Below are 144,179 nucleotides of genomic sequence, written 5' to 3'. Positions count from 1 at the left end.
CTGAAACTCCCCAAGGACCCGCTACTCCTCATCTTTGGGTATTGGGACCCCACACTGCTCCCTTGGTCGGCTACCCCCACACCTCTGGGCAAGGAGTGGGCCTTGCTCTGCCTGTTACTCGCTAGGAGAACCATCCTAGCCAACTGGACAACCACGACTAAACCCTCTGTCCCACAAGTAGACAGAGAACTTATGCACCTCCTCTTTCGGGACAAATTGAATACTAGCCTTTTTCACGCTAAAGCCAAACTACGCTTTCATAACAGATGGGGCTTGTATATGGCATCTAGACTCACCCCACAGGAACGAGCCCACCTTGAGGACCACTCCTTCATCCATAAGGGACGCGCACCAACGGCGACAATCGCTGCAACCTGAAACCGTACCAAGCGGGTCTCTGTGCTCCTGACTCTCTCTCCCCCCACACGGGGACTCATCACCTTTCATGGACAGCCGGGATCTGTGCAGCACCTCTCCCCCCCAATATGCAATAAACTGCACCTGCTACTGACCACTCCCCCCCCTTCCCGCTCCCCCCCCCACGGTTATTTTATTTCATATTTATTTTATTTCATATTCATTATATACTTTATTTTACCCTGTAGTTCGCTTTTATAAAACATACCAGGTTACCTCCTGACCTCCAGATCCATCCAGTTGAAGCTTCCCCTTCTCCCTTCTTTGGGGAGATTGGTAAGTCTTCCCTTAAGCTATGTACACAATGCTTAGTTACTACCAAACCCTAGGCTGAATGACTGTTTTCACTCGATCTTTCTATTTCAATGAGAAAAATTTTCGTCTTTGTATTTTGTACAATTTGTTCTATGCCTTTTTCAATAAAATTTTATTAAAAAAAAAAAAAAAAAAAAAGATCAGATAGGTCCAGCAGGATTTGTTTAAAGAGGGCTACAGTACAGGCATTAAGGTCAGACTGTTGGACAGATTCTGGGATCCCTCTTATTTTTATGTTGTTCCTTCTCGATCTGTCCTCCATGTCTACCAGTTTCGCTCTGATCCCTTCCATATCCCTCTCTTTTTCCTCATTAGCATCAACCAGATCATTTATTGTTTCTGCATATTCCCCCATCTTGTTTTCGATGTGATCCACTCTATATCCTATTGCATTTAGTTCCTTGTTAAAGCCATGCATACACGATGCTAAATCAGATTGGATGGTGCTGCGTAGTGACACGAACATGACTTTTAACATCATATCCAGTACAGGCTGGTTCTGGGTGGGGAATGTTTTGATGGGTTCTGGTAATTCCCTCGTATCATCCTCAGAATCTGTGGCCATGCTCCCCGCTGTGCTCAATCTGTCTCCATCCATTCTTGGTTTAGACTTTGCTGGTGGATGGGGAGGAGGGGTAGGATTGATGGCTATTCTGGGGGACACTTTTGGCCTGTGTATTTCCTTTTGTGGAGGCCCTCATGTGTGATGTGGCGTCCTGAGAGCAGTAGGATCGGGCGCCATCTTGGCTGTCTCTGTCTGAGATCTTGGAGTAAAAATTTGTGAGCTGCTGGGGCTTCCCAGTCCCGTGCTGCTTGTTGGGCATGTCACCGGCAGCTTCCTCAGCCAGACCGCAGCAGTTAACGGCAAGTGGGTGTCTCAGATGAGGCTGCTAACCGTCGCTTCCGTCCCCTGTCTCTGGAGCTCCGGGATTAAGCGACCATCCGGAACTCGCGTCAGGCCACGCCCCCTCTGTTGAAAGTATTTAATGCATATCTTGATGAGGGTAAACTTCCAGATTCCATGGCCAGAGCAAATGTAATCCTGTTACTAAAACCAGGGAAGGACCCAGTTGATCCAAGCTTCTATAGGCCTATCTCTCTGCTGCAGAGTGATATAAAAATATTGGCCAAGGTCCTGGCGATGCGGATCATTGGGTTAGTAACATCTATTGTTCACCAGGATCAGGCAGGCTTCATGCCACAGAAATCCACAGCCACAAACCTAACAAGGCTATTTGTCAACATGCAAATGCAAGCAGACAATGGGGGATGCAGAGCCCTTTTCTCCCTAGATGCCAACAAGGCATTTGACAGTGTCAGTTGGAGATATCTGTGGGCAGTTCTGGGTAAATTAGGCTTCAGGCAACGGTTTGTTGCATGGGTCAGGTTGCTCTACACCTCCCCACAGGTGACAATTAGAATGGCAGATAGAATGTCACCAGCGTTGGCTCTGGGCAGGGGGACGAGGCAGGGATGCCCGCTGTCTCCCCTGCTCTTTGTGATTGCAATAGAGCCGTTGGCGGCCATGGACAGGGACAGTCCTCAGATCTGCGGGTTCCAATACAGAGACATACAGGAAAAGATTATGCTATATGCAGACAACATGCTGTTCTTCCCTGGGAACCCGGGCCACTCACTACCAGGGGTAATGTCAATAATTACACGATTTGGTCACTATTCTGGTCTAACCATAAACTCGTCTAAATATGCCCTGATGATGCTAGACGAGGAGTGGGAGGTGGTTCTTCCCGACTCTTGCCCCATGCCTTTGGTCACCAGTTATAAATACCTGTACAGGTTTCACCAAGGGGGATTACTGCACCCTAAACATAAACCCTTTATTATCCAGGTTTCAAGATAAGGTAAACACATGGAACAACCTAAAAATGTCGCTAGCGGGTAAGGCCAACTTAATAAAAATGATTCTAATGCCCCAGCTACTATACTTCCTACACTACTCACCAGAAGTAATTCATCTTAAAATTTTCAGAGTAGTAAACACCCTTTTTCGGCGATTGCTGTGGAACACTAAACCCCCTAGAATCAGACTTGAACAACTGCAGCAGACTGAAGACGGAGGAGGATTGGCGGTGTCCAACCCTAGGTTGTACTATATAGCGGCTCAACTTCAACATCTGGTAGGATCTATGTCACAAGCCCCAGAGAGTTCCACGGCAAAATTGTTGCTGTTTGAATCTGGAGCGGAAACTATCCCAATGGGACTGGAGGCACAAGCATGTGCAATGTCCAATAAACTGACCCCGACACTATCGTAAATGGAAAAGGTATGGAATAAAAGCAGGCAACTTCAGGAGGTATGAGGCTTCATGGACTATAGCCCCATTTGGGGCAATCGTTCGTATGTGGAGCTGGCCAAGCTACAGCAGGGGCCCAAGTGGAAGGCACACGGTGTGATTATGCTATCTCACATATTTGCAAATGGTAGATTGCTTTCCTTTTCTGAAATGCAGACCAGGTACAATGTGCTGGCCAACATGTGGTACTCCTACTTCCAGCTACAGCATGCGATTGCGGCTCAGGTGGATGCAGGGGAATGGGTGTTTTCACCCACCCCGGAGTTCCATGTGCTGCAATCGAGCAACTCAACTAAGGGAATTATATCCCAATGTTATCAAGTGTTACTCGCCAGGCATCTAAAGGCCTTTCCTTGCAGGACAGTGAAAGTATGGGATAAGGACCTTGGTCAAATTACGGGGGGATCAATGGGAGGAAGCATTGCAGTCAATAACCACATGCTCTTTAAATGTAGCCCAAAAGGTCTCCCAACTATACATAATATTGAGGGTACACTACACCCCTGAGAAAATGCACAGGATGGGCAGGTTGGCAGGCCCTGTGTGCTGCCGGAAACAGGGAGGGGACCTCATCCACCTCCTGTGGCGTTGTCCAAAGCTCCACCAGTACTGGACCGAGGTGATAGATGTGCTAAATATGGTATTCCAAACTAAGTTACGCAAGGACCCAATGTGTTGTATACTGGGGATTCTGGAGGAGGTAATCCCTGAGGAACTGGTCAGAGTTGCACTCTCGAGGGCATTGTTTCAAGCCAGGAAGGTGCTACTGATTAGATGGAAGTCAACTTTACCGCCCACTAGTGCCTCATGGATAACACATATGGGGAGAACTGATTATGGAAAAATACATTTATCAACATATGCCCAAGCAGGTTTGAACGTATATGGGCACGATGGCTGGATATGCCTGGGTTGTGCCCCAATGAGCTTGCAATGTCCCGACTGCTGTTATGTCCCTAGAGGGGATAGTACGTATGGGATGTGCTATGGATAAATCAGGTGGGGCATGGGCAGTGCTGGTGGAAGACCGGAGGGAGGGAAGAGATATGCTGGAGATGCTGTGTTGTGGGGCAATGACGCAATAATGTACAAGTTGATGATCATGGATTTTTACCATGTACATGCACATTGGATGATGTTGTAACCTGTCAAGTTCAATAAAATATTTTTCTGATAAAAAAAAAAAAGACAATTAGCATGACCAAAATGTAGTTATAACCCTGTATCAGCTAAATACATTGTATTTATTGGCAAACAAATTATATTTTGTATGATCAATGTTTCTTACGAACAATGTTTCCTACGAATGATTACTGTGCCCACAAACATGAAAGTGGCCATTTAAAACTGTACAGCAGTAAAGAAAAGCACATGGAGCAACATGCAAGTTAATAATCATAATAGGAACACATGACAAGTACTTACTTTTTAAAAGTACCTCCTTTATTTTGCGATACTGATCTGGCTTCCTCAGTTTTATGTTGAACCAACTCTTCCTTAATTGGTCTTTGGACTGTCGTACACCAAACTCCTGAGTGTTCACAACAGTTGTCATGATTTGTTCCTTTCGCAAATTGGGATGGATGTACGGACCATGTTTCCCATCATAATCCTCCCTGTGCAAGATCTCCACCATTTCATCAAAGGCCATGTTGGTGGCCTTAAATCTCCTGCTCCTGCATCTGGACATTTGGGGCTCCGGGCTTTCCTCCTCGCTAGATGACAAATTGCCAGACACCTGTGTCTGCATACCAAAGAGAGAAGGGGCAGGAAATATTTCTGAAAAAGAACGTCAGAGGCAGGTGACATGGGTGGAGTTTGACACATGTGCAGTGTATATAAAGCTAACACGCATCTGTCGTACATATCTATGATCTGTGTGGGGCGAACGAACGGAAGTGGCGAGCGTGCTATACAAAGGTAAAATTTGAACTTGGCCCATCACAGTGGCCTATACTGCTTCAAGATTGAGGCCTATATTAGATAAGATAATGAGAGTTTAGGCTGACATTAGTGTTTTTGTCTTGTGTATTGTCTTACAGCAAAGATGAATCAGTTTAAGGATCCAGAATTCATGGCCAGTTTCATAGACAGATACAGGGACATGAGGAATTTGTGGGAGATGAAACACAGCTTATATTATAATAAACAAGCTAGGAGGTCATCACTGGAGACAGTTCTGGAATTTGTCAAGACTCGGGTCCCTGAAGCAAACATGACATTTTTGGAAAATAAAATTGGGATCTTGAGGAACATGTATAAGAATGAGCATATTAAGATCCAGAAATCACTCCAATCAGGAGCATCAGCAGAGAATGTTTATGTCCCCAGGCTGTGGTACTTCAACAAACTGCAGTTTCTGGATGTCCAGACTGAAGTCAGGCAATTTCTTTTGACCCTTCCCTGCAGCCTTCCCTCCACTGTTCCCTTAACCCCAGCAGAGGCTGACAAGGATCAACCTGGGCCTTCCATCCTGGAAGAAGTGGATGTGCCCAGCTGGAGCCAGGTATATTATTTTTTGACATATTTATTGTCCTAATATTAATGATGTTAACTAGATGTTATAATTGATTACAAATAAATGAATTTATCCAAAAAATTATGTACACATATCACTAGACAGTAGTGGCCAAAAATGTTTGGGACAAGCTTGAAAAATGCTGGGGTCAGAATGATAGTCTTTTCTATTTATTAACATTCAATTTGTAAGTCATGAGCTGAAAATTGTGTATGATTGATGAAGCAAAAACGATGTCCCTTTTTTATACATAGGATGAGCTCAGCCAGGAGGAGGGTCTGGAAAGCGACAGCCAGGAGGAGGCCGTGCCAAGCATCAGCCAGGAGGAGGCCGTGCCAAGCATCAGCCAGGAGGAGGCCGTGCCAAGCGTCAGAAAGGAGGCTGTGCCGAGTGTCAGCCAGGAGGAGGCTATGCCCAGTGTCAGCCAGGAAGAGGCTGTGCCCAGTGTCAGCCAGGAGGAGGCTGTGCCCAGTGTCAGCCAGGAGGAGGCCGTGCCCAGTGTCAGCCAGGACGTGGCTGGGCCCAGTAGGAGCCTCACTCAATCCCAGGTGCCTCAATGTCAAATTAACAAGGGACAACAACAATAATGTTATTGTGGTAACTTGACAATCCAAAAAAAAAATTTTTTCCCAGATCTTTGAAAGCTAATTTCTCCATGGTGTCTGCTGCTATGGAGATCAATGTAGGTTTATTTTCAATTCTTGTTATTGCTTGTTACAAATATGTAAATAGTTAAATGTCCATAGCCTGGCCACAGTTTTACTCTGTCATGTATTTTACTCCTCATACTGAGAAGATCAGTGTATTGTTGCTTCTCTGCCCTCAGCTCTTATGCAGCTGAGAACAGAGGGGGCAGAGGTAATGTGGTCACTAATGAAAATGGAAAAAAGGGTATTTACGGTATCATTTATTTTTTTATTTTTTCTATCTATACACAAATCTTTTGCCTTTCATTTCAATTTTTAAACTGAATGGATTTTTTTTACAAGGTGATCATTTACAATCACTTTAAAGGACATACCTACTGTATATTTCTTATTTTTCTGTAGGGTATTAAGTGAGGCCCTAAATAAATTCTATTTAAAGTAAATGTGTTATAAGACAAATAATGGTGCCTACAATTACTGATTTTCTTGAAAGTTCTAGTTGTTGAAACAATCATGCAGTCAGCAAAGTGTGATGTTTACAAAATACAATGGGTCAGAAAATATTGAAGAAAAATAGCCAGCATTACAAAATTGCAGATTTGCTAAGGAGAAACACCCAAACTTCTATAGTGGAAATTTCTGCTTTAGCTATAAGATGAAAGTTAATATCCTAGAGGGACTAAAAGAGCTGCAGTTGAAAGATGTGCAGCATTTTTAGAATTTGGGAATTGTGCTTACTCCTCCCTTTCAATTTGCAATTCAATAATACATACCTATTGTATGTTACCATAAGTTTAAGTCCCACTTGTACCTCACAACTATTATCACTATAAACCACACTTGCACTGTGCCACAAAGCTATATACCTCTGTGTACAAGTATACAAAAAACTTGTGAACAAATAAATGTGAAGAAAATACTTGGATTAACCACTTAAGGACCAGAAGGATTTGCCTCCTTATTGAACAGGCCAAACAAAATTGATGTCCTTTTTTCCCCACAAGTAGAGCTTTCTTTTGGTGGTATTTGATCACATCTGCGTTTTTTGCGATATAAACAAAAAAAGACCGACAATTTTGAAAAAAAAAAACAATATTTTTTACTTTTTGCTATAATAAATACCCCCCAAAAATGTGAAAAAAAAAATAATTTCTTCATTCCCTCCTCAGTTTAGGCCAATATGCTACATATTTTTGGTAAAAAAATCATAATAAGCATAAATTTATCGGTTTTCACAAAAGTTATAGTGTCTACAAACTATGGGATACATTTATAGCATTTTTATTATCATTATTATTATTTTACTAGTAATGGCAGTGATCAGCGATTTTTAGCGGGACTGCAGCTTTGTGGCGGACAGATTGGACACTTTTGACACTTTTTTGGGACCATTGACAATTATACAGCAATCAGAGCTAAAAATAGCCACTGATTACTGTAAAAATGTCACTGCCAGGGAAGGGGTTAACACTAGGGGGCGATAAAGGAGTTAAGTGTGATCCCTGCTAACTGTATGGAGGCCGGGATGATTGGAGGAGGAGTGAGATCGATTTTCCTAATCCTAATATTTCTCCTCCCCTAACAGAATAGGAATCTGTTAGTTTACACTGACTGATCCCCGTTCTGCCTGTTTCTGGAGTGATTGCAGGTGGCCGGGGGACATTGAGTCTACCGGACTCACTGGTTGGCTCCCTCCTTTGTGAATGGGCGTGCACGCCCACAAATTGCATCAATTGCTTGATTCATGAAGAGGAGCCAGCCTGCTGCAGTACAACTATGGCGGGCGGTCTGTAACTAGTTTAAAATATAAATATAAATATTACAAAAATAGTGCTGCTGCTCATTTAAGAATCAACCTTTCCACACCATATCAAATCAGTATTTGAAACTATAACCAAAATAAACAGATATTAGGTGGAACTGCACATCGCCACATTTCATAAATGTGTAATAAAGTTTAAATAACCAAAATTAACAATGACGCATGGAAAAAAAATATAGAATGGAAAAAAAAAAAAAACAGTCCCAAAGAAAGTCCTTCACATCAGTGTATGTTCTAAATCACCAATAATGTCCATATATAATCCACATAATATCCCTCTTCATGCATTGCTCGTGACCACTCCCACTGTGCAGATTCAATGACTCACCAGAGATCTATGCCTCACATTCAAGATGATTGACATTAAAAGCTCAAATGATTAATAACATCTCCAAATGTATCCTATGGTACTCTTGCTCCAGAATGTGATATCTTCCAAGACACTCTCCTTCAAACAGTTAGCAATAGTGCAGTGTCGGTATACCTTCAGATTTGATTAAAACCATATAAAATATTGGTTGTTATTTTGGGGTGTTTTGTCCCTTTGTTTAATGCAAATCATTTTTTTTTTTTGTAACGTAAAGTGTTACTAAACCCAGGAGGACCCTGCATTTACTATATCTGGTCTCCCACAGTACACAGAGCATGAAAATGCAATCATTTTAGTAATTATAAACTGCTAAATACTTTTTCTTACATTTCTTAAATTTTTTTCACCAGGTGAAAGGGTAGGGGTACATTGTACCCCATACTCATTCACATAGGGTGGGGGGGCGGTATCTGGGGGCCACCGCTAGTAAAAGAGCTGGAAGAAGGAGCGGAGGCCCGGCAAGAAGAACCGAAGAGGTGGACAAGACCCCTGAAGTCGGAAGAAGAGGCGGCGGTGACAGAAGACGGGGCCACCACTAGTAAAAGAGCTAAAGGGGTTCATTTTGATTCTAAGAAGAATAAGGTGGAATGCTTTACAAAGGAGATGTGTATGGGAAGGTCACATTAGAAGGCCCCAAGTGATGCCTAGAGAGGCAATGAGAGGAGTGTATGAGATGGGTGATGGGCACGATTGGAGAGATGTGAGGGTAATTCATGGAAGGACTAGTTGGTTTGTAAGGTGTAGGGAAGAGTGGAAGAAGTATACTCGAAGTCGAGCACTAAATAAGACACACTTAACCAGAGTGAAACAATGGGCAAATGGTACACACAAAAGCTTAACAAAATTGAATAGTAAAGGTGGAATTCACAAATTTTATAATATGTATAGGCACTATAAGTATTAATGAGTGAATTTACAATGTTAGGAAAGGGAAGATTTACCTTGTATTCTTGGAATGTTAGGGGTCTGGGAAACTTGAGGAAAAAGGCAGCGGTTAAATTAATGGTTAAGTCTGCCTACAGGAGACACACTTTACAAATGCCTCTATTTTACAGCTGGGTTGGGGTGAATGGGGATGTATGGACAGCGCTGGACTGAGAGATCCCCCGTCGCTGGATATGATCATCCATCGCTGGACCCCGGAGACTCGTCGCTGGGTAGCAAGAGTGGATTAGCACCGCTGGAATCTTTTTTTTTATTTTTTTTATTTTTAAAAAAGGAATTTTTCAAAAGTGTGTTTGTCTTATTTAACCATTTTGACACTTTCTTTGTGAAATGGTAGGGGTACTTTTGTACCCCCTTACCATTTCAAACAGGGGGGGGCGGGATCTGGGGGTCCCCTTGTTAAAGGGGGCTTCCAGATTCTGATAAGCCCCCCGCCCGCAGACCCTCACAACCCACGGCCAGGGTTGTGAGGATGAGGCCCTTGTCCTCATCAACATGGGGACAAGGTGCTTTGAGGGGTCACAGACACGGGGTTCCCCTTAATATCCATGTCAGACCTGAAGGGCCTGGTAATTGAATTTAGGGGAACCCCCACGTTTTTTTTTTTTTTTTTTTTTTTTTATCAATGAATGAATGAATTGTCGGCTAATGCAGAGAACACTCATTGAGTGTTCTCTGTATTACGGGAGCCGACAATAGCCGCAAGTGATTTTAAAAGACTTTTTTTCCTGCACAAATGACACTTTGTGCAGGGACAGTTCTAAGCACCAGAAACATGCGCCCCTTCACAGGCATACTATAGATACCACCCAGCTACGAAATTTAAAGGAATATTACACTTTTATTGTTTCACTTTAATCATTATTAAAATCACTGCTCCTGAAAAAACGGCCGTTTTTAAAACTTTTTTTTGCATTGATCCATGTCCCCTGGGGCAGGACCCGGATCCCCAAACACTTTTTAGGACAGTAACCTGCATATTACCCTTTAAAATGAGCACTTTAGAATGTGAACGTTCGAGTCCCATAGACTTTAATAGGGTTCTAAAGTTCACACGAAGTTTAGGTCTGTTCGCAGGTTCTGGTGCGAACCGAACAGGGGGGTGTTCGGCTCATCCCTAGCAGGATGCTTCTTGTCCTAGATGTGGAAGGACAGAAGGGGATATGATACATATGTTCTGGAGATGCCCCAAATTACATCGCTACTGGAGGGAGGTAGTGGAAATAATAACGCAGGTATTTGAGATGGCAGTAGACATGGAACCCTTGGGGTGCGTATTGGGATGGATAGATGGAGGTAGTGACCCTAAAGATACCAAACTAGCAAAATTAAGGTGCCTTTTCCAAGCTAGGAAACTTATAGCTCAGAAATGGCAGTCCTCTATGCCCCTAGCAGCGAGGAGTGGGTGCAGAATATGAATGGGGTAGTCATTAAGGAAAGGGTAGCATATATAAGACAGAGAGGTATAAAACAATTTGATAAGATTTGGAAGTTGTGGTATGAGAAAATGAAACAAGGTATTTACATCTAAGTGGAAGGATTGCTAGCTAGGTAAACAGTGCAAGGAGAATGTTTGTGTGAGTGGGAAGGAGGGATGAAGGTAGAGAATGGAAGGGTGTAAAAGGGTTTTATGGGATTTTTTATTCTTGTTCTTGCTTAAATTTGAATGGAAATGTTGTATGTTTTGTTTAAAGTGAAAAGAAATTAATAAAGAAAAAAAAAAGAGCTAAAGGAAGAAAGCAGAGGCCCGGCAAGAAGAACCGAAGAGGGGAAAAAGACCCCCGAAGTCGGAAGAAGACCCCCGGGCGGCGACAAAAAAGAAACCCAGGCTCCTTTGCTAGTAAAAGAGTTAGCAAAAGACCAGAAGATAGCGGAGGAGTCCAGCGAGAAGACCCCCGGAGCTGTGCAATAAATGATTTTGAAACCTTGTGTTGTGTTTTATTTACATTTTTTTCACCAGGTGAATGGGTAGGGGTACATTGTACCCCATACTCATTCACATAGGGTGGGGGGCCGGTATCTGGGGGCCCCCTTATTAAAGGGGGCTCCCGGATTCTTATAAGTCCCCGCCCGCAGACCCCGACAACCAGTGGCCAGGGTTGTTGAGAAGAGGCCCTTGTTCTGATCAACATGGGGACAAGGTGCTTTGGGGTGGGGGGCCACAGGGCCCCATTCCCAAAAGCAGCCCCCCATGTTGAGGGCACGTGGCCTGGTACGGCTCAGGAGGGGAGGTGCTCGCTCATCCCCACCCCCTTTCCTGACCGGCCGAGTTGCGTGCTTGGATAAGGGTCTGATATGGACCTTGGGGGGGACCCCCACACCGTTTTTTTGGTGTAGGGCTTCCCCTTTAAGTCCATACCAGGTGACGGGGCCAACGACGTGTCAATCTCGCTGCCAAAGGCAGCGACATTGACCTCGTTCCCTAGTCCCGGCTACCTGGAGCCGCATTCAAAATTAACAGACTTTTCTCAGTGTGTAGGAAAGTCCGTTCATTTAAAAAATCCGGCAGACTAGCGCACAGACAGCCTGATTGTCCGCCGGATTCGTAGTCCGGCGGACAATTTTTGAGACAAAACTACTTTCTAAGTCCGTCTGACTTTTGGAGAAAAAAAGTCCGCCGGAGCCCACACATGAGTGAATTGTCTGATCGTGTGTACGTGGCATTAGTGTCACCACAACAGCTGCCTTTTGTTTGCAGTGGATCAACACAGATCATTGAGGTTCTGTTTAATCCACCAAAGCACCACGGTTTACAGATCACTTAAGCACCGCACTTTACAGTATACTCAAACACCACTTCCTCCTCACAGAGCTCTTCCAATAGCTGCAAATAAAAGTAAGGAATAAGCAATGCATTATCAGCATTATGTTTGGTAGGCCTACAGGGCGAGAGAGAAATTCCCAAGCAGATATGAATGGGTGAGCAGCCTCTAAGTCTGCAAGCCAAAGCGGTGGTCATGGGCATGGTACATCATCATGGGCATGGTACGTTATTTATTTCAGGCGCTGGATGTGCTTAATAGCTAAATTACATGTAAGAGAGGGCAGATTGACTAACCAAATCTTCATTGCCCTCCTACCCTGCCACTCAGTTGCAGAATAGCTCACAGGCTACAATATTCTGACTCCTCATACACAACTACTGCTGCTGTTGCCCCATCAACTGTCACCGAACAGCCTGCTGAGCCAATTGCTGCAAGAGGATGCACAGCAATTAATGGCCTCTGAGTTTGAGGAGGAGATGAACAAGAGCTGAAAGGGAGGGCAAACCAGACAGGAAGAACCACTTGGCAGTGATAGTCCCACAGCCTATTGCCAAATTGGTTCCAGCGGGGAGAAGGGAGGGGGTGACGATTAGGTTTTTAACCATACCTTTGTGCATGAGGAAAGTGAGGAAGACATACATCCCTAGCGAGGCAGAATGTCATCCAGGGGCAGGTTGTAAAGAAGTGGAGGGGACAGCTGTTCTGTTCCACTGGATGGCAATGCTCCACAGGTGCAGGGCGCTGTTGTACCCCAGTCCTCTCCACAAGACTCACCTATGTAAGAACTTTTCAGCAAATGTGCAGCAGATTATACCATTGTTATTTGCAGACTCTGTCTCCAGTGTATCAAGCAGGACAATACATTCAACCATTTTATGTATAATTTATATAAAGGGACATCTGACCTCTCACCACAGAGTTTATTGGGAACAGCACCAGAATGCTAGTAATCAGAAAAAGGGCTGCATTCCTCCTCCATTCCAGCTCCTCTCCTTCCAGCTCTACATCCATTATATGCTATCCCCTCTCAGCAGTTTACAGTGATAGCAACAATGATATTTTGGGCCAGAGGTCTACCCTAAGGCCCCTCCAGTGAATAAAAGGGTCTGCAGATTAGGGGCAAGTATAGTTTGCAGCATTTCTATGATTTTCCAACCCCACCCCACCAGCTGTAGAATTGGTGCCAGAAGGAAAAAAAAGCCCCAGGTGCCAGTGGAAAAAAATATACCACTAGTAAACCCAATGCCCAGCACCAAATGCCAGCTTGGCCAAATTTCTGGCTTTAAAAATCCTGCCTTTTCAGATGATGGATTCTGCCCTTTCCATATATTTGTGGCCCGTGCTGTACCACAGTGGCAGCCATTTTGTTGCCTGTAAGGCCATCCCTGGCCTTCACTATCATGGAAAGCAATATTTTCATGTCACTGGACCACACTTAACTGTTCAAAAGGCTATGCAGCGGCTCAGGCAAAAAACATGCTGCAACTGGTATGCATAAGGGACTGGGACGGAGATCTATAGAGACCCTTTCAGAGGTAGTTATTTCCATGGAAATCTGTGTCAGGAATGGTTGCATGGAACAACAGCACCAATCCGCTCTCAATCCTCTGTCAGGAAAAGTTGACACACATGCCTTCTAAGGAAGGATAAAATTTAAATTTTGAATTTACAGATGGTGCCTGCTTGTCTTCTCGCTCTCAAATTGCTTCTGATGAGAACTATTTATATTGTGTGCCGAAAATTGGTATGATTTATAGATTATGTTTCAGAAAAATAACTGATGGTTGCTGGCTGAAATATAACATCTCTCAGCTTCCTAAACTGCCATTTAAAAAAGAAGCATTTTGTGAAATTTTTGCTTAGTGTGTCCTATAAAATATTTGTTGTCAGAGTCTTTACTTGGAAATGTGATGACCCTAACTATCAAGACCTGAGGTGTGCCTTGGCCTAGCTGGTCAGTATGCCTGAAAGAGGGCATACCCTGCATGAATATATATGAAATGTGCACAATGGAAATTAAATAATGAAAGTATGGGGGAAACGGGTGGGTCTGAACCATGCAATGGGCCAACAAAGGATCTGACAGAGGGGGAGGAGGGATATATACCCCCCAGACTCTTCCTTCAAATTCAGGCAAGCCTCTGGCCAGCCTTCTAACTTGTAGTCAGAGCCCTTACTTGGAAATGCTATAACCCTGACTACCAAGACCTGAGGTGTGCCTTAGCCTAGCTGGTTAGTATGCCTAAAAGAGGGCAAAAAGAGACATGAAGTAGGTGTGATATGAACGCTTTAACGAAGGGTCGGCAACAACCATCAGTCCAGTAAAATAGCAAATGCCGGGATGACTTCAGTAAAGGGTACACAAATGTAACTGCTATAACAGGAGAATCTCCAGCGCCCCATGTACTTGATGAAATAAGAAGGGACTCCCTGTTTGGAGACAGAGAGTCAACTTATTTTAGCCAGAGACAGGAAGTATGAAACACCACAAAAACCTGGCCGGTAACTGGTAGCTGTGCCAAATGAGAACATCCCTGACTTCTTTGAATATCCCTGAACATGGCTTTGAGAGGTGAGCTGCAAAAAATTGATGGATTGTTAGGAGTTTGTAGGGGTCTGAAATGCTGGTTACCTGATGGATACTTGATAGTGTTGACGGATGAGGCCAAATCACAGAGGCAATACTCAGCGAATGCCATAATCATGAACCTACAAACCTTCCAACCCTGGGTATAAGCTCTCAGATTATTCTGGACAAAGAACCATTAGCCAGATCGATCACCTATGACCAGGATATGCCTATTTCATGACCAACAGTGATCAAGGAGGAATTGGCTTGCCAACCAGCTCTGCTTGATATTAAGTCAAGAAACTCTGGCTGCACCATTGTGATTTCTACTGATGAAACTGTCCCAGGATGTGAAACTTGAATGTCAGGCCTAGCCATGTCCACCTGTGTGAAGAACATAACAAGAAGGAACAAACTATATAAATTATTAGTGCGCTAAAATCAATACACAATACTCAGTAATACTTATACCATAAAATCAATAATAAGTTAATAAATATATCAAATAGATAAATGACCGTGTAGGTAAATGAATTAAATGTGATTTACATAAATCAATTATCCATGAATATGTCCTCCTAGTGCACAGATTACAAATTAAATTTCCTTAATTGATAACTTCTGTGCTAATAAATGTAAACATGAATAGGTATTTATTTTTAATATTACTTAATACCGTCCGTGCATATAATGCTGGGTCCCGAAAAAATTAATAAATAAATAGATCAAAGTCTAATCACATGCAGCTTCTGCACTCTAATTCAAACCACTCCCGTGCACTGACCTCCAAAAAACTTCATATACCGTCTTAAGAATTATGTATTACGTAATATTAAATACGTATTCAGATTTATATTTATTAGCACAGAAGTTATCAATTCAGGAAGTTTAGTTTGTAATCTATGCACTAGGAGTACATATTAATGGATAATTGATTTATGTAAATCACATTTAATTCATTTACCTACACGGTCATTTATCTATTTGATATTTATTAACTTAAACGGTTATTTATTTGATATTTATTTACTTATTATTGATTTTATGGTATAAGTATTACTGAGTATTGAGTATTGTTTTTAGCGCACTAATAATTTATACGCAGTGACGCCACCACGCTCTACGAGGGGAGGACGGGACGCTTGTTTGTTTGTATGCCGGCCGGCGTGCTTTTACTCTGTCTCAACGCTTGATAGAAAGCTGCTATTTGTAAGTGTGATTCTTCTTTTTTAAATAAATTTGTTTGACGATTTTACGCTATGGAGGCATTTCTTTTTCTCTAAAAACGGTGTTGCTGATGATTTACCCATTGGAGCTCCAGAGATTGGGATTTGGCTATTTCTCCATATTGAGGGTATCTGGATACAGGAGGCTTGATTGGAGCTTTAGTCTTTCTACTTCGATTTAAATATCCCCAAGGCTTTAATTATCCATTTATCTGGTAAGCGCATCACTTATCTGGTGACGGGCACAAGATTTTCCAAGAATTGTGTGTGATCACGGTGGTGATATGTTGAACGCCTGGATTTTCGGATCATCTTAATGGACTTTATTTATATTAATTTTTAGTTATGTTTATTTTATTAGATATAAGGTCCCCATCTTTCAGAGATTGGTGATACTTTCTTTGTGAGCACTATATGTATGGTCATTTATTTTTATTTATTTTTTATTATAGTTATTTATGTCATTTATTTTCCCATCATTTATTTAGCACTATTGGCACTGCTCTTTTTTATTTATTTTATTTTTTAATAATTTATATAGTTTGTTCACAATTTGTATAAGTGAGGGATCACTGTTTTTTTGGTGCAGCTTTTATCATTAATCTTTCATATATATTTGGGATTTTTTTTGAGTATTTTTTTTTTGTTTTCAAAAGAGTTTTATTAAAGTTATTAACAGAAATACAAAGTCAGCAAAAAGCATCATATTTCAACATTGGCATAAAATGTTGGAAGACCAGGTGATCAAAAGTAATAAACACATGACAGAGCCCTGCAAGGCCAACCATAGATAAATGATACCCTGTATAGGTCATGGATTCCAACCATTAATCATAATAGTAACGAGAATGACAAGGTAACGAGCTGACCATCATAACCCAATTATCAAAGAAAGATCATGACAGGGAGAAGGGGGAGGGAGAGCAGAGCGAAACAAGGGAAAAGAGGAGAAAAAGTAGACAGAAAAGAGAGGCAAAAAGGAAAAACCTAAGGTGCGATCATCTCTGTAAACGGAACAGGAACCATGGGTTCCATTTAAGGTCATAGATGTGTTCAGTATCATGTAGAGTGTGAAAGATCTTTTCAGACAGCATAATCTGATCAATACGAGTGAGAACCTGTGCTAAAGGTATAGACGGGGATTTCCAGTTAAGAGCGATAGTCCACAGCACAGCAACACAGATAGAGTGCACTAGTCTTATAAAATGTTTAGGGGTGTCGGGGGGGGTCTGGAATAGAAGGCAGTGGTGAAAGGAGAGGGACAGTGTTCGGCCCGCGAACCCATCCATCAGCCTTAAGACCTCCTGCCAGACAGGGCGAATTAAGTCACAATCCCAAAAAATGTGTACAAAGGTGCCGGGATGATTGCATCCTCTAAAACAGTTAGGGGATGTAAGGGGGTAAATCTGGTGCAAGCGTACCGGGGTATAGTACCACCTAGTGAGAACCTTGATGGCCGTCTCCCTAACAGTCAGGGATCTGGTGCATTTGCGCATGTTATTCCAACCTTCCTCCCAGTCCACCACTCCCGTCTCCAAAGCCAGTTCCTCCTCCCAGCGAGCTCTATATCGAAGGGACTGGCACTCCGACTGTCCCTCAAGGGCCCTATACATCAGAGAGATCAAACCCCTCTGTCGTGGGAAATTGAAACACACGTCCTCAAAGACAGTGAGCTGTGCCCGAGGACGGAGTCCGTACCGGGAGAGGAAGAAGTGGCGTATCTGCAAGTATCTATAGCATTCAGAGTCCGGGAGTTGGTGCCGGGCCTGCAGAGTCGAAAATTGAACAAAGTCGGGGCCCATCGCATAGTCTTTCAGCTGGGTAAGACCACAACGGACCCAAATATCGAAAGATTCAGGATGGAGATAAGCCGGGGGGAACCTAGGGTCGCCTAGGAAGGAGGCCCCTAAAGAGCGCCCCAGTGTGATGTCGTATTTCTGTCTGAAGCGGTGCCACAATTGGAGGCAATCCGCCACTATAGTATTGCGTGTGGTTAGAGTCAGGAGGGGATGATTGGTAGACCACATAAGGCCGGGGAGATAGAATGGAGTGATTGAGTCACCCTCAAACCGCACCCAGGGGACCTTAGAATTAGGGATCGACCACTGTGCCTGCTGAGTAAATCTATTTTGAGTATTTTTGATGCACCAGCACTTGAGTATTCTGTATTTTAATAACAAGAAGGGACCCCGATCTACCTTAATTGGCTGTGGCCAACCATCTGAAAAAAAAATAAAATACAGTTGCTGCCAGTATTGGGTAAATAATGAACAAAGCTGAAGTATGCACAAAGTTGCCCGAGGACAGGACTGATAGGAAGTAGTTTGAACGCATTGATAATATCAGCTTTGATAGCCAAGAACCCTTGGCTAACTGTAGAATGTGCTGGACAGCCAGACCCACAGACGAATACTTCAACAAACGTTCTACCGAGATAATGAAGAATTGAGGCTAGGAATATATAGATGAAAGAGGAGCAGTCAAATTTAATAAAACTTTTTCTTTGATACATGTTACCCAGGTCAATGCCAAGGCCCCTGTGCCATTTCTTTATACAGTTCCTTGACTTATTTTAGAAAATGGTCATTACTGAAAATGAATGTTCTGCTTCCATTCATTTTAGAGTTTGGATTCCAGATCTGAACTTGATAACGCATGGCAAACATTTGCCGAACCACACCCATGTTCAGCTGTCCCCACACTGTTGGACATATTGGGGTTTATTTACTAAAGGCAAATCCACTTGAAAGTGCACTAAAAGTGCACTTGGATGTAAAGTCACTGTAGATCAGAGGGGGATATGCAAGGAAAATCAGCATTTTAGCTTGCACGTGATTGGATTATAAAATCAGCAGAGCTTCCACTCATTTCAGATCTACCCCTTAGGCCGCGTACACACGGGCGGATTGTCTGTCCAACTTAGTTTCAGCGGACTGTCTGACGAACAAAGTCTTATGGAATTTCCGTAATTTTGTCCGTTCAAACTTGGTTTTGTCCGTCCAAACTTGGTTTCAGCGGACAGTCCGCTCGTGTGTAGGCAAGTTGGACGGACTAAGGCCGCGTACACACGGGCGGACTGTTCGCCCAACTTAGTCCGCTGAACAGTGTTTCAGCGGACAGTCCGCTCATGTGTGGGCTTCAGCGGACTGTTTCAGCGGACAGTCTGACGAACAAAGTCTTATGGAATTTCCGTAAGACAGTCCGTTCAAACTTGGTTTTGTCCGTCCAAACTTGGTTTCAGCGAACAGTCCGCACGTGTGTAGGCAAGTTGGACGGACTAAGGCCGCGTACACACGGGCGGACTGTTCACCCAACTTAGTCCGCTGAACAGTGTTTCAGCGGACAGTCCGCTCGTGTGTGGGCTTCAGTGGACTGTTTCAGCGGACAGTCTGACGAACAAAGTCTTACGGAATTTCCGTAAGACAGTCCGTTCAAACTTGGTTTTGTCCGTCCAAACTTGGTTTCAGCGAACAGTCCGCTCGTGTGTAGGCAAGTTGGACGGACTAAGGCCGCATACACACGGGCGGACTGTTCGCCCAACTTAGTCCGCTGAACAGTGTTTCAGCGGACAGTCCGCTCGTGTGTGGGCTTCAGTGGACTGTTTCAGCGGACAGTCTGACGAACAAAGTCTTACGGAATTTCCGTAAGACAGTCCGTTCAAACTTGGTTTTGTCCGTCCAAACTTGGTTTCAGCGGACAGTCCGCTCGTGTGTAGGCAAGTTGGACGGACTAAGTATCGCGCATGCTCAGAAAGGGTTTACACGCCCGAAGGTTGCATTGCAGTGTATAGGACGTCGTTTTTCTAGTCCCGTCGTACGTGCTGTACACGTCATCACGCACGTTTTCAGTGGACTGTTCGTTCATCATGTGTGGTCAAGTCCGTTCATGCTAATTTTAAACGGACTGTTTGTCGGATTGTTTGACGAACTTAGTTGGGGGCGAACAGTCCGCCCGTGTGTACGCGGCCTAAGTATGGTGCATGCTCAGAAAGGATTTACACGGCCGAAGGTTGCATTGCAGTGTATAGGACGTCGTTTTTCTAGTTCCGTCGTACGTGCTGTACACGTCATCACGCACGCTTTCAGCGGACTGTCTGCTCATCGTGTGTGGTCAAGTCCGTTCATTCAAATTTTGAACGGACTGTCTGTCGGATTGTCTGATGAACTTAGTTGGGCAGACAATCCGCCCGTGTGTACGCGGCCTAAGATTTAGACCGACTGCACTTCCAAGTGCACTTGCAGTGCAAAGTGGATTTACCTTTCGTAAACAACACCCATAGTGTATTTTTTAACAACCATTCACTGGGAACCTTGCCCTTTGAATTACCGAACATCCTGCATGTTTGGGACTAAACTAAATAGTGTACAAAAAAATCGTAAATAGTCCCTACTTTTAATGAATAATATTTTTGGGTGAGATGGGGCTGGTCAGCAGAATTTTCCTTCTGAGATGCCCCAAATAGCTAGGGCTCATTCACATCATAATGCTGTGCAGGAAACCCACATTCAGTGCACATTTCCAGCACTGCGTGCAGAATGCATTAGAAGTGAAAACTCACTAACACACCAAACTCAGTTCACAAGCGCAGTGCATTTTCCTGCACCTTATCGTGTGTTACCACAATACCATGCGATCCAATGCAGATCATTTTTGAAAAGCAGTGCATGCATTGTTTGTGGTGAGATCCAGTGCGATTTCAGCCCATTCAAATGAATTGTAAAGGAATCGCACAGAAACGCTGATCACCTTCCTGTGCAATTCAGATGTGAACGGGTCTTACACAACATAGTATACTTAGGTGTAAACACGGGGACTGCATTATTAAAGTGGTTGTAAACTCTGTTATACCATTTTAACCTAAAGGTAAGCATATAATAAGTTTTACCTGTAGGTACCATGAACGTCTCCTAAACTTTCACAGTTTAGAAGATATTCACTGTATCCACCCATGCCGTGTCTTCAGGAGCTGTGACGTCATCGTGGCTCCGGCCAATCACAGCTTCAGTGTCCACAAACCTGGAAATAACTCTGGGAGACATGTAGCCGGTCACAGCCATGTGCGGGGGCCAATGCAACAGCTTCGATCTAAGGTAAGTATTTCAAAATTAGCAAGTATCTGACACATACTAGCTCATAATGCCTTTGTCTTGCAGGTTGTTTTTTTTAAATTAATTTTTACGACTTTAAAACAGCAATAAAGAAAAATAGAACTGCTGCTAAAACAATTAATTCGATATTTATTTATCTATTTTTTGTGAAGTGCTCTCACAATTATAAAAGAGGCATTTTTCTATGCCCTTCTGAAAAATGGGTCGTATAGCCGTAGCTTGAAACAGAAGGTGAATACATGAAGGTGAATATATGCAATCAAAAATAAGACTCTAACCAATGTAAATACGTAATATTCATAAACATGTCTTTGTCTCTAAAGAGTTTTATTGTGCATTCCAAACACAAAATGTTCAGCAGATTCTCTCTTTTTCTTTTAGAAACCAGACAATTTATCTCTTAACTTCACAGAAAGTCTTTTTGTGAAAATGTGTTTGATGAAATATTGATCTTATGTTTGTAATTCAGATGCTGTCTCTTGAGAATGCACCACCCTTTAATCTGCAGAGCCAATCACAGTGTCATAAAACAGTCCTTCTGGGCACATGTGTTCTGCTCGCTTGGGAGTTGTCGCCCAAAATATGAAAGCATAAACTTAGGCACAATCTGCTGCTTTACAATTTAAAGAGACAAAAGCTGGAAAAAAATGTTTAATTGAATTTATTATGCCAAGCTTGAAGTCAAAATTGTACATAGACAGATGTTTTTATTATCACTTTAAAATGATCATAGCGAAAACTAGCTATAATAACAACATTTTAGTATAAATTTTATACTTAACGTATATCTAAACCAAATTGCTAACAGTCCATGAAAGCTTTAACATGTTAATGAAATTTCAAACTTAATTTACAATCTTTTAAAAACTGACACCTGCATTAAAATAATACCTGGTAATCCTGCCATACTAAGACAATGCACTTGTCCTGTTTCCCTGTTGCTGCAGCGTTGTCACCCTACCACACAAGTTGTGATCGAGACTGCAAATGCATGCACAGTTTATTGCTGAGGTTATTAGAAAATGCCATAAAAATGCCATACAGCCATCGCTGGTGCATGGAAGCAAAAAGTTGCTGAAAGAGGCTGTGGGAGATCATCAGCACTGAGATACACCAAAATATTTTTTAAAAAGTGTTTTATTTAATAAAGTGGGAATTTGTTTATGTGTATGCTAAAAGTATAACTAAAGGCAAAGGTAGAGAGAGAGAGAGAATATCAATGTATAGAATGGTGATGCTAAATTGGCAATCTTTTACAATCGTTAATAAATACAATACAAATTATTTTTTCCTAACCGAGTATCACATTAACAGTTAGAATTTGGTTTGTTTAGATAAAAAACAACAAACTTTTTCCTTCTAAACATTTAATTTTTTCATCCTGGTTGAAAATGTATGTGGATTTGTCCCTATTAACCATTAGAAATGAACATAAATATTATTAATAAAATCCCACCGTTGTATGACCAGTTTAACTCTGATCTAGCCTCCTTGCAAAGAAAAGGTGCATAAGAATAAATAATATAATATATATTTTTTTCTCAATTTCAAAACTACACAAATAGTGTTCTTGTATTACCCATTCTGCTCAAGCTCATTCTAATCTTAATGTTACACTAACAACTTATGGAAATTATTTTCTCCTGTGTGTTGCTATGCAACATAAAAAGGGAAAAAAGCTTTACCAAATTGAAAGCCGAACTTTGACTTTGGATTTTACCGGTTTGGTATGTGAAAACCTGAGTTATGTCACATCCTTGATGCATTGTTGATTTAATAAAATTTTTTTTTTTTTTTTTTTGGGGGGGGGGGGGGAATAATTATGGATAAGTATGCATTTTTTCTTTTTTTTGGTTTTCTATTTTTTCACTTTTTCTTCCTTATTAAAACCTATCAGTATGGGTGAATTTTGGGTTTGAGTTGAACATTACTTCGAACCAAACCAAGGCTGTTAGTAGTGTGGTGAATGGGCGAAAAAACTGACCAGATTTAGCCAGTTGCCTAGCCTGCCAAAATCTCTTTTTTTTGTCAGTGAGTAACAAGGGGTACTATTTAGCTCTTAATTGCTAGGCTGGGGGAGAGGGGGTTGGACAGATATATGGGGGCTGAGGGGAACTTACAGTTTTTAATAAGTCTCTCCTACAAACCCCAACATTCCTTTTTGGGGAGAGGATGTGAGGATAAGGTTCTTGTCCCCATCAACATAAGGACAATGTGCCTTGCAAGGGAAAGGGATGGCACATTTTGGAATCTGGAAGCCCTCTTAGAAAAAAGGATCACCAGATATTTGCCACACCTCCCTTCCCCTTTGGAAGGCACCTCATCTCAATGTGGATGGGGACAAGGGCTCACCCCATATCTTGTCCTCAAAACCATGTAATATGATATAATAGTCTGTGTATGTAGGGGGGGGTTGGCTTTAGAAAAAGGTACCCCCAGATAAGTCTACCATACAGGTCCGCACATCACTTTTGGATAAGGCCCTTGCCCCCATCCACATTGCAAGGCCCCGCCCTTCCTTGCAAGATACCCTCCCAATGTTGTGGCCTGATATGGCAAAAGGAGAGAAGGGGCTGCAAGGTTGTTACCCCCTTCATTGTCACCCAGGTTGCATGCTTTGCTCTGTTATGGTTCTGTAGGGAGACCCAACACCTTTTTTTTGTTTTTCTTAAGGGGATACATTTTGTCTTAAACATTTTTGAAAACAACAATTAGACCCACTACCACAACAATCCACCACCACGTTGCTCCCATCTCAACTGACAGCTTCCCGGTTCTGCTTTACTGTAAATAAACAAGCTTTGGTCAATGACATCACCCAGAATCCCCCAGGTACTTTGTTTACCAACAGAAGCGGGCTAGAGATCTTTAAGTTATCAGTAGTTGTTTTGAATTTAAATGGAACTAAAGAAATACATTGTACTTTTGCTTAACTTCATGTGTAGGTTTACAGCATTCTCTAAACATGTTATTAACACGAGACACCCACGAAACGCGTCGAGCTCTGCTTTTTGATGCTCGGGTTATACCTGTATACGGAACCACATCCATAAGTCCTTAATTACCTATTTAGAAGTCCTTGACCATTTATTACAAATTTAATTTTGTCCTCATTTATGGGATGCATATCTATCATGTGCATACATTTGTCGATGTCGGACATGCTGTCATGGGCACTATTCTGCCACATTACTTAATTAATCTATTTATTACTGTTATGTATAACTACATGTGGATACTATACATTATGTCATATATTATGTTTTTATTGTATCGATATTTATATATATCATGAATTGGACTTATTTATAATGAGTAGTTCTTTTGAACATTCAATTAAATAAATTAATATGGTCCAATGAAATATCTCTGTCTTTTACTATCCAAGTGCTTCATTTAAAGTCCCAAACTTCCCTTTTTTTGCGCATGTTATTAAAAGGATTTGTGTATATTTAACCACCTCAGCCCCAGAAGAATTTACCTCCATCCTGGCAAGAGCACTTTTTGCGATTCGGCACTGTGTCACTTTAACTGACAATTGTGCGCTCGTGCCGCGTTTCTCCCAAACAAAATTGATGTCCTTTTTTTCCCACAAATAGAGCTTTCTTTTGGTGGTATTTGATCACCTCTGCATTTGTTTTTTTTCGCTACAAACAAAAAAATAGCGACAATTTAAAAAAAAAAAAAACATTATTTTTTTACTTTTTGCTATAATAAATATCCCCAAAAAATATAAAAAAAAAACATTTTTTTCCTCAGTTTAAGCCAGCATGTATTCTTCTACATATTTTTGGTAAAAACAAAATCGCAATAAGCGTGTATTGATTGGTTTGCGCAAAAGTTATAGCGTCTACAAAATAAGGGATAGTTTTATGGCATTTTTATTGATAATTTTTTTATTACTAGTAATGGCAGAGATCAGCGATTTTGCATCGTGACTGCAACATTATGGTGGACACATCGGACAATTGACACATTTTTGGCACCATTGGCATTAATACAGTAATCAATGCTAACAAATTGCATTGATCACTGTAAAAATGTCACTGGCAGTGAAGGGGTTAGCCATTAGGTGGCGCTGTAGGGGTTAAGTGTGTCATAGGGAGTGATTCTAACTGTGGGGGGAGGGGCTGCGTGTGACACATCACTGATCAGCGCTCCTGATTACAGGCCCACAAGCCGTCTCTTAAAGGACAACGTACAGGTACATTAATCTGCTTGTATGTGCCCTTATGCCGTAGTATATCTGTGTGAGGTAGTCGGAAAGCGGTTAATGCTGTCATAATTATGTAATTTATTTTGCATTTAAGCCCCCCTGCATGCTGAATAGTATGTGTGTGTGTGTGTGTGTAAAATATATATATATAGTTAGAAAGGATTCACTGTTGCACTATTGTGGGGAACTGTTTTAATCCCTTCATTACTGTTACTGAGGGTCTCTGCCATCTATGCAGGGAGGATGTGTAGATGTCTGTAACATCTTTAATTTATAAAAGGAGAAAAGTAAAGCTTTTAACTTTTTAAAACACAACATATACTTAAATTGGCTCATGTAAATATTGTGTTGCAAGAACTTATAATTAAATTTATGGAATCAACTTTTTAAAATCAGTACCATGTAACTGAACCATTTTTGAAGTATTCAGTGTTGAGTTTTGGAACGTGAAGAGCTGGTGGCGTGGCTTGGCACGCATTATGGATGGCAGCCCGAGAGGAGAGTTCCTTCAGCCTGAGTGTTTTGAAACCAAAAAAGACTGCATAGATGCCAGAATTATGTCCAAATAGTACAAGAGGGGGACACAGAATCATTCTCTCCGCTATTTATCCACTACATCAAGCAAACAAATCCCTGCAATCTTTAAGAAATACACTTACAGAGGCAGTGGTGGGGGAGACAAGATGGCACCGCCTCACAGAAAAACAGGAGAGGAGGAAGAATACTATGATGAAATCTCCTTGCCAGCTTCAGAGGACTTATAAGAGGGAAAGATCAACCTGACCATTCCCTGACATACGCTGACATGACTGAGTTTGCTGCTGATATAAAGATCTCCTTTTCAGCTGCCTTTACAGATATAAAAGCTGACTTACTAATGCTTACAGAGCAAATGACAGTCACTGAGAGAGAAGGAAAAAGGAGGGACGGAGCTTTGCTTAGGCTGAATGATGTAACAGCCACACACTCCCAGCACCTGATAGACATGAACAGACAAATAGATTACCTGGACAACAGAGGATGAAGAAATAACATCAGAGTAAGGGGAGTCAGGGGAAGCAGTAACCCCTGACCAAATCAGACCTACATTAACCTCCATCTTTAATAATCTAATAGACAGACCTGCTGAGTCTCCTATAGATTTTGATAGAGATCATAGAGCTCTCAGACCCAGAGCCCCAGATAATGCACCTCCAAGAGACATTTTCTGCCTACCAAACATCTGTCTTAAAGAAGAAATCCTTCAAAAAGCAAAACAGAATGACACGGTTACCTTTAATGGTGAAGAGATACAGCTCTTCTAAGATCTCTCTCCCAAGACTTCTCTGCCATCACATTAAAAAACAGAAGAGCACTAAAGCCCTACTGGAAATCATGAAAGAAAAAGGCACTACATATAGATGGAAATTCCCCTTTGCCTTGCAAGTCCCATTTAATGGCAAGCAACACTTAAATTGTGTACCTGATGACTTGGCTAACTTCTGTGAAAATTTGCAGATAGCCCCAGAAGAACTTTGTCAGAAACCAAGAAATCAGACCAAGATAGAAGTACAGTATAATCACACTTGTTTAACAATAAAAGTAAAAAGAACAAACATAGTCAAAACATAGTCAGAGTTCAAGAGCGGGAATGGATAGTCAGACAAGTCAAATGTCAGAGAGGCAGAGATGAGCATAGTAAAACAGCAAGCAGGATCTGGAGCCAGAAGGGATGTAAGCCAAGCAAGTCTTTTAAAAGGAATGCAGGAGAGTGCCTCTGTGTTGTTGACTAAGGCGAAGGCAGAGCTCCTCTGGACTGACTGGCTTAAGTATGCAGGACTGACGAGCAGGATATCGGCAACAGCTGAGTAACTGTGGAGAGATAGGAGCTGGCAATTAGCTGACAGCTAAGCAGCCAGCTCAGAGGAGGAAGGGCTGAGCCCAACCCTGTCAGTACACCCTCCTCAATGACCCTTCCCCCTCTGAGGACCACCAAGCTTGGGGAAAACATCTATGGAAATCACAGGGGAGGACAGGGGCATGTACATCCAAGGATGAGACCCAAAAGCGTTCCTCCAGACCGTACCCTTTCCAATGCACCAGGTACTGTATGCGCCCATGGAACCTACGGGAGTCAACAATGGACTGTACTCATACTACTCATGGTTCTCAACTTTACAGGGTGAGAATATGGCACTGAGGTGGTAAAGTGGTTGTAGGCCAAAAGTTTTAATAAGGAGACATGAAATGCATTTGCAATGCGCATATTAGAAGGAAGGTCTAATATGTAAGCCACTGGGTTAATCCTGCGAAGAATACTTAAAGGCCCAATAAACCAAGGTGAGAACTTCCGTGAGGGAACATGAAGTCGGAGGTTGCGAGATGACAGCAAGACCCTGTCCCCGACCTGGTAGGAAGGCGCAGGCAGGCGGCTGTGGTCAGCATGGTGTCTGTACCTATCATTAGCATGTCGCAAAGCCACTTGGATTGTGCCCAAGTGGAACGAAGACCACGGTGATGCTCCTCTAACACAGGAATATTCTGCAGAACAAACGAGTCAGACAACATGGAAGGTTGGAAACCATAATTCGCCATAAACGGGGGCAGTCGGGAAACAGAATTCAAGGCACTGTTGTGAGCAAACTCTGCCCATGGTAATATGTCTGACCAGTTGTTATGATGGTTAGAAATATAGCAACATAGGAATTGCTCCAAGAACTTATTGGCTCGTTCTGTGGCCCTATGAGACTGCGGGTGATACGCAGAGGAGAAAGCAAGCAGAATTCCCAAATGTGCACAAAAGGCTTGTCAGAACCAAGACACAAAGTGACCTTTGACCTTTGGTGACACAGACCCTATCTGACATCACCCGTCGGGTGGTCAGGGGGTTAAACCTTTATTTAGGTAATATATGGCGGGTGTCCTGATGCTATAAAAAATAGCTAACCAGCATCACCTGTGACTCTAATATAGTGATCACTGGTGACAGGGAGTGATCAAGGGGGTAAACCTTTATTAGGGGGGTTGGGGGGGTCCCTAGACCTATCTGGGCCTACCACTAAGTACCCTAGAACTGATTTTTGTCACTAATGACACTAGTACAGTGACCAAAAAAAAAAAACAATGAACTTTGCACTGGCTGAAACAGTGATGGGGGTGAAGGGGTTAACTGGGGGGGTGACAAGAGGACCTACGTGAACTGTTGTCAGTGTATTGTTGTCTTCTCTCCTCTCTATGGAAAAGAGTTCCAAAAGGAGAGATTACATCACTTCCCCTGCTGTGTTTACACTTAGACATGCAGGGGAAGGATTTCCAGGACCGATCACCAGGTCCAGGCCAAAAACCATTGGCCTGAGCTTGGAGATTGATCGGTTTTGAAGCAAATCCCATCATTGGCCACGTGCTTGATGTATAGCTACGACTCTTCACCCAGTCGGGCCAACCTGCCAAAGTATAATTACGGTGGCTGGTCCGGAACTGGTTAAACTCCTTAGTCCACAATAGGGTTGAGCTTCGAGTTCGAGTCGAACTCATGTTCGACTCAAACATTGCCTGTTCGTCTGTTCAGCGAACAGTGAACAATTTGAAGTGTTCGTGGCAAATTCGAAAAGCCCCGGAACACCCTGTAGCCTGGCTTCCCCAATGATGTGTGAGTGACCCTGCCCCCCTCTGATGTAACGCAGGTTTCCGTTACATCAGAACGTTTGAGTCCCATAGACTTTAATAGGGTTCTAAAGTTCACACGAAGTTTAGGTCTGTTTGCAGGTTCTAGTGTGAACAGAACCGGGGGGGGGGGGGGGGTGTTTGGCTCATCCTTAGTCCACAATACCAGGCCATTTTATTATTACCATTCTTTAGTTAGTTTATATTATAATTTATCCATTATGATTATTATTATTATTATTATTATTACTTTTATTATTTTGTTGTTTATAAAAAATAATACCTCCTTTATTTCCACCTTCTGCTTATGTACTCTTTATATAGAATCAGATACATTATGCTCCCTTAATTCATTATTTTAAGTATATGCCGTTTTTTTCTTTTTATTTATGTCTCTTTTAAATCCATGTAAACTGACATATATACTCAACCTATATTTGATAATTGCTATGATGCCATATTGTTATCTGTTATACACTTTCAATACATTTTGATTGTGAAAAAAAAATTAAAAGAGCACTAAAGGATAGTGTTAGAGCCATTATATTTCATGCATAATTTCTCTTTATTGTGCATAAAAATGTAATCGAGCATGTTTTTTCTCTTTGAAGAGTGACCTTGGATAGTTGTGGGTTTTGACGTACTTGCTCAAAATTCTGTAGACATGTACCCCATGGCAATGCCTAGCTACACATACCCTTTTTAAATAAAAACTTCTACATTGGCCTTTAAAAAGGGCAGAAAATATAAAAACAAGATTCAGCTTCCATAAACTTGAAGGGGGTTGCTGAAACTCCTGCAAACCAAACTTTTCACAGTCTGCTCATTACTACCTATGAAATACATGTATCCATGCAAAATTATGTAGATGTTAGCATAGATTGCAAGAAAACATTATTTAGAGCAGGGGTGTCCAAACTACGGCCCTCCAGCTGTTGCAGAACTACACATCCCATGAGGCATTGTAAAACTCTGACATTCAAAGACATGACTAGGCATGATGGGGATTGTAGTTCCTGAACAACTGGAGGGCCGTAGTTTGGACACCCCTGATTTAGAGTAAAGCCAACACATTTCCAATACCTGAAAAAAATCCCTGTGAGCCAAGGGGGTTAATGGTCTCCTCAATGCTAGCGCATCTGCTGAGCAATTAAAATTTTCTCTTTTGTATCCACACAACCCTGTAACCTCAGATTGCTTTTCTTGACTTTCATCCTCTTACTTTCTGCATGAAGGCTTTGCCACATACTTCACTGCAAAAAATATAGACAACATACAAATGCTTTAAAGTGGAAGTAAACTGCCCTATCGTTTTCAGCCAAGGAAGCTGCCATCTTTGCCTCTGTTTAATCTTCAACTGCTATGGTGCTGCACATGTGATTCGTTATGACACCAGCCATTGGATGGTTTGATAGTTTGGCTGAGAGCACAGCCAATGTGCAGTTAGCATTCCTGGCATGCCTTTTTTTTTTAAACTGTTTAAATCCATGGGTTTACTTCCATTTTAACTATACAACCCAACATGTTAGCCCAAACCCTTCTTTTAACCTTCACCTTCTCTGTATCAAACTTAACTCCATTGACTGAACAAAGGCTTTCTTTTCTTTTTCTTGAGTCCCATCTTACCATCTGCTCAATTGATCCTATTTCTTATTATCAAATTCTTTATCTCTCCTTATTCTTCATTCTACCTGAACATCACTTAATACCCAATTCATTTCTGCTGGCATTTTCCCTTCTTTATTCAAACATGCAATCATTAGGGATGAGCCGGACACCCCTCGGTTCGACTCGCAGCAGAACATGCAAACAGACAAAAAATTTGTTGGAACACATGAACATTGTTAAAGTCTATGGGACACGAACGTGAAAAATCAAAAGTGCTAATTTTAAGGGTTAATATGCAAGTTATTGTCATAAAAAGTGTTTGGGGACCCGGGTCCTGCCCTATGGGACATGTATCAATCCAAAAAAAAGTTTTAAAAAATGTCCCTTTTTCCGGGAGCAGTGATTTTATTTTCAAAAGATTTTTATTGAAATATATCATAATAACAAGTACATGACATCATCAAATTGTACATAAATTGTAGGGTGACATTAAGTGGATGAGCAAATTGTACCCAAATACACTGAACAGCATGGATTGCTAGCACAAAAGAACATGGGCCTGGTGCCCGTCTGCTGCATACTACACACTCCGCGTAGTTAGGTCCGGTAGTTCCGGCGGCATCCCGTCCCCTCCTGACACCCCAATGGGCTGTGTCCAGTGGGGACGCAATACCGAAGAACAATAGTGAGCTAAGGCAGAATATGGGTGAAGCATAGTCCCTAATATGAAAAAGGAAAAAGAAAGAAGAAAAGAGAGAGCTGAGTCAAATATTCAGAGCTTCAAGAGAATCACAGCTAACTTACATATGATATATAAGAAATAGTACATTAAACCAGTGACTTTCACTGCCGGCGGGAGCAGTGATTTTAATAACTCGCTCCTCCAACGGACTGAAGAAAACTAAAATAAAAAAGATCTGCTTACATGGCCGGTCGGTCGGCGGAGTGAGAGAAGAAGATAAATTGACTTTTTGGGACATTTTTATTTTTTTATTTTTTTAATAAAGGACTTGTCCCAAGATGTGTCTTGTGTTTTTTTTAACATTTTGACACTTTTTTTGTGAAATGGTAAGGGTACAAAGCACCAGTTACCATTTCAAATAGGGAGGGCAGGATCTGTGGGTCCCCTTGTTAAAGGGGGCTTCCAGATTTCTATAAGCCCCCTGCCTACAGACCCCTACAACAAGGGGCATGGGTTGTGGAGATGAGGCCCTGGTCCCCATCAACATGGGGACAAGGTGCTGTGGGGGGCTACCCCAAAGCACCCTCCCCATGTTGAGGGCATGTGGCCTAGAACAGTTCAGGAGGGGGGCGCTCTCCCATCCCCCTCTTATCCAAAACCTGGCAGGCGGCAGGAAAAGGGTCTGGTATGAATTTTTGGGCGGACCCTCACGCCATTTTTTTTAAAAATGTTGCACAGGGTTCCCCTTAATATCCATACCAGACCTGAAGGGCCTGAAGATGGAGCTGAATGGACTCATTTTTCACTAAGTTCTTGTTAGATCACTTTGGATTATACTCCAATCACCCCACCTTAAGCTGTCCTTATCAAAATTACAGATTTCCCATGGAATTCCTACATGGATCAGTGCTGCCCTGCCCCAGCTACTCCTGCTTTTTAATTCAATGCCCAACCCACATTTTTTCATCTCTGCCATTCTTCCTCTAACCAATCACAGTCTTTCTCATGCCCCCACTCATTCAGGTTCCTGGCATATCCTTAGACCATCCACAACAACAGCAGCAGCAGCCACCATGTAAACAAGGGGGATGTTTCTGTCATGGGGACAAGGATGCTTCTGGGGACCCCAAGTTCCACAGGCTTCACTCTGATCCTGCTAATGGTGCTCAGGTAACTGGAGATGAGAGAAGAGATGTCGATTTGTTAACTATAGAATAGACTGTATTGGATGTGTGAGGTATGGACTGACGACGGTTATTTTGTTTTTTTAGAAAAAAATGATTGGAAATAGTTGTTAAGTGAATGTGAGATTAAAATGAAAGAGCAGAACAAAGCTTTACTACTAGACACTATGCTTGTAAAGATAGAGTTATATGAATGTTGTCAACATTATGTGTTATATTGGGAAGGAAAGTACAGCAATATGTTTTATCCCTATTATGTTTAAGGAAGCATTTACTGCTTTCAACTGGGTTTAAAGAAGAATGGTTTGCAAGTCTGTTGGATTGACAGAAGGGGTCTCTGACAGTAATAGATGAGTGTACTTAAGGAGGAAGTTGCTGTGAGATTGGGCTCCCCATCTGAGATGGTCTTTCACGTTGGTGGTAATAACCTTACTAGCAGTTTACAGGGGTTCAGCATGGTGGCTGGGTGTAAAAATATCCCTGTCCCGGATTGTCTGCACAATGTCATGGAGGGGGAGCAGCATCTATCACAGTGATTTAGCAGTTAAGGAAAAAAAGTGAACAAGGTGATTGGTAATTTCAAAAACAAAACCACTACATAGTAGCAGTCCTAATTGACAGGCTGTCCAAGCCTACTGCTTGTCAGCTTCCACATGCACAGTTTTTCATTTTCCACCAACCTTTAGCTCCAGCAGACATTACCTGTCTGCTCCTCTGACTGCAGAGACCCAACTGTGTGTCCCAGGAGAGCCTAAATTGCCAAAAAAGGAAAAGCGCAAAACACAGAGAGAGTACACAGAGGGTCAGAGATCTAGCTTCAACTGTAGAACGCCAAGTACATTCACCGTTTTGCATTTTAGTTTTTATTTGGCTACTTTCCTTGAATAAAAAAAAAGCAGTTTTTGGTTTAGTCAAAACTTAAGTCTGTCTCTGAACAGTTTTAAACCTTTCTCACAGGCAGGGGCTTGTCCAGCCCTGACACTTTCAAAGCAAATGCGGGTTTCCGTTACATCAGAGGGGGCGGGGTCACCCATACGTCATTGGGGAACCCCTGGCTTCTCTCACTAGCGTCTCTCACTTCTCTCACTAGCGTCAGAAGGGGCAGGGTCAGGTGACGGGTGGCCCGCCCTCCTGAGCTCCCCGCAGTGTCTCCTCAGTGGAGACAGAAGATGGATGCATGGATGGACTGCACTGGACTGAAAATTACCCGTTGCTGGATGAGATCAGCCATCGCTGGACCCCGGAGAGATGATCATCCGTCGCTTGATAGCAAGAGTGGATTATCACCGCTGGAATCTTTTTTTCATTTTTTTTATTTTTAACAAAGGAATTTTTCAAAAGTGTGTTTGTCTTATTTAACCATTTTTTACACTTTCTTTGTGAAATGGTAAGGGTACTTTTCTACCCCTTTACCATTTCAAACACGGGGGGCCGGGATCTGGGGGTCCCCTTGTTAAAGGGGGCTTCCAGATTCTGATAATCCCCCCACCCGCAGACCCCCACAACCACCGGCCAGGGTTGTGGGGATGAGGCCCTTGTCTCCATCAACATGGGGACATGGTGCTTTGAGGGGTCACAGACCCCCAAAGCATCCTCCCAATGTTGAGGGCATGTGGTCTGGTATGGTTCAGGAGGAGGGCGCTCTCTTGTCCCTCCTCTTTTCCTGCGGCCTGCCAGGTTGCATGCTCGGATAAAGGGTCTGGTATGGATTTTTAGGGGACCCCCAAGTCATTTTTTTTAATTTGACGCGGGGTTCCCCTTAATATCCATACCAGACCTGAAGGGCCTGGTAATTAAATTTAGGGGAACCCCACGCTTTTTTTTTTATCAATGAATGCATTGTCGGCTCCCTTAATACAGATAACACTCATTGAGTGTTCTCTGTATTACGCCGCAAGTGATTTTAAAATACTTTTTTTCCTGCAGAAATGACACTTTGTGCAGGGACAGTTCTAAGCATGGGAAACATGCGCCCCTTCACAAGCATACTATAGACACCCCCCCAGGTACAAAATTTAAAGGAATATTACACTTTCATTGTTTCACTTTAATCATTATTAAAATCACTGCTCGTGAAAAAACTGCCATTTTTAAAACTTTTTTTTGCATTGATCCATGTCCCCTGGGGCAGGACCCGGGTCCCCAAACACTTTTTAGGACAGTAACTTGCACATTAGCCTTTAAAATTAGCACTTTAGATTTTGAACGTTCGAGTCCCATAGACTTTAATAGGGTTCTAAAGTTCACACGAAGTTTAGGTCTGTTCGCAGGTTCTGGTGCAAACCGAACAGGGGGTGTTTGGCTCATCCTTACTCACTACTTTACATTGTAGCAAAGTGTCATTTTTTCAGTGTTGTCACATGAAAAGATATAGTAAAATATTTAGAAAAAATGTGTGAGATACTGTATATATATATATATATATATATATATATATATATATGTGTGTATGTCTGTTTGTGTGTCGTGAGTAGAGCCCCCTGTCTGTGCTGCACATTACTTCATGGTCCCCAGCCGTGAACCTGTCTAGCTGTATCTGTGCTAAAGCTACTTCATGGTCCTGAGCCGTGAACCTATAGACTGTTCCAATCTAACTATACCTGTTCTGCAAACTATTTTATGGTACCCAGCTGTGAATGAAAGACTACATGGCTGCTGTTTAGAAAGAAAAAGAAATGCTCTTGCATTTTGGATTCCACAGCACCTCACATTTTCTCCCAAGTTTCTACAAGCAATAAAATACAAAAAGACAATCCCCTGGACTGTTCAACGAGCTGGAGTGAATGGCCTGTTGTTGTCTGCCTCTATACTGTTTTGGGAAAGAACTGTTAAATTCTCAGCAGATCCTTTAGGGGTAGCACTACATTTATACTGCATGTATGAGAACACCTAGTTTCCCTTTAAACTTTTGTTTAAGAACTCTGTATGTTAACAGGAAAAGAAAATAATAACAGTGTACAGCATATGGGGGCTTGTTAAAATGTTGTAATCAGCCGGATCTGTTTTCTGCTCTAGTACTGCATATGACATCTCTGCGTATTTGCGGCTTTAAACTGCATATTATATGTGACAATCTGTTATCCTTTACAAGGTTTGTTTTGCTATACAGTTTAGAAAATGTGAACACCATAGAAACTCTTACAAGTGAGATATTCTGAAAACAAACAGAGGGGTTGCAGACATGTAAAAATAAATGTTTCCATATGAGAGCTGTCTTAACTGGTTCAACTTGTGTCGGTCTGTCTTTTGAAAAGGTTCCTACATTCATTTGGTCCAATTTTGGGCCCAATTTTAGCCCAGTGAAGTCACATCCAAGTTGCACGGGCATCTTAACTGATCTTACTTGTGACTTGCAAAAAATTGTGAGAAAAAGAAACCCTTCGGGCTTGGTATGGTGATTATACTGTGGGTCTACATGTGAGCTCAAATGAGTATATAGATATACCTGTTGTATGTCCCTTTTTCCCTTTGGTTTACACTACCAAGACTACCTTGGTCTTGATGGCTTTGTAAACATTTAGCATACTAATTTGTTTTTTAATTCTATACATTTTTTAAATATCTCCTGATTACGTTGATGAATTCTGATGTGGTGTGCTGTGATTGGTAGGGATAATATTCACTCCCATTAGAGAGGGCAGGACACATATAGGCATGTAAGCTAGGCATATTTGGTAGTTCCTGAGGAAGAGGAAATTCTTTAAACGTGTTAGCCTTTACCTCTGCGATAGTCCCATGTCACGGGGACAGCTTCACATTGACTCAGATGGAGGAATGTTATGATATGATTTTATTCAAGCTTTTATTTGTAAGTAGGTTACCTATTTCTGTTTAATTAATGAAAACTTTTTTGGGGACACTGGCTGTCCACTTTCCTGAATACATTTGCATTAGCAATTGAATCCTTAGCTGTAGCAATCCCATCCCATCCTAGTATACATGGTACATGTTGTGGTCAACAAAAGCATACATTCTCCCTGTTTGCTGACGACATCCTCATGCATGTCCCTAATCCTCAAGTCACCCTGCCTACTCTGCAAACTTTGTTCCACCAATTTTCCTAGCTCTCAGGGCTTTCCTTAAATATCCAGAAAACAATGGCCCTTAATAATTCTTTACCCTTCCTCGACGGTGCAGAAATTATGAACTACCTATAATTTTTGATGGGCATCAAGCTCCCTCCCATATTTAGGCATCCAGCTGATGTCTTTGAATAATACTCTGTACCAGGCTAATTATCATCCACTCTTTCCTAGACTCAGGGAAGATCTTCAACAATGGGCAGATTACCCCTTATCTTGGTTTGGCAGAATCAATTCTATTAAGATGACATTTTTACCCAGGATACTTTTAGATCTTTACTAATTGTGGTCCCGATGGGAAATTTACAGCGATTACAAGCAGATGTCCTTTGCTTTAGGTAATAAAAAACCTTGAATGAATAAACTGACGCTATATGTCTCAAAATCATGTGGTGGGCTTGGTCTCCCTAATTTACAAGCTTACTATCAAGCTGCTCAAATAACTCAGCTTTCTTACACAACGGCCAAGGGATCTCCACCTCTGGGTCTCTATTGAGGCTCTTTCGTGCCACCCTTTTGCCATTGGCTCCCTAATGTGGCTTTCTAGCTGCCTTCGCCCCCCCTATTTTGTGCCCCACCCTATCTCACTCCATAGCGGTCTGGGAAAGAATATGACATCGTAAACCCCTGTCATGCCCACATATACTGCTAGCCCCCTTGTTCTGTAACCCTGAATTTCCCCCCGGCCTGACTCTGCTGTCATTTCAATGGTGGCTCAGCAAGGGACTTTTTAGGATAGGAGATTATCTTAATAGGGTTCAGCCATATGCTTTGCAAAATTGTAAGGACAAATTACAGATGCCCGCTAGTGAACTGTTTAGGTACAATCAGCCTATTTCTTTTGTGCAATCTAAACTTAACCTATTATATAGACCACTTACACTTACAACTTTGAATTATCTTGTCAAACGACAGGCCTACTACGGTGATGGGTATCTACGCCATACGCTACTCTTACTGACCTGAATACTAAGCTCCCTTCCATGATTCAATGGGAATGTGACTTGAATACCACTTCTGACTTATCTGACTGGCAAGATATTGCCTATGCTTTATCCAAAGTATCTATAAACACAACACTAATTGAAGCTAATTACAAGACCCTGGTATTTGGTCCCAACCAGAGTTGCAAGGATACATCCATCTGCTTTTGATGTTGTGGCCAGATGGGTACACTATATCATGTTTAGTGGCAGTGCCCTGTTGTCACTAGATTTTGGATTTGAATAGCTGGGGAATTATGTGACAGCAGTTAATATCCAGAGACCCCCCGGAACCAGCGCTTTTTCAAAAGCTTCTTGATGAGGTCCCTAAAAAAAACGATGAAACTAATCATATACATATTTTTAGCAGCCAGAATAACTATTGCTAAATATTGGAAGCAGGCAATGGTTCCCCTTGACTACGTGAAGAATCATGATCATGGTTAATGATAGACTCACCTGTATCCTTCATAATTCGACTAAGAAATTTGATGTGACATGGGATCCATGGATACATATATATCTGCAACTTAATGCACCTTTGGCTGACCCTCTTTTTTTCTTTTTCTCTTCCTTATTCTTTCTACTTTTCTTTCTCTCTTATCACTTTTTTTTTTCTTCTCTTTTATATTTTTCTTCTGTCTGATTTCTTTTATAAATACAAGATGTCTTGATAGAGCATATAGTTCTATGTTGATGATACTCATAGTAATGGGCACAAGGGGTTTCCCCCTTTTTTTACTAACCTTTTCCCTTCCCCTCTCCCTCCCCTTCCCATCCCCCCCATTCTTTATGCTATATCTTTTCCCTGTGGTATAGCCATTCCCAGTACTATAGGTCAAAGTGGTTTGATGGAACTTTATACAGTTAGTCCCTAGCGGATTGGATAAATAGTTCTTGATCTTATTACTAACCATTTGTATCCTTCTATAGTGTTTTGTTTTGTCAATATTACAGGTATTTCCACCAAACACATTTTATGTTGATCTTCCAGTTTAACGTTCAGAGGTCTTATATTTATGAGCATTTTGATGGAAGGACATTCCTGTGCTTATGCTCAGTTTAGCTTCTGTTTGCATTATTGTTTGATTGTACCTTACATAACACTGTCTTATTGCTTTAATAATAAAAAATATTGTAAGTTAAATAAAACCTATATTGGATATAATGTGCTAGGCCCACATGCCTTCCATTTTTTACTTTTATGCTCTACCTCTTGCCCACAACCCTGGGCTGTGGTTGTGGGGGCTTATCAGAATTTGGAAGCCTCCTTTAAGAAAGTGGGCCCCCAGATCCTGCCTCCCTTTGTGAATGAGTATGGGGTACATAGTACCCCTACTCATTCACCCAACAAAAAAACTGTGTAGTATAATAAAAACATGAGACGTTTTTGACAAGTCCTTTATTAAAAATGACTAATCTCCCCCATGGTAGCTCCAATGTCAATCACAATGTCTTCTGCCACCATGCCGTCCCGCTGATAAAAAAATAAAAATTGTATGTAAAGCTATTCAATATTTTCCCAATTAACATGACAAGGAGATACAAGAACAATATAGTGTGCTCTTATACGTCACATGTAAAATAGTGTCCATGCGGTTATTGCAAGATCACAACTTCTGTGTAAAACACTAAATATAAAAGTCTGTGCTCCAACACTGAAACAAGTATGACAGTGCACTCTACCATTATCCTTTAGTGCCTTGATCTCTAGTTCCCCAAATATACAGTATATGCACTCAACATAAACCATTGACCTTTTATAGATAAATGGGTTAAAGTGTACTTATCTAATCCAAATCAAAACAATTGAAAGAATTCTGGCTTTGAGGGTCAAACAAGAGAGTAGAAAGACCGCAAAGGCAAATTTCATTGTGCAACACATTTAATTAACCGCTTGCTGACCAGCCACCATCATTTTACTGCGGCAGGTCAGCGCGATCTCACAAGCCGTTGTAGCTATACGTCGGCTTGCAGGATCAGGATAGCAGCCACGTGCATTCACCCGCTGTACAGGGGGATGCTGATGCTCGTTGCCACTGGTCGGGAAGACCACCGGCCACAAACCATTGTGGGCATGACCATAGTTGGCAACATTGTAAAAAAAAATTTGGACACTTTTTGGGCTGTAGGCAGAATCTTATTATAATTAGGGGCGGGGCATGCTTTCATAGGCGTGGCGTAGGGAAAAAGAAAACTGCAACGGACTTCGCGGTGAAAAATAGGCGAGGTTTACGGGGAATAGTGGGTGTGGCTTAAATGGGATTGGCTCAAAGGGGGTGTGGTTAGAGTCTGAGATGAATGAGGGATGGAGAGGGAAAGGGGGAGAGGGATGGAGGGACAGCAGCCCCAGATCCTACAGCACAATAGAAATATGTGTATTCTAGAAAGTTTAATAATCAGCAGATAAAGATACTTAAAACACCTGGTGTTAGCACTTCAATCATCCCAGCACCATGGTTGTTATGGTGTCAGAATGATTGAAGTGCATTATTTCTATTATTACATTGTAATATAGAATAAAATCATTCAACTCACCATAATGCAGAATCAGTGGGACCCACTGAGCGTGTCTCCTGCCACCAGCAGAGTCCGTTCTTGCATCAGGTGTCCCCAGCAGAGTCCGTCCTTGCATCAGGTGTGCTTAAATTTGGCGCCATGCCATCGCGTGTGCACTGCCGGTGGTGAGCGTGCTCGCTGGCCGGGACCTCCAGGAGTTGGGTCACGGGTCCCGTGGCCTCGATCACCACAGGGATACCCACGTTTGTCTCACGGGGAGATGCTAATGTAAACAAGCATCTGCCCGTTCTGCCTAGTGACAGTGTCACTGATCTCTGCTCCCTGTGATTGGGAGCAGAGATCAGTGATGTGTCACATGTAGCCACGCCCCCCACAGTTAGAAACACGCCCCAGGACACACTTAACCCTTACCCTGAACCCTAGTGGTTAACCCCTTTAATGCCAGTGTCATTTACACAGGAATCAGTGCATTTGTATAGCACTGATTGCTGTATAAATGGCAATGGTCCCAAAAATGTGTCAAAAATGTCTGATGTGTCCGCCAAAATGTTGCAGTCATGATAAAAATCGCAGATCGCCACCATTATAAAAAAAATATTAATAAGAATGCCATAAGACTATCCCCTATTTTGTAAACGCTATAACTTTTGCTATAACTTTTGCGCAAACCAATCAATAAACGCTTATTGCATTTTTTTTTTTTTACCAAAAATATGTAGAAGAATACGTATCGACCTAAACTGAGAAAAAAATGTTTTTTTATATATTTTTGGGGGATATTTATTATAGCAACATTTAAAAAAAAGTGTTTTTTTTCAAAATTGGCGCTCTTTTTTTTTGTTTATAGAGCAAAAAATAAAAACCGCAGGGGTGATCAAATAGCACCAAAAGAAAGCTCTATTTGTGGGGAAAAAAGGACATCAATTTTGTTTTGGAGCCACGTTGCATGACCGCGCAATTGTCAGTTAAAGCGACACAGTGCTGAATCACAAAAAGTGCTCTGGTCAGGAAGGGGGTAAAATCTTCCGGGGCTAAAGCGGTTAATACATGTCTGCATGTGCCCCTTATGTTGTATGCTTTCAAAAGCATTACCTCAATGCACAGAAAAGTGGTGGATAGTTTATGAACAGACCATTGTATAGCATTATGTGAGCTGTAAAAGCATCTTACATGTGTGTCCTAGAAAAACCTCTCTCATAAAGCCATTAATTCTTCAGTTCTGATGACGGTAACAAAAGCTGCAGACATCCATGTAAAATAAACAGAACTGCCATTTCCAATTATTTGTCACCTAACCAGAAAAAGACCAGAGGGGGCAAAATAAGCACCTTTGTTTTACAGAATGTGATAAGCCAGGACTGGTGTCCTTTCTGCTACCTTCTCCTGTTGGCTGCAGTCTCCTCTCTTCCTCGTGTTCAGTGGAGAGGGGAGGGGCCAATCCATACAGCTGGAGAATTATGAACAGAGAAGCCGATTCATTGGATCCACCAAACACGAGGAACAAGAGGAGATGTATCTGAACAGAAGGGGAAAGCTCTCGCGGTGGCGCTGGGGGCCATTTTGTTGGAGCCAGGAGCCAAACATTCCCGTTTTTCCATGGAAAAAAGGCAAAATCCTGAATCGGGACGGCCTCTGATTGGGGTGAGGGTCCCAAAATCAGGATTGTCCTGGGAAAATCAGGGCTGTTGGCAACTATACATGACAGGCAGAACAGGGATGTGTGTGTGTGTAAACACACACACATATCCCTGTTCTGTTTTGTGAGGAGTGATTTATCAACGGTTCCTATTAGCTAGGAACCAGGATCCATCACTTCCTCTATGTCAGTCCCCTCCCCCTACAGTTAGAAACACAAACAGGCAACACAGTTAACTCTTTGATTGCTGTCTAATGTTAACCCCTGATATTTTTAAGGTTATCAGTGCATTTTTATAGCACTGATCGCTTTATAAATGCCATTGGTCCCAAAAATGTGTCATTAGTGCCCACCAGAATGTTGAAGTCCCAATAAAAATCACAGATTGCCGCCATTACTAGTAAAAAAATAAAATAAAAAATGCTATAAATCTATCCCCTATTTTGTAAATAATATAACTTTTGCGCAAACCAATCAATATACACTTATTGCATTTTTTTCCAAAAAATATTTAATGGAATACATAACAGCCTAAACGGAGAAAAAAAATGGGGATATTTATTATAGCAAAAAGTATAAAATATTGTGTTTTTTTTTCAAAATTGACGATCTTTTTTTGTTTATAGCCCAAACAAAAACAAAAAACATAGAGGCGGTCAAATACCATTTGTTGAAAAAAATGATGTTAATTTTGTCTGGGTGCAGCTTCGCATGACTGCGCAATTGTCAGTTAAAGCGGCGCAGTGCCGAATCACAAAAAATGGCCTGGTCATTCAGCAGCCAAATCTTCCGGGGCTGAAATGGTTAAATAAGTAAATGCAGATAAAATGGTGTAGTTACACTCACATGACATGGTGATCACAGAACCAAGTATGTCTGGCATAAAAAGATTTCCAAGTGGCTGCTGTTGCATGTAACTGGAACCAGCATGCGCTCCACGGGGAGGAAATGACATCACTGGAAGTGACCCCCATCTCTATATGCGTTTTGTCCCGGATTGCTGTATTCAGGAAGCTCACTGGGTGCCATATTAGTAACTATATTATTATTATCATTATATATTCAAACCAATTTAACTCTTTTTTATCGCACCAATAGTCAAATCTTTGTTGCAGCCTGATATACTTTACATTTGAACTAAAACTGCCTAACCAATAAAACATAGAAAATATGTCCTAAACCAATTTTCATTTTTTAATTTCATTCTAATCTGTGTGCACTAAGTGGGCAGCACATTTCACAACACACCAATACACCTATAGTGCAGGTAACAATGTTGTGTAAGTTATTATCCACAGGCAGCTTAAAGGAGCAGTACAGCCAAAGCTTGTTTGGCTGTACGTCTGTGAATCACAGGAGTGCAGTTCACTCTGCACTCCTTTGATCTGTTTTCAGCTGACAGCAGGCTGAACCCCGCTATTGGCTAATGACACAGAGCCGGTCCAGACTGGGGAAAGATCGCAACCATATGGTCAGGATCCACACTGGAGCCTGGACCAACAGTTGGCTCAGCCTCTAAACTAGTCCCTCTCAGATGGTCCAGTGAGCGGAGAGGGGGCAGAGCAGAGAGCTGGTGACTGACAGTTATCAGCTCTCTGCTCACTGAGCACTGAGAACTGACCAATCAGCGGTGTTTGATCAGTTCTCAGTCTTACACCTGGCGGGGGGATAGATGAAGCATCAGACCAATGTTGCATCCATCTAGGTAAGTATGATTTCTAAAAAAACAAAACAAAAACCCTTACTTCTCTTTTAACTCTTCAATAAGACAAAGACGTTGAATCCAATGCAATTTTAGTTCAGATAATTTCAATACAGAGGATATTTCTACAGTATTTTGAAATGTAAGAAGACAATCACTTTCCTTAGCTTTGTCTTGTGGAAGTACTGTGACTATGAGAGAACATGGAAAAAACATGGAGGGTCTACCTAGGAACAAACTAACTAGTACTAAACAAGAGGAAGAGACAACAGGAAGACACCAAATCACATATGTAAACAAGTTGGCCCTAAAACCCCACTAGATGCAGTTTAATACAGCACAGAAAAATGCATATAGGTAAGCATAACACTTTACACTTGAAACGTTAGATCCCACTATAACCTCACTTAAGTCTATAAATGATGGAAACTTACTCTGGAGCCAAAAGGAATGTCACGCCTCTTTGAAAGGAACAAACAATCAAGTTGCATCTTTTGCTGACCATATAAATGAGTTACCTAGTATGTAAGGTTTAATAAAGACAACAGTCCATCCAGTTCAACCTGTGTCAGGCAGAGTGTCAGGACCTGCATCACCTGCTAGTGAACATAAAAACCAAAAGATAATACGGCGCACTCTGAATATGACTAGTAAACAAACTCATATAGTGTTGAATGGAAATAAACATAGGGTATAAATAGTATTAATGACCACAATGGGCTGTTACAGTCAGTAATATCCATGAAGTATAAGGTAAAATAATTAAAATAGTTAAAATAATTAAAAAGAAACTGTCCATAGGGGGCTGCCAGTTCCGAATAGAAATTTAAAAAGTGCTCTGAAAAAGACAAATGGAAGAGGAACGGCACCTTCTAAGTGCAGTAAAATGGTACATTTTAATAAAATTTTAAAAATCAATACACTCACAAAAGTGGTTAATAGATGGGCATTGGCATAATTTCAGCATCCGCTAGTCGCCGTCAGAGGAGAGGCCATCAGCTGTAAATCCGGCAAAGGTATAGATGATGTGGATGGTCCCAGGCACGGAAACACCGCTGGATACAATGTTTCCGGTGGTCCTCTCTGACGGCGACTAGCGGATGCTGAAATTATTACAATGTCCATCTATGAACCACTTTGGCGAGTGTATTGATTTTTAAAATGTTATCAAAATTTACAGTTTTACTGCAATTAGAAGGTGCCGTTCCTCTTCCATGTATCACCTGTTGGTGGCACTGTGCTTTCCATAGTGGAAGGTTGTTGTTGTGGTGTCCACCAGCAGGTGTATACCAGCAGTCAGCAGGTCCCAGTAATAAGTTTCCCCCTGATGCTGGCTGCTGGGAGGGATTTTAGGTCCTCCCCTACTAGTGCCTCTTGCTCCAGTGTTTCCTGCTGCCAGATTCTATTTGCCATTGATCTTGATCTTTCTCCTGCTCTGTACCCTGTACCCTGGTGCCTTTTACCTGTTCCAGCTTGTTTCTAATCACAGTTTGGTTCCCCTTTTCCATCTGCTTCCTGCACCTCCAGTTTTGCCCTTCTTTTCTGTGTTCCCCATTTTGTGTAATATATATATATATATATATATATATATATATATATATATATATATATATATATATAACATTCTCAGGAGGAAACTGCTCAGATTGTGTCTCAGGTCACGGGATCTAGGGACTTTTTGTTTGGTAACACACCAATTTACAATACCCGTGCATGGGAAAAACTACAAAGGAAGCATTCCTCTTTGGAGTTGCATGGACTGACTCTATTTGAATATCATAGCGTGCAAAGGATTCCGAGAGGATTACGGGTGTGACTGGCTCCAACATTATTTAGTGACAATGATGAGTTTAAGAATATGTTTATGCAGATTTTGAATAAGTGTTCATTTAACATCATGACTCTTACTATTTCATTCATTCAAAAAGAGTTATCAACATTATCAGAACAAATTAATAAAATTTAACAAGATCTGAAAACTTCTATGTCAACCGATGAGTTTATTAAGTGCAAGGAATTGGTTGGTGAAAATGTGAGCAAGTATAGATCCGATCTTGAAATGAAAAAGAGGAGAAGAGAATTTGATCGTGACATTGAGGATTATGAGAGGAATCAGGTGTATAGATGGCCGCGTCCCTACAATCGACGCAGTCGGGCAGATAATGGGAACACCAGGCGAGATCTGTCAGATAACTCTTCGGTGAACACTGATACTGACTCCTCATCAAATTTTTTGCAACAAGGACGAAGGGGCCCCCCTCCACGGATGCAAACCTGAGTACGTTTCAGAGACGAGGCAGGAAATCTGGACAGATATTGCAATACATGTGGCAATCAAGGTCGCACAAGGGAGACCTAGTGTGTAACCTCCAGGCATGTTCTTTCTCCAGTGGAGGTAGGACTTTTAAATCATGGTCTTTCCTTTCCTCCTAAGAGCTATCTATATTCATTTGGATCAGGATCTATATAGATTTTTTCGCAATATAAGGTGGAAGGTGCACTTTATGCATAAACCATTTTCATATGATGACTGTGCTAGACTGTAAAACGTTTAATCGTATTACTAAATCTAAATCGATCCCCTCTACATCGTATGCTCCTGTGGAAATGTTTGTTAATGAAGTCACCCGTGAAGTTAAGGATCTTGTTTCTAGGACTGACTATAGAGATCATGTGCCAACAACTTGACAATACATGAGAGACTTGCTCTAAAGAGTTTTAGTAAACGAGAGGATATTATTTGTAAACCTGCTGACAAAGGGGGTTCCATGGTAATTATGGACTCTGAAATGTATGAATCAGAGGTGATTCGACAGCTGGGTGATCAGTCTGTATACAAGAGAGTTACCACGGACCCCACTTGGGGAGTAAAGACACAACTTGGGAATGTCCTGAAGCCAGCTTTAAAAAATGCATTGATTTCTCGCAATCTTACTCGGATCCCGGTATTGTACATGTTGCCTCAAATCCATAAAGGCTGTCGGTCCCCTCCGGGACATGCTATTGTATTGGGGCGGGACTATTTTTGTCACGGCTGCAAAATTATTGGAAAAAATTTTGTCTCCCTTAGTGGAAAATGCTAAATTATACATTGGGTGGCACAGTGGTGTAGTGGTTAGCACTCTCACCTAGCAGTAAGAAGGGTCGCTGGTTCAAATCCCAACCACGACACTACCTGCCTGGAGTTTGCATGTTCTCCCTGTGCCTGCGTGGGTTTCCTCCGGGTACTCCGGTTTCCTCCCACAATCCAAAGACATGCAGGTAGGCTAATTGGCTTCTGTCCAAAATTGGCCCTAGTATATGAATGGGGACCTTGGATTGTGGGCTCTTTGAGGGTAGGGACCGATGTAAGTGTGCAATGTACAGGGACAATTGTAGACACTCAGGTTGAACTGGATGGACTGGTGTCTTTATTCAACCTTACTAACTATGAAACTATGAAACTATGAAACATTAGAGTTACACAGCATGTTTTGTCTAAAATTAAAGAAATACCAGTATGTCAAGGGGGTGAGATCCTTGTGACATGGGACGTGACAAGTTTATATAGGTCCATACCACACCAAGCTGGGATCAATGCAGCAATAGGGCTTATTAGAAATAGTTGTTTATATTCAGATGCTCAGATTGCCCTATTTGAGAGCCTATTTCATGTCCTGTTATTTAATAACTACTTCTTGTTTAAAGACCAATTTTTTTATTCAGCAAACTGGAGTTGAGATGGCCTCTAATGTTGCCCCGCCATATGCTTGTTCGTTTATGAATGAATTCGAATGTAAATACATCTTTGAAAATGAATTGTTTTTGCAACATTGCGCCACCTGGTGGCAGTAAATAGACAATGTTTTTGTTGTATGGCAGGGCAGCATTGAATCCCTAATGCTTTTTTAAAAGATGATTAACAGGGAGGTCTGGTGGATTAATAGATTACATTCATTAAGCCCCAATGGTATGAATAAAGATTAGGATTTATATTTGTTTCTCTGATATATAGGCTATGATTAATGTATGGTTTATTGTTATCTTTCTATACTGCAATTTTTTTCCCTTTTATTCGATTTTAGCCAGGTTAAATAGAGATTGGAAGAATATGGAAATACAGTGTATCTCTAATGAAGAACAATAATGATCATCAGTGAATGGAAATTAATATATGTCTTATGTGAAAGATAGACGATGACCTTTAGATGTGGGCTTAGTATGAAGGAGTTAATGTTTAATCATTGTGATCACATTGATTAGGTGATTTTGGTTACACATCTGAGTGGTATACCTTTTATTGTTGTATTTATATGTTAGTATGGGTAGTAGGATATTACACAAGCCAGATATAGCCTGACGAAGAACGAGTGTTTACTCGGAACTGCACAGTGGCTACTGCTATTACTGCTATGTAATTATTCCTGAAATTGGATTAAAAGAAGATTTAGCATCATAAGCACAAGTCCCATTGTTTTTCCATATATATATATATATATATATATATATATATATATATATATTAATATTGTTAGTTGTTAGGCTTCCTGTTTGTTTGATTGGATTGATTATTGAGGTGATTGTAGCTGTATTAGTGCAATTGTGACAGAGAAAATTGAGTACTGTCCGTGATACTTTTTTAATTTTGCACTAACATATTATTTTTCATGGACGAGCTTTCATGGTACGTACACTTCTTCAAGGCCTCAAGGTTCAGAATCCCAACGCATCTCTTGCGTAAATGCCGACTTGATGGAAAATGTGGATATAATAGAGGAACTCTGAATCATAAATTTGTCAAATCATAAACTTTCCACACCATAAATAAAAGTCCTCTCCAAAGGCCTCACATTCTGCCCAACCACCAAATTGTATAATTTACAGGTATGGTCAGATATGGAGGAATTCTTCAGACTAAGGCTCAAAGAACATTTTCACTGTAATGAAAGGAATCCTAGGACAATAGGAGGTGTCACGTACCTTGTGGTATTGAGCCCGAATTGCGGAGAGAGGCCTCCCTTACGACTCCCACTAACGGTTTCCTGGTAAGGTAACAGGAAACACAGGAGTAAGGAGGGGTACAGGTGCCTGGCAGGATCAACAGATGGGAAGGGATGAATAGGCGGGGTCAGCTCTGCAGACTGGAGCAGCTAGGCGGACAGAATCAACACCGCAGACTGGATCACAACAGCAGGTGGAATAGTTCAGTAAAGCAGGTAACCACAGCAGATGGATCAGTTCAATAAAGCAGGAAACCACAGCAGATGGATCAGTTTAGTAAACTGGATAAGCTTTAGCAGGTAACCACAGCAGATGGATCAGTTCAGTAAAGCAGGTAACCACAGCAGATGGATCAGTTCAGTAAACTGGTTAAGCTTTAGCAGGTAACTTACAGCAGATGAAAACAGTTCAGTAAAGCAGGATCACCTTAGCAGATGAATCAGCTCAGCAAACTGGATCAGGCAGCAGATGGATTGTCAAACAGGCCGGGTCAGGTATCAGACTGGAAGCGAGGCACAAGGGAACAGGCAGGAGAGTTGTCACAACAAGCTGAGGTCAGGTGCAGGCAGATAACAGGTGGGTCACAGGCAGGCCGGGTCAAGATGAATACTACGGATCAGATTCACAGGCATACAACGCTGTAGAGCAGACAGCGGAGGCCGTCAGTAATAGACAGGTTTAAATAGCCTGTTTGGCGCCAACCACATTTCCCGTTCCTGTGAAGTCACGACCAGCTGCTTTTTGTTTCCGGCCTCCTGGTTCTCAGCATTCTCTGGATCACTGTAAGTTCACACCAGTGCCCCAGGCTGCAAAGGGAAGACATTTATGAGACTCCAGGACTGGCGATTTTCACCACATACTGAACTCATCTAATTTAACCTGTGAGTTACTACTTGTTTTTATTAAATATATGATTTATACTGCACTCAGTCTGGCGCCCTTCTGTTCCCAAAAAAAAAATATTATACAATCTTTCACCACTGGAGCGAAGGGCTGTACACGATCTGTGCAATAATCAGACCATAACCATCAAACCAGCAGATAAAGGGGGAGCAGTCGTTGTGATGGGTAAAGACAAAGATTTACAAGAGGGCAGAGGCAGCTGGCAAATACCATTTACTACAAAAAACTGGATTATGATCCGACCCAGGATTTTACTAAGCAATTAAAAGGTCTCATTAAAACAATACCAAGCCACCTACATTCAGAACTTATCAATGTGATTCCAGATAATCCAGAAACGTGAGCCTTTTACATGCTGCCCAAGATTCGCAAGCCAGGAAATCCAGGCAGACCCATTATTACAGGTATGAATACATTTACCGAACATATCTCAGGCCTTGCAGAAAACATGTTAAAATCGTTGGTCATGAACACTACTAGTTTCCTGCAAGACACCACTGATTTTCTGAACAAGCTTAACAATATAAAACAATTACCACCAAAAACACTTCTAGTCACTATGGATGTAGAATCTCTGTACAGTAACATCCCTCACAAGGATGGGTTGGCAGCATGTCATAGATTCTTATCATCATCAACAAACCACAGATACACTGCTGAGTAGGGATGAGCTTCGTGTTCGAGTCGAACATACGTTCGACCCGAACATCGGCTGTTCGCCCGTTCGGCGAATTCTGAACGTTATGGGCCGTTTGCGCCAAATTCGTGTGGCGCTCACGGCCCACAATGCACTTCGTCATCGCAGCGCATTGCTGGCTCATGATTGGCCAAGCATGCACTGTGACCCCGCATGCTTGGCCAATCACAGCGCCAGCAGCGAGGAGAGCCATGATTGGCCACAGGCAGGATGCCAATCATAGCTCAGGCTGTGTAGTACAGCGTGGCGGCCTAGTGTAGTGTGTTGGCGTCTGAAGCAGTTAGTGGGTGTTCTGTGTACCTTCAATACAGTACACACTGATCGTTTTCGGCCGATTTTCGATCTTGCTGTTGTGTAGTGGTTGTTGTCTGTGTGCCCTGACCGCAGTATACACCGCTATATTCACCTCACCTATATAGCTAGTGATCTATCTTTTATAATAGAGCTTGCAGTCAGTAGTGTTAGGAGCTTGTGCGTGCTGTCTGCGTGCTCTGTACCCAGTACACACCGCTATATCCACCTACATAGCTCTTCTTTATTTGAGCCCACTTGCCATCTGCAGGAGTTATTGGAAGTTGTGTGTGCCTCCAGCACAGCACAGTATACATCTGTATATACCCCTTTATCTCTGGTGTTCTATAAAAAAGGCATCTGCAGGAGTTAGTGGGTGTTGTGTGACTCCAGCACAATATACACCTGTATCTACCGTTTATTGCTGTTCTCTAATAGAGCCATCTGCAGGGCTTAGTGGGTGTTGTGTGACTCCATTACACTGCTGTTTTACCCAACTCCCTTCAGGCCATTACCATGTCTGGAAGGCCAGCAAGGAGAGGCAGACAGGCGCGAGCCGATAAAAGAGGGCAAGCAGGCTCTGTGTCTAGAGACAACAGTGCTGGTCGTGGACGTGGTGCATTGTCATCGGCACGTGGCCATGGGACACGCTTGTCCTTCTTTTCGGCAGCTGGACATGTTGAACCGCAACATGCCAACGACTTGGTAGAGTGGATGACCAAGCCCTCTTCATCCTCCTCATCCTCTCTCACCCAGTCTCAGGGTACTAGCAAAGCAGCTGCCAACGCATCGTCTTCCCTCCTCTCAATGTCATCATCAGTGACTCCTTCCCTAGACCCACCACGTCCTCCTGAGGAGTCTCCTGAACTCTTTGAGCACAGTGTTGGATACATGCTCCAGGAGGATGCCCAGTGTTTTGTGGGCTCTGATGATGACACTCAGCTAGAGGAAGGCAGTAGCCTGAGTGCAGAGAGAGGGGATGCTCAAGAAGGACAGCAATCTGGCAGTCATGTTCCACAAGCTGCAGAATACTGCCAGGTTTGCTACAGCGATGAAGAGGGAGGGGATGATGAAGCCACTGACTCCACGTGGGTGCCTGGTAGGAGAGAGGAGGAGGAGGAGGAGGAGGAGGAGGAGGCACATGTCCAACGAGGCAGGATGCCCTCCGGGGGCCAGCTTAGGGGCAGCACACCGACTGAATCACACTGCAGAGTTCCGCCTGTGCAGAGCGCTGCCTCTGCACGTTATTCTAAAAGTTCTTTGGTGTGGGCCTTTTTTGAGACGAGTTCATCAGATCACACCGCTGCTATTTGCAACATATGTCTCAAGCGTATCTCGCGTGGCCAAAACATCAGCCGCTTGGGCACCACATGCTTGACCAGACATATGTTGACCTGCCATGCAGCTCGTTGGCAAGCGTACCTCAAAGACCCACACCAAAGAACAAAGCGGACCTCTCCTTGCTCCTCATCAGCTGGCATCTCCAACCCCACTAGACCTTCAGTCCTCTCTGAAACCTGCTCTGAGAGGAATGAAGGTGTAGAATTAGGTGTGTCACAGCCAAGTGCTTCCGGGAACTCTGCTAGCGGTACACCCACGTCCGATTATAGCAGGCAAATGTCCCTGCCCCAGCTGCTGGACCGGCAAAAGAAGTTCACTCCCAGCCATCCACATGCCCAGCGGTTGAATGCTAGCTTGGCTAAATTGCTAGCACTTCAACTGCTGCCTTTTCAGTTGGTAGACTCGGCCCCCTTCAGTGAGTTTGTACAATGTGTGGTTCCTCAGTGGCAGGTCCCCAAATGTCACTTTTTCTCACGGAAGGCGATTCCGGCTCTCTACCGGCATGTGGAAGGCAATGTCCTTGCCTCGCTGGACAGGGCGGTCAGCAGTAAGGTGCATATTACCGCTGACTCATGGTCCAGCAGGCATGGACAGGGACGTTACCTGTCTTTCACGGCCCATTGGGTCACTCTTCTGGCAGCTGGGAAGGATGCAGAACAAGGTGCAGTAGTGTTGGAGGTTGTTCCGCCACCACGCCTCCAAAATGCTACTATTGGTTGTGACACACCTCTCTCCTCCACCCCCTCCTCTTCTTCTTCTTTCTCCATGGCCTCTTCCAGTGCTCTGTCCTCAGAACCAGCGGTGCTCCGTAGGCGTTCCAGGGGCTACGCAAGTATGCAGGCAAAACGATGCCATGCCGTGCTTGCGCTGGTTTGTTTGGGGGACAGGAGCCACACTGGGGCAGATGTTTTGTCAGCTCTGCAGGGGCAGGCCGAGAGGTGGTTGACGCCACGCCAGCTTAAGCCAGGAATGGTGGTTTGTGACAATGGCACCAACCTCCCCTCCGCCCTCCGACAGGGACAACTGACCCATGTGCCCTGTGTAGCTCACGTCCTTAACCTGGTGGTGCAGCGGTTCTTGGGCAAGTACCCCGGCTTACAGGATGTACTGAAGCAGGCCAGGAAAGTCTGTGTGCATTTCCGCCGATCATTTAATGCCTGTGCTCGGCTGGCTGAGCTCCAAAAGGAGTTGAACCTGCCCAAGTACCGCCTTATATGTGACATGCCCACCAGGTGGAACTCAACGTTGGCCATGCTGCAGCGGCTGCACACGCAGCAGAGGGCCATCAATGAGTACCTGTACGACTACAGCACCAGGACAGGGTCAGGGGAGCTCGGTTTTTTCTCACCACGCCAGTGGGGCATGATCAGGGATGCATGCACTGTCCTGTCACCGTTTGAGGAGGCCACAAGGATGGTGAGCAGTGACAGTGCATGCATCAGTGACACTGTACCTCTTGTCCACCTCTTAGAGCATACGCTGCGTGGAATAATGGACAGGGCACTTGAGGCAGAACAGAGGCAGTAAGAGGAGGACTTCCTTGCCTCTCAAGGCCCCCTTTATTCAGACAGTGTTCCTGCTGTGCCACCCATCACACAGGAAGAGGATGAGGAGGAGGAAGAGGAGGAGGAGGATGATTGTGTCAGCATGGAGGTGGAGGCTGGCACTCAGCAGCAGCAGCAGCAGCAGTCTTGTAGGGATGATTTACAGTCCCAAGAAACACGTGGACTTGTACGTGGCTGGGAGGAGGTAGCTGCGGATCATGTTGCCCTTAGTGACCCAGAGGACTCCGGACCGAATGCCTCAGCTAACCTACGCTGCATGGCCTCCCTGATCCTGCAAAGCCTGCGGAAGGATCCTCGTATTCTTCAGATCAAGGAGAGGGACCATTACTTGCTGGCCACTCTCCTTGATCCACGGTACAAGGGTAAGGTTGCCGACCTTATCTTGCCATCGCAGAGGGAGCAGAGGATGAGACATCTCCGGGAGGCCTTGCAGAAAGGTCTGTGCAACGCGTTCCCAGAGACTGGGAGGTTACAAACTCCTGGTCCTGGGCAACGTGTTGCTGAGGCATCGGTCAGAAGGAGCGGTGGAGAAGGTGGCCGTCTGACTGATGCTTTCAGACAATTTTTTAGTCCGCAGCCCCGAGGTATGATCGGTTCTAGCACCCATCGCCAGCGTCTGATTTACATGGTGCAGGAATACCTAGGGGCAAGGTCAGACTTGGACACCTTTCCCACCGAAAATCCTCTGGCTTACTGGGTCTTGAGGATGGATCACTGGCCAGAGCTTGCACAGTATGCAATTGAGCTACTGGCCTGTCCTGCATCCAGCGTTCTTTCGGAACGCACCTTCAGTGCTGCTGGTAGCTTTGTTACCGATCACAGGGTGCGCCTGTCCACCGAATCAGTTGATCGACTGACCTTCATCAAGATGAATCAGTCTTTGATCACCCACAGCTACCAAGCACCTGAAGCTGATGTAACCGAATAATTTTTTTTAAATATCACATCCCTTCAAGACTGCCTATGCTGATGCTGAGTGACTGTCCTGTTATGTTGATTGTCTATCCTCTTCCTCCTCCGCTGATATGTTGGAAGAACATTTCTGGTTCTGGGTGATGCCATTAGCCCAATTTTTCTGCCCCTGTTTAACAGGGGCGTTTAAGTACAATTTTTGATGCAATGCTTTGCAGCAGGGCTAATTACTGCAATAAAACTAGAGTATATGGGAGAGGTTGCAGTGTCGTGGCACCAGCACCAGTGCCTAAGGCCCAATTTTTCTGCCCCTGTTTAACAGGGACATGTAATTACAATTCTTGATATAATATTTCACAGAAGGGCCCGTTCCTGTGCCCACTCAGAGTAACTGTGAGGACTTATAGTGTTGTGGCACCAGCACCACAACCACCAAAGGTCAATTTTTCTACCACTGTTCAACAATGGCATGTAATTACAATTCTTGATATAATCGTTCACAGCAGGGCGCTCCAGCGCCCAGCAAGAGTCACTTTGGGGGCTTACAATGTTGTGGCAAAACCAACACCTTGTTCCGCCATTTTTGCAGAGCATATAGGGCAGGCCCCTACTTTCAAACATCCAACTTACAAACATCTCCTACTTGCAAACGGAAGGAGACAACAGCAAGTGTGATGAAAAAAGATGGACGACAAAACAAATGTCACGATCGCCCTAACGTCTCGACTAGACATAGAAACCTTACCCGCCGGAGCCTGTCGTGGAGAGTCCGTCGTTCCCCGTCAACGCGCGTCAGAGCTAACGAACGCACTCGCGTCGACACGAACGCGCGCACGCGCACACGTAGGTCACGAACGGGTGCACGTCTACGTGCGAGGGCGCGCTGACCCGTCGTACGTTCGCTTGGCGCCCTGAAGCCTTCTTTAGTCACTGGCTCCCTTCCATCTGTGCTGTCCAGCCTACAGCGTGTCCGTGATCCGTGCTGCTTGTATCCTAAACCTGTTATCTGATTCCTGACATCCGGCTTGTTCCTTGACTCTGATTGATTGCTGCCTGCCTACGACCTCTGCCTGTTTGACCACGTCTTCTGCCTCATCCCTTGGTACCTTGCTGATCGTCTCCTGCTGACCCGGCCTGTATCTGATTCCGCTGTTCCTGCTACCCATCTGAGTTCCTGCTTTACGGAACATCTGCTCACAGCCAGTTCCCGCACTTGTGCCTGCCAGCGACAGTCAAGTACCATCCGCTATACCAGCCTGTTACCTGTGCCCAGCTGACCTCCCGGACTAATACCGCCTACCAGGCACTTGTGCCCTCTGGACTGTTGAATACCTGTCTCCACCTTCAGGAGTTCAATAGCCAGGGGATACGAGGGGCCGCTCCCTGCACTCCAGGCTCGACCATCAGGTACGTGACAACAAATTATACAGGGGTGATAACCCTTCCTTATGTTTTCCAAAAAGCTTAAAAATAGTTTTTTTGACTGGAGCTACACTTTAAAAATGTACCGGTTGAAAATTACAAACAGATTCAACTTAACACAACAAACCTACACAGTCCCTGTCTTGTTTGCACCGCCTGTATACTGCTGTTCTGAGTATATAGGGCCTGGGGCCACACGCATTTCCTTTTGTTAATATGGGTACAGGGTTCCCCTTGATATGCGTACAAGACCCAAAGGGGCTGGTAATGGGCAGGAAGGGCTACCCATGCCATTTTTCTCAATGGTTTTCAACCATATTGCAGGAACCAGATATAACATTAAAACCGCAAGCAGTTTTCAATGATGTTATTTCTGTTTAATGTCATTTTGTGCAGGGACTGTTCTAAACACGGGAAACACGTGGCACTTCACAGGCATACTACAGACACCCCCCAGGCACCATATTTAAAGGAATATTTCACTTTTTTTTTCACTTTAATCATCATTAACCACCTTCAGACCGGACCATTTTGCTGGTAAATGACCAGAGGTCTTTTACAATTTGGCACTGCGCTGCTTTAACTGGTAATTGCGCGGTCATGCAATGTTGTACCCAAACAAAATTTGCGTCCTTTTCTTCCCACAAATAGAGCTTTCTTTTGATGGTATTTGATTGCCTCTGCGATTTTTATTTTTTGCGATATAAACGTAAAAAGACCGCAAATTTTGAAAAAAAATGATATTTTCTACTTTTTGTTGTTAGAAAAATCCAATAAACTCAATTTTAGTCATACATTTAGGCCAAAATTTATTCAGCCACATGTCTTTGGTAAAAAAAAAGTCAATAATTGTATATTTATTGGTTTGCGCAAAAGTTGTCACATCTACAAACTAAGGTACGTTTTCTGGAATTTACGCAGCTTTTAGTTTACGACTGCCTATCTCATTTCTTGAGGTGCTAAAATGGCAGGGCAGTACAAAACCCCCCCAAATGACCCCATTTTGGAAAGTAGACACCCTGAGGAAATTGATAAGTGGCATGTTGAGCCCATTGAATATTTTATTTTTTTGCCTCAAGCGATTGAATAATGACAAAAAAAAATTATTTTTTTTTTTTTTACACAAAGTTGTCACTAAATGATATATTGCTCACACATGCTATGGGCATATGTGAAATGACACCCCAAAATAAATTCTGCTGCTTCTCCTGAGTATGGGGATACCACATATGTGGGACTTTTTGGGAGCCTAGCCGCGTACGGGGCCCCGAAAACCAAGCACCGCCTTCAGGCTTTCTAAGGGCGTAAATTTTTGATTTCACGCCTCACTACCTATTACAGTTTTGAAGGCCATAAAATGCCAAGATGGCACAAAACCCCCACAAATGACCCCATTTTAGAAAGTAGACACCCCAAGCTATTTGCTGAGAGGCATTTTGAGTCCATGGAATATTTTATATTTTGCCACAAGTTGCGGGAAAATTACAAACTTTAATTTTTTTTTATTTTTTTTTCACAAAGTTGTCACTAAATGATATATTGCTCACACATGCTATGGCCATATGTGAAATGACACCCCAAAATAAATTCTGCTGCTTCTCCTGAGTACGGGGATACCACATATGTGGGACTTTTTGGGAGCCTAGCCGCGTACGGGGCCCCGAAAGCCAAGAACCGCCTTCAGGTTTTCTAAGGGCGTAAATATTTGACTTCACTCCTCACTACCTATTACAGTTTTGAAGGCCATAAAATGCCAAGATGGCACAAAACCCCCACAAATGACCCCATTTTAGAAAGTAGACACCCCAAGCTATTTGCTGAGAGGCATGTTGAGTCCATGGAATATTTTATATTTTGCCGCAAGTTGCGGGAAAATTACAAACTTTTTTTTTTTTTTTTTCACAAAGTTGTCACTAAATGATATATTGCTCACACATGCTATGGGCATATGTGAAATGACACCCCAAAATAAATTCTGCTGCTTCTCCTGAGTACGGGGATACCACATATGTGGGACTTTTTGGGAGCCTAGCCGCGTACGGGGCCCCGAAAGCCAAGAACCGCCTTCAGGTTTTCTAAGGGCGTAAATATTTGACTTCACTCCTCACTACCTATTACAGTTTTGAAGGCCATAAAATGCCAAGATGGCACAAAACCCCCACAAATGACCCCATTTTAGAAAGTAGACACCCCAAGCTATTTGCTGAGAGGCATGTTGAGTCCATGGAATATTTTATATTTTGCCGCAAGTTGCGGGAAAATTACAAACTTTTTTTTTTTTTTTTTCACAAAGTTGTCACTAAATGATATATTGCTCACACATGCTATGGGCATATGTGAAATGACACCCCAAAATAAATTCTGCTGCTTCTCCTGAGTACGGGGATACCACATATGTGGGACTTTTTGGGAGCCTAGCCGCGTACGGGGCCCCGAAAACCAAGCACCGCCTTCAGGCTTTCTAAGGGCGTTACAGTTTTGAAGGCCATAAAATGCCAAGATGGCACAAACCCCCCCCCAAATGACCCCATTTTGGAAAGTAGACACCCCTAAATTTAGGGGTACACTAGTGAGACTAGGTAATAAATGGCGGGTGCCCTGAAACTATAAAAAAAATAAAAATAACTAACCAATCAGCGTCACCTGTAACAGTTATATGGTGATCACTGGTGAAAGGGTTAACTAGGGGGCAATCAGGGGGCTTTATGCGGTAGTATATGGGGGTCCCTGGCGCTATAAAAAGCTGCGGCGAACCTAAATACCTACCTGCCTAACTAGCGTCACCCACCTTATTAGGCTGGGTTCACACTGGAGCAATGCGGGAACGCCACGAATCCGCGGCGGGTTCCCGCATCGCATGCCTCCCGGCGGCAGTTCACACTGCCCTATGCGAACTGCTGGGAGTGTCAGTGAAATGTTAATGACACCCCCAGATCAGTTCGCATATCGCAGTGCGATCTGCAAACTCGGATCGCATGGTGTGAACACCCATGCGATCCGATTCTGCTGCGGACCAAAAAAAGGGTCCCGTGCGAGTTTGCGGCGGGTGCGACACGAATTCAGCCATACTATCTGTATGGCTGAACTCGAATCGCACAGAGATCGGATGTGATTTGCACTGCAGTGCAGTGCGAATCACATCCGTTCTCATAAACCGCTGCAATGTGAACCCAGCCTTAGTGACACTGGCGACGGGGGGTGATCACGGGGTTAAACCTTTATTGGGGGGTTAGGGGGGTACCTTAGAACTAAAGGGGGCTAACCCTAACTGCCCTAACAGTTATTACAGTCACAAATGACACCCGCCGGGTGATCAGGGGGTTAAACCTTTATTAGGTAATAAATGGCGGGTGCCCTGAAACTATAAAAAAATAACTAACCAACCAGCGTCACCTGTAACAGTTATATGGTGATCACTGGTGAAAGGGTTAACTAGGGGGCAATCAGGGGGCTTTATGCGGTAGTATATGGGGGTCCCTGGCGCTATAAAAAGCTGCGGCGAACCTAAATACCTACCTGCCTAACTAGCGTCACCTGTGACACTAATACGGCAATCAGAAAAATGATCGCTTATTAGGCTGGGTTCACACTGGAGCGATGCGGAAACGCCACGAATCCGCGGCGGGTTCCCGCATCGCATGCCTCCCGGCGGCAGTTCACACTGCCCTATGCGAACTGCTGGGAGTGTCAGTGAAATGTTACTGACACCCCCAGATCAGTTCGCATATCGCAGTGCGATCTGCAAACTCGGATCGCATGGTGTGAACACCCATGCGATCCGATTCTGCTGCGGGCCAAAAAAAGGGTTCCGTGCGAATTTGCGGCGGGTGCGGCGGGTGTGGCGAATGGCTGAACTCGAATCGCACAGAGATCGGATGTGATTTGCACTGCAGTGCGGTGCGAATCACATTCGTTCTCATAAACCGCTGCAATGTGAACCCTGCCTTAGTGACACTGGCGACGGGGGGTGATCACGGGGTTAAACCTTTATTGGGGGGGTTAGGGGGGCACATTAGAACTAAAGGGGGCTAACCCTAACTGCCCTAACAGTTATTACAGTCACAAATGACACCAATGCAAAAAAAAAAAAAAGCAATTGGTGTCACTGTGACTGGGGGGGGGGGGCAGGGGTAATTGGGGGGTGATCGGGGGGTAAAGGGGGGGTGTGAGTGTGCCTGGCATGTTCTACTGTGTAGTGTAGTGCTTGTGCAACTCACCGATGCTCTCTCCTCGGTGCCGGAACGAAAACTACCGACACGGAGGAGAGAATACATCACTTCCTCTCCTGTGTTTACATTACAGGAGAGGAAGTGATGTCACCGGACAATTTCATTCGCCGGGAGCGATCGCGAGGGGGTGGCCATGAATGAATGGCCGTCCCCTCGTCCGGGATCGCTCCCGAACGAATACCGACCGCCGCAGGCAACGGGCGGGGGCCCGATCGGGCCCCCGACCCGCGGGAGGCAAGGGACGTACATGTAAGCCCTTATGCCTGCCCGTGCCATTCTGCCGACGTACATCGGCGTGCGGCGGTCGGCAAGTGGTTAAAATCAGTGCTCCCACCAAAACGGCCATTTTTAAAAACATTTTAGGCATTGATCCATGTCCCCTGGGGCAAGAGCCAGGTCCCCAAACCCTTTTTAGGACAGTATCTTGCATATTAGCCGTTAAAATTAGCACTTTTAATTTCGAACGTTCGAGTCCCATAGACATCAATGGGGTTTTAAAGTTCGTTCGAATTTGGGGTCCGTTCGAAAGTTCTGGTGCGAACCGAACCGGGGGGTGTTCGGCTCATCCCTACTGCTGAGGATGTTACACAGCTCATCAAATTAATTGTTACACATAACTACTTCACTTTCAACACTGCAATGGTAAGTAAAATGGCACCCCAATATGCAAATTTATTTATGGCTGACCTGGAGAACAATTTCCTGAACAGCATACAACAAAAGCCATACAGATATGGCTGCTATATTGATCTGCATGATATGGACTGAAGGTGAAGAAAATCTAAAACAATTTTTCTCATTGATCAACACTTTTCACCCATCTATCAAACTAAAAGAGGATTATTCAAACACACATGTCAACTTCGTAGACACTACAGTATACATCAGGGATGATAAGCTTCACATGTTTATATACAGAAAACCGACTGACCGATGCAGCTATCTCCATAATTCCAGTTTTCACCCCCAACACACTAAACGGGCCATCATACACAGCCAGTCTACCAGATACCACCGAATATGTTCAGACCCAGAAGACGGAGATAAACATCTCAGAACACTTGCAGACTTCTTCCATAAGAATGGTTACAAAGACAAAACCATCAACAACAGCATAAACACAGCCTTGAAAGCCCAAAGTGAAAATCTCCTCCAATACACAGAGAAAAAAACAAACAACCGAGTACCTTCCGTCACCACATACAACCCAACACTAGCAGGGATCAAAGAGGTAATCAAATATTTACAACCCGTTATAAGAGAGGATGAAACTCTGAAAAAAATATTCTAACAACCCCTATTATTGGCTTTCAGACAACCACCCAATCTCAAACATAAACTAATCAGCAGGAAACTTCACTCTGATTATAAAGTCACAAATAATGGAATCAAACCCTGCAATAAAAAACACTGCAAACTATGCAACCAGATCATTCTATCCAAAAGTGTCACACACACAAATGGGACCTTCAATATCATGGGATCATACAACTGTACCTCCCGTAATGTGGTGTACCTCATCCAAAGTAACAGGTGTAGCAAAGGATCTTATGTTGGTGAAACAGGACAGAAGTTACAAGTGAAGATGAATTTGCACAGACATACCATCAAGGAACATAAAGAAGACAGTTTGTGCACACCTGTGGGACATCATTTCTCACAACCGGACCACACTATAGAAGACTGCAAAGTTTTAGTTCTTAAAGGGAATTTCAGAACTACGCAGGAAAGGAAAACGTTTGAGTTAAGACTGATACTTCTTTTTGACATAAAAAATAATGGCCTAAATTTAGATATTGGTTTCCTCACCCACTATACTAGAGTTTTAGGACCCCCCCCCTCTAGTCTATAGCTCGCTGGTAGCTTTATTACCATTGCCATACTATTGATTTGTATATGTATGTATTTGTTTTTATTTTTTCCTTTCCCTTTTTGTTTTTTTTTTGTTTTGTTTTGTTTAAATATTTTACCTTTTACTAAAACTTTTGTGAATCAGTACTGCTTAGACCTTGAAGAAGGGAACACACCCACGAAAGCTTGTCCATGAAAAATGTTATGTTAGTGCAAATAAAAAAGTATCACGGTACTAAATTTTCATTGGATTGATTAGTTAGGTTTCTTTTGTTTATTTACATTTTAACGTTTGATGTGTGCTAATGTTTGTATGGATTTTCTTTCACTGTAAATAAATCCCACATAAAACATACACAGTCTGGTCCCAGTCTCCTGAGTGTAGCCATGCAGATCTGACCATCCATGCTGCTGATTCTTGACATGAGGTCAGCATACAGGATAGCCATGGCCGGACTGGGAATAAAAACCAGCCCTGGAAAAAAATGTATACCAGCCCCACACCATTATTATACCAGCCTAACAGTATAATGTCATTATTTTCTGGTTCTTGAAAGGGAAAACCATACATTTTAAAGCACATTTGACGACGAAAGTATTATATATAGATGTGAAATCACATAGGGCTTATATATATATATATATATATATATATATATATATATATATATATATATATATATATATATATACACACAGTAACTGGAATTTGAATATATATATATATATATATATATACATACACACGCACGCGCACACACACACACACACACTCACACACACATATACATCTATATACAGTGCCTTGCAAAGTATTCGGCCCCCTTGAACTTTTCAACCTTTTGCCACATTTCAGGCTTCAAACATAAAGATATAACATTTTTATTTTTTGTGAAGAATCACCAACAAGTGGGACACAATTGTGAAGTGGAACGAAATCTATTGGATTTTTGAAACTTTTTAACTAATAAAAAAATTAAAAGTGGGGCGTGCAAAATTATTCGTCCCCCTTGCATTAATACTTTGTAGAGCCACCTTTTGCTGCGATTACAGATGCAAGTCGCTTGGGGTATGTCTCTATCAGTTTTGAACATCGAGAGACTGGAATTCTTGCCCATTCTTCCTTGCAAAACAGCTCAAGCTCAGTGAGGTTGGATGGAGAGCATTTGTGAACAGCAGTTTTCAGCTCTTTCCACAGATTCTCGATTGGATTCAGGTCTGGACTTTGACTTGGCCATTCTAACACCTGGATACGTTTATTTGTGAACCATTCCTTTGTAGATTTTGCTGTATGTTTGGGATCATTGTCTTGTTGGAAGATAAATCTCCGTCCCAGTTTCAGGTCTTTTGCAGACTCCAACAGGTTTTCATCCAGAATGGCCTGTATTTGGCTGCATCCATCTTCCCCTCAATTTTAACCATCTTCCCTGTCCCTGCTGAAGAAAAGCAGGCCCAAACCATGATTCTGCCACCACCATGTTTGACAGTGGGGATGGTGTGTTGAGGGTGATGAGCTGTGTTGCTTTTACGCCAAACATATCGTTTTGCATTGTGGGCAAAATGTTCGATTTTGGTTTCATCTGACCAGAGCACCTTCTTCCACATGTTTGGTGTGTCTCCCAGGTGGCTTGTGGCAAACTTTAGACGAGACTTTTTATGGATATCTTTGAGAAATGGCTTTCTTCTTGCCACTCTTCCATAAAGGCCAGATTTGTGCAGTGTACGACTGATTTTTGTCCTATGGACAGACTCTCCTACCTCAGCTGTAGTTCTCTGCAGTTCATCCAGAGTGATCATGGGCCTCTTGGCTGCATCTCTGATCAGTCTTCTCCTTGTCTGAGCTGAAAGTTTAGAGGGACGGCCAGGTCTTGGTAGATTTGCAGTGGTCTGATACTCTTTCCATTTCAAAATGATCACTTGCACAGTGCTCCTTGGGATGTTTAAAGCTTGGGAAATTTTTTTGTATCCAAATCCAGCTTTAAACTTCTCCACAACAGTATTACGGACCTGTCTGGTGTGTTCCTTGGTCTTCATGATGCTCTCTGCGCTTTCAACAGAACCCTGAGACTATCACAGAGCAGGTGCATTTATACAGATACTTGATTACACACAGGTGGATTCTATTTATCACCATCAGTCATTTAGGACAACATTGGATCATTCAGAGATCCTCGCTGAACTTCTGGAGTGAGTTTGCTGCACTGAAAGTAAAGGGGCTGAATAATTTTGCACACACCACTTTTCAGTTTTTTATTTGCTAAAAAAGTTTAAAATATCCAATAGATTTCGTTCCACTTCACAATTGTGTCCCACTTGTTGGTGATTCTTCACAAAAAATTTAAATTGTATATCTTTATGTTTGAAGCCTGAAATGTGGCAAAAGGTTGAAAAGTTCAAGGGGGCCGAATACTTTGCAAGGCACTGTATATAGATGTATATGTGTGTGTGAGTGTGTGTGTGTGTGTGTGTGTGTGCGTGCGTGTGTATGTATATATATATATATATATATATATATATATATATATATATATATATATATTCAAATTCCAGTTAAGAGTGGCAAGTGATCAATCATCAAGGGGGACCCCAGGAACTCAGAACGTTGAGGGGGACCACCTTCTGCAGAAAGAATACACTAAGGTAAGGGGGTGGGTTACTAATATAAGGAGGAAACCCTTTATATCAGTGCCCCTTACATTATCGTATTCACTCCCCCTCTTACATCAGTCACTCCCCCCGACTGGCCTGGTGGTGCTGTCACTGACCTCCTCTCAGGTGCACTGTGCAGGGCTCAGTCAGTTAGCTCCAGCGGGGTGGCTCTGGTTTTATCCTATAGTCTCCTGTCCACAGTCCACACAAGTCTAACTTCTCCCATGACCCCCATCCCAGTGGTGCTCCCACTCTTGACTCCTCTCCAGACTCCCTCAGAGACTGCAGAAGTGATACAGCAGATGGTCAGACACTGCAGACTTGATGCAAAAGCTCAATGCAGCCTCACCAGTGCCCATCAAATGCAGCCTCACTGTCCTCATCAATGCAGCCTCACTGTGCCCACCAATGCGAGGTTTCCTATAAAGCATACATATAAGAAAATATAGCTTGCATAAGCAGTTTTATTCTGTACTGTCTAAATAAAGAAATTGTGTCTCAATATGTCTGGGCCACCCCAGACATGACATAGGGACATGGGGAAGGAGGACTCATGACTATGAGTCATGAAAGCAGATGGCATAATTAATGATATGTAATGTACACCTCTGTATTAACCACACCCATGTTCTATGCAATGATTGGCTAATAATAGCGTATATAAGTTGTAGACCTGCCCAGAATTAAACCAGATAAGCTTTGAACATCAACTTTGAATCATTTCTTCTTGTGTTCAGAAAGAATCTCCTCAGTGCTGCAGTGCTGAGCGGGTTCCGTAAGTGTGGCAATTGTCGTAATTATACCTAGCTGGTCTTTGTCAGGTATATAGAAATACCATTTTAATCACAACAATCGTAACTTTACAATCTTTGTGTTTTGAGATCCATTTGATTTTCATGTCATGATGGGTCATTCCGGAGGAGTACAACATGATACTCATTATTGATTAACTTTATATTGTGTTGATATGTATAAAATTTTAGTTTAATTATCTACTGACGTTAAAGTTTATTTTTGTATATTGTTCATTCATATATATTTCTTCACTTTATTTTTTATTTTTATTTTTGTTTAGATGAGGTCACTTGACTCTTTTATTTGTTTTAAGGTTACCATTAATAGCACTGAATTTAAAGATTAATGCACATTTTTTATTGAAAACATTACTGTTTAACTGCTGCTGTACATGCTCACTTATTACTCATTTACTCTTTGGATATACATACAGTGGTGTGAAAAAGTGTTTGCCCCCTTCCTCATTTCCTGTTCCTTTGCATGTTTGTCACACTTAAGTGTTTCGGAACATCAAACCAATTTAAACAATAGTCAAGGACAACACAAGTAAACACAAAATGCAATTTGTAAATGAAGGTGTTTATTATTAAAGGTGAAAAAAAATCCAAACCATCATGGTCCTGTGTGAAAAAGTGATTGCCCCCCTTGTTAAAACATACTATAACTGTGGTTGTCCACACCTGAGTTCAATTTCTCTAGCCACACCCAGGCCTGATTATTGCCACACCTGTTCACAATCAAGGCATCACTTAAATAGGAGCTGCTTGACACAGTAAGGTCCACCAGAAGATCCTTAAAAGCTACACATCATGCCGAGACCCAAAGAAATTCAGGAACAATTGAGAAAGAAAGTAATTGAGATCTATCAGTCTGGAAAGGGTTATAAAGCCATTTCCAAAGCTTTGGGAATCCAGCGAACCACAGTGAGAGCCATTATCCACAAATGGCGAAGACATGGAACAGTGGTGAACCTTCCCAGGAGTGGCCGGCCGCCCAAAATTACCCCAAGAGCGCAGCGACGACTCATCCAAGAGGTCACAAAAGACCCCACAACAACGTCCAAGGAACTGCAGGCCTCACTTGCCTCAGTTAAGGTCAGCGTTCATGCCTCCACCATCAGGAAAAGACTGGGCAAAAATGGCCTGCATGGCAGAGTTCCAAGGAGAAAACCACTGCTGAGCAAAAAGAACATCAAAGCTCGTCTCAATTTCTCCACAACACATCTTGATGATCCCCAAGACTTTTGGGACAACATTCTGTGGACCGATGAGACAAAAGTGGAACTCTTTGGAAGGTGTGTGTCCAAGTATATCTGGCTTAGAAGGAACACTGCATTTCATAAAAAGAACATTATACCAACAGTAAAATATGGTGGTGGTAGTGTGATGGTCTGGGGCTGTTTTGCTGCTTCAGGACCTGGAAGACTTGCCGTGATAAAAGGAACTATGAATTCTGCTGTCTACCAAGAGATCCTGAAGGAGAATGTCCGACCATCTGTTCGTGTACTCAAGCTGAAACGAACTTGGGTTCTGCAGCAGGACAATGATCCTAAACACACCAGCAAGTCCACCACCGAATGGCTGAAGAAAAACAAAATGAAGACTTTGGAGTGGCCTAGCCAAAGTCCTGACCTGAATCCTATTGAGATGTTGTGGTATGACCTTAAAAAGGCCGTTCATGCTCGAAAACCCTCTAATGTAACTGAATTAGGACAATTCTGCAAAGATGAGTGGGCCAAAATTCCTCCAGGACGCTGTAAAAGCCTCATTGCACGTTATCGCAAACGCTTGGTTGCAGTTGTTGCTGCTAAGGGTGGCCCAACCAGTTATTAGGTTTAGGGGGCAATCACTTTTTCACACAGGGCCATGATGGTTTGGATTTTTTTTCACCTTTAATAATAAACACCTTCATTTAAAAATTGCATTTTGTGTTTACTTGTGTTGTCCTTGACTATTGTTTAAATTGGTTTGATGTTCCGAAACACTTAAGTGTGACAAACATGCAAAGGAACAGGAAATGAGGAAGGGGGCAAACACTTTTTCACACCACTGTACATGTGTAGCGCTGCACATTTTATCACATTTTCATTTACAATTAGTCTTATTGTTGGTGCTGGCAGATTACACACTATTCTCACTAGTAGCACAGTCATTTTTTCTCCTTTTTATTATTAAACTTTGGAAAACCTAAAAACAACGATATTGTCTTCAGTCTAGTAAATAACTCTTTGCAATACTGTTGACAGTCTGGTAACACTTCATTGTAATCTGACACACTGTTGATATACCCCCCATTGCCACTCTGTAAGACAACAAATATAAAGGGCATTACATCCCTATGAATGCAGAATAAGGATTTTGTAGTAAAAATTCAATTTATAATCAAGTTATATTATATAACAAGTATAAATTATAACAAATGTGCTACCCCCTGACTACCCTGCATGCACCAAGATGTAACAGTGATAAATTAATTAATCAAAATGATGCTGCACTATTGAAATATCAAAAAAATGTATGCAATATGTATGTAAAAAATGTATGCAATATCAACAATTCTACATATGCAGAAACAACAAAATATCAGACACATACAGATCACATATAAACTTTCTTTGTGAAAAGTCCAAAAGTTGCTAAATGGAAAATCGACAGTTTAAAATCAACCCAGTGCAGAGATAAATTATAAGTGTCCACACAGTGTCTGTACTGAAAAAAAAACAATATAGTGCAAAGTAGACTGTGAGTCTTCTGGTGCTGAATCACATGAACACCTCCACCAAATCCCCTAAGGGTGTCTTCTCTCCTAATAATAATTAGGGATGGGTTAATAGGTACACTAGGCTCTCAAATGATTAGGTAATAAATATAGTATCGTTCGTCCTAGAAGGTGCTATATAAGAACATAAAAGCCAATATGTGTTTGAAGAATAGTGAGGAGCACTCACAGCTGTGCCGTAATAATATTTAGAGTAAAATCATGTGAATGTTCAGAAAATTTCAATAGTTTAAAACATAATTCCCAATGCGATTTTGTAAGGTTAGCAAAGTTGCATAAAGTGGCAGTGCTGGATATAAAGAAGGTCCGTGCAGGTAACTACTACATCATATAGTGATTTAAATAATACATATAAAACAGTCGACAAGATATATAGTGATTCCCAATGCGATTTGTTCAAACTGATAAAGTCGCATAAAAGTGCTAGTGCCAGACAGAGAATAGATCTGTGAAAATATCTATTACATCCAAATATGAAAATATAATGTACAAAAAACAGTCACTAACTAAAAACAATGGTGCAAATAATGGTTGACTTGTGACTGAAGAAACCGCATAAAGTGACAAATGCCAAAAAAAGGGGGGGGGGGGGGTAGTGAATATGTGCAAGTGTCCTATGTGGTAAAGAATAGTATCAGCTAAATGCTATCATCGAGCACAACAGAATATCAAATCCAAAGCAGAACAAAATAGAAAAAAACATAAATTAATCTTGGTGTTAGGGGAAAGGAAAGAACCTTCTAAACAATATATATATAATCCGAACAAGAGAAGGGGGTGTGCATAATGTTTTAGACTTAGTAAATACAAAAAATTGAGCAATAATCTTTGTTAAAAATGTCCATTCAACTTGTGCGACACCCGATAGCGATTATCTCAAAAATCGCATATAACGAAGCAATCGCATACAGTGCTGGTGCTTTAAATATCTGTGCACTACAAAGTAACAGCTTAAGCGGTGGTGGTAATAGTGATGGTGAATGTATCCCACGTGGTCCTGTGTGATCGAAATATGGGTGTCCCCTTACTTTACGGCTGTAAGGTAACAGCGTACGATATATATGTCCTCAGGGTTCCTGATGATCGTTATCCCTCGAGGTCCTGTTCCTGTGTCCCCGGGTCGTGGCGTCTCCTGCCGTCTCCTGCCTATTCTGCTGTACTGGACTCTTTATGTGGTCGCTCAGCAGTACTTCAGCGTGGGGGGGGGGGGGGTACCTCGGCGGTGGGTGTTTATGTAAGGGGTTAAACACATAAGGAAGGGAGCCCCATAGTGTAATAGTTTTTCCAACAATATTGAAGTTTATTCATAAAAACGGATTGAATACTCACAAACAGATAGGTTTCTTATATGAGGTATAAACGAGCCTCGAGCTCGATTGCGTCACTTCCGGTAGCATCCCGACGCGTGTTCGTCACGGTCACGTGACTTCATCAGGGGATCACGAATCACGAATAAACTAAATTTTAGTCATACATTGAGGGCAAAATTTATTCAGCCACATGTCTTTAGTAAAAAAAATGTCAATAAGCGTATATTTTTTGGTTTGCGCAAAAGTTAGAGCGTCTACAAACTAGAGTTCATTTTCTGGAATTTACACAGCTTTTAATTTATGACTGCCTATCTCATTTCTTGAGGTGCTAAAATGGCAGGGCAGTACAAACCCCCCCCCCCAAATGACCCCATTTTGGAAAGTAGACACCCCAAGGAAATTGCTGATGGGTATGTTGAGCCCATTGAATATTTATTTTTTTTGTCCTAAGGGATTGAATAATGACAAAAAAAAAAAAAGTTGTCATTAAATTATATATTGCTCACACATGCTATGGGCATATGTGAAATGACACCCCAAAATACATTCTGCTGCTTCTCCTGAGTACGGAGATACCACATGTGTGGGACTTTTTGGGAGCCTAGCCAGGTACGGGACCCCGAAATCCAAGCACCGCCTTCAGGATTTCTAAGGGCATACATTTTTTATTTTACTCCTCACTACCTATCACTACCTATCACAGTTTTGAAGGCCATAAAATGCCAAGATGGCACAAAACCCCCCCAAATGACCCAATTTTGGAAAGTAGACACCCCAAGCTATTTGCTGAGGGCCATGTTGAGACCATTGAATATTTTTTTTTTTTGTCCCAAGGGATTGAATAATGACAAAAAGTTGTCACTAAATGATATATTGCTCACACATGCCATGGTTATATGCGGAATTGCACCCCAAAATATATTCCGCTACTTCTCCCGAGTATGGGGATACCACATGTGTGGGACTTTTTGGGAGTCTAGTCGCGCACGGCACCCCGAAAACCAATCACCACCTTCAGGATTTCTAAGGGTGCAAATTTTTGATTTAACTCCTCACTACCTATCACAGTTTCGAAGGCCATAAAATGCCAAAAAAGCACAAAACCCCCCAAAATGACCCAATTTTGGAAAGTAGACACCCCAAGCTATTTACTGAGAGGGATGTTGAGTCCATGGAATATTTTATATTTTGCCAAAAGTTGCGGGAATATTACAAACTTTTTTTTTTTGCACTAAGTTGTCACTAAATGATATATTGCTCACACATGCTATGGGCAGAAGTCAAATTACACCCCAAAATAAATTCTGCTGCTTCTCCCGAGTACGGGGATACCACATGTGGGGGACTTTTTGGGAGCCTAGCCACGTACGGGACCCCGAAAACCAAGCACTGCCTTCCGGATTTAAATATAGAATGCTACCAAAAAAACTGTTAGCGATCGCAGGGATCAGGCCTGACTCTGCGATCGCTGCAGTTATGTGTTTAGTGTTTTGTAAGTGACAGTGATCGATCGATACTGCACTTGGGTGGGCTGGGCAGAGGGGCAAAACGCAGGTGCTAGCAGGTATCTGGGCTGATCCCGCTAACAATGCATTTTTTTGGAACCCTGAACTGCTGGGGACGCTAGTATAGATCTGATCAGATCAGATATTGATCTGTTCAGATTCTATACCACTACGGGAGGTGTATGCTTTGCGCGTGGGTGTTAGCGGTACTGGCACTAACCTAGCGCTGCCTGGGGCGACGCAGACCCTGACCCTAAAACCTAATTGATATCACCCGCCGGGTGATCAGGGGGTTAAACCTTTATTGGGTAATAAATGGTGGGTGCCCTGATGCTATAAAAAGAAAACTAACCAGAGTCACCCGTAACACTTATACGGTGATCAGTGGTGAAAGGGTTAACTAGGTGCAATCAGGAGGTTCAAATTTTTATTAGGTAGTATATGGGGGTCCCTGGCGCTATATAAAAACCTGACGGGGAACCTAAATAACTAACTGGCTAACCAGCGTCACCAGTGACACTTATACTGTGATCGCTGGTGAAAGGGTTAACTAGGGGCAATCAGGGGGTTAAAACCATTATTGGGTAGTATATCGGGGTACCTAGCGCTATAAAAACCTGGCGGTGAACCTAAAAAAATAACTAGCTACCTAGCGACAGTAGCAACACTGATGCAGCGATCAGAAAAATGATCGCTTAGTGACAGTGGCAAAAGGGGGTGAAAGGGTTAACTAGGGGCAATCAGGATGTTAAAACCATTATTGGGTAGTATATCGGGGTACCTAGCGATATAAAAACCTGGCGGTGAACCTAAAAAAATAACTAGCTACCTAGCGACAGTAGCAACACTGATGCAGCGATCAGAAAAATGATCGCTTAGTGACAGTGGCAAAAGGGGGTGAAAGGGTTAACTAGGGGCAATCAGGATGTTAAAACCATTATTGGGTAGTATATCGGGGTACCTAGCGCTATAAAAACCTGGCGGTGAACCTAAAAAAATAACTAGCTACCTAGCGATGCAGCGATCAGAAAAATGATCGCTTAGTGACACTGGCAAAAGGGGGTGAAAGGGTTAACTAGGGGCAATCAGGATGTTAAAACCATTATTGAGTAGTATATCGGGGTACCTAGCGATATAAAAACCTGGCGGTGAACCTAAAAAAATAACTAGCTACCTAGCGACAGTAGCGACATTGATGCAGCGATCAGAAAAATTATCGCTTAGTGACAGTGGCAAAAGGGGGTGAAAGGGTTAACTAGGGGCAATCAGGATGTTAAAACCATTATTGGGTAGTATATCGGGGTAGCTAGCGATATAAAAACCTGGCGGTGAACCTAAAAAAATAACTAGCTACCTAGCGACACTGATGCAGCGATCAGAAAAATTATCGCTTTGTGACACTGGCAAAAGGGGGTGAAAGGGTTAACTCTAGGGGCAATCAGGGGGTTAAATCTTTATTGGGGGGTGATAGGGGGCTACCCTGGACCTAACACCAACTGCCCTGACAGTTTTTACTTTTAGAACTGACACTGAATGCATTGATCAGTAAAGAAATGATCAATGCAATCAGTGACACTGTGACTGGGGGGGGGGATCGGGGGGGGATCGGGGGGGGGGGGGGGGTTTGTGTACCTATGTGTACCTATGTGTCAGTGTAGTGTTTTGGTGCACTTACTTTTAGTCTTCTCCTCGTAGTCTGGTCAAAAAGACCGCCCCGAGGAGAATGACATCACTTCCTCCTTCCTGTGTAAACAATACACAGTGGGAGGAAGTTCGTCATTGGCCAGGAGCGATCGAGAGGGGGTGGCCAGAAACCAACGGCCATCCCCTCATCACGGATCGCTCCCGGAGGGAAACGGACCGCCGTATCCAGCGGGAGGGGGTCCGATCGGACCCCCCACCCGCTGGAAGGCAGGCACGTACATGTACGTGCTTGTGCCTGCCTGTGCCATTGTGATGACGTACAATGGCAATACGGCGGTCCTTAAGTGGTTAAATATCGTACCTGGGGGGTGTCTATAGTATGCCTGTAAAGTGGCACGTGTTTCCCATGCTTAGAACAGTCCCTGCACAAAATGACATTTTTAAAGGAATAAAAGTAATTTTAAAACTGCTTACGGCTTTAATGTAATGTCGAGTCTCGGCAATATAGATGAAAATCAGTGAGACAAACGGCATAGGTACCCCCCAATCCATCACCAGGCCCTTTGGGTCTTGTATGGATATTAAGGGGAACCACGCACCCAAATTAAAAAAAGGAAAGGCGTGGGGCCCTCAGGCCCTATATACTCTGAACAGCAGTATACAGGCAGTGCAAACATAACAGGGACTGTAGGTTTGTTGTTAAGTAGAATCTGTTTGCAATTTTGAACTGGTACATTTTTAAAGTGTAGCTCCAGGACAAAAATTGATTTTTAAGCTTTTTGGAAAACATAGGGAAGGGTTGTCACCCCTGTAACATTTGTTTTGCTGTCTGTGCACCTCTTCAGAAGATTTCACCTCACTTTCTGTCCCAATGACAAATTTTTTTTGAAAATGTGGGGTTTTTAGTGAAATAAGGATTGGTGATAAAGCATCAATGGGAGAGGAGACACGTTTTTCCCATATTAACTCTTACAGGAGAGAATTTCCCTTCCTAGGGGTAGAATTCCCCTCACTTCCTGTTGTCTCATTCCCTTTGCAAGTAGGAGTCATTTGTAAGTTGGATGTTTTAAAGTAGGGGCCTGCCCTATATACTCTTCAGAAATTTGGGCATTAGGTGTTGGTGTTGCCACAACACTGTAAGCCCTCACAGTTACTCTTGGTGGGTGCTGGAACGCCCTGCTGTGAACTATTATATCAAGAATTGTAATTACATTCCATTGTTGAACAGTGGTAGAAAAATTGGGCCTTTGGTGCTGGTGGTGCTGGTGCCACAACACTGTAAGTCCTCACAGGTACTCTTGGTGGGTGCAGGAATAAGCCCTGCTGTGAAATATTAGATCAAGAATTGTATTTACATGTCCCTGTTGAGCAGAGGCAGAACAATTGGGCCTTAGGCACTGGTGCCACAACACTGCAACACCTCACAGAAACTCTAGTTGGAGCACAGGAATGAGCCCTGCCGTAAAGTATTGCATCAAAAATTGTAATTACACACCCCTGTTAAATAAGGTCTGAAAAATTGGGCCTTAGGCACTGGTGCTGGTGCCACAACACTGCAGCCCCTCACAGATACTCTAGTTGGAGCGCAGGAATGAGCCCTGCGGCAAAGTATTGCATCAAAAATTGTAATTACACGCCCCTGTTAAACAGGGTCTGAAAAATTGGGCCTTAGGCACTGGTGCTGGTGCCACAACACTGCAGCCCCTCACAGATACTCTAGTTGGAGCGCAGGAATGAGCCCTGCGGCAAAGTATTGCATCAAAAATTTTAATTATACGCCCCTGTTTAACAGGGGCTGAAAAATTGGGTCTTTGCCACTGGTGGCGGCACCCAGAACCAAAAATGTTCTTACAAGCTATCAGCATGATCATTGAGGAAGAAGAGGATAGTCACTCAGCATCAGCATAGGCAGTCTTGAAGGGATCTTACATTTAAAAAAAATATTCAGTTAATTAGCATCAGGTGCTTGGTAGCTGGTGGTGATCCAAGAATGATTCATTTTTATGAAGGTCAGTCGATCAACCGAGTCGGTGGACAGGCACACCCTGTGATCGGTTACAAAGCCACCAGCAGCAATGAATGTGCGTTCCGAAAGAACGCTGGATGCAGGACAGGCCAGTAGCTCAATTGCATACTGTGCAAGCTCTGACCAGTGATCCATCCTCAAGACTCAGTAATCCAGAGGATTTTCGGTGGGAAAGGTGTCCAAGTCTGATCTGGCCCCTAGGTATTCCTGCACCATGTAAATCAGATGCTGGCGATGGTTGCTGGAACCAAACATACCTTGGGGTTGCGGACTAAAAATTTGTCTGAACACATCAGTTAGACGTCCACCATCTCCACCGCTCCTTCTGTGACTAACCGAAGCCTCAGCAACATGTTGTCTAGGACCAGGAATTTGTAACCTCCCAGTGACTGAGAACGCATTGCACGGACCTTTAGATAAGATAAGATAAGATAAGATAAGGTCCACAAACTTACCCTTGTAACGTGGATCAAGGAGGGTTGCCAGTCAGTAACAATCCCTTTAATTGATCAGACAAATACAAGGATTCTTCCGCAGGCTTTGCAGGATCAGGGGGGCCACGCAGCATAGGTTAGCTGAGGCATTCGGTCCAGAGTCCTCTGGGTCACTAAGGACGACATAATCTGCAGCCACCTCCTCCAAGCCATGTACAAGACTGCTGCTGATGCTGAGTGCTAGGCTCCACCTCTATGCTGACACAATCCTTCTCCTCTTCCTCCTCGTCCTCTTCCTGTGTGATCAGCGGGCCAGCAGGAACAAAAAAAAAATATATCATGGGGTTCCTCCCAAATATCCACACCAAACCCTTCAGGTCTGGTATGGATTTTAAGGGGAACTCCACACCAAATTAAAAAAAAAGGTGTGGAGTTCCCCCCAAAAATCCATACCAGACCCTTTATCCGAGCATGCAACCCGGCAGGCTGCAGGAAAAGAGCGGTGAGGAGAGAGCGCGCCCCTCCTGAACCGTACCAGGCCACATGCCCTCAACATCGGGAGGATGCTTTGGGGGTCTGTGACCCCTCAAAGCACGATGTCCCCATGTTGATGGGGACAAGGGCCTCATCCCCACAACCCTGGCCTTTGGTTGTGGGGGTCTGCGGGCAGCGGGCTTATCAGAATCTGGAAGCCCCCTTTAACAAGGGGACCCCCAGATCCCGGTCCCCCCGTTTGAAATGGTAAGGGGGTACAAAAGTACCTCTACCATTTCACAAAGAAAGTGTAAAAAAAATGTTTAAAAACACACACACACCGTTGGAAAAAGTCCTTTATTAAAAAAAAGAGAAAAAAAAGATTCCAGCAGTGGTAATCCACCCTTGCTATCCAGCGATGGCTGATCTCTTCTCTGGGGTCCAGCGATGGGTGATCTCTCCGGATGGTCCAGCGCAGCACATCCATGGGAATCCCGGCAGCCTGACACGTCTTAGCTGAGGAGGATGGGGCCACCTGTCACCTGACCCCGCCCCCTCTGACGCAAGGGGGCTCGTCCCCACCCCCTTTCCTAACTGGCCGGGCTGCATGCTCGGATAAGGGTCTGCTATGGACTTTTGGGGGGATCCCATGCCATTTTGTCAGCGTAGGGCTTCCCCTTTAAATCCATACCAGATGACGGGGCTAGCGGGGTATCAATCTCGCCGATGGAGGCGGCAACATTGACTTCCTTCGCTAGTTCCGTCTACCTGGAGCCACATTCAAAATGAACGGACTTTACTCCGTGTGTGGGCAAGTCTGTTCATTTCAAATTGTCCGCTGGACCTAGTCCGCCGGAAAGGTCCGCTCATTCGAAAAATCTGGCGGACCTCCACTGCAAAGTCCAGCAGTTTGTCCTCCAGACTAAGTCCGCCAGATAGTCCGATCGTGTGTACGCGGCATTAGTGAAAATACTGCAGCTCCCGGCCTGTCAGTATATTATGAAGAGAATAACAGGAACGGATCTAGCTAAACTAAATACAGTGTATAAATATATATATATACAACACCTAGGATGCATATGTTGGAAGGCTGGCCGCAGGCTAGCCTAAATTTGTAGGAGGAGTCAGAGGGCTTTAAATCCCTCCTCCTCCTCCATCAGAGCCTTCGTCGGCTCATTTCTGGGTTATGCACGTCACTTCCGGCCGCAGCGTGATGGCCATTCCTCTCCTGGGCACCATCGAGGGACCACTCGCTCATCCCCCCTGTCAGCCCCGGGGTTCTACCGGCCCGGGGGGGGGGGTGGGCAGTCAGCCGCATCTCCCGGCATCGATGCGGGGGCCGTCCATCTTTCCACCTCCTCATGCACTTCAGTGTGGCCCGCCCGCTTCTCCCGGCGGGGAGCGGGGGGGCCGTCCATCACTCCTTCCTTCACGTCCTTGCAGTTTCGAGCCGCCCGCCCGCTTCTCCCGGCTCTCGTGCCGGGGGGGAGCGGGGGGGCCGTATTTCATTCCTCCCTCCACCTCCTTATGCTCCTCCGTGCTGCCCGCCCGCTTCTCCCGGCGCTCCATCACTCCTTCCTCCATTCCTCCACCTCCTCGTGCAGGTTACTGATTCTGACTGGTCTGAGTTCAGTACTGCTTACAAAAATTCATCTCTTCTAGGGATAGAATAATCCAATTAAAATATTTCATCGTTATCATCTCACACCTGTTCGGTTGTATAACATGGGCTTATGCCAAACAGCTGATTATTTTAGGGGCTGGGGGGACTCTGCTCAGCCATTCCTGGCCAGTGTGCAGCTGCCCCTCTCTCCCAGAGCTCATGGGGGGGGGGGGGGTCCGTCTTTCTCCACAGGTTTCTTATATATGTATATACATATATTTAAATCTGAGATTTTCCTCGTGGGGGGGAGGGGGAGGTGATCGGCCGCCGCCGGCTCCCCCTCTCCCCTCGCATGTGCTGTGCTCCCACCGTTTCTCCCAGTATGGGGGGGGGGGATTGGCCGCCCGACAGCTCCTCTCTCCCCATGCACTTTGCCTGCCTCTGGGGGCCTCCGGACGTTTCTGGGGAGGAGGGGGGATCGGCGTCTGTCCCCACATCCGTGCCGCACACCTGGTGGGGGAAAGAAAAAAAAAAAAAAAAACTTTGGTCAGTGCAGTGTTTTGATCACAGACAGCGTTTTCTGTCTTAAGCGTTTTTCTGTCATTAGCGTTTTTCTGTTTCTGTCTCAGCGTTCGGTCCAGCATTTCTGTCTCAGCGTTCGGTCCAGCATTTCTGTCTCAGCGTTCGGTCCAGCATTTCTGTCATAGCGTTCGGTCCAGCATTTCTGTCTCAGCGTTCTGCCCAGCATGTCTTTCATAGCGTTCGGTCCAGCATTTCTGTGACTTCTCTTCTGGTCTTCTGTCTCAGCGTTTTCTGTCCACTTGTCGCTTGCCAGCCAGTTCACCTCCCGGGAACTCTCGCCATGCGCTATGGAAGGGATGCCCACACGCTTTCCGGTTTTCATGGGGGGGCACTCACCCACCTGTTCACCTCCCGGCACTCTCGCACCCCCCCTGCATGTCCAGGCACCCATTTCAGTCACGAGGGTTTATCACGGCTCTCAGCCCCAGGTTTCTGTCTTTGCGTTCTTCTGTCATCACGTTCTGTCCAGGGGTTTTCGTCATATCGTTCGGTCCAGCTTTCTGTCAGTTCGTTCGGTCCAGTGTTCCTATCATATCGTTCGGTCCAGCTTTTCTGTCATATCATTCGGTCCAGCTTTTTTCCGGCATAGTGTTCTGTCCTGCATTTCCGTCATAGCGTTTCCGTCCTGCATTTCCGTCATAGCGTTTCCGTCCTGCATTTCCGTCATAGCGTTTCCGTCCTGCATTTCCGTCATAGCGTTTCCGTCCTGCATTTCCGTCATAGCGTTTTCCGTCCTGCATTTCCGTCATAGCGTTTCTGTCCTGCATTTCCGTCATAATGCTTTCTTTCCGTCATAGCGTTTTTTCCGTCCTGCATTTCCGTCATAGCATTTTCCGTCCTGCATTTCCGTCATAGCGTTTTCCATCCTGCATTTCCGTCATAGCGTTTTCCTTCCTGCATTTCCGTCATAGCGTTTTCCGTCCTGCATTTCCGTCATAGCGTTTTCCTTCCTGCATTTCCGTCATAACGTTTTCTTTCCGTCATAGCGTTTTTCCGTCCTGCATTTCTGTCATAGCGTTTTTCAGTCCTGCATTTCTGTCATAGCGTTTTCCGTCCTGCATTTCCGTCATAGCGTTTTCCGTCCTGCATTTCCGTCATAGCGTTTTCTTTCCGTCGTAACGTTCCTGTCCTGCATTTCCGTCCTGCATTTCCGTCATAGCGTTTTCTTTCCGTCGTAGCTTTTCCATCGTAGCGTTTCTGTCAGATCCGTACGGGCTGAGGTTTGTTTCATTTTGTTTGTCGTCCCTTTATTTTCTCCCCCATATAACACACATCATACGGTGCACGCTCATTTCTTTGCACGTCTACCCACCACGGTTTGTGGGTATACTAGGACGGAGGATTGTTGCTACCTGTCTGCTTTCTGTCATGGCGTTTTGTACGTAGCTTTTCTGTTAGCCAGGGCTCATTTCCTGGTCTGTCACGCCTACGGACCATACGGGCTGAGGTTTCGTTTCAATTGATTGCCGTTCCGCAATCTTCTCGCCTGCATACCATACGTTCGACGCTGCATGCTTTTTCATCTCACTTGTACATCTACCCACCACGGTCTGTGGGTACACTAGCCCTGAGGATTGTTTGTTATCTGTCTCTGTTGTTCTGCCATAGCTTTTCCATTCGTAGCATTATGGTCGTTCGTAGTGTATGTTAGCTGGGGCTCACATCCAGGGTCTGTCACGTCTATGGACTCATACGGGCTGAGGTTTCGTTATTAATTGTCGTCCCACAATCTTCTCGCCCGTATACTGTACGTCATACGTTTGCACGCTTATTTCTTCACTTTTGTATGTCCACCCACCACGGTCTGTGGGTACACCAGCCCCGAGGGTTTGTTTGCTATCTGTCTCTGTTGTTCTGTCATAGCATTTCGTTTGTAAACTTTCATGTCATAGCTTGATGTTCGTAGTATGTCTGTTAGCTAGGGCTCACATCCAGGGTCCGTCACGTCTATGGACCCATACGGGCTGAGGTTTCGTTTTTAATTGATTGTCGTCCCACAATCTTCTCGCCCGTATACCATACGTCATACGTGCACGTTCACCATACCTTTACTACTACCCACCACGGTCTGTGGGTACCTCAGCCCTGAGTGTTCGTTTTTAATTACCTGTCTTGGCGCTGCAGGTTGCTCGGGCTCACTCACTACATACACTAAGGTTGTGTCAGCATTAGGTTCATATTCACGCGCTGTTGGTCTTGTCATTTCTGCACTTACATCCTCATACTTGTTAGGTACGTAGGGGTATTGTTTCGTGTGTTGGTTGTCTGTTCTCTTTTTTGCTTGTTGTGTGTTTCTTGGTTCATGGTTTTGGGGGGGGGTTGCGGAGGAGGCCGGTGCTCATTCATCCCTCCACCGTCGCATGGGGGTTCAGTGCTTGGTAGCACCCCATTTTTAGGGGTGGGACCAAACTCTCTTAGCTCAGTTATCGCCGGGGTACCCCTTTCCCGGCCTCAGCTGGGGGGGCAGTATTCAGTGGGTTATTCCCCACTCTGTTCAAACCTCTTACATCCACCAGTGCAGCGCATGTTTCGTGCAGGATTCTTCAACCCAGTGCATGAAGTTTCTCTATGCGCTCTTATTTGTTAGTCAGGATGGTGGGGTTCATAGCCCGTTAGGCTTGCACTGAGGTCTCATCTGCGGCTCCTGTTCTTCTCAGTGCGCCTTCAGGTGTTGTTGGAATTTCTCACAGTGGCTTGTAGAACTGGGGGCAGTGTGGTCTCGCATTATCAATCTGGCCATTGGTTCTTATCCAGAGTTTGCAGTGGGCTTCTCACAAGGCGGGATGGTCTCATAGGTTCATGTTTATGGCTTTCGCTGGGTATTGCATCAGCAATTTGGCCTCATCTGCCAATTCCATGAAGTTTCTAGCAGGTGACCAGTTTTCAGGACCTACAAACTCCTGTCAAGCTGTCCATTTTTGCGGCTCACCCTCTCTAACCATTAAGGGAGGAGAGTCAGGGATGTTTCTCTTTGGCACGGCTACCAGTTACCGGACAGGTTTTCGTGGTGTTTCAGACTTCCTGTCTCCTTCCCTTGGCAGTTCCCAGTTAGTGCTCTAGGCAGTTTCTCTCTTACCACTTACCCATCTATACCAATGAGGGGGATGTTGTAAGCTAGGGGTTTGTGGTCATATTTCGGTACCTTAGCCTTGGTGTCGGGCAAGTAAATTGGCCTTCTCTGCATCATTCCGTGGGTCTGCGCTTTCTCCATCCTCTCACTACCAACAGTTGTTCTCACGCCCAGGTTACTTGCCAAACCTGGCTGGAATCCAAACCCCCTTTTCTGGTTATTCATCTGGTTCCTGGGCAATTTTGGTAGGTCTCGCAGGGGGTCCTTTCTTTACATCAGGTTCATGGGGCGCTGGAGATCCTCCATGTTAGCAGCTACATACGTAACCCCCTTTCCTGTAGTCAGCCGGGCATTTGCATTTTCCGGACTAAACGATTGTTGCGGGCCTTCTTTGTAGCTTTCACATCACACCTACTTTGTGTCTTTTTGCCCTCTTTTAGGCATACTGTCCAGCCAGGCCAAGGCACACCTCAGGCCCTGATAGTTGGGGTTATCGTATTTCCGTATGAATACTCTGACTACAAGTTGCAAGGCTGGCCGCAGGCTAGCCTGAATTTGTAGGAGGAGTCAGAGGGCTTTAAATCCCTCCTCCTCCTCCATCAGAGCCTTCGTCGGCTCATTTCTGGGTTCCCACCCACCCGTTCCCCCATATTTTCATCATTTTATTTACATTTCATACATTCATTCAGGGTATGCCCTCTTTTAGGCATACTGTCCAGCCAGGCCAAGGCACACCTCAGGCCCTGGTAGTTGGGGTTATCGTATTTCCGTATGAAGACTCTGACTACAAATATCCCCTACACACTGTAACTGAAGCTGACTCGCCTGCCAATCTATCTAACTCAAATTAAATGACACTGTCTCTCTCTCTCTCTCTCTCTCTCTCTCTCTCTCTCTCTCTCTCTGTTTTTAACCAGCACTGCAACACACTACACAAGGCCGTCACGCAGGCGGCCTTATATAGTGTGGGGCGTGAACTAAACCCCTGAGACATAATTGGCCAAATTCTGAATTCGGTGAATGGCCGAACAGACAATGTTCGAGTCGAACATGTGTTTGACACGAACTCAAAGCTCATCCCTAATAATAATATGACTGTCAGAACAAAGGTCCAAAAGGCATTGAAGATGGTATAGTATGTTTTTAAATAGAAATCTCTTATGGATCACCCCACAAGTATAAAAGTACTCCCTCACAGTTTGTAAAAGTTGTCCCAGCTCCACTCTGGATTGGATTACCAGCTGATCATAACCTTGGACACTGTCCGGCATTAAATAATCATAAGTGCACAAAAAGAGGAATCATAGTGCTTGACCACTACAGGCATACCCCACTTAAGTACACAATAGGGTTTATTTACTAAAGCTGGAAAGTGCAAAATCAGGCTCACTTCTGCATAGAATCCAATCAGCTTCCAGGTTTTATTACCAAAGCTTAATTGACCATGCCGAGGTTAGAAGCTCATTGGTTTCTATGAAGAAGTAAGCCTGATTTTGCACTTTCCAGCTTTAGTAAATAAACCCCATTGTGTACTTAAAATGGGGTATGCCTGTATAATTTTTTTTTTCACCACAACAAAGATAAAATCATACTCACAATTTGGTAATGAGAAGTATTAAACACAATTAAAAGCTGCTCTATCCTGGGATCTGCGATCTGTGTACCACCCAAGGATAGATCTGTGCAGCCAGCTCTGTGCGTCAACCTCTCTCACTTGCCAACCACTGTTGCTCCTCCCTAAACATTTCCTCGATGTGGCGTCATCAGGGGACAATGTACAGCAACAAGGGACCAAAATATATATAAATTCCAAATCAAAATGGCCTTCCTCCCCCAATCCCAGAAGGATGAGAGCAGGCTGTTTTGCTTGATAGACCACAGATAATTTATCAGAGGCCACTCCCATTGAGTAGTTACATTGCCAATAGCGTTAGAAGAGGGACTAATATGTGGCTACACCTTTCAGAGCAATCAAACCGCCCCTTTTTAAGCTTTGGTTTTAAATAAATTGGCCGCTCCGATTGCCGTGAAACATGTAGCCATTCCCCCTTAAGTTTTTGACATTATGGGCAGCTGATGAAATACAATTGGATCACTGGTTTGCACTGCCTTCCAGCCGGCACCATCTATACCCACCCAGAAGCCACTGAGGTGCTTGCGGTCCTTCACTGACAACTGTGTAATGGTTTATTCTCTCCCCAGCAGCTTCCTTGCCTGACTCTGCTGTGTCCAGCCACTTGCCCGCTGAACTCTGCAGTCCACCATGTTTCCAGGAGACCCTTCTCTCAGCATGATGACAAGCCCAATTCTCCTTTACACAAAGTTATTGCACGCTTTTCTTAAACCTTTAATTCCTAATAAACTTTTACATGTACATGGTGTGCCTTCTTGTTCTCTAATTATTGTGCATTGGGTGAGTCAATACCTTTTCATGGGGAGCAGCAGCCATCACATCCAGTGACTTTTCACTATCCACCTACCCAATTATTTTGTCTTTAAGGGTACCTGTCAGCGCAGTAGTTTTTATTTCCTCGTTTAACAATGGCGCATACACACGGTAGGACTTTCCACCAACAAGCTCATATCCAACATTTGTTGATGGAAAATCCAATTGTGTGTACGGTGCATAAAAGTTAAATATATAAAATAATATAATTATTTTAAAAATATATATATTTCTGCTTAGCGTTTAGGACAACGATTCTGGACTGGGTGTAAATAACTTCATAACGCTTAATTATCGTTACTGTACTGTTAATCTTAACAGCAAAATCTATAAAACAAAGAACAGGGATGCTCTCCAACTCCTACTGATTAAACCACAAATCTGATTTCTAAGACTTAGCATAGTTGGCCTAATAACATATTATTTCTGATCAATTGCTAATGGTTACTGCACATTGTTTATTTCATTAGTTAAAGACTTAGACATCTCCCGCTATCTGAAAAATACAGAAAAAGCAACCAGTCGTTTTTGTTCTGCTACTGCTTTAACATATTCTGCTTTCAATTAATCTTACTCAAATTATGCCTGCATTTATCTGCTGCATTTTGTGCACCGTGTCTTTGTTTCTGACATACATTCGCTGTGACAGTGTGCAGTTCTCCGTCTGACGGATATCACAACACACAGGGATTATTTCTTCTCTCAGACTATTTGCTTTCATATCCCCCATTAGCCATATGCTGTTCTCTGTGGTGACAGAGGGAAAGAGGATGGCTTTATCATTACCATTCTGAGAAAGATAAGGGACAATTTAGGTAATTAAAAGGCATGTTGTTCTTTGCAGAAATAATCCAGCTGAAGAAGGTGTGAATTATGCAGGGATTGTTGTCTTTTATCACCTGTATAAAGAAAGATGAGTCAATGTTTTGGATTGGATTTACAAGTGAACTTCTGAAAAGTAGGAAAAAATATTATTCTACATGCCTAGTGTTAAAGTCCTGGCTGTTAATATGGAACATGACAAAATTCTGGTTCTATGTAAACGTATTTATGGATATATATGCGTTCTTGTGGTTCTTCTCTGATGTATATCTAAAGCACCTTTTTTGCTCACTTTGTTGTCACTAAAACAAGCGTCCCACATTGAAAGACTTTCCCTTTATTTCTGTTCTGATGACAGCTTAAAAATGTCTAGTTTCTTCACATTCAGTCCAGTTTCCAATAATCATCCAGACCAGGCCCGGACTAGGACAAAAAATAGGCCCAGGCATTTAAGACTGAGCAACCAATTTTTCCAGGGACTGTCGACGGTTAGTGATGGGAAATTTATGAAGTCGGTCCTCCGCACTGTAATGTAAAGGGGACTTCACCATAAAGGGGCACTATAATGATTACTGTGCCCCTTTACAGTGTAGTCCCCTTTATATCAGTGCACCCCTTTACATTACAGTGCCCCTAGAAACCACTGTCCCCCCATCACAGTGCCCCTTGCAGTCATGCCCCCCTTTTTCTCTCTAATCACAATGCTTCCTTTTACTCTCTGCCTGCCCTGTACAGTTCTACCTTCAGCAGAGCAGGAGCAGGATTCAGCCTGTATGTCCTCTCCAGGGAGGAGCTGCAGATCTGGATCATGGATCTGGATCACATTAATAAATGAGTAATATCAAAAGACTCCCATTCTCTGTGCAGATCTCCAGCTCCTCCCACCCCCTGCACTGCTGATAGGATGACATTGTTGGCAGGACGGGAGAGCCGGGAGAGGAGACACAGACATGACTGCATAGCAGGAGGTGAGCGGTGACTCTATTAGTTCTGTCCGAACTGTGGTCGATGCTTACCATGCTGTGTGGCCTGGTCATCAACAGGCCACAGACACCAGCATTAGCCAGCTCTTTTTATGTGGATTGGCAGCCCCAGCCCACCAAGCTACTGCCCGGTGTGCCCTATGGCCATTCCGGGCCTACTGCCAAGTACATTTTGGATTGAAGGTGAGTATTGCATCCGGAGCTGCTTTTTAACAGTACCTGGAGAACAGTTATGTAGCGGTGCCCCCCGTGGGGTCGCTGCGTGCTTCAACATCTAAACATTACCCTGCTGGTCAGACATCCATTTTAGGCACACTTTTCCAGTCAATGAACAGGCTCTTGCCTGTTTTTGTTGTTTTTATTAGGGGATTAAACTTGGATGGGGAAAAGTAACATGGGATTCCCAAATGATGAATACTTCTAGACAGTGGTGGCTGGAGATAACATTTTTTTGGAGGGCACAAACAAACCTCTCAAGGTCCTTCCTTATCTGCAAACGGAGCCTCTAGCCTGGGCTGTCACTGCTCCCCTGATACTCCCCCCACCCGATTTTGGGCATGTTTGTTGCATGAAAAACATGTCAAAATGCACATTTTAGTGAGACACGGCCATTCACTCCTTAAGTGATGTGTCCCTGGAATGAAGTGGTGTGTCCCTGGCAGTTTCGACCTGTCCGCAGGGGCTGTCCCCCCGCCAAGCTATTCACGAAAAAAAAAAAAAAATGGGATTTGTTTTTTTACCAAAAAACATATAGCAGAATACATATTGGCCTAAATTTATAAAATTTGATTTTTTTTTTATTCTTTTTTATTGGATGTTTTATACCAAAAAGTAAGAAAATACTGTTTTTCACTTAGGGGTGTACTCACTTTTGTTGCCAGCAGTTTAGACATTAATGACTGCGTGTTAAGTTATTTTGAGGGGACAGCAAATTTACACTGTTATACAAGCTGTACACTCACTACTTTACATTATAGCAAAGTATAATTTCTTCAGTGTCATCACGTGAAAAGATGTAATAAAATATTTACCAAAATGTGAGAGATACGGTACACTATACATCATCACTATACAACCCTAGCTACAGGTCCCTGCAGATAGACACATGAAACTGTTTTGGACCAGAGCATTTCTCCCACAGGAAAAATACTCTGTTCACTGACTTCTTGTCCTCTGGAAATGATGGATATGGATATAGCAGTCAACACACCCCAGTACTGACCACTGTAGAGAACGAACTACAGAAGTGGGACATTCCCTCCTTTCCCTGGTTTGGAAGAGCCGCTATACTAAAAACGAACATCCTACCTAAACTGCTATACATTTTGCAAGCCATCGCCATTTACCAACCCTCCGCATTGTTTTCCTCTTACAAAACCACATTCACAAAGTATCTTTGGTATAATAAGCATCCCGCATCAGATACGATCACTTAATCCTTCCTAAACTTGGAAACTTGGGGGGGGGGCATAGGACTACCCGATCTCCACAAACTACCACAGAGCCTGTCTTCTCACTAGAATAATGGACTGGAATGTCAATGTGCTTACAAAACAGTAGGTTAAGTTGGAAGACTCTTATTCCCCCACACCTCTTGCTTCCACCCCCTGGGTGATCCTTAATCATGTTCCATCCATTGTCACTGAACAACCGCTTATAATCCCCTTACAATGTTATTGTTTGCGATAAGACCCCGCTGTCGTCCTCATTGGGTCTCCTGACACCAATTCGCCTTAACCCTGACCCCCCCCCCCCCCCCCCCCGGGGATGTCCAGACAATTCCTACTTGGCTCTCGGCCACACAATCAGGTCTAGGCCAAACACTTCTTCCAAAAAGGCACACTCTTGAGTCACGAAGATCTTGCTTCCCAAAATGATAGTTCACGAGTTCATGAACCTCCCTTCGATTGCAACATTTTTTGGGGGTTCAAACCCCACTGGACCTGCCCATTTACCCCTTTCAAGTCTCTATGCTCTGGAACCACTCCAGAATGACATTTAGTCTCTACTATATACTCACTCTTTTTTGCCATGCACTCTGTGAAACAAGATAAGATCTGTCATTTCTGGGAGAGGAAACTCTCTCTGGACCTTATGGAAGAACAATGGGAGCACATATTTGAAAACATCCACAGGTTCGGTAAATGTGACAGTCCAAGAAAATGGTTATAAAGTTCTGTCGCGCTGGTACAGAGTGCTGACAACCATCCACAAATACCCACTATCTGTGTCAAACCTTTGCTGGAGATGTGGTTCAGAGCCAGGTTCCCTTTTGCACATCTGATGGACATGCCCCATAGTTCTAAAGTTCTGGTCTGAGATGCATAGCTTGATCTCATGGGTCTCTACCCTTGCCCTGGATTTCTCCCCCACCCTGATCCTCTTACCTAATACCACCCTGCCTAGACAATCTTTTTTTCAAATCATTGCCCACGAGCCCCATCTCTTCAGGACTGGTTCCAGAGAATCAATAAAATCACTGAAATGGAGGTACTCATTGACATCTCACATGATTCTCTCTCTAAATTTACCTCTTGCTGGTCCTGCTGGTCACATTTCCAAACTACTCCAGATTGCACTCGTATCATGAGTATTAATGTCAGTCAACCTGAGTAGACTATGGTCCCCAATACTCTCACAATCACACATCTGTCATGAAGGTTTCCTGACTTCCGAGTGTGTGTGTGTGTGTGTGTGTGTGTGGGGGGGGGGGGGGGGGGTTGGTTGGAGGGGAGTCTCCTACCTCCCTCTTGACTAGGTACCTCCCTCTACTCTCTCTCCCCTCTGTGTTTCTTTCAACTTATCTTTCTTCCCCTCCCTCTTTTTTTTCCTCCCTCTCCTCTACTTCCCTACTTCCCTTCCCCCTTCCCCCTTCCCCTTCTCCTTCTAGTCAATCCACTTATCCCACCTAAGGCAGCCAGCAGGACTGTCAGCCTTTTAGATGTTTCTATCCATGAATGAAGTCACACATTTTTTTTCTTCCCATTTGTAAATCATTCCTTCACTTTTTCCACCTTATCCCTCCAGTTTCAAGACTCCAGCTCAACACACATTTTATATGGCTTAGCACATTACCAACATATGTTTTATTTAAAAATAAAAAGAACAAGTGTTATACTTACAAACGCAGGGTAGACATGTGCAAAAGGAAAAAATTAGTTTAGTTTCGTTTCGTTTTAATTCGTTAATTCATTAATTTAGTTTAGTTATATTCGTTAACTTCCTTAAATTAGTTTTCGGATTTCGTTTAGTTTTCTACCGAATTCAAAAAATCGGCCACATTCGAAAACATTTCAACCAAATTCGAAAATATTTCTACCGAATTCGAAATGATTTCAACATGATTCGACATTATTTCAACCACATTCGAAAATATTTTGTGACCTGAATTTAGGGCCATGTATCTCGGGGTCACTTGATCCAAATTTGGATATGTTGTAGTGGTAGTACTATTGTGTTTGCATACCAAATTTGGGGTTTCTAGCTATAAGTGACCCAGAGATATGTGGCCCCAAAATCGGGTCGCAAAATGTTATTCTCTGCTCTAATAACATTTTGCAAACCGATTTTGGGGCAACATATCTCAGGGTCACTTATAGCTAGAAACCCCAAATTTGGTATGCAAACACAATAATACTAGCGCTACAACATATCCAAATTTGAAGTGACCCCGAGATACATGGCCCTAAAGTCAGGTCACAAAATATTTTTGAATGCGGTTGAAATAATGTTGAATCATGTTGAAATCATTTCGAATGCAGTTGAAATAATGTCGAATCATGTTGAAATAATTTTGAATGCATTCGAAATTATTTCAACATGATTCGACATTATTTCAACCACATTCGAAAATATTTTGTGACCCGACTTTAGGGCCATGTATCTCGGGGTCACTTGGTGCTAGAAACTCCAAATTTGGATATGTTGTAGTGCTAGTACTATTGTGTTTGCATACCAAATTTGGGGATTCTAGCTAATGTCAAATGCAGTTGAAATAATTTTGAATGCGGTTGAAATAATTTCGAATCATGTCGAATTCATTCGAATTCATTCGTTATATTTCTTTCGTATTCGTTGTAATTTGTTATTTTTTTATTCGGACATTCTGATGCATCCGAATGTCCGAAAGATGCAAAATTCGGCCGAATTTCGATTCGTTACGAAACGAATTGCACAAGCCTAACGCAGGGCATGTTCAGTATATGCATATCATAGCAAGTGAGAACAATTACCTTCAGGTATGCTGTAGTCAACCAAAAGTATGGGAAGACCAGGCAGTGTCCATAATGGCTGACATGTTTGAAGGGAGAACCCTCTTCATCAGAGTCAAAATAGTGAATAGATTCACTATTCAGACACCCCCATGGGTGTGCGCTAGTAGCTCATCCTGCTGGACGTCATATGACGTCCAGTCAGGCTAACTTAACCACTTTGCGTACGTCATATCGCTTTAATGGCGGGCCGGAAGAGGTTAAGGTCAGCTCAGTCAGTCCTTTTGTGTGCATCAAAGCATATGTAATTGAATTGTTTAATTAAAAAAAAATATCTTTTGTCCTGAAATTTTAATTGTGTCTGTGAGGCTGTCAGTTGTGGTACAATAATTAGGAGTATTTTTTGTGTACAAGAACTGTTATATGTGTGCAGTGTGTATAGCGACTCATATTGGTGTAGTGGGTAGCACTCTCGCCTAGCAGTAAAAAGGGTTGCTGGTTTGAATCCCAACCACAACACTACCTGCCTGAAGTTTGCATGTTCTCCCTGTGCCTGTGTGGGTTTCCTCCAGGTACTCCTGTTTCCTCCCACACTCCAAAGACATGCAGGTAGGTTAATTGGCTTCTGTCCAAAATTGGCCCTAGTATAAGAATGGGGACCTTGGATTGTGGGCTCCTTGAGGGTAGGGATTGATGTGAGTGTGCAATTTACAGGGATAATTGTAGACACTCAGGTTGAACTGGATGGACTGGTGTCTTTATTCAACCTTACTTACTATGTAACTGTGTTCGGTTTATTGATCCCCTTTAAGCCCTTTTACTGTTCGGCAAAATCTGGCAATGCATACTATTTGTTGTGGTGTGCGTAGCATGCCACAGAACGTATTTTTCTGTTACATTTTGTCACTCTGTTTTGAGTTGTTTAATTGTAAAGCCAACAGATTATTTGTTATGAGTATTGTTGTGGTTTACATACTGTTCAAACATACATTTTCCTAGTTTATATCAGGAGTTCCTGTCATATTTCAGGTTGTCAGTAAAAAAAAGTGCTCCATCAGTAAAATTTTTGTTTTGTCAATAAAAAAAGTTGTGCGAGGTTGGCCGCCCTCCCCCCCAGCCCTTGGATAGAAGGGGCGGGGGGTGGCATATAGAGAAACCGATGCCCTCCATTTTTCTCCTGCAACAGTTTAAAGCCCCCTTTTCCCTCCCATAGGCATTCAGCGGCTGCTCCCATCACCCCTCCTATCTAGCTTCCTCTTCTTTCTTCTGCCTGAGATATTTCACCAAAGCCCACCATAGGACTCCTAAAAAAATTGTAAGAAATTAATTAGTCAAAGTAAAAAAATAATAATAACAAAAAAACTACTGACACCAGTGGCAGAACTACCAGGGTGGCAAAGGTTGCTCTTACAATTGGGCCCTAGCATTCTGCCACCAGGCTCTGAGGGAAGGGCCCTGGCTGGGGGTTGGAGGGTCCTTAATGTTTTCTTGCACCGGGGCCCTGAATGTTCTAGTTTCACCTCCTCAGGGGAAGGTGGGTGCAGGTGTGTTAATGAGGTCAATTGGAGAACTACTTCCTTGTACTGGTTCTTCCGTCCTGAATACCAAATTCAAGCCAGCTAATGGGAACGTTTTCAACAGGACACTGAGGCTCAGGTAATGCCTGGGCTAGGAGAAATAGAAAACATTTTCTTGTCTGAAAAATAAGTACATTAATGGTATAGTGGTACACAGGGGAGCTGGAATTTAAAAAAGAAAAGTGAACTTAGCCTTTAAAGATTTTCATGGGCTGACTGCTACAGACAACACATCCATTTTTCTTTCATATTCAAGCTATCCTTCCAGGCAGTTTTGATTCACAGTTTTTAGCATAGAGACCCTCTCAACTGCATTGACGCACAAATATCACAGCAACTACAGTTCGTTTGATGATACAAATATTTTACTACTCAGATGGCAAAAAGCATACACATATGAAAAATAAAATCACAGGGTACATTAAGTACTCACTAGTCCTTAAGCGTTAAGTCACGAGCCACTGGATTTTTTAATGTTTAAAAGAAACAATGGCTTGTAATAGCCCAGTTTGCTCTTCATGTATTTTCTTGCTATATCTCAAGTGGCCTGTCAGCCAGAATCTTTAGCAAAGCTGAAAAACTCACCATTCCCAAAATAAGCAAACCTATCCATTTCAAGCATGTTAAAATATACTTTCAAAATGCATATTCCTATTACCATGTTAATTCTATGGACCTTCTGCCAGATAGTACTGAAAAGAGCCTGCTGACGATACCCCAACACTGCAACTGGAACTCATGTTATTCTCTGCCTTTTCATCATTTCAGTTCAATAAAACTTGCAGTAAAAATAAAGAAACAGAATAATAATAATAACAACAACAATAATAATAATGAAGCAGATTTTTATTAGTCTTCCTTGTGTCTGCCTATATTGGTCAACAGGCATCTACAGATCCCATAGATAACGCACTAGAATATTCATATAGGTAAAGCACTTTGAACATTTTACATTTTAGAAGTGTCATTTGATTTTTACATAAGGTATTGTAAATATTACATGCAGGGGCGGACTGACTGGTCAGGCACTTTGGCCGTGGAAAAGAGCCCACCACCTGCTGGAACTCTGGGTCCAGGGACAAAGAACTTGCAGCCACGGGCCAGTGGCACCAATCTTTTTCAGGCCTGGCCCAGCGTGCACTAGTGATGACATATAGGAAGGGGTATGCAGCAGGCCCAATATGAGGAGACATGCAGAATATGCACGCAATTTCATTACATGTTGTGCCATGCACCTCCATGCACTGGGCCTGCTGCAAACCTCGTTTTACCCAGATAAGGCGAAGAAGCTGCCGTTGCCTCCCTCCGAGTCCCTCTCTCGCCACAGAAAACAGTGTTAGTGCCAATAACGGCAGAAGAGGAGAGGACACACAAGCCAGCCACAGCATTACCTGGGTGCAAGCCAGCCACCCATCATTGGTGACTCACCCACAGTAGGGTCAGGGTGCCAGCCAGCCACCCACAGTGACCCACCCACAGCAGGGCCAGAGTGCCAGCCTGCTAGCCACCCACTGTGACCCACCCCTTCACTGCCAGTGAAATTTTTTACAGTAATCAATGCATTTTTATAGCACTGATCGCTGTAAACATGACAGTGGTCCCAAAAATGTTTCAAAATTGTCCGACGTGTCCAACATAATGTTGCAGTTAATAAAAAAGCCATAAAACTATCCCCTATTTTGTGGACGCTATAACTTTTACCAAAAATATGTAGAAGAAAACATATCGGCCTAAAGTGAAGAAAAAAAATGTATATATTTTTGGGGGATATTTATTATAGCAAAAAGTAAAAAATATTGTTTTTTTTTTTTTTTTCAAAATTGTCACATTTTTTGTTTATAGTGCAAAAAATTAAAACCGCAGAGGTGATAAAATACCACAAAAAGAAAGCTCTATTTGTGGGGAAAAAAGAACGTCAATTTTGTTTGGGTGCAATGTCGCATGGCCGTGCAATTGTCAGTTAAAGCGACGCAGTGCCAAATCACATAAAGTGCTCTGGTCAGGAAGGTGGAAAATCTTCCGGGGCTGAAGCAGTTAAACACTGTGTAATAACATGATCTCTTCACATTCAACAATAAACAAAATACAGGAAGTGAAACAGGCAACTCTAATGGGACCTGGAGGGGGTCTCTTTCTAAAAGAGGCCCTTTCAATGGCCATTAGAGAGTCTCTGTTGGAGAGGAACCCCCCTCTAGGTCCCATTAGAGACTACAAAAGAGTATAATGGGACCTGGAGGGGGGTCTCTCTCTAACAGAGGCCCTGTCTGTGTCTTTTAGAGAGTCTGTTAGAAAGCATCCCTTCCAGGCCCCATACGAGACTACAGAGTCTAATAGGACCTGGAGGGGGGTCATTTTGTATAGGGGTCGGGGGAAGGCTAACAAATAGATGATAGGTAAGGATGAGCTCAGGTGTGTTTGCAACTCCACGTGCCCGCGCCCACCAGAAAGCTGACACTCCGCAGTGCTAATCGCAGGTAGGGAGATATTTCCTGATCTGTGCAGCCATGGATTGGGAAATGTCTCACTGCCTGTGAGTAGCGCTCCAAAGTGTCAGTTTCCTGGTGGGCGCAGTCACGTGGAGTTGCGAACACGCCTGAGCTCATTCTTAATGATAGGTATGTTTTTTTGGAAGGGTCCTATTTAAAATATAACTGCACTTTTTAAAAAATTATTAATCTGTAGTTTTTCTAGCAATCGCTAAAGAAATACCAATATGATGGGTTACCTTTACTAAAAATAATTATTTATTTGGCAAAAGTACTACTTGCAGTCTCCTGTCTCTGAGTATCTTCTCAGATTGTTCAGCTCAACACAGAAAAGGTCTTATACTTTGCAGTAGGGATGAGCTCCAGCATGTTCGCACAGCCCACATGCAGCTAGACATTGTCAAAAGGGCGGCTGAAGAGATCGGGAAATGTCTCACTGTCTGTGATTAGCGCAGCGTAGTGCCAACTTCCTGGTGGGCTCTGCATATGGGCTGTGCAAACACACCAGAGCTCATCCCTACTTTGCATTAACTCAAAACTAAAAAACAAAACAAAAAAACAATACCCTGATCCGAGCATAAAAATTACAGTAAATACTATATATTTACCAACTTACAGACGTTTCACAGTGAATAATGCATTTAGTTTTTCTCCCATTGTCATACCTGCTGTGGATTCAGATCTAGCCTAGTCGACAACTTACCCCTTTCCCCCTACTGGTGTTTGACTATGCTGCTTTTTAGGAGAGAAAACACAAAATCAGCACTGATTACCAACACTTGTCCCAGTACTAGGCACTTACTTGCCTGAGATCAGCGCTATCAAAACAATTGCAAAAGGGAGGGAGCATGTCAATCAGACTTTTTGAAAAACACTACAGGGCTCAGTCAAGCTCAAAGCCCACAAGCAAGCTATTGTACATTGGATGGCATCTATAAACAAAGATTGCCGGTTTTTACTTCTGGAGTTTGACTACGTTTTTTTATTTACAATGACTGATTTTGAGGTAAATAATGAGCCAATTGGAAGCCAGTCCTTGGAGCAAAGCCTGTATGTGTGTCTGCAGAGAGCATTGGAACTATTGTGACCACTGATCTCAGGCATGCACACAGCAGAATAGAAGGTAACAACAGAGTTCTGTTTGAGGTTGGGTTCACATTATTGCGAATTAAATGTGGAATGCTCCGCATCCAATTTGCATATCAGGAGACTCTCAATGTAGGCAGTTCTCACATCTCCAGAGTGGCTCCGGAGCGAACTGCACAGGAGTCCTGTGCATCTTCTGGTCCAATTCAGGTCAGAATTCAGCCCAAAATTTGGACCTGAAAACAATGAACAAGGACGTACCGGACCCCTGATGTGAGCCACTCCATACTGCAGTGTGACATCCCATCCACAGTGTTCTTTTTTAGCTACTGGGCATGAAGGAGGAGGGAGGAACTGGGCTGTCATTTAGGATCTGTATACACATCCATATGTGTGATGTCAATACCATGTGACCTGACTAGCGCAGACTCATCCCTTTTATCCCAAAGAATGACAAAGCAGTGGTAGTTGGAACAATCATTAATTCACGACTGGACTACGCAAACTCGCTTTACATAGGATTACCACAATATCAACTTGCGCGATTACAACTGATCCAAAACACAGCGGCAAGGCTGATAACAGGAAAAAAACCCTGGGAATCCATTTCTCCTTCACTGAGGAGCTTACATTGGCTAACCGTAAAAAATCGGATCACGTTCAAGACCCTTTGCCTCACCCACAAATGCGTGCATAGAGAAGCTCCGCAATACCTAATGGAGAAAATAAATCATTACACACCAAACCGCAGTCTTCGATCAGCCAACAAAAACCTCCTCCTCGTGCCCAAAGCCCGGTATAAATCCAAGGGGGATCGGAGATTCGCTGTCCAAGGGCCTCGGCTATGGAATGCTCTACCAATCAACATCCGCCTGGAAGAAAATCACCTGGCTTTTAGGAAAAAACTCAAGACCTTCCTCTTTTAGCAGATGATCAAAGCTCGCCACAGCGCCTAGAGGCGATTCAGTTCGCATTGTGCGCTATATAAGTATTTCATTCATTCATTCATTCAACAAGGAAATATTCTCTACTACAGCAATAGAGACCAAACTGAGCATGTGCAGGGGGACCACTCTGTCTGTGGTGTATATGGCCTTGCCCAGAGTGACCCTGCAAGAGAGTATAACAAGCATGCTTTTCTGCATACACAGACAGATTTTATTGTTGTGGGTTTAGTAACACTTTAAGCATGAATCAATATACCATGTGGTAAAATTGTATTCCTAATGAGACTTCTGATGACAAGGTTTAACCACTTGCTTACTGGGAACTTAAACCCCCCTCAGTCCCAGACCAATTTTCAGCTTTCAGCGCTGATGCACTTCGAATGACAATTGCGCGGCCATACAATACTTTACCCAAATTCAATTTTTATAATTTTTTTCCCACAAATAGAGCTTTCTTTTGGTGGTATTTAATTACAGCTGGGAGTTTTATTTTTTGCTAAACAAACAAAAAAAGATGCAAAAAAAAAAAAATCATGTTTCATAGTTTGTTATAAAATTTTGCAAACAGGTCATTTTTCTCCTTCATTGAAATGCGCTGATGAGGCGGCACTGGTGGGCACTGATAGGCTGCACTGGTGGGCACTGATAGGCACAGTTAAGGCGGCACCGATAGGCACAGATAAGGTGGCACCGATAGGCACAGATAAGGTAGTACTGATGGACACAGATAAGGCGGCACTGATGGGCAAAGATGGGCACAGATAAAATGGCACTGATGGGTGGCATGGATGGGTGGCACTAAGGGGCACTGATAGGTACCACTGATAGATGGGACTGATGGGCACTGATAGGTGGCACTGATGGGTGGCACTGATGGGCACTGGTAGATGACACTGATGGGCATGTATATGTGGCACTGGGGTGCAGCACTGTTGTTGAGGCAGATTGTGGGCACTGATAGGTGGCACTGTGGGCACTGATTGGTGTCACTGTGGGCACTGATTGGTGGCATTATGGGCACTGATGGGTGTCACTGGTGGGGGGCACTTTTTTATTATTTAGTTGGCACTGGCAGGGGGCAGGTGGGCACTGATAAGCTGGCCTTGATTGGGACTGATGTCCCGATCATGGCCGCCGGTGATCTACTTTTTTTTTTCTCCTCGTGCTGTCAGCGCGAGGAGGAAAAATAGCCGATTACCGGCTCTGTTGTGTCACATGATCAACTGTCATTGGCTGACAGCTGATCACGTGGTAAGGGGTCAGGATCGACCCCTTGCTCCGATCCGTGATCAGGCGAGTCTCATAGACTCGCTGATCACAGAGCGCGCCGCGCGCGCCCCTCAGGGGGCGCGCAGGCCGCTCGTGTACGGGACGACGTCAAAAGACGTAGTCCCGGCAAAGCAGGTCTGCGCTGTAGCCGTCATTCGGCTATAGCGCGGATCTCTAGTGGTTAAGCAGACTGTGAAATGTAAAAGTGACATCTCAATGCAAGGTAAATATCTTGCTCTCTGAACCTCAGTTAGCAGTTTTATTTTAGTCTTACCACAATAGCTAACCTGTCAATTCAGTAGGATACCTTGAAATTTGATAAATACTGATATCTACTGACAAAGGCATTTGTGAATATTGATCCTCACAAGACTTGAGTCTGCAATTTTAAAATCCAACTCCAGCATAAATAAATAGCTAAAAGTAAAATTGTTCAGGCCCTTAAAAATAAAATAAAAAACCTTCACTGCAATATCCACCTACTGTCCATCAAAGAAACTATTTCTGTTTCAGTCCATTCTGTACTGCCAGCTCAGCATAATTTAGCCCACTCCGTGTGGGTCCAGAAAGCCATGAACACACCCTCCTGGGCTAACAGCACAACGTTTTCTTGACATCCCATGGCAGGAGGACAGAGAAGGAGGGGGGGGGGGCATGGATTATACTGAGAACTAGGGATTGCGTAACCTGGAATTGGACTTTAAATTTCATAGACGGACACTTTGAACAATGTTGCCAAATTTGGCTACCGTGGAGGGCGCAAAAGGGAATCCCATGAATTACGGAATCTGATTGGAGGCTGGAGGTAGGATGTGAAACTGGCGCAGAGTTGGGTTGAGTGAGGCAACTTTGGCTTGAGTAGCTATCTCGGGTAGTCCTATTTTTCTAATTTTTTTTTTATGTGTTTTGTGTGATATATTAACACTACTGTGGGAGCTGAAGATAGGGAGTAGTAATTTATATATTTTGTATTGTCTAATTGGATGAAAGAAGGGCAGGGATATTCCTATAAGGGCTTAAAGATGTGGGTGGTCTAGGGCAGTGGTGGTGGACCATGGCCCTCTAGATGCCCAGTGTTTTGGCTGTACTTCCCTTAAAGCCCAATCACACTGCAGAGGATGGGGGCGTCATTGGGGGGTGTAGGGCCAAGGCGTCCGGGGTGCCGGAGTTCACCATCACCTTGTGTCCTTTCTATTTTTTTTTTCCTTCTTCTTTCTAGGGTCCGGCAGTGTGATGGTATATGTATAGAAGTTTTATATTTTACTATAATGTGGTATTTATTTTCTTTATTATTATAGGATGTGAATAATGTGTGCTTTTTTTTGTTTTCTTGTTTGTTTGTTGGTTATGTAAATTTCTTAAAATTTTCAATAAAATCAGAATTGAGAAATCCCATAGATGGATTTGTTTATCTGTAATATTTATGAGGAAATGGAGGTTTTGTGACAGCTTTCCAGGCAGAAGATCCTTCATTGACATTTCATTCCATATTCAATGTAAACTTCTGGATGCTCTGGACGTCTTCATCCTTAAAATTCATTAAGTCTTAAAAAGATGATAAAATGCTTTTTTACTGTATGACTTTAAAAAGTATTTGGGGTATACTTTGTCCTTTAAAAAAATCGGTAGCCTCTATTGGTTGCCTCTGTGCATTATTATTGCATAGAGGCTACCAATGTCTGTCAAAGCATTGGGTTTTATTTACTAAAGGCATAATGGCTGTTCACTAAGCAAATGAAATGTTTACACTGAAAAGTGTTATGTTCACTTTGCAAAAGGAATGGTAGTAAATAAGGGTAAACCTGTGTAGGGATATTAAAAAGAGGATTTTTTTGCATTTGACTGATTAATTGACGTGAAAGCAGTTTCATCATATTTACCAAATATTCACTTTGCAAAGTGAATAGCCTTAATTGAATTAATCAACATAATTGTTTTAGTCATTGGGGTTGATTTACTAAAGTATAAGTGGCTGTTCACATTGCAAAGTGAATGTTTGTGAATCAAGTGGACCTGTACACAAACCACGTGTAATTTAAAAAATTTATTTTTACTAGCACATGATCAGGTATTTAAAGTGAACCCAGCTTTACCTTATTCACCTGTATTCATAAAAAAAAATGAACATACCCTTTGCTAAATTATTATCCTCTACATTTTTTGCAAATAAACCTCAGAATGTCATCATGCCAATAAGAGTCCCTATGTCATCCTTACACTCGGCTACTATAATTTATTTAATGGTCTTTCCATGGAGAATAAAAAATATATATAAAGCGTGCTATGACGTATTTTCTAGAATATATTATATTTTTGTATAGTTAAACTCCTTGAATACCTAATAAAAGTATATATTTATAAGCTATAGTATGCAGCATGTGACCCTGAACTCACAGGGGTTCTGCATTTACAATTATCGTTCTGGTTTGTAATGGTTTATAATGAGCGGAGTTATTTAATCAAGCCCATTCTGTTCTGATGACCTGTAGACACTTACAGAGTCTTGGATATACAGTAGTTGGCAACAACAATTTTATTTTTTTTCATATTCGGCTTTATCCTCTGTTCCTTTTTATCTTAGTAACTTTAATTTATTGATATATTTATTTATTATGTCTTTTACTTTCAAATACACTTAATTCAAGGCACAGTTAGGAAACAATTCTACAGTAAACTAAAATAATATTATAGGGTGTCATTTTGATTGTAAGCTGCAACCATAATTGAAATGAAGGGTCCAAATATCTACACAAATGATTTGTAATTGAGGGAATGGATCTGTGCTACATGAAATATCATAGTGTGTAATAGCTATTTGGTACAGTGTATAACTGCAATCTTGTACATATCCATCCCTTTCCTGTTGTGGTATTTGGTGTTTTTTTAACTGACAAATTACTAAACACTAATGCCGCGTACACACAATCAGAATTCTCGTCAGAAAAAGCTCTGATGGTTTTCCCGATGGAATTCCGCTCAAGCTGTCTTGCTTACACACTGTCACACCAAATTCCGATCGTTTAGAATGCGGTGACATACAACACGTACAATGGGACTAGAAAAAGGAAGTTCAATAACCAGTAGATTTTTGGCGTGTCGGAATTGCATACACACGATCAGAATTTCCGATAGAAAGTTTTTCCATCAGGAAAATTGAGAACATGCTATCGATTTCTGGCTGGAGTGAATTTGGACAACTAATTTCCGATGGAGTATACACACGGTCGCATTTTCTAATGACAAGCTCTCACCTGTTTTTTTCTGGCCAGAATTCTGATCGTCTGTATGCGCCATTAGGTCTCTTTCACACGGATGCTCCCTAGACCTTGGATCGGGTGACCCCGGACTCTATGGTCCATCCTCATCCGATCTCCCATAGGGGAGAGCGGCGCTCTGACAGGTCTGTCCCTGCACAGTGTGCAGAGTCAGACCTGTCATCTTCCTGCTCAGCGGGGATCGACGGAGCGATCCCCCGCTGAGCAGAGCGAGCTCCATACACGGACACGCCCATGTGAAGGAGCCCAAAGAGGAAATCCACACATACTGTAGGAGCTGTTCTACCTTGCAAGGGATTCTTGTTTATCCAACCCTTAGATTTAGGACCCATTCACTTTAGAGCACCATGCGGAAATTCCATGAACGTTTCCCACACTGAGCATGAATGCTCTTGCCAGCCATACTCCAGTTCCAATTAATTATTAAAGGAACCCCAAATGCATCTTGCAAATACAGCACATTCACAGCCCCCAAATTGCAGCACAGAACCATACAGTTTGGTGTAGCATGATTTGAAAAAGTAGTGCTTGCACTACTCTTTCTGCTATCCAGTACTTTTGGCAGCCCATTGAGATGAATAGGCCCATAAACTGCACAGTAATGCGTAGGTTCCATTGTGAACGGCCCTTACACAACTCTGCCACAGAGCACATCTATGCCTGGTGGAAGCAGAAGACCTTCTTTTTCTGCTACAGTTCAATAACAGTCTCTGACAGGGCAGTAAAAGAAAAAAGAAGTAGCAGACTGATGATCTCATTCCTTTACTATGTTCTCCTCCTCACCGCATACTAGCTCATTATGAAATACTTACCTTAGAACGAGGCCCCGACATCTTGCCCGATCCACGCCGAGGGAGCTGACATGTTCCCCCGGCGTGTCTTCCAGATATCGTGGCTCTGGCGCTGTGAGTGGCCGGAGCAGTGATATCGTCCCTCCCGCTCATGCATGCGGGAGATTTCTTTCCGGCAGGGTCTGGCGTCTGTCAGGCTTCCAGCCGAGAAACCCTTGTGCGCATGCGCCGCTGCAGTCAGTGGCTCACTGCGAGGGGAATATCTCCTAAACCATACAAGTTTAGGAGATATTTTTTTACCTACAAGTAAGCCTTATTATAGGCTTACCTGTAGGTAAAAGTAAAAAAATAGACTATCATCTGTAGAAAAAAATGTATACAAAGCATATAAATTACATTTGTATACATTTTAGGACATAACTAAGCATGCTTTTGCCTCTTCAAAATAAATTCACCTTCCCTAGTATTAATCCAAGCCTCAGGCCGCGTACACACGCGGGGACTGTTCGCTCAACTTTGTTCGTCAAACAGTTTCAGCGGACAGTCCGCTCAAAATTAGCATGGACGGACTTGGCCACACACGACGAACGAACAGTCCGCTGAAAGCGTGCGCGATGACGTACGCCACGTACGACGGGACTAGAAATAGGAGGTCGAAGACACAGCAAAGCACCCTTTGGGCTTCTTCTGCTGACTTTGCGTTAGTAGAAGTTTGGTTAGAGACGATTCGCGCTTTTCAGACTTCAGCTTAATTTGTCCGTTCGCTGCGGCGCAGTCTACCTGTGAGGTTTGTATCTGTCTTTCGGTACGCGTGGATCAGTTGTACCTGTTATTAGGCGCTTCTGGTCCGCTCGTTTCTGGGTTTCAGGTCGTTCTTCATAGGTCTGGCTGTTCTTCAGTGCGTTCAGTTGAGCTTGTCTGTCCAGCCGACCGTTTCAAAGCCATGTAGTGTGGACGTACTCAGGAACGAGTTCGTACTATATGGGGGCTTGGTGTTGGGGTTAATACTTTGACCCGAGCCCAGTCTGTGAACAGGGTGAGGAGGAGTTCATGGACAAAGAATTGGTTGCGCCAGCGTGACCAATTCTCGCATATGTCTTTACTCCGTGAGATCCGTGAGAATAATCCTGATGATTTCAGGAATTATCTCAGGATGACGGACCCCGTTTTTCACCGTCTGCTGGCTTTGCTGACCCCTTATATCAGCAGGCAGGATATCTGCATGCGGCAAGCCATCACTCCGGAGCAGAGGCTCATCGCCACGTTGCGCTACTTGGCGACAGGGAGAAGCCTTCAGGACCTCAAGTTCTCGACAGGATCATTATTCCAGAGACCTGTTCTGCCATTATTCGGGTCCTGCAGAAGGAATATATGAAGGTAAGTTTGTTCTTTTAATATTGCATTATATGCATTGTATGTTTGTATTCATTTCATCATGACTTTTAATATCCATGACAGGAATATGATGTGAATGTCCCCTTTATATGAATGCATGCATTTTTTTTTTTTTTCTTTAAAAGTTTTTTTTTTTTTTTGTCATTTTTTTTAGCTTTTTACCTTTTTTGTGTATACACCCTGTGTGTGGAGAGAGAGAGAGAGAGAGAGAGAGAGAGAGAGAGAGAGAGAGAGAGAGAGAGATATATATAGATATATATATATATATATATATATATCTATATATATAGAGATGTATAGAGATGTATAGAGATGTATAGAGATATATAGAGATATATAGAGATATATAGAGATATAGATATGGATTGTCAACTCATTAATTATTCCCCCCACTCAAATTGGTTGCAGGTGTTGTATACTTAGTAATTAGTCCCCCCCCACCCCACTCAAATTGGTTTCATGTGTTGTATACTTAGTAATTAGTCCCCCCCCCCCCACTCAAATTGGTTTCATGTGTTGTATACTTAGTAATTAGTCCCCCACCCCACTCAAATTGGTTTCATGTGTTGTATACTTAGTAATTAGTCCCCCCACCCCACTCAAATTGGTTTCATGTGTTGTATACTTAGTAATTAGTCCCCCACCCCACTCAAATTGGTTTCATGTGTTGTATACTTAGTAATTAGTACCCCCCACCCCACTCAAATTGGTTTCATGTGTTGTATACTTAGTAATTAGTCCCCCACCCCACTCAAATTGGTTTCATGTGTTGTATACTTAGTAATTAGTCCCCCCCACCCCACTCAAATTGGTTTCATGTGTTGTATACTTAGTAATTAGTCCCCCCCACCCCACTCAAATTGGTTTCATGTGTTGTATACTTAGTAATTAGTCCCCCACCCCACTCAAATTGGTTTCATGTGTTGTATACTTAGTAATTAGTCCCCCCCACCCCACTTACCCACCTAATTTATGTCCCCTGGTCCATCAGAGGGCTGATTAATCTGTGAATTGGTCCGCCTACTTTTTTTTTTTTCTTTTTTTTTGGCAGAAAACAAATTTGCAATATTTCTGTTTAACTGTTGTTCCAAAATGTTTTTGAATTGTATTTGTTATGAATTGTTTTTATTTAATGACTAATTTTTTTTTTCGTTTCATGTGTTTGACTCCCCAGCTTCCTTCAACGCCACAGGAATGGCAGACTGTGGCTTCCCAGTTCGCTGCCCGTTGGGACTTCCCCAACTGCGGAGGGGCCATCGACGGGAAACATGTGAGGATTGTGCCCCCACCCCATTCGGGGTCCTACTATTGGAACTATAAGGGGTTCCATAGTGTGGTGCTAATGGCGGTGGTGTCGGCACAATGTGACTTTCTTTATGTGGATGTGGGGAAGAACGGCCGGATGTCTGACGGAGGAGTCTTTAGGCAGACCGAGTTCTGCCACCGTCTTACCACTGGTGGCCTGGACTTGCCACCAGATGCCGAGAATGTGGAGGGGCTCCCGTTTGTTTTTCTGGCTGATGAAGCGTTCGGTCTGAGTGAACATCTCATGAGACCCTTCCCCCAAAGGACCCTCACCCCGGAGAGGAGGATTTTTAATTACCGGCTGGCCAGAGCAAGAAGGGTTGTGGAGAGTGCCTTTGGCATTATGGCCAGCCGGTTCCGTCTGTTACTGACAGCCATCAACCTGGCAGAATATAAAATGAACTATGTTATTCTGTGCTGCTGCATTCTGCACAATTTTCTAAGGAAATTTTCAGGTAACCAGTACCTGCAGCCTATTGGGCCTGAGGCCGGACTCAGGCTTCCAGAACTGACAGGGCTGGATCATGCCCTTCCTGGCTTAGCCCCCCAAACAGCACGTGAGGTGCGTGACCGCTATGTCAGCTATTTTAATGGTAGGGGGGGCTATTCCAATGCCAGCTGACCAATAAAAAAAAATGTTTCTTGAAATATGTCTTGTCTGTTCAAATTTTGAAGTTTGGTTCTTGTTTGCTTTTCACGTTGCTTGTATCCTACATTCTCCTAATTCATGGATATGCAATTGGCCAACCTCCGGCTGGTGCAAAACTACAAGTCAATCATGCCTCTGGGTCTCATGCTTGTGGCTGTCAGTCTTGCTATTCTTCATGGTACTTGTAGTTCTGCAACAGCTGGATTTCCACTAATTGCATATTCCTGTCCTAGTGCATTTGTATAGCAAAGTGGTTTTTGACAATAGGAAATAAGGCCCTTTGTGACAGAAAACACAAAATGACTTCCCAAACTGGTATTGAGTATTGAAAGAAGTAGACACACACATTTTTTTTTTTTTTTTTTTTTTAATAGTGCACATTCCAACCAGTGCCTCTTATTTAGATCTTTTTTTGGTTTTTTGTGTGTTTTTTTTTTTTTTTTTTTATTCTTTTTATTTTTTTCTTGGGAAATTGTTTTTTTTAAATTGTTTTTTTTTTTTTTTTTTTTTTATAAATTCTTTTTTTTATTTTTTTTGGTAAACATCGAAATATATAGATATATCAAAAATACAATTATCACAAAAATAAAAAAAAATAAATCAGATTTTTAACTATTTACATAAAACAAGGGGTAAAGCCAAATTTTGAAGATGCACACCAAAAATTGGTAATGTCAACATGTGCTATGTACCATCATGAGTGATCAATGGACGTGTTTGGTGTGTGCAATCCCTTCCTCTCACATACTAGAATGAGGAAGGGTTTGCAAACACCAAATGCGTCCATTGCGATCCTCTGATGGCACATAGCACATGTTGACACACCGTGTGTATCTTCAAAATTTGGCCTCTAAAAATCTTGTAAAAACATTAAAAACTTTTTGGCAAGGAAATGAAGAACATGATCGATTGTGTTTTAGGGGAAAAGGGGCTTAGATTCTCCCTAAAACATCGATCATGTTCTTCATTTCCTGCCTCATAGGGACCAGCTGCTGTTGTATGGCCAGGATTTGTTGTTGTATGGCCAGGATTTGTTGTTGCATGGCCTGGATGTTGCTCTCCATTAAATCGATCCTGGCATTCCAGGCCATGATCTGCCCTATCAGCCTCTGGGCACTGTCCGCTGAAAATGGCTCCGCGGCTTCTCCTACCACAACCAGATCATCACCTAAAAACATGTGTAGATAAAAAATTGGTTAAAATATACAGCCATTAATTGTTTACCTTAAGCTGGGTTGTCAGACACTCACTTTCACTTTGTGGGGTGTGTAACTCCACCTGCTCTTCCTCCTCCACATCTAGCCCTGGGCTGGGCTCATCCAGTGGAGCTACAGAGCTTGGTCCAGCGGAGGATACCGAGCTTGGCTGCTCCCTCGAGGACACTGGGCTGGGCAGCTCCAATACTGATGCGGGGCTGGGGCTAAGTGCCCAATCAGGCTGGCGAGGTCGGGGGGTCCTGGGCTGCTCCGCCTCTTGTCTGAGTCTTTGTTCCCCTATGAGAATGAAAAAAAAAAAAAAATACTTTTAAGTATAGTGATATTTGAGTTCAGAAATTTGAATATGAAACATTGGTTTGAAGTGGTGTAAAATTATTAGCTGGTTATTACAAGATCCTAGTTTAATACATCCTTAAAATGATTTTTTTTTAGTTAGGCTGTGTTCAGACTGCTGCGATGTGCGAACGCTGCAAATCTACTGTGGTTTCACGCTTCGCATGCGCAGCTCGCACTGCCCTATGTGACCTGCTGGGAGTATCAGTGTAAAGTTTTATTGACACCTCCAAATTAGTTCTCATTTCACAGCGCAATCTTTAAACTCGGACAGGAATCGGACCACATGGTGTGAACACCCATGTGATCCGATTCGGCTGTGGACTAAAAAAAGGGCCATGTACAAGTTTGGTCCGGATGCAATGCAAATTCAGCCATACTATATGCATGGCTGAAATCGCATCACACAGAGATCACATGTGATTTGCACTGCAGTGCGGTGCAAATCACATTTGATCTCGTACATTGCAGCAATGTGAACCTAGCCTTTAACCAAACTGTGATACTGTATATCTTTTGTCCAAGTTTCACAGACGGACACACTCGAATCATCGCCTGGAGTACCTGTGTGTGATTATGTCAAAAATGTTCTATGATGGCCCAAACTACACTTATAAAAGTTTCCTAGTCCAGATGTTGAACCAGCATTTTATCTATCTATCTCATTTTTTTAATTGAGTGTACATTGCACTGAATACATTTATGAAACTTTATTAAAAATGTATATCCTATAAACTGAGCGTGACAATTCAGTTTATCATGAACAATACCAAAAAAATAATAACTAATTAAAATCTAATCCAACACCAGATAAATTTACACCATACACAAATTCATGCTATTTACGCCCACATATACGAACAACCATATGCGCTCATTACAAGAACTATTAACTACACGAACGATCAAATCTGCCAGATGTACATAAACTACCTACACGAACGATTACAATCTAATCCGCCAGATTTACATACACCGCCTACACGAACGGTTACGCTCAAATCCGCCAGTTTCCATTCACTACCCACACGAACGATTACGTTAAAATCCGCCAGATTTACATACACTATCTACACGAGCGATTACGATCAAATCCGCCAGATTTTCAATCCCTACACGAACGATTATGTCCGACATTCACGAGAAACGCGGAGTTTACTCACTTTTTTTCAGGACCTTTTTGATGCGGTAATATTGGTCCTGCTCCCTGGACTTGATGTCCGACCATCGTTTCCGAAGCTGGTCCTTGCCTCTTCGTACCCCAAATTTCGTCTCCAAGGCTGTGACTACCTCATCCAAGATGGCGCTTTTCCGGACATTAGGTTTTGGGTAAGGGCCATGTTCCCCATCATAATCCTCCCTTTTTAAGATAGCCACCATCTCCACCATCTCTTCAAAGGCCATATTGGTGGCCTTATATCTCCTCCTTGCTCCTGAAGTATGGGGCCCATGGCTTTTCTCCGCGCTGCTCACGCTGCTCCTAGAATTTGCGTCCGCCATTTTCTCCTCTCATTCACCCACATCGGAACGAGGGTAAAAGGGGCGGGGAAACACGGTCGCAAGGAACGTCAGGGGCGGGCGATGCAGGCGGAGCCTGAGCGCATGCGCTGTATATAAAGCGTTACCACGAGGCCGTACGCTTGTCCGAACGGAAGCAGCGAGTGCTACACGCGACGGTAAGATAGTTATCGTTTTATTTTGATTTTAAGCCTGCGTTAGGAATGTGTATATTGAAATTTAATCTTATTGATGTTTAATTGATTTTTAGGTGGGTTGGTGGTTGAGTGGGCTTGGTGTTTTGTGTGGTAGTGTGGGGGTGGAGGTGGGTGTATAGGGGGGTGGGGGTAGTGTGTGTGTGTATGTGTTTGTGTATGGGGCAGTAGTGTGTGTAGTGTGTGTGTTTGTGTGTGTGTGTGTATGGGGCATTAGTGTGTGTGTGGGGGGGGTAGTGTGTGTGTGTGTGTGTGTGTGTGGGGGGGTAGTGTGTGTGTGTGTATGGGGCAGTAGTGTGTGTGTGTGTGTGTGTGGGGGGGGGGGGGTAGTGTGTGTGTGTGTGTGTGTGTGTGTGTGTGTATGTGGGGAGGGGGGTAGTGTGTGTGTGTGTGTGTGTGTGGGGGGGGGGGGGTAGTGTGTGTGTGTGTGTGTGGGGGGGGGGTAGTGTGTGTGTGTGGGGGGGGGGTAGTGTGTGTGTGTGCGTGTGTGTGTATGTGGGGGGGGTAGTGTGTGTGTGTGTGTGTGTGTGTGGGGGGGGGGGGGGGGGGGTAGTGTGTGTGTGTGTGTGTGTATGTGGGGGGGGGGGGTAGTGTGTGTGTGTGTGTGTGTGTGTATGTGGGGGGGTAGTGTGTGTGTGGGGGGTAGCGTGTGTAGTAGTGTGTGTCTCGCCTACATTGTCACAATATAGTGTGCATTTGGTCTGACTTTTTTGTTTTTTTTGTTTTTTGTTTTTGTTTTTGTTTTTTTTGTTTGTTTTTCAGAAAATGCAAAGGTATACTGCAGACCCCTTTAAGGAGGAGGCCTTCCTCTCAACATTTCTCGATTTAGTGGAGTCGCACAGCAATCTGTGGGATACAAAACACCCCCAATATCCAAGCCGTGCTGCCCGGAAGAAGACACTGGAGACAGTTTTGGCGTTTGTGAAAACCCGAGTCCCCCAGGCAGACACTGACTTTGTGAACACCAAAATTAAGAACCTGCGTAGCGGGTATAGGCGGGAGCAAAGAAAGATCCTACAGTCCCAAACATCAGGAGCAGCAGCAGGTCAGGTCTATGTACCTAGGCTGTGGTATTATGACAGGCTGCGTTTTCTGGATGACACTTCAGAAGCCAGGCCGTCACTTTCGACTCTTCCGTCTACCCGTCCCTCCACCCTTCCCTCCGCCTCAGGTGAGCCATCCCTGGAAGATCCAGACCCTTCCTTGCTGGACGAAGTTGATGCGCCCAGCTGGAGCCAGGTATATTTTATTTTCTAAAGTTTGGATTGCTCAAATATTAATGATGTCAAGTTCAATGTTTGAATTGCTTCCAAATCTAGGATTTCATCACAAATTAAATTAGATAGAAGGATACAGTAGTTTACACAAATGTGGCTCAAATCTTGGTGAACTGATGGAAAAATGATGGTGTCAAAATGATAGCCTTTTGTATTTCAAGACAAATGTATTTGCAAGTGAGAACTGTAAAATTGTTAGTGATTGATGATTTCTAAATATAGACATATTTTAGTTATTGATTGCTTTGTTTTTTTACACAGGATGAGCTCACCCAGGAGGAGGCCGGGACCAGTGGTATGGAGGAGGAGGCCGGGACCAGCCACACACAAGAGCTAGCTGGGCCCAGCAGGAGCCGGACTGAAAGCCAGGTCCCTCCCCTCCGCCTAGCCAGCAAAAGGCCCAGGAGGATGGGCCGTACAGAGGAGGAGTCCTTGGTGCTGATACGGCAAGCCACACAAATTTTGTCAAAACCCCCCAATCCGGAGGAGGCCTATGCCACTTATCTGGCTAGCAAGCTACAAGAAATGGACAAACCACAGCGAAACTTGTGTGAGGCAATCTTTTTTGATGCCATCCAAGGGGTCTGAAGGGTGAGCTCACACCCACCACTAAGCTTTACAACACAGACCCTACTGCTCCTCCTCCTCCTCCTCCTCCTCCTCCTCCTCCTCCTCCTACCACAACTCCACCACCAGAGGCACAGCCTCCAGCGACGCGTGGAGGGAAGGCTAGACGGACGAGTCGCAAGTGACTGCCTGGCTTCAGTCTGCTCTGAAAGAAGACGCAGGCTGTTGTAGTACCACAGTCTGGGGACATAGATCTCATCTGCTGCTGTTCCTGGTCTTTGGGATTCTAGGACCTGGTTTTGCTCCCTATGTACATGCTACACAGGTTCGGAATTTTGGTGTCCACTCACTTGATGTGTGCCTGGGGGACAAAAGGCTTCACAAACGTCAAAATTGTCTCCAGTGTTGCCTCCCTCTTGATTTATTTTTGTTCTGAGGAAAAATAAAAATTTATTGTTTACAAAAAATCTTGTATGTTTATTTTTTTTATTTTATTTTTTTTTCAATATTTTTGTATAATTTTGGCTTAAAAAACAAACTTTATTTGTGAGTAGGCAGATACATGTCAAAAGACTCTGGGGGTTATTTACAAAACACACGTTCATGTAAATATGCTAACTTCAAGTGCAATTTTTAAAGCACTGCAAGTGCACTTGGAAGTGCAGTCGCTGTAAATTTGAGGCTTAACATTTGAAATGAGGGGAAGCTCCGCTGATTTTGAACATGCAATCATGTGTAAGCTAAAATGCTGGTTTGGGTATCTATCTATCTATCTATCTATCTATCTATCTATCTATCTATCTATCGATCTATCGATCTATCTATCTATCTATCTCTACTTGCATAGTCCTGCTTGGCCAAAAAAAATGCAAGTCCATCTTGTTTCAAACCCCCCACAAAAAAAAAAAAAAAAAATATGACAATAGTAGTTCCAAAAATATATAGTAATAGATAAATTCTATTTTTTTTTTCAGAAATAAAAATATATATATCAATTTTTTATTTTTTTTTATTTTATATATATATATATTTTTTAAGATAGACACACATATATATATATATATATATATATATATATATATATATATATATATATATATATATATATATATATATATATTTTTTTTTTGTTTTTTAATTTGGAATATATTTATTCTATAATTGGAAGATTAATCATAGGATGAGGATGAATAAAAACATGTAGTATAACTCTGTGTGAATATAAGCAGCAAAGCTACTTCACTTTTCTTGCACTACGAAGAAGAAAAGAACGGGCTATATTAAAAAACCACAAAATTAGCAGCATGACGAATATGCTAGCTTCAATGCGAACACTAGTTTTACAAGACCGAGCGCTTCCGCCCTGTAAATTCTTTCTGAGTATGCGCGGAACTTAGTTTGACGAACAAGCCTACACACGAGCGGACTGTCCGCTCAAACAAAGTTTCAGCGGACAGTTTTTCGGAATTTCCGAAAAACTTTGTTCAGCAGACTGTTCGCTGAAACTGTCCGCTGAAAGCCCACACACGAGCGGACTGTCCGCCGAAACACTGTTCAGCGGACAAAGTTGAGCGAACAGTCCCTGCGTGTGTACGCGGCCTCAGCAACCAGTTATTGTAACAACACAGAATTTCTCAACAGATCACTTATCCGACACTTTAGGAAAAATATACTAATGTAATGATAGAGCAGCTGCTATAATATAAACCAACATTTATAAAAGGAAGCAATCAAAACTAAATTAAAAATAAAATAAAAAATAGTCCTTCAAACTTCAGCAGCACTGAAAAATGTAAATTGTTACAAAAAATTAAATGGGTAAAAATGATAGTCTGTAAATCCAAATGGGATCGAAGTTCAACACAAAGCTTTGCATGTACGGGTTCATAAATGATTCATCTGCTGTTTTGAACATTTGAATATTACCACATCCAGTGCTTATACTCCCTATAGGAATTGCACTCACTGGATTGAAGATCAGTGACAGCTTCTTTAGGTATATGAGGTAGCTGAGATGACTGACATCCATCCAACCTTCAGAAAACGATCGGTCAAAATGAGAACAGACACCTATGTCCTCTGATTCACCAGGATCCGATCAGCTGAAAGTTTTTCATTATACTCAGGCAAAGAAAGCGAGAGGGAAGCCTCATAGTGTAAAACTGTAAAGCTTTAAAGAGGAAGTAAACCCTGATGGGTTTACTTCCTCTTTGATTCCCTGCAAAGGTAAAGCATAATGGACTACTATGCATTGCATAGTAGTCCATTATGTGTCATTTACCTGACACAGGAGCCAGCGAAGTCACCGCTGTCCCCTGTAGTCCGGAGCATCCATCTTCTTGGTGGGTCTCGCTGCTCCGATGCTGTCATTCGCATGCGCACGGGAGCTGCCACTCGCGGCATATCGCCGTTGACAGCGGAGTGCTCAGTGACAGCGGTGCCTGTCTTTCGGCAAATATCTCCTAAACCGTGTCGGCTTACCTGTAGGTCAAAGTTGGTTGTAAGGGTTTACAACCACTTTAAGTGTGCAATTCATATAGGGAGTATAAACACTGGATGTGATAATGGTCAAAACAGCAGATTAATCATTTTATGAACTGCTACAGCTTTGTGTTGAACTTCGATCCCATTTGGATTTACAAACTATAATTTTTACCTATTTAATTTTTTTGTAACAATTTACATTTTTCAGTGCTGCTGGAGTTTGAAGGGCTATTTTAATTTTTTTTTAAATTTTCGTTTTGATTGCTTGCTTTTAGAAAAAAACTGTTATTGTTATTGTGTCTTTTATGAACCTTATTTGGCCATCTCTTCTCATCCTCATTCATTCACCAAACCTCAACCATTTCAGTCAATCCTCAGTCAGTTGGAATCAAGACATAAGCCTTAGGCTTGGGCTTTGGTGTCAGGGTCAGGAATTAAAGAAAGATGTTAGAGAGAGGTATTATAGTCAGGTATCCAAGTCAGAAGCCAGCACTGGATGCAAGAGTAAGATATCAAAGTTAGGCTCAAGCTATGTATGAGAGAAGAGAATCCAAGTCAGTACACAAAATATAGGTCTTGTCGAAACATATTCATCCAGTTTCAGGACCACTGTAAATTCATCAAAGTACATCGTTTTTTGTGCAGCTCTATAAAGAGATCCACAATGGTCTTGAAATATTTCTGATATCCATCCCATATCATGCACAATAAACCAATAACAGCCAATAACATACAATCCAACAGATAAAGTAAGCTAACAGTAAAGTGGACTGCTGGACTATGCCAGTGAAGGTTCTCATTTATCCAGGTCATAGTATAGCAAGTAGTGGTTAGCCAAATATAACTAAACTTGTTTAGTAATGTAAAATTGCACTGTAAAGTTGAACATTACAGAGAAGTCCAGGTGAATGTGAATAACTACTATTAGTTTAACTATGGCACCCATTTCCTGGCCCCAGCACCTAGTTACTTTGCTTAGATTCAATAACACAAAGAGTGTGATGTGGATATGTGTTACAAGGGTATCAGAATCAGGCATCCAAGTGAGGAATTAGAGATGGGTATCAGAGACCGTAATCAGAGACAGGTACCAGAGACAGGTAATGTCAAGTTTCAGAGTCAGGTATCACAGAGAGGTGTCAAAGTTAGGAATCGGACTGATGTGTCAGAGTCAACTGTCAGAGTTCAATGTCCTTTGTTCAAGTGACACATCCCCGACATCCAATTCATATGGAGAAGTCAGACTGAAAAAATCCACAGAGCTGAGTTCACAAAGCAGACAAGTTTTAAAACAAATATACTGTAGTTCAGTGGGGGAATAGAACAGACAAATATGGTAATGCTTTTTTGGAAACAATATAGTTGGTAATGGCAGGCGATATGATCAAACTATCATACAACAAAGGGGTGGAACAGTTTCAGAGTTAATGCCCTTAACTTTACCCTTTACTCTGTAAGGCACTCCTAAACTTCCTGAACCCTCCTTCCCAGCACTTGATTAAAAAAAGTAAGTTATTAAAACATTTTTATAGAGATAAACATGTTTAATAGCATGTTTTTTTATTTTCCATATTTCTTCATTGAATTACAAGGAGTAAGCCACATCAGAGAACTTGAACACAGGTTAACAACACGGCCAGTTTGGGACTCCTCCAAATTGGGGAGAGGCGGTAGTAGGGGGTAGTGGGAAGGAGCTGGAGAGGTAGTGGGGTGGTGTAAAGAAAGGGGACCAGGGCGGGGCGCAATTGGGATAGAAGGGGGGGGTACATACAATAGATGGAACAACAATACTAATACCAGTCACAATAAGGCAGCTGTACGAATTTAACACAAAATTACATTGCAGCTGTGCAATTAGGGTGTGAAAAGCCCTAGTTCCTACAGAGAGGAACATTTTGTGAGATTTAGCTGATTATGGGCAAACAACCTCTCCCTCTCACATTGGCAGTTAAGGTCGTCAAGAGTGTTTTAATGGAGGACTGTGTGAGGGAGTTTCACAGTCTGGCTATGTTTAATTTCTCAGCCAGAAGCAGGTGGACCACAATTATTCTGGAGGAAATTTTAAACCCCAATATGAAGTTGTGCAAGGGAAGGATCGGGGGGGAGGGGGGGGGGGGGTCCCTGCAATGGTGGAGATACAAGATACAAGTTACAAGTTTCCACTATATCAACAAGATAGCCTGTTTCTCCACAACGTTTCCAACATGTTCCGTCTAGATCAGGGTAAATTTTAGATAGTTTATGAGGAGTGAGGTGTTTTTTGGTAAGGCTCCTAGTGGTTGGAGCAGTGAAATGCAGGGCTGGTGATGATTTCTGCCACATGGTGTCAGTGAACGTTTCTCCAAGGTCGGAGAAGTGTGAGAGTTTGAGAAATTGACGTGTTGTAGAGGCGATTCAGTTCGCATTGTGCGCTATACAAGTATTTCATTCATTCATTCATAATAGAAAATAGAAGAGAAATATGCCATGGTTTTTAATAATTAATTTTAATATTAAAATTTGATAGATTTTAGACAAATATTTGGTCTTTTGTGAAATCCTTGATCTCATACACACAATTAATAATCCCCTTGTTTCTAGACGGACAGTATGTCCAGAAAAGTAGTCTAAAATTAGGAGACAGGGATAGACCATTCACACACAATCCAATGTGAGCGCCAAACAAATGTTCAAGAATCTAAGGTAATTTGATGATAAATGCATTTGGAGAGCCAAACACACTCCCTCTTCATTGGGATTTAGGAATTCTGAGTGTGGCCAAAGGGCTCAGGTGAGCTAACACAAAAAAAATTAAAATGTGCTGTGATTTACTGCTTGGAAAGGTTCTGGAAGGCAGGTTATGCCAGTGTTAGCTAATGCAGCAAAGGACTCATTCCGCATTCACTAATACTGGCTAAACCCGTTCTCCTGAAACTTTCCAACAGTAAATCAAAGTGCTGTTTTATTTGGTATATGCTATCTATCACCTGAGTCCCTATGAGCACAGAAAGAATTATTAAGCTCCAGTAAAGGGGCAGTGTGTCTGGTCCCTAAACATGTTGGCTTTATTCTGCTACAAATAAGTTTTATCAATAAATTACCTTGGACTCTCATTGGATTTTTGTGGATTTTCAACTCTGGGTTCTTTCCCTTTTCCCAGATGGTAGTCCTCATTTTGTGTAGTGCTGCTAAACCAGAGCCAGTGTATCAGCGACAATTTTCAGACCTTTAGAAAATCTGAACCCATTACCCCACTGTCAGAAACCATGAATCATACCGAGACAGAAGTACAATTAAATCACACTTGTTTATTAAATAAAAATAAAAAGGTAAATAGAAAAAGCGTAGTCAAAGCATAGTCAGAGTCCAGTAACCGGATCGAGTAGTCAGCCAGGCCAGAGTTCAATAACCAGATCGGGTAATCAGCCAGGCCAGAAGTCAGGGATCCAAGTAGAGCAACAGCAAGCAGGATAAGGAGCCAGGGTGGCTACAGCTTGTATGAGTGTAACCTGTAATGTAGCTGATAACTGCTGTGTAACATTTTTTTTTTTTTTTCTACTATATCATCTTTCTGCAGTGTGGACAGGGTTACATCAAATATTCACCAATGCAGATGTGCAGTGGCCATCTTTAAAGGAGAAGTATGGCCAATGTTTTTTTTTTCGCCATACTTCTCCTATGGATCGCATGCATGCAGTTTGTTCTGCACTCCTGTGACTCATTTTGTATCATTGAAAAAAAAGCTCTTCCAAATTTTTAGGCAAACTTTGACTTTGACGTCCCTATTTCGGTAATGGAGATTAGTGAATCAGTGGGGTGCATTTATTAAAGGCAAATCGATTTTTCACTTTTCAAGTGCATCTGTACTAATTTTCCCCAGAACTTAGTGAATATGGTGAAGAGTACCAATTCAGGTGTGAGGAAATAAAAAACAAAAAAAAAGCATTGCCTGCAAATGATCAGATGATGAAAATCAGCAGTGCTTTGCCACATTAAGCTCTGTGGAAAATGAGTGCACCTGTACTTCCAAAGTGCTCAGTCTATAATAAATCCACTCCAGCATGTCAGAATGTGTAGAAAATACAGTTAGTTTGCTTTACAGAAAGATTCATGGATAAAGAGTAGACATATGCGGTTAATTTCGTTACAAATTAAAATTTGGACGAATTAGAATAGTACCGAAGTTAAACGAATCTGGAATAACGAAATTCGAATTCGGACAAAATTCTAATTAGAATCATTTTAGAATAGTTTTCTAATACTTATCGAATAGTTTTCAAATTCAGAAACTTTTTGAATTTGAATCGTTTTCCAATTTCCAAAGAAAATAAAATAGAATAGATAATAAAGAAATAGAATAGAAAAGTTTTTTTTTTCTATTCTATTTTATTCTTTTTGGAAATGGTAAAACTATTTGAATTCGAAAACTATTATGCCGCATACATCAAAAAGACCAAGTAGAGCTTTTCATCGGAAAATGCGACCGTGTGTATGCTCCATCGGAATTTAGCTGTCCCAATTTCCGCCAGCCAAAAATTGATATCATGTTCTCAATTTTCCCGATGGAAAAACTTTCTATCGGAAATTCCAATCGTGTGTATGCAATTCCGACATACCAAAAATCACGCATGCTCAGATTCAACCTCGAGACAGAAGCTATTGGCTACTGACTATTGAACTTCCTTTTTCTAGTCCCATCGTATGTGTTGTACGTCACCGCGTTATAAACGATCTGAATTTGGTGTGACCGTGTGTAGGCAAGACAGCTTGAGCCGAATTCTGTCGGAATTCTGTCGGAAAACCATCAGAGCTTTTTCCGATGAGAATTCCGATCATGTGTACGTGGCATAAGAATTTGAAAACTATTAGAAATTGATTCAAAAACATTTCAAATCGATTTGAAAATGAATAAACAAAACGAATCCCAAAAACAAATGAAACAAATTTAACTGAACAAATTTATGTAAATAATCAAAATTAAACTATTTTTTTCATTCTACACATGTCTAATAAAGAGTGATCCACATTCTACCCACAGTGCCATAATTTGCATCACTTTGGCACATTTACATCTGTTGTTATAATTTTTTTTTTTTAAAGAGCAGTACAAAAATAGCAGACTTACAAGTTATCATGAAGTACCCATTATAACAAACAGTTAGCAATACAATAATATCAAGACTACTGAAGCCACTGAGGCTACTAGTGTATAAGGTACATATTTCAATATCAGGAATCACGTGTCCTGGTTAATGTAACTTCACCTATTGACAGCAGACACGTGACCACGGTCCATCACCCAATTTTTAGATCTTATTGTTGACGTTTTTCAAACCAGAGAAAGAAACAAAAAGCAAAAAGGGAGGTGGAAGAAAATATGGGTGGGGGGAGAAGCGGGAGAGGATTTGGGGGGAAAAGGGGGGGTGTCTCCTCCCCTCTGCTCTATCATTCCACCAGTTTAAGTCTTGGAGGATTAAGATACAGCCTATCCTATGACTGGGAAGCTAAGGGTGTCTGATCTTTGCTGAAGCAATATAGCATCCGAATCTGACAATATTTTTCTTCCTGATCTTTATTAGTAAGATTTTCATTTTTTTTGGATTTCTTCAATTCAGGCATGCCATTTGGTAGGAGGTGATGGTTGTTTCCACATCACCGGGATGCAGGCTTTGGCTGCAATAAGGAGATTTTTTTTTACACAAGCAGTGTTTTTTGGTAGAAGACTTTTGTTCAAGACACACACCCGTAAGAAGTTAGATTTTTTTGTTCAACCATGTATCAGAAATTCCTGAGTTTTGGGCAATCCCAAAAGACATGCAGCAAGGTGCCTTCTGACTCAAAGCATCACCAACATTTATTAGAGGTCTGTGATAAACATGCAGTGAAAGACCACACTAGTCCTGTACTACCTATTTAGAGGTGCTACCATGCACAGCCGAACCAGATTTTGCACTCGGCAGTTTTAGTAAATCAACCCCTCTGAGTGCTCCAGCTTTAGTAAATCTCCACCCTTGTGTACACTAATCTACCACTCTGGTTAGTTAAGTCACTTCATGGTATTTCACTGGGTTGGGGAGCCCAATTCCCCCTTTTGTATTAGGGAGACATTGTATTGACCTCTTAATCCTACTGATTTTCCAGCCAAGTCTTTCAGACCCATTAGTTGTGTCAATGATTTGTCTTTTCCTGTCCATTATAAACAGGTTCAATACTCAAAACCATCTCGGTCAGACTTGTGGCCAACAACATCACCAATGACTGCCCCCCCCCCCCCAAAAAAAAGGATAGACACCATTGTCCAAAATTCCATGTGCACCATCTGTACACCATCTTAATAAGCCACCACTATCATAAGCAAACGGGTAACTGTGCTGTTAGAAAACATATCACAGAAATAAAAACGTAACATGCTTAATAACTTATATTTCATGTTTTTTAATTTGTGCTGCAAACTTTTCCCTCAACAGAAAGGTTATAAGAATTGCCTATTGACAGTGGTACAAATGTATTTCAGATTCAAATCTGCTACCAAATTTAATTCTGATCTGTTCAAAAAAAAAAATGCATAAGAGATGTTACGAAAAAAACATAAATTGTAGGAAGATATAGTGTGTGAAACCACGCATCTCTTATTGCATTATATTCAATAAAATATTTGAAAAGAAACCACACATCTCCAAAATTAAATAAAAAGTAAGAAATCTCTGACAAAGACAGGGATGGGGTAAAGGAAGGCCCAAGGACTGAAGTTTTTAATGAATTTTCCAGCTTTTATATAAATCAGCATGAGACATTGACAGGTCTTTGAAATTTGTAAAAAAATTAAAATAAAGGATCAACAAAAACTGGTAACAAAGAAGACAAACCTAGGCGGAAAAATTGGAGTGTCTTGTATTGCAGGTATTTATTTATTTGATGAACTCTTCATGTCTTTTTTTTCCAAATTTATACCCCCATCCTAAGCTTACCCCTACATCCTTTTCCAAAGCACACCTCTGAACTCCTGCCCAAAGCTTACCTCTACATTCCACCATTCACAGACCACCTCTGTATCCTCATCCACAGCTCACCTCTATGACTCCCAACCACAACTCATTTCTGCATCCCTGTTTGCAGCACACCATTGCACCCCATTCAAAACTCACCTCTGCACCCCCATCCATAATTCACCCCTGCACCCCTATCAGAAGCTAATCCTCTATACCCTTGTTTGTGGCTCACCTGTACACAGAAGCATAAATTCTAAGTGACAGCATACCTCTCTTGCTGGATCCCACACCTCTCCTGGCTGCCGACATTCTTCCTTCCCACAACTCCCCTCTGACCCTTTTTCTACAGCTTTTCTCTACAACCCTCCTTTCCTTTCCCCCAAACAGCTAAGCTTTGCATACCTCTTCCATAGCTCCTTGCCTCTACTTCCCTCATCCACATCTCACTTCTGCACTGCTCCTCAGCTCTGATCTCTGCACCCCACCCTCACAGCCCTAATTTCTGTGCACAGAAAACCATCTACTGCCCTCCCCTTTGCCCCACTTCAAAATTTCCGCCATCTTCCAGGTACTTACCTTTGCAAATGCACCTCTCAGCAGCCAGCTCTACCAGCCAGCAGCTGAAGTTTGTTTCTTCCCAAAGTGCACACTCATGACGGTAGCCAGGAGAGGTGCGGGATCCACCAAGAGAGGTACACTGTCACTTAGGAGCTATGCTTCCATGTTCACAAGTGACAGTAGTGGGCAGTAAGCATGCTACAAGTGCCCGAGATGGCAGACTAAAGTTCTGCCACGTTTCAGTTGAAAAAAAAATTCTGCAGACAACATAATTTAAAGTGAAACTTCAGTCATTATTTCAACTTCCCATCTATTAACTCTTCTGCCCTTGTTGTTTTAACTTTGGATAATAAAACATTTATTTTTCTGCCAGTAAATACCTTATACAGCCCACTTCCTGTTTCTTGTCTGGTAAAAAGCCTAGACTTATGCCATCATGCACAGCCCAGGAAGGGAGGGGGGATGAGTCAAAAGAGGGCCAATGAGAGTTGCAGGGCTGCAGAGCTGGAGGTGTGCCTGTGTAAATCCATTGAAGTGAACAGGCTGCAGCTTCAGCTGCCCACAGTTAAAATGGATGCAGCTAGACTCAGTGGAGGGAGATTTCTGCAGCATATTTGGCAAGTACTGAATCACAGTATATATAAAATAATATGTGAAGTGGTTGGAGGGAAGCTTCAGAATGGCAAAGATGTTTTTATTACAAATTATGTGAGAAGACTGCAGTTCCTCTTTAGGAATGAAAGAAAAACTGAGGACTTGAAAAGTCACATGTTTTTGTTGAACAAAAGCATCAAACGGCATAGGTCAAAAAACACTATAAACAGACAAAAGTTCTTAATGATACTATAAAATAAGTTAGGTAACTATTGTTCCAATTTGTCTATTACAAATGGATAGGAAAATGGGTGGTAAATTGATTAAGCAATACATAAATCTCTAAAACTGGCAAATTGTATTAAAGTTGCTGCTTCTTTAGGAACAACCCTTGTTTCTCCCTGGAGTTCGCTTTAAGGAAATAAGATACTTAAAAATGATTTTCTTTTTCTTATAGACTATAAAACTCACACTGAAGGTGCTTTTCAACAGATATTTTGCCCATGTCTTTTTTATTTTTACTTAAAGGTTATTTTTTAAGATGATGTAGTAGATTCAATATATTTATGGCAGGAATAAATATCACTCAGTAGCAAATGTCTACACAGCTTGCACTTTTATAGTGGAATATCATACAGAGGGAGAGGTGTATGTCTGTTTGCCATTTCATTTTCTTGCAGTAGGTCAGGGACTTCCTAATTGCCTATGAATAAATTGCTATTATTCTCTCATCTACAGTACTACATAATTCACAAGTAACTATCATCTTGGCATTACTTCTCTCCTTTGTGTGAACAGATATATACACTTTCTGATGTATGCTGTGCTGGCTAACAGAAAGGTCAAACATACTTAATGCAATAGACTGTTATATATGGAGCCAATGATATCATACAGAAACGTTGACTAACCCCAGGTCACCAATGAGATAATGATCAAGTCTAATACTATTAACATACTATTTTAAGGGCATTGCACTTTTCAAAAATAGACTATTGTAGACAGATGTACTCAGGGCCTTTTTTCTCAGAAAATAGGTACAGGAACTCAACCACGGTTTCGGTTCGCACCAGAACATACCGGATAGGCAAAAAATTTGGAAGAACACAGGAACACCGTTAAAGTCTATGGGACCTGAACATGAAAAATCAAAAGTGCTCATGTTAAAGTCTTATATGCAAGTTATTGTCATAAAAAATGTTTGGGGAACTGGGTCCTGCCCCAGTGGACATGTATCAATGTCATTTTATTTTTTTAGTTTTTTTCGGGAGCAGTGATTTTTTTTAATGCTTAAAGTGAAACAATAAAAATGAAATATTCTTTTAAATATCATGCCTGATGGAAGTCTATCGTATGCCTGCAAAGTGGCACATGTTTCCCCTGTTTAGAACAGTACCGTAGCAAAATGACTTTTCTAAAGGAAAAATTTTCATATAAAACTGAACGCTGCTATAATGAATTGTCGGGTCTCGGCAATATAGATAAAACTAATTGACAAAAAGGGCATGGGTTCCCCCCTTCCAGTCCATTACCAGGCCCTGTGGGTCTGGTATGCATATTAAGGGGAACCCCCGAACCAAATTAAAAAAAAAAAAATTGCGTGGGGATCCCCCAAAATCCAGGCCCTTCAAATCTAATATGCAAATTAAGGGGAACCATGCGCCAATTTTTTTTTAAAAATGGCGTAGGTGTCCCCCTAAAATCCAATAACTTGCATATAACCTTTAAAATTAGCACTTTAGTTTTTTGGTGTTCGCAGAACATCCGAACAACCAAAGTTTGGCCCGAACTTATGCTTGGGCCAAACCTGTCTTCCATATCCTATGCCGATTGGCTGCCCTGCTGCATAGTGAACACAAAGGGTTGCTCATGTGACATGGAAGCTATTCACAGAACATCCTGCATTTTTCTTAATAAATGTAAAGCATTCACTGATTGGATGAGGTGGAGTTTGTGTTGTCACCACCCTACCTGTTCACCCTTTCTAATCAAAGAATGCCTTGTATTCATGGAGAAAAATACAAGGCATTCTGTGAGTGGCACCAATGCTGAGCAAATGACCCTTTGTGATGACTGTAAAGCAGGAGAGCTGCTCAGCATGAGACCCAAAAGGCAATGGAAAGCAGTGGCTACTACAAGGGTTCTTCTTTTTAACTGGGATCCCACAGGTTTGGCATATGTATAATTACATTGGTTCAAGCTTGACCACAGTAACATGAGAAAAAAAAATACCTGAAATTAAGCTTTAAAAAAACAATAACAGAAGATGGCCGCAGTGTGAGAGAGCTCCAGGACATCTAAGCTTCCAGCAGCAGCTTCACACAGCGATGAGGGGCAATGAAAATCACCCCCAAACCAGTCTGCAACTCCTGTAGCCAAAATGGCACCGCTGCCTCAGCAGCAGCCTCAAGAGACAGGCCTCATCTTGGGACCTACAGGCTGGATACAGGGACGAGATTATCCGCTCATCGATTGGGGCAGGCAAGTAGCCAAATCTCCCCTTCCCAGATCCCCCAGAAGTCCAGATCCAGGCTAGATCCTGCACTGCAGGACATGGATGAAGAGGATGGGGAGGGGGGCCTCATGGAGCAGACAAACGATCCTAATAACCCCATAACACAGTTCCCAGCCATGGCCAACCTACTGTGGACACTACACTAAAAAGCATGCTAGTTGCTCTCCGCAGCACCCTGTACAGAGACATGCCCTCAGCAGTCTCAAACATAAGAGCTGAAGTGGCATAACTAGGATACAGGGTCAACCACATGGAAGACAAGATGGGAGAGTTTGCAGAGGCCCATAATGACCTAGTGGATGCACACAGAGATACAGACGAAACCATTATACAACTCAAAACAAAAATCACAGAGACTGTGCTACCGGGAGACCTGAAAAGATATATACATAAAATGATGACTACCCTATTACCTGAAATCCCAGCTCAAGAAATTATTATTGACCAGGCCCACAGACTACCAAAATCGCCATAACTCTCAGAACACATCTCTAGAGATGTCATTGTGAGGATCCACTTCTTTCATGTGAAGGAGAAACTGCTCCAACTCACCAGGCAAGCACATCCACTGCCAGAGCCCTACGCAGGGATTAGGCTATATGCAGACCTCTCCAGATACACCTTGATGGCCCACAGACAACTGGTCTCTGTTACAAAAAGGTTACAGAACCACAAAATTCTATACCGGTGGGGCTCTCCAGCTAAACTAGTGACCACTAGAGACAGCAGACAACATGTAATCATGACACTAGAAGATAGCCTTAGCCACCTTCGAGCATAGAACCTTATTCCACCTACAGATGGCCAAACCCAGCGAGAGAGCAGTGGCTCCCAGCCTAGACACTCTGACGACATCTCAGACCGCTGAATACCCACAGAGGACCATAACAACCTTCAGATCTTTCTGTTTTTCTAGTTTTAACTGTAGTCCCCTACAGCATCATACAAAGGAAGCTGTCCCTACCAAGCTTAAAGACACCCCCTCTCATCTTAGATTAACAGCTGCTACTCAGTAATCCATTGGATTACCCTCACTGTTCATTTTTATTTTTTATATTTTATTTTTATTTTTTTGGTTCCTTTTTAGCCTTTTTTTTTTTTTTATTCACCAAATGTTCATACAAAGTATTATCATAGTACAATAAACAAGGTGAGAAACAGATCAAATATATCCAGATCAATAACATTTGCATATACAATAAAGACTGCTCTTCACCATCATGTCATGTTCTTTTGTACATTCAGCTTCTTTTTTTAAGTCAAAACCAAACTAACATGAACCAGAAGTACATTCAAAAAGAACAAAAAAAATATTTCTACAGATAAAATATTTTTTGTCCATATAGTACTTCATAGTCCCAAGAGAGGGATATGCCCCCCCTCAAACAGCTGTAAAAAAAACTTAAACTAACTTCTCCCATATCTGAACTATATAAAACTAATTTCCATCCACTCCTACAAATCATTAAACAAGATCTGTTTAAGTATAGAAAAAGCAAAATCTCCTGGATATGCCAAATTGCGGCATTTAACCACCTCAATACAGTGCAGTTACACCCCCTTCCTGACCAGACCAATTTTCAGCTTTCAGCGCTCTCACAGTTTGAATGACAATTACCCAGTCATGCAACACTGTACCCATATGAAACTTGCGTCCTTTTTTCCACACAAATAGAGCTTTCTTTTAGTGGTATTTAATCACTAGTGAGTTTTTTATTTTTTGTGCTATAAATAAAATAAAACGTAAATTTTGTGAAAAAAATGCCTTTTTCTTTGTTTCTGTCATAAATTTTTGCTAATTAGTAATTTTTCTTCATACATTTTGGCCAACATTTATACTGCTACATATTTTTGGTAAAAATAACCCACATTAGTGTATATTATTTGGTCTTTGTGAAAGTTATAGAGTCTACAAACTATGGTGCCAATCACTGAAAATTGATCACTTCTGATCAGGCCTTCAGTACATCAGGTGCATCTCACTTCTTGAGACACTAACAAGTCAGGAAAGTACAAATACCCCCCAAATGACCCCTTTTTACAAAGTAGACATTCCAAGGTATTAAGTAAGTAGCAAGAAAGGTTTTTTATGTTGTAATTTTTTCCCACAATTCTTTGCAAAATGAAGATTTTTTTTATTATTATTATTTTTTTTACAAAATTGTCATATTATCGGGTTATTTCTCACACACAGCATATGCATACAACAAATTGCACTCCAAAATACATTCTGCTACTCTTCCCGAGTATGGCGATACCACATGTGTGAGACTTTTACACAGCCTGGCCACATACAGAGCACCAACATTGATGTAGTACCTTCAGACGTTCCATAAGCAAAAATGACGCATCTCATTTCTCAACCACCTATTACACTTTTGAAGGCCCTGGAGTACCAGAACAATGGAATTGCCCATAAAATTACCCCATTTTGGAAAGCAAACACCCCAACGTATAATCTGTGAGGCATAATGAGTCCTTTGAACGGTTAATTTTTTCCAGAAGTTTTTGGAATATGTGGAAAAAAATTAAAACACATTTTTTTTTTTACACAAAATTGTCAATTTATAAGCTATTTCTAACACATAGCATGTATATAGCGAAAATTACAACCCAAAACACATTCTGCTACTCCTCCTGAGTATGGCGATACCACATGTGTAGGACTTTTATACAGTCTGGTCACATAGAGAGGCTGAACATTGAAGTAGTACGTTCAGGCATTCTAGGAGCATAAATGACACATCTCATTTCATTCCTACCTATCACACTTTTGAAGGTCCTGGAGCACCAGGACAGTGAAATTACCCACAAAATGTTCCCATTTTGGAAAGCAAACACCCCAACGTATATTCTATGAGACATGGGCTGCAAATAAGTACTTGGGTACTCTGATGGGCTGGAGATAGGTACTCGGGTACTCTGATGGCCTGGTGACAGGTACTCGGGTACTCTGATGGCCTGGTGACAGGTACTCGGGTACTCTGATGGCCTGGTGACAGGTACACGGGTACTCTGATGGCCTGGTGACAGGTACTTGGGTACTCTGATGGCCTGGTAACAGGTACTCGGGTACTCTGATGGCCTGGTGACAGGTACTCGGGTACTCTGATGGCCTGGTGACAGGAACTCTGATGGCTTGGTGACTGGTATTTGGGTACTCTGAAGGGCGGTGACAGGTACTCATATGGACTGTGACAGGTACTCGGGCACTGAGATGAACTGTGACAGGTACTCGGGTACTCAGATGAACTGTGACAGGTACTCGGGTACTCAGATGAACTGTGACAGGTACTCGGGTACTCTGATGGGCTGTGACAGGTACTTGGGTACTCTGATGGGCTGTGACAGGTACTTGGGTACTCTGATGGGCTGTGACAGGTACTCGGGTACTCTGATGGGCTGTGACAGCTACTCGGGTACTTTGATGGGCTGTGACAGGTACCCGGGTACTTTGGTGGGCTGTGACAGGTACTCGGGTACACTGTTGGACCGTGACAGATACTTGGGTACCATGATGGACTGTGACAGGTACTCAGGTACCCTGATGGACTGTGACAGGTACTCGGGTACCCTGATGTGCCATGACAGGTACTCGGGTACCCTGATGTGCCATGACAGGTACTCGGGTACCCTGATGTGCCATGACAGGTACTCGAGTACTCTGATGTGCCGTGACAGGTACTCGGGTACTCTGATGTGCCGTGACAGGTACTCGGGTACTCTGATGGGCCGTGACAGGTACTCGGGTACTCTGATGTGCCGTGACAGGTACTCGGGTACTCTGATGGGCCGTGACAGGTACTCGGGTACTCTGATGTGCCGTGACAGGTACTCGGGTACTCTGATGTGCCGTGACAGGTACTCGGGTACTCTGATGGGCCGTGACAGGTACTCGGGTACTCTGATGTGCCGTGACAGGTACTCGGGTACTCTGATGTGCCGTGACTGGTACTCGGGTACTCTGATGGGCCGGGACAGGTACTCGGGTACTCTGATGGACCGGGACAGGTACTCGGGTACTCTGATGGACCGGGACAGGTACTCGGGTACTCTGATGGACTGGGACAGGTACTCGGGTACTCTGATGGACTGGGACAGGTACTCGGGTACTCAGATGGACTGGGACAGGTACTCGGGTACTCTGATTGGCTGTGACAGGTACTCAAATACTCTGATGGACTGTGACAGGTACTCTGATGGACTGTGATTGACAGGTACTATGAGGGGTGGTGACAGGACCTCCTTATTGGGGGGGGCAATCAGTGTGATTGGTGTACACTAGGCGGTAACGAGATGTTACCGCAATCTCCTCCTCACACACGATCAGTGTGTGAGGAGGAGAACAACCTGGTAGCATCTCGTTACCGTGGTTTGTTTACATTTTAGTGATCGGCTGTGAAAGGATCACAGCAGATCACGTGGGTAAACAGCCGGCCAATGGCTGTTTACCAGCGTCGGTGACGAGCAGTGTTCCCGGGGAACACGCCGCCACCGACGTGCACGCGCAGCGCGCTCGCGAACGCGCGCATGCGCCGTGCACAGCCGGGGTGTGACCATCTTTGATTGGCCGTGACTTCATCACGGCCAATTACGTGGTAAACAGCCATAACCAATGGCTGTTCACCCCCTTCGGTGGCGAGCGGTGTCTCCGTGACACGCCGCCACGGAAGAAACAGGGATGCACGCGCACGATCGCGCGCATTCCTCTTTTTAAACGGGAGGCCACAATAGGTGCGCCACCTGGCCGTCATTGGACGGCCGGCGGTCAGGAACCAGTTAAAATGCTGTCTCTCCTTAAAATACTCTACCTTTTCCAAACTATCCCTATCAATCTCCCAGCCAGTTTTTTTCACCACAGTAAATAAATATATGAATGCTTATATATGGAACTCAGGTACACCAAGAATAGCTTGTAACATCCTACATAGACATAAACAGCAAGTTTGAGTAAATTTAACTAATATCCAATTTTTTACCATAGGGCAACCCTATTAGATCAACTCGGAGCCTTTTTGAACCTTCCCCTACCAAACGTTGGGTCAACATAGATTTCTTTTACTAAACAGAAACCCAACCTCCTTAAGCAAGTGCCACACACTAAAAAAAATATGTAGTCAAGACAGTGTCAGAGACAGAAGTACAATAAAATCACACCCCCACCGTGGGGGATTCCAGGTGAGCCATGCGATTCAGGAGCGTTTGTAAGGCCAAGGGAAACTGATCCATGCGGTGATCTTGCTCCTCCAATCTGGAAAAAATATTACCAACAAGTGGATTGACTGTATCTTCTGAATTCATGGCCTTCACGTACTGTTATGAACCATGAAACAGACAGAGACAGAAGTACAATAAAATCACACTTGTTTACTAATAAAAATAAAAAGGTAAACAGGAAAAAACGTAGTCAAGCAAGCCAGAGTCCAGTAGCCAGATCGGGTAGTCAGCCAGTCCAAAGTTCATAAACCAGATCAGGTAATCGGCCAGTTCAGACTTCAGGGATCCAAGGAGAGCAACAGCAAGCAGGATGGAAGCCAGGAGGGATGTAGCAATCCAGTCTTGAAACAACAGCAGGAGAGGGTTCCTAGTGATGTGACCAAACGTGAAGGCAATGGAGAAATGAGCTGGAAGACTTTAAATAGGCAGGCCAGAAGAGCATCATCTGGAACAACTGGTAACTGTTGAGAGAGAAGAGAGCTGACAATTAGCTGACAGCTGAGCAGCCAGCCCAGAGGAGGAAGGGCTAAGCCAGCCCTGACAGGCAGCCACCATCCTAGCATCTATTGAGGCTTGGAAATCCTCCCTCCAAGAACTTCCCTACAATGATTAACCAAAAGCCATAGCCATCCCTATGATGGCATATGAATATCCAATACCTTCATATTCAATAGACTTAAGCGCTAACGCAGAACAACTATACCTAGAAGAGATGCAAACGTCCACAAATGTGAAAACTTTATACAGAGCAGCTCAGATAAATAATTTCCATAGATATTACCCTACCTCTTATGTAAAAGTGAATAATGCAATTTGGCGATTCTACCACAATACAATGTCACCTAGAAAAGGGATATCATGGTTCTTCAAATACTTCAACAACCAACATGTTGAATTGAATCCTTCTCAAATTATAAGATGGGAAAAATAACTAAAATCGGAATGCTCCCTCACAGAATGGAATAAAGCACTCTATACTACCCTGAGCTCTTCCCACTGTACCTCTCATTGGGAAAATGCTAAAAAAAATAACCTACAAGTGGTATATGACACCAGTCAAACTTAATTGCATATTTCCAGATACTCCCTAAGTATTTTGGCATCAATGTGGACAGAAGGGCACATTCCATGGGCATTCAAGGCCATAAGAAACTTCTGTGAATCAGTGTCCGCCTTAATCTCACACATCACTGGAACAAGAACTAAACCATGCCAAATTTTAGCCCTCTTTTGGAATGTGACTAGACTGCTTTCCCAAACAATTCCTGATGATGTACACTCATATACTAATAGAATCCCAAAAGTCAATAAAGAATAAATGGAAACAGACAATAGCCTCCGATATCTCTGAAGTCATTCACAGAGTGAACATAAACTGCATTTGTGAAAAATATGTAGTGGGCCAAAACAACTCAATACATTAATTTGACCAAAAGTGGATGTCTTAGATTTAGGAGTTTAACCCAATTCTGAAATATTCTTCCCTCAATTCCCTCTGAATTACTTGTACAGTGTCTCTCCCTCGGCCCCCCTGACCATTAGAGAGATAAGGGAAGGCCAAAGTGACCAGACACATTAACTACCTGAAATATAAGCCTTTAAAATTAGCACTTTTGATTTTTCATGTTCATGTCCCATAAACTTTAATAGGGTTTGCATGTTCACTAGAACTTTTTGCCTGTTCACGGTGTTCTGGTGCAAACCAAACGGGGGAGGGGGGGTTTGGCCCATCCCTAGTGCCCATCAATTGAGCCTCATCTGTGCACATCAGTGAAGGAGAGAAATTACTTATTTACGAAAAATTTGGGAAATTTTATTTTTTTCAAAATTTTTAAAAGTGCTCAGTACTCAGTACTCTCCATACACAACTTCAAGGCTGCCAGTTGTCTTATTATTTAATAATGGAATGTATTCACTCTCCAACCCTCCAAGATTTTCTTTACGGGGTTAAGGAAATAAAGCTGATGGAAATACTGATGGTCATTTAAAATTCTTCCTAAAGGGTTTGTCTGCAGTGAGTGTTTGGTGAGTGGCGAGTTTGCAGCTTTATAGAATTCCTCTTACCCCACATACACACAGTCAGAGATTTTGCCAACCAAATCCGTCTGATTTTGCCCGTCAGATTTAGTCTGACGGATTGTGTCCGAAACTGTTGCATACACACGGTCGGGCCAAGTTGGCGAAAAATCCAATCTTTCAGAACGTGATGATGTAATTTCGTTACGATGGGACTACATTCAGGCTAGTAGCCAATAGCTTTGATGTAGGAATTTGATCTGAGCATGCGTGGCACTTGGTCCGATCAAAATGCTCTACACATGATCGGATTAGGTCCGTCCGGCCCCGCTGGTCGGGAAATATTTCCAACATGTTGGAAATTTGGATCGGACGGAGATTCGGACGGAATCAGTCCGATGCATACCACACACAGTCGGATTATCTGATGATGCGGTCCGATAAGACTCATTCCGACAGATTCTCCGACCGTGTGTACAAGGGCTTATGTGAAACACACAGTAATAGATATTTTTTTAATTATTAAAAATAAACATTTACCTTGAGCACTTAATTTTACATCTTTCTGAAACAAAGGCTAAAGATACAATATTTGAATGTATGTGTTTTAGCCCTGATGAAGGGGGCTTCTCTCTAGCCCTCAAAATGCATTGGCACTTCTCGTTAACTAGTTGCCGATGGCAGGCCATCAAATGATGGCCTGGTGGCGCCGCTCTTGTGGCGGGAGGGCATCATAAGATGTCCTCCCATTTAAACAGGGAATGCACGCAATCGCGTGCGAGCATCCCTGTTCCTTCAGTGGCAGCATGTCACAGAGACACTGCTCGCCACCGAGGGGGGTGAACAGCCATTGGGTATGGCTGTTTACCACGTGATTGACTGTGATGAAGTCACGGCCGAACACAGATAGTTCCACTCTCACTGTGCACGGCACATGTGCGCGTGCACGTCGGTAGCGGCGTGTTCCCAGGAACACTGCTCGTCACCGACAGTGGTAAACAGCCATTGGCCGACTGTTTTGGTAAACAGCCATTGGCCAGCTGTTTACCCATGCGACCGGCTGTGATCCTTTCACAGACGATCACTAAATGTAAACAAACCGCGGTAAAGAGATATTACCAGGTTCTCCTCCTCAGACACCGATCATGTGTGAGGAGGAGATTGCGATAACATCTCATTACCACCTACAGTGTACACCAACACACACTGATTGCCCCCCCCCCCAATAAAGAGGACCTGTCACCACCCATCATAGTACCTGTCACTCACAGGCCATCAGAGTACCCGAGTACCTGTCACAGTCCATCAGAGTACCCGAGTACCTGTCACAGTCCATCTGAGTACCTGTCACAGTCCATCAGAGTACCTGTCACACTCCATATGAGTAACCGAGTACCTGTCACCAGCCCATCAGAGTACCCGAGTACCTATTTGTAGCCCATGCCTCATAAATTATACGTTGGCGTGTTTGCTTTACAAAATGGGGTCATTTTGTGGGTAATTTCACTGTCCTGGTGCTCCTGGACTTTCAAAAGTATGATAGATAGGAATGAAATGAGATGTGTAATTTATGCTCCTAGCTCGCCTGAAGGTACTACTTCAATGTTTGGCCTCTCTATGTGGCCAAGCTGTGTAAAAGTATCACACATGTGGTATCGCCATACTCAGGAAGAGTAGCAGAATGTATTTTGGGGTGTAATTTTTGCTATATACATGCTATGTGTTAGAAATATCTTAAAAATAGACAACTTTGTGTAAAAAAAAAATGTGTTTTCATTTTTTTCCACATTATCCAAAATCTTCTGGAAAAAAATGAACCATTCAAAAGACTCATTATGCCTCATAGATTATACGTTGGGGTGTTTGCTTTCCAAAATGGGATAATTCTGTGGGCAACTCCATTGTCCTGGTGCTCCAGAGCCTTCAAAATTGTAATAGGTGGTTGAGAAATGAGATGTGTCATTTTTGCTCGTAGAACGCCTGAAGTTGCTACTTCAATGTTGGTGCTCTGTATGTGGCCAGGCTGCATAAAAGTCTCACACATGTGGTATCGCCATATTCGGGAAGAGTAACAGAATGTATTTTGGGGTGTAATTTGTTGTATGCATATGCTGTGTGTGAGAAATAACCTGATAATATGACAATTTTGTAAAAATATTAATTAAAAATAAAAATAAACAAAAACTAAATTTTTCACAGAATTGTGGGAAAAATTTACAACTTAAAAAAACTCACCATGCTACTTACTTAATACCTTGGAATGTCTTCTTTCTAAAAAGGGGTCATTTGGGGGATATTTGTACTTTTCTGACTTGTTAGTGTCTCAAGAAATGAGATACACCTGATGTACTGAAGGCCTGATCAGATGTGATCAATTTTAAATGATTGGCACCATAGTTTGTAGACTGTATAACTTTCACAAAGCCCAAATAATATACACTAATCTTGGTTACTTTTACCAAAGATATGTAGCAATATAAATTTTGGCCAAAATGTATGAAGAAAAATTGCTAATTAGCAAAATTTTATGACAGAAACAAACAAAAAAGCATTTTTTTCACAAAATTTACGTTTTTTTTATTTATAGCACAAACAATAAAAAACCCACTAGTGATTACATACCACTAAAAGAAAGCTCTATTTGTGTGGAAAAAAGGATGCAAGTTTCATATGGGTACAGTGTTGCATGACTGAGTAATTGTCATTCAAACTGTGAGAGCGCTGAAAGCTGAAAATTGGTCTGGACAGAAAGGGGGTGTAAGTGCACTGTATTGAGGTGGTTAAACACAAAAAAGCCTAAACTGGACCTATTACAGTTGAATGCCACTATTGTCTTTAAATTTTAAATACTTTCAAATGTTAAGATATTCCCTATAGGTATATGATCACAGCCAGACACCACTATACATTGACTACGTAGACAGCTGAAAATAAAATTACCCAGGAGGAAAGAAAGATTGAGGCCACCTGAGACCAAAACAAGATTCTCACCACTCTTTGCTATAGTAAAATATTGCTAATATATAAAATGGTATTATTTTTTTATGACCATGTATTCTGCAGTAGAATATTATTATCTGCAATGTCAGTATGATATTTCCATGAAATTCTGGATCTTTCCAATGATCACACATTGTTCAGTCAAGCTAGAATAAATGTTGTTAAGCGATGCTGAGATACCCCTGCTTTGTCCAAATTTCCTGCATAGACCTTACATTTCTTTATTTTCTGCTCTGGTATTTTGATAGCGTGTATACAGGTGACAAGACCATCAAGCAAACAATCATTTGGCTAATTTGATTCAGTCTTCTTAAAATGTGTTTCTCTGCCTCTGCTGCTCTAACACAGCCCGCTGGACCGCAGTCACGGATGAACAAACTGCCAAATTCTCTCCAGCCCAGATCCCTGGGAAGTAATTGCTTCTCTATCTAAAGGGTGCAGAATTTCAGCTAATTAACTTTAGAAAAGGTCAAAGGCTTTCAGATGAAATTTCTGGTTTGGACAGTGGACACAGAATTCTCTATAGGTTGGAAACAGATCACAAATCTAAGAGGTCGAACAAACATCTGAAAAATGTTTGCAGATGTTTGGAAAGGATTTTGGAGACTACTGCTTTGAGTTTGTGTTTACCCTGTTCCAATAAATTATTTGTTGTGTAAGTAACTGGAGGGCAAGAATAAAGAGCCAGAGCAATCTTTCAAAATACAACTGACAGCAAATTTCAGGAGCTTCATGGTGGAATGTTAAATCCACTTCTGTCCACACATCATTGTAATGTCACTTTTTCCTGAAGCCATTTGTGACCTCCCTGTCCTATCTGCTTGGTAATAAAACTGGTATTTACAAGAGATGCTGGAACAATCCCTCAGGTTATTTCAAGGATAAGTCTCAAACACAGAAATAAGTAGGAAGAATATGTATATCCTTTGGAAATAAAACCAAACAGGCCTTTGTTCTAATCCCGTGTTATCCGGGAGACATTTCTAAATCCTGGAAACAGGTTCCATTGCTGTCTTGAGGACAAGCTGAGAGAGGAAAACGGTGTCTGATGCTCCATGCAGATATCAGATAAAAGCTATTTTTATTTAGCTCACATTCCCGCAATGTCTAAATAACGAGTTACATGTCACATACAGACAGCTTAATATACTATGCGCACTCAGAGTATTTAGCTTGTATAGAGGGAGGGAGGATGCTGTCTGACTGCAAAGCATTTCTATTACATTAATGTGCTCAGTACATAACACAGCGTAAAACAAACTTTTTGTTTATTCGGTGTACTCCGCTCAAGCAGTTTTAGTAGTACATAAATATCAACCCCTTCACAGCCATCAAGCTTTACTCTATTCTACAAACATTCACAAGTCTTCGGAGTATTTGAACTCCAAGCAAACAGCTAAAGACAAAAATAAAATACATATATGGGAATTTTTTTTTTACCTGCCAAAGGGATCTGTATTCTGTCCACCCAGTTCTGATATTTACACAGATATGTCATGCAACACAGTATTTTCTTGCAGGACAGAAGACACGATTTTAATCTTCTACAGTTAAAGTTAAACTATGGGCAAAATAACATAAAAAGTACATACAGTGCTGTGAAAAAGTATTTGCCCCCTTCCTGATTTTCATTATTTTTTTTGCATATTTTTTACACTTAAATGATTCAGATCATCAAACAAATTTTAACCCCTTGCCGCCAAGCGTATGAGATGTGTGTACTTGCCTTCCGGGGGTTATACTGGGATGATGCCCGCAACTGCAGGCAGCATCCCAGTACTGATTTTTAGAGCCGGCGATTGGCTTTCAAGCCATAACATAACTATTATGCCGCCACTCTTACCGGGGCTCCCGTTCAATCGGGAGCACCGATGTAGAATCCGATGCCTCCGGCGGCTGGGGAGGGACTGGAATGAAGCTGTAAGCGGCTTCTTTCTAGTCTCCTAATGGTAAACACGGAAGCGACGTCATGACGTCATGACGTCACTTCCCGTTTACTCGGCTACCAATGGCGCCGGATTTAAAAATATATACACTATTCAGAATCCCCGAAAACGGCAATCTGAATACTTTGAAGTGTAAAGGAGGGATCGAGGGGTCTTTTAGACACCCAATTCCTCCATAAAGAGTACCTGTCACCACCTATTACTGTCACAAAGAATGTTTACAAGCGCCCGCCGTCCCCGCGAGCTCGCAAAGTAAAGAAAGCGCATACGGGAGTTGCGCCCGCATATGTAAACGGTGTTCAGATCATACATGTGAGGTATCGCCGCGATTGTCAGAGCGAGAGCAATAATTCTAGCACTAGACCTCCTCTGTAACTCTAACCTGGTAACTGGGAAAAAAAAAAATTAATCGTTGCCTATTGAGATTTTTAGGTACTGTAGTTTGTCGTCATCCCACGAGTGCGTGCAATTATAAAGTGTGACATGTTTGGTATCTATTTACTCAGCGTAACATTATCTTTCACATTATGCAAAAAAATTGGGCTAATTTTACTGTTTCATTTTTTTTCAATTCATGAAAGTGTCCCTTTTCCCAAAAAGTTGCGTTTAAAACACCGCTGCACAAATATCATGTGACATAAAATATTGCAACAATTGCCAAAAAAATATATATAATGTTTGGGGGTTCCAAGTCATTTTCTAGCAAACACCAAATGTCAAAAATAGGCTTAGTCATGAAAGGGTTAAGATTACACAAAAATAACCCGAGTAAATCCAAGATGCAGTTTTTAAATTAGAATTTCATTTATTAAGGGAAAAAAGCTGTTCAAACCTGCCTGGCCCTATGTGAAAAGTAATTGCCCCCTTCCCATGCTGAATCGTGAATCAACTGTGATTAACCACCATTTTTTGGAAATCTGAGTTAAATTTCACTTTTCAAACAAATAGAAGCTGTCTGACAAAGTGAAGCACACTAACAGATCACAAAAAGCCACACATCATGCCACAATCTAAAAAAATCAACAACAGATTAGAAACAAAGTAATGTACTCATCCCGAAGGTCATAAAATAACCCAGAACAACATCTAAAGAAGTGCAGGCCTCACTTGCCTCAGGTAAGATCAGTATCCATGATTCAACAATAAGAAAGAAACTGGGCAAAATCCAATCCAAAATCCAAGGGATAGTTACAAAGTCAAAGCCACTGCTGACCAAAAAGAGCACAATCCCCAAGACTTTTAGGCATTCTGTGGACTGATGAGACAAAAATGTAACTTTTTGGAAGGTGTGCATCCCGTTACATCTGGCATAAAACTAATACAGCATTTCATAACAAGAACATCATACCAACAGTCAGACATGGTGGTGGTAGTGTGATGGTCTAGGCTGCAAAGAAGAGTGGGCAAAAATTGTTTTTCACAACAATGTGAAAGATTAATTGCCAGTTATCACAAATTCTTGCTGCAGTTGTTGCCACCAATCGTGGCACAACCAGTTATTAGGTTTAGGGGGAAATTACTTTTTCACATAAAGTAAGGCAGGTTTGGACAGCTTTCATACATTAATAAATTAAACCATCATTTAAAAACTGCATTTTGTATTTACTTGGGTTATCTTTGTGTAATAATACAATGTGTTTGATGATCTGGGTCATTTAAGTGTGACAAACATGCAAAAAAATTAAAATCAGAAAGGGGCAAATACTTTTTCACAGCTTTATATTTGATGCAGTCTGTCACCAGCATTAACACAATGGTCTTTTTGTAACTCCTCCCTTTCGCTTTTTTTTTTTTTAAACGTGCTGGTCTTGCCAGTAGATCTTATTTGTTTCATGACGCGTACACACGATCAAACAATCGGGTGAAAAAGTCCGGCAAACTCAAGTCCGCTGGACAATCCCCCCGTGTGTAGCCTCCGGCAGACTTTTTTGACCTGAAAGTACGGCGGACTTAGAAAGTAGTTTTGCACTCCAATCTTCCCGCCGGACTCGCATTTCGGCGGACAATCCGGCTGTGCTTATGCCAGTCCTCCGTACTTTTGAAATTAACGGACTTTTCCCGCCTAGAGAAAAGTCCGTTCATTTCGAGTGGGTCTCCAGGTAGGTGGGGCCCGCGAAGGAGACGTCGCTGGCCCCGCCACCTGGTATGGACTTAAAGGGGAACCCCAACGCCGAAAAAATCGGCGTGGGGGTTCCCCCCAGGTCCACATCAGACCCTTGTCTGAGCACGCTACCCGGCCGGCCAGGAAAGGGGGGGAACGAGCGAGTGGCCCCCCTCCTGAGTCGTACCAGGCCGCGTGCCCTCAACATGGGGGGTGCCTTGGGGAAGGGGGCGGGGCGCCCCCCCACCCCAAAGCACCTTGTCCCCATGTTGATGAGGACAAGGGCCTCTTCCCGACAACCCTGGCCGTTGGTTGTCAGGGTCTATGGGCGGGGGGGCTTATCGGAATCCGGGAGCCCCCTTTAATATAAATATGTGAAAAGTGTGGTGTGTGTTTGTATTCAGTCAATACTTTGTAGACCCACCTTTCAACCAAGTCTTTTTGGGGATGTCTCTACCAGCTTTGAACATCTAGAGAGTGACATTTCTGCCCATTCTTCTTTGCAGAATAATTCAAGCTCTGTCAGATTGAATGGAGAGCTTCTGTGAACAGCTATTTTCAAGTCTTGCCACAGATTCTCAATTGGATTTAGGTCTGTACTTTGACTGTGCCATTCTAACACATGAATATGCTTTGATCTAAACCATTCCATTGTAGATCTGGTTGTATGTTTAGGGTAGTTGTCCTGCTGGAAGGTAGATCTCTGCCCCAGTCTCAAGTCTTTTGCAGACTCGAATGCCGCGTACACACGATCAGAATTTTGGTCGTAAAAAGCTCGGATGGTCTTCCCTGACGGAATTCCAATGGGATTTCACTCAAGCTCTCTTGCATACACATGGTCACACAAAATTCCGACCATCAAGAACGCAGTGACGTACAACACGTACGACGGGACTAGAAAAAGGAAGTTCAATACCCAGTAGCCAATAGCTTCCATCTCGTAGTTGAATTTGAGCATGCGTGAGTTTTTGCCCGTCGGAATTGCATACACGCGATCGGAATTTCCGTCTGAAAAATTGAGGATCTGCTCTCAATCTTTTACTGGAGGAAATATAGCCAGCAAAATTCCGATGGAGCATACACACGGTCACATTTTCCAATGAAAAGCTCTCATCGGTCTTTTGCTGGCCGAAATTCTGACCGTGTACGAAAGGCATCCCACAGCATCTTTTCTCTCCCAGAGCACCATCTTCCACATGATTGCTGTGTCCCCCACATGGCTTCTCGCGAAATGAAAATGGGATTTCGTATGACTTTCTTTCAACAATGGCTTTCTTCTTGCCACTCTTTCATGAAGGCCAGATATGTGGAGTGCATGACTAATAGTTGTCCTGTGGACAGATTCTCCCACATGAGCTGTGGATCTCTGCAGTGCCTCCAGAGTTACCATGGGCCTCTTGGCTGCTTCTTTGATTAATGCTCTCCTTGCCTATCTGATTAGGTGGACGCCATGTCTTGGTAGGTTTGAAGTTGTGCCATACTCTTTCCATTTTCGGATGATGGATTGAAGAGTGCTCTGTGAGATGTTTCAAAGCGTGGGATATTTTTTTTACAAAGTAACCATGGTTTTAACTTCTCCACAACTTTATCCTTGACCTGTTGAAATAGAGATTGGAGGGAGTGGTATGTGTGTGTGGCAGAAATTGGTCTGTCAAATCCAAATGCAAACAAAAACAAAAAACATCTGGTGAGTAAAGCATAGTAAAACCCCATTTGGATTTTTTTGATAGGCAGACAAAAATCTTGGTAAAAAATAAAAATTTTATGAAAACAAAGTAGTATTAATGCAATTGTGAATATAAGATCATTATACATAATACCAAAAATAACACATTTTGTATGTCTGCCACATACTGCCCATGGATACTGGTGGGCTAGCTGTCGTATAATACTGACATAAAAAAACACACAGGTTGGACTTGATGGACTTTTTTTTCAACCTAACCTACTATGTAACGATGTATATGTAACACACTGGCGTAGACACCTTACATGTTTCAGACTAATTATAGTTATTCTTCAGAGGTTTTTATGTCAGATAGGAGTACTACAATATAAATATATCATATTAGTAATATAGTAACATAAAAATGCATACAAAGCAAAGAAAAGTGTATTCATGTATCTATAAATAGCATAAACAGATCATATGTCATACTTACAAAATGATAAAAAACAGATATTGCATATAACCAGGCATGTACTAGCTATTGGGACTACCAGGAGTTTCCTGGTGGGCCAATGGCTCAGTGGGCCGGTCAGGAGCAGTCCTGGAACCGCTCCTCACTGACAGTGAGTGATTGCGATTTCATTCCTGTCACCAAGGAGCAGCTGCTGACACTTGCTGGAGAGAGGATTAGGCTTTCTGCTCCCTTCAGTTTGCAGGGAGAGATAGACGGCTGGCAAACTTTTCTTCCTCTCTCCCCTTATCACTTGTCACTTATCTCATGACTGAAGAGAGGAATGAGAAGCTGTCTTCAGAACTGTGAGTACATGTGGGAGGGGGAGGAGAGGTGGGGCACTCTGATGTGAAGGAGGATGCTGATTGGGGACACTCTGGTGTAAGGGGGTGCTGATGGGGGATACTCTGATGTAAGGGGGTGCTGTTGGGGAAACTCTGTTGTAAGTAGGTGTCGATGGGGACACTTTGATTTAAGGGGGTGCTGATGGGGACACTCTAAATTAAAGGGGGTGCTGATGGGGACACACTGATGTAATGGGGTGCTGATGGGGAAACTCTGATGTGATTGGAGTGCTGATGGGGACACATTGATATAAGGGGGTGCTGATGGGGAAACTCTGATGTAAAGTGGGTGCTGATGAAATTAAGTCATAAGTTCTTGGTTACCACATCCAAAATAAGTAGAAAGAACAAACAACCCCCCTGGTTGGGTGAGAGTTTAAAAGTGACCAAGAACAAACAGTTTTATCAAAAATATCAAATTTATTAGAAAATACATATATTGAATAAAAGACTTAAGTCAAATAATGACAAAAAGTACATCAATAATCATTCTTAATGAAGTAGTGCATAATATGTGCAGATACAAATTGACATATTGAATAAACCCAAGGATTCTGGCTAAATGCCCTTCTTCAGGGCATTTTTTTTTTCACATCCAGAGCCCAGTGTCTATTGAAAAAATCTACATATATAAATATTTAGTAAATAGTTAATGCTGACAGTGTAAATCTATCTTGTTTGTATTTTTTAAGACAATGAAGAGTTGCGCAAAGGCACACAAATGAAACTGCATAAAAGACATACCAAGTAGTAATGTTGCCCTTATGAATAAGAAGTAAAGAATATCCCAGGGAGTAATTAGAAAAGTCTGCTTATGTGTGACCCCAAAATTAGTCTCACACGAATTTCACAGCGATGGTCCGTATAGGGCACGGGTATAGATCAGATCAAATGATTTGAAAAAGATGGGACAAATTCTATAATAGTATAGCAATATAACAGATTTATGCACAGGATGATAAATACCCATGGAGACAGCATATCACACATAGGACCCACATGCGCTGGGCATTGCAGAAAGGGCCCAATCCTGTCAATCCTAAGGCACCATCTGGGAAAAAAAAAAAAATCCTAGACCTGTCTGGTGTGTTCCTTGGCCTTCATGATGCTGTTTCTTTACCAAGGTTCTCTAACAAATCTCTGGAAGCTTCACAGAACAGCTGTATTTATATGGAGAATAAATTACACACAGGTGTGCTCTATTTACTAATTAGGTGGCCTTTGAAGGCAATTGGTTACATTAGATTTTAGTTAGGGGTATCATAGTAAAGAGGGCTGCATACATGTCCCACTTTTCACAGATTTATTTGTAAACAATTTTGAAAAACATGTATCATTTCCCTTCCACTTCACAATTATGTGCCACTTTGTATTGGTCTTTCACATAAAATCCCAATAAATAACATTTACGTTTTTGGTTATAACATGACAAAATATGGAAAATTTCAAGGGGTATGAATACTTTTTCAAGGCACTGTAAATAAAGAGAGAGAAAAAAAAACACTAAACGGGACTTTAGAGGCAAGTTTGGACACACATCTTATTTTTAAACATACATTTTTATTCATAACCATTTTGTTTTTTAAAAAGCATATGAAATGCTATATCTATATATAAAAAAATAAAAATAAAAATGTTTATACACATCTACACAATAAGGCAAGAATCATTCAACAGTTTTGTGTTTGCATAAATACATGAGTCCCTGTGCTCCAACGTGTTTCGCTTGTCCGCTTGACAGAGTTGGACAAAAACAGGAATCACTATGTAAATAGAAAGGGTGTATATGATTATCCTGTACATTATAGGAAGTAGAATAGTCTTATCATTATTCACATGGTACATATAACATCCATAAAACTATATGTTCACCTTGCCTGAAATCTTTTCTCTCCCAGCTTGTGACTAGATAGTGAGATGAGCTTATTAGTGTACTGTTTCTCTTTCACTAGCATTATGCTTTTTCCTTCTCTGAGCATGTACCTTGTTGAAAAGGTTTTACCGCCTTCATGACCAAACCATTTCTTGCTACTTAGCACTATGCTACTTTAACCAGTTCAGCCCCAGAAAATGTTACCCCCTTAATGACCAGAGCATTTTTTGCGATACAGCACTGCGTCATTTCAACTGACAATTGCGCAACATTGTACCCAAACAAAATTGATGTCCTTTTTTTCCCACAAATAGTTTTCTTTTGGTGGTATTTGATCACCTCTGCGTTTTTTTAATTTTTTGCTCTATAAACAAAAAAAGAATGTCAATTTCGAAAAGCAATACTTTTTAATTTTGCTACAATAAATATCCCCAAAAAATATATAAAAAAAATTTCTCTCAGTTTAGGCCGATTTGTATTTTTTGACATTTTTTTGGTAAAAAAAAATGTGTATATAAATTTTTTTGTATTATGTTAATTGGTTTGCGCAAAGGTTATAATGTCTACAAAATAGGGGATAGATTTATGGCATTTTTTACATTTTTTTTATTAGTAATGGCGGTGATCTGCAATTTTTAACGGGACTGCGACATTGCGGTGGACAGATCGGACACTTTTGACACTATTTTGGGACCACTGAGAAGTATTTTAAAATATATTTTATATATATATATATATATATATATATATATATATATATATATATATATATATATATATATACACACTATATATTGTAACATGGGGGATTGTTAGCTCTAGTGGAAGATGCGTTTTCCAGTGATTCATAGTTACTTAGTTAGTCAGGTTGAAAAAAGACACAAGTCCATCCAGTTTAACCTTAAAAACAATAAATAAATAAAATAAAAAATATCGTACAATCCAATGTACCCAATTTTATGCCCACAGTTGATCCTGAGGAAGGCAAAAAAAAACCCCCAGCAGAGCATGCTCCAATTTGCTACAGCAGGGAAAAAAAAATCCCTTCCTGATCCCCCAAGAAGCAATCGAATTTTCCTTGGATCAACTTTACCTATAAATGTTAGTACCCAGTTATATTATGTACATTCAGGAAAGTATCCAGGCCTTTCTTAAAGCAATCTACTGAGCAGGCCATAACCACCTCTGGCGGGAGTCTATTCCACATTTTCACAGCTCTTACTGTGAAGAAACCTTTCCGTATTTGAAGATGAAATCTCTTTTCCTCTAGACATAAAGAGTGCCCCCGTGTTCTCTGGGTTTGACCGTACAGAGAATAACTCAACACCAAGTTCATATATGTGGACCCCTTATATATTTGAATATGTTGATCATATCCCCCTTATTTTCCTCTTCAAGCCAGTCAGGAACTCTATTTGTTAGGGCATGGCAGCCCATTTTTATTAATAAGGCAAAATAAAAGTCTGTAACGTAAAGGTTTCTCACGCATGGTTTCTTTTCCAGTAAATTCACAAACTAAAAATGCTAGCCTACCTGGCTCTCTCTTTAGCAGTACCTCTGCTCTTTATGTTGGTCACACAGACCACCAGATTCTTTGAAGTCAACAGCTTCACTCTGGCCTTAATCATCAGGCCGTTACCAGCCTCTTGCAGACACACACATGCTCTGGCTGCCACCTGGAGCCTCTGACTCCTGGAGACCTCCTGTGGCCCTGGGGTGGAGCAACCTCCAACTGGGAGCCATGAGGTATTCCAGTATCTTCATTATAAGGGCTGTGCTCACCTAAGCACACACCATGCTGGTCTTCCATAAAACCTTGACACAGGGTTGCAGATTTCGTCCCACCCAAGACACTATGTAATCTCCAAACTAGAGAGTCCCATGCAGGAATACCAAAACCCGGAGAAAGCTGCGAGAGCGGTTTTCTCCGCTCTATATCTATGCTCCTGCACCGAGCCAATGTGCACACCCTGTGTTCTTTAAATATCCATTACTCCACTGACAGCCCCATTTGTTTCAAACCTGAAGGAGGTGGAACACACCAGCCCGAATCCATGATTGTGGCACTTCAGCACCAGCTGTCAGCTGTGTAGGCTCAATCTTATTTTCAGATGTGTTTCCAGGCACGCCCTAGCTTGGATCTCAGCGGGGTCCTACATTTCTGTATCCTCAGCCTTCTCCCTCTGTCCTTGGGGTTCCTGAGCTCACATTTCTTTTCTGGTGGCCTGTTGCTTTTCAACACACTTTCTGGGTTCTGTAGGGAACCTGCTACCTGACACTATGCCTGATGAGGAACCGCTTGTTCCTTCACTGATATCTGTTTTCCCCATCACAGTAGGTCTCTTAGGTTTGTCCTTACCCTTGACCACCAAATCCCCAGAGCTCAACATCTGTTTTTTTTTGTTTCAGAAGTTTTCATTGAAAGAATGTACATTTTAACACAACAATACAATAATGCAAAACCATCTTGCGGACGCAGCCGCTGTATTGAATGCTAAATAAACAACAACTTTAGAATCAATACATACATTCAGTATTTGTATAAAAATGCAATTGAGTATGTTATAGTTAGGTTAGGAAGACAGTAGGTAGAACAGTTCAAAGGAGACGTTACGTAGGTAAACATTCATCAATTTATTGTAGGAGATAGGTACATATGTCTCTATGATGAGAAGATGTTATGGTAATATGTGTGATATTAGTGTAGGGAGAACAGGTGTGATGAGGATGGGGAAAAGGGGAGAGGCAGGGAGGGACATATAATGAAGACCTAAAAATGTGACACATTCTATGTTTAGAAATGGAGGTGTTTAGTGGGGTGTTTCTTTGGTAATGGAAGGGGGTGGGTCAAATCAATTTGAGGACAAATGAAAGGAAGGAAACCGGGTGGTGGGTTTCCCAAGAATGTATTTTATTTTACATCACCAACTTTGGTGTGCAATTACGTGGCGGTCTGTTGACATTCGTTTGTCGTAGTAAAATGGAGCCAACTGGACCATACAGCAATGAACTTGTGTAGTGTGTCATGAGCCTGGTGTATCAGTTCTTCTATTTCTGCTGTTTTTTGTATGCATTTATACCAATCAGATTTAGCCCTTGTACACCCAACGGAAAATGTCAGATCGGACCGTGTTGTCGGATAATCCGACCGTGTGTGGCCTCCATCTGACTTTTTCTGTCGGAATGTCCGACCAACAAAGTTGGAGAGCTGGATATAAAATTTTCTGACAACATGATCCGATTGGACTTTTTACGATCGCTTGTAGAGAATTCCGATCGGACAAAGTGCCACGCATGCTCAGATCAAATTACAAGAGAAAAGCTATTGGCTACTAGCCGCAACATGGTCCCGTCAGAACAAACGAACATCATCACGTTTTCCGACAACTTTGTCCGACCGTGTGTATGCAACACCATTTTTGGACAAAATCCATCTGAAAAAATCAGACGGATTTTGTTGTCAGAATGTCTGACCATGTGTACAAGGGCTTAGATGGAGGTTCAGGGGATCGCCATCTAACTGGTATACACAGTTTAGCCGCATTAACCATGTGTATGTTGCGGTCGTTCAAGTGCTTATCTCTAGTTTCAAGAAACAAATTGATGCCCCCCCTGAGACCACCGCCTGTGGAAGGGAATTCCACATGCTTGCCTCTCTAACAGTAAAGAACCCTCTTTTCTTATTTTTTTTTAGTGTCCACG

This window comes from Lithobates pipiens, unplaced genomic scaffold (assembly GCF_037356315.1).
Source record: "Lithobates pipiens isolate NorthernLeopardFrog02 unplaced genomic scaffold, aLitPip1_a1.2 Scaffold_27, whole genome shotgun sequence".
Classification (NCBI taxonomy): Eukaryota; Metazoa; Chordata; class Amphibia; order Anura; family Ranidae; genus Lithobates; species Lithobates pipiens.
This window is presented reverse-complemented; position numbering follows the sequence as displayed.